Source organism: Schistocerca serialis, chromosome 8 (genome assembly GCF_023864345.2).
Source record: "Schistocerca serialis cubense isolate TAMUIC-IGC-003099 chromosome 8, iqSchSeri2.2, whole genome shotgun sequence".
Lineage (NCBI taxonomy): Eukaryota > Metazoa > Arthropoda > Insecta > Orthoptera > Acrididae > Schistocerca > Schistocerca serialis.
The window spans coordinates 534,394,250-534,538,428 of record NC_064645.1 but is presented as its reverse complement, the minus strand read 5'-3'; the positions used below and the strand labels follow the sequence as shown (position 1 = coordinate 534,538,428).

At 39.3% G+C, this 144,179-nt stretch overlaps 2 protein-coding genes across 4 annotated transcripts; one reads left to right on the top strand and one right to left on the bottom strand.

Annotated features, from left to right (window-relative positions):
* Positions 1 to 43,427: 43,427 nt before the first annotated feature.
* LOC126416034 (coiled-coil domain-containing protein 97) lies at positions 43,428 to 50,236 on the bottom strand. Of its 2 annotated transcripts, none has more exons than XM_050083489.1 (4): positions 49,730 to 50,236; positions 49,117 to 49,292; positions 48,629 to 49,000; positions 43,428 to 44,642 (listed from the first exon to the last, which is right to left on the bottom strand). In XM_050083489.1, the coding sequence occupies exons 1-4, from the start codon at positions 50,087 to 50,089 to the stop codon at positions 44,393 to 44,395; spliced, it is 1,158 nt and encodes a 385-aa protein (XP_049939446.1). In that variant the 5' UTR covers positions 50,090 to 50,236; the 3' UTR covers positions 43,428 to 44,392. The 2 variants fall into 2 exon arrangements, with proteins under 2 accessions (XP_049939446.1, XP_049939447.1); XM_050083490.1 differs by having other exon boundaries at positions 43,429 to 44,639.
* A 282-nt stretch (positions 50,237 to 50,518) lies between these two features.
* On the top strand, positions 50,519 to 123,321 carry LOC126416033 (uncharacterized). Of its 2 annotated transcripts, XM_050083487.1 has the most exons (8): positions 50,519 to 50,895; positions 51,100 to 51,196; positions 63,189 to 63,369; positions 63,453 to 63,571; positions 90,378 to 90,621; positions 103,991 to 104,094; positions 121,444 to 121,538; positions 121,956 to 123,321. In XM_050083487.1, the coding sequence occupies exons 3-8, from the start codon at positions 63,247 to 63,249 to the stop codon at positions 122,030 to 122,032; spliced, it is 762 nt and encodes a 253-aa protein (XP_049939444.1). In that variant the 5' UTR covers positions 50,519 to 50,895; positions 51,100 to 51,196; positions 63,189 to 63,246; the 3' UTR covers positions 122,033 to 123,321. The 2 variants fall into 2 exon arrangements, with proteins under 2 accessions (XP_049939444.1, XP_049939443.1); XM_050083486.1 differs by lacking the exon at positions 51,100 to 51,196.
* The last annotated feature ends 20,858 nt before the right edge of the window (positions 123,322 to 144,179 follow it).

Below are 144,179 nucleotides of genomic sequence, written 5' to 3'. Positions count from 1 at the left end.
CATCTCTCTCTCTCTCTCTCTCTCTCTCTCTCTCTCTCTCTCTCTCTCAACATATACACACTACACAGGCTAGCGCGCGCGCCGTAGAACAAGTGAAGAAGCGTATGTGCAGGCAAAGGCAAATGAGCCCACATGAGTCGTTCGTTACTTGCGTGAATGAATGAGTCACCTCTGTGCCAGTGTGGGTCGTTGGGACTTGGAGCCCTATCAGCTTTAGTCGTTGCGCAACGAAACGATGTTTCATGATGGCGGACTGCGTTTGATGCCACTATTACTTCAACAGCGCGTGGTTGGAAATGAAACAAAATATGTAACACAGTCTGAACAACAATACGAAACAGACGTTTAAATTACACATATAGACCGTGCTTTGTATATGTTAGTTTAGTTATTGCTCACGTAAGACAGGCTGAAGAGTACCGTCGGTCTCGTATTGCACACGAAGGTCCCAAGAAACATAATAAAGCTATTTTTTTCACGAGTACTTGTTACGTTAAAATATTGAGTTCTACAACCGCCAGTATATGATTCAACTTCCTGCTAAAAGAGAAGTCTGAACTCCGAAATACGGAAGCATTATGTGGTCTGATTATGCACAGAAACAATGCTTCTTTATAGGAAATTAATAGTGTGTGCTGCTCTCTAAGGGAAAGCTATATTAATGGACCTTTCCATTATAACTTTGAATCATTTGCAGTATGAGGCAGCCACCTAGTTGAGTGTATCATTCCGTCATTCAATAAAAACTCGTGCAAATAAAAATGCAACGACATAAAATCCATCACTGTACTCATTTTATCAGAAAACATGTTCATTGTAGTCCTTATTTCCCTTTTGTAAGATTTTGTTTCAGTGATTCTTGGCTAACAGTTTAAGTTTTATTTCTTGTTTTATCCTTTGACAAATTTGCACAGTGGTGTTAGATGATTCAGGCACTTTACAGTTAATATTTGCATGTAATCATATATTACGAATAACATTAAAATTTACATTTACAGCTAGTACATTACAACACTACTTTAATTCATTTTCAGCAATTACCTACAGAAGACTATATGTCGATGGATGACATCCACTTTCATTTAATGCACATTCATGGAACCCAAGTCTACAAAAGTTTGTTATAAAGAGATTTACTTAAATGAGTACATTTCTAATCTGAATGAATTAATTGCACCCTGAACTTTTTAAATCCACATTAAACTAAAACTTTTTACAGTCTGGTAAGACAAATTATAGCTATTCAGTCTCAGCATAGATTAATGTAGTTCTCAAATTTTCTCTATATACTGGCAAATGTATTTCATAGCAGTCATAACAGCAGTGTTCACACATTATTTCATAAATTACCCACTGTTGCTTAATTATAGTAATGTCACATGAACCAACTTTGTATGAAGATGCTCTAAGAGACAAACAAAAATGAAATGGAAACTTCACTACTCTTTCTTTGCCGGACTTCCAACAGCACATTGCTGTGGGCTACATACAAACACATCTGAAATAAACAAACTCTAATGAAGGTATGAACATTGTTGTGTAGAAACACACAGTTAAAACTATTCACTCACTATGTGTACGCAAATACATTTGGCAAAGGTATAGTATTAATCTGAGCCGATGTTTCTCAAGCATGAATATTTTAAATTTCGACCTGAATTTCTTCCCCTCTTATCTACTTATGGAAATGCAGGTGAGAAAGACAGCCGACCAGTTGCAATAAATAGTGGTTTTCAATTAACCTTAACCATGGTTTCAATGGCTATAAACCCATCTTCTTCAGAAGGACAAGAAACAAACTTCGCATTAACAGACAATCAGTTAGTGAAATGATCTAACATCTCATGAAGTGTGTCGGCAACAGTCTGTGCATCCTTTTGTAAAAGTTAAAACCCCTAAAATTGAGGGCTTGTCACATCAGTAAAATCAGTTACCTAAATTGCCAGACCATGTTAAGAGCTAGATGCTGATCCATCATGGAAATACATTGTAAAATAAGATTCTGCAACAAATGGATGTCGAGGATATTAGATGGTAGTTTTGTGGATCACTCTGCGAACCCTTTTGTAGACGTGAGTAACCTGTGCTTCCTTCCAAATAATGAGCTCGGTCTTTTGTCCAAGGCATATATAATATATTCTGGTTATAAGAAGTGCTAACTTAGCTGCAAACTCTGCATAGAATTGATAGGGATTCCATTGGGCCCCGGAGCTACGTTCAGTTTTAGGGATTTCAGCTGTTTCTCAAAGCCACTGCCACTAATAGCTGTGTCACTCGTCTTTGCAGTGGTCTGAGAATTAAATTGAGGCAATATTCCTGAATTTTACTTTGTAAAGTAACATTCAAAATGGGGGTCAGAATTTCTGCTTTTGCTTTATTATCCTCAGTTTCAGTTCCTGTGTTGTCCAGGAATGTGCAGCCACTAACTTCGGTACAACCAACAGCTTTTAAATATTTTTTTGGGTTGTGGCTTTCATTTCCATGAGTTTGTACAATATTTTTCAGTAATATTCTGCTGCAGTTATCGTTGAAGGCTTCAAATATTGCCCTCTTGACTGTCAAAAAGGTTCATTCAGCATCTCTCTATCTATAGTCGTATACTTCTTTTTTTGCCTATTATGCAGTAGTTCATGTGGCTGAAGTTTCTTTGCAGTGACTGAATATGATGGAGGTTTACTCCCATCATTTACTGTTCTATTAAACACACATTTATCCAGTGCATGGCCAACAATGCTTTTAAGCTTCAGCTACACCCCTTTTTGTTTCTATCCAGAGCTAAATATCTGAAATTCCTCATTAAAGATATGATACCACTGCCACTTTATCTAGTTTGCTGAACATATATGCCTTTCTACTTGTTTTAGTTGTTGCCATTTGTACTTTCATAATCATTAGTACTACAACCACCTCATGGTCACTAACATTAGTCTCAACTTCAAGAAGGTCTTTCCATTTGTTGCAATTAGAACCAATATGTTTCCATCATTAGTGGGCTTCCAAATCATCTTCTCTAGTTACACACACTGACTGCATATGGTGATCCTTCCCATCCCTTGCTGACATTCCCCTGTAATGGTAAGATAAGAGATTAAGGAACCGGTTTTTAAACTGCAAAACATTTCTGAAAGAAGAATGGATGGTGGCCATAATTTATTATTTATGCAGTGCAAATGATAGCTGATGAAACTGCAGGAAGGTGAGAAATCAAGGAGATAGTATCTGGAGAAGCTGAAAGAATCAGCTTGTTATGTGTTTCAAAGAAAGTTTTAGAGGATGACTGACTGAAGTAAGTGAAATAAATACAATTGAAGATGACTGGGTAGCCTTGAGAGATGAAATAGTAAATGCAGTGAAGGGACATCTTGGCAAAAAGACAAGGCACAGAAGCACCAAGGCATGACAAGAGATATTAAATGAATCTTGAAGAAAGGAGAAAATATAAAAATGCAGAAAATGAATTAGATGAAAGGGAATACAAGCTTCTGATAAATAAGACTGACAGAATATACAGATTGCAAAACAGGAATCACCAGAGGAGAAAGCTGTAGAAGCATGCATGACTATGGGAAATATACATGCCACCTACAGAAGTATTAAATAAACCTTTGCAGAAAAGAGAAGCTGGTATTTGAGTATCAAGATCTCTGAAGTCAAGCGAGTACTAAGCAAAGAAGGGAAGGCTGAAAGATGGAAGGAATATATAGAATGATTATATAAAGGTAAGAAACGTTTAGACAGTATTGTGGAAAGAGAAGAGCAAGTGGACAAAGAAGAGAGCTTAACATGATTCTTCAAGAACAAAGGACTGAAAGACTAAGTTTTAACAAGGTACTTGGGATAAATGACAATCCCCGAGAGTTATCAAGATCCTTGGGAGTACCTATAAAGACAAAAACCACTTGGTATACAGGACATAAAGACAGGTGAAGTACCCTGAGTCTTCAAGAAGAATATAATTATCACAGTACCAAAGAAGGTAAATGCTGATAGGTGTGTTACTGAACCATCATTTTCATGAGTCAAGGTTGCAAAAGACTAACAAAAACTATTTATAGAAATATGGTATGATGTAGGGAAGGCCAGTTTGATTTCTGGAGAAATGTATGAACTTACAAAGTAATACAGAACCTATGAAATTTGAAACACACAGGGTTGCCATTTCAATGGCTGATGCCTTTGGAGTGGAATGATTACCCAGGTGTTACATCATTACCAGGAAATGCCCAGATGTGGTCTAGATCAGATATTCACACCCCGCGGGGAGGCTCCTTCCATGTCCCCTGTGTTTCAAAATTGCCTACATCAGGGCCAGCTTTGACTGTAGTCTCCGTCAATATGGAGGGCTTAAGCAACCAGAAGGAGGAACTCCTTAAGGAGCTGTGCCAGTGCAGTAGTTGTGACATACTCTGCATCCAGGAGGCACATCAGGGCATTCAAGACAGGTGTCCCAAAGTACTTGGCACGACACTTGTCGCAGAACAACGTCATAGTCAGTATGGCAGCACCATTTTTGCAAAATCCAACTTAGATATTAACTCTACTGGAATTACTGCAAGGAACAATATTAAAATCATAACATAATTTTGGAAACAGAATTAGTGTTCACACAGAAGTACTAAGGGCTATAAGGTTTGATTTTTTAACTCTCAAAGAGACAGCAAAAGACTTGGAAGATCAGTTGAATGGAATGTATAGTTATAACAAAATATCAGCTTGAAATTAAACTATAAATAGGCAATGAATTACTAACAAAAGAATTTAGTGTAAAACTCCTTGGTTTAACAATACAAAGCAATCTAAAGTGGGACACACATGTTGACACTCTAGCATGTAAGTTTTTAAGAATATATTTGCAATTAAGATGATTAGCAAGTTATGCAAAGACACTGTTGTCCTAAAGACTGCATACCATGCACTATTTTTTTCCTCTCACCTGACTTATGGAATAGAAATATTGGGAGCAACAACAAAAGCAAATCTAAATAAGCTATTGCTACTTCAGAAAAGGGCTATAAGAATCATCTGTGGAGCAAAATATAAGGAATCATGCCATGGCTTGTTTCCAAAAACTGGTGTACTAACCCTTGTAAACATGTACATTCTAAAAGCCGTATTACTTGTTAAAAGACTGCAACCCAACATTTGTTCCAATTTGTATCAGTGCAATACCAAAAATTAAGAAAAATTTTACATTAGCAGCCACAGAACAGCACTCTATAAAAAGGGTCTGCAATATGCAGGTTTAAAGACAGCCAATGCACTGCCCAGTAAAGTTATGACCCTACCCATGATGAAGCTTAAATTTCATCTAAGGAAATTCCTGTTAAAAAATTGATTTTACACATTAGAAAAATACCATACTTACATGCAGAATAAGAAGTGCTTCGAAAAAATATGTTAATAGTGTTAAGCAAACCATTTTATTTGTAGTTTAATCATTTTGCTAATCAATACTGTATTCAGAAGAATGTATTATTGTGCTATGTATCTTTATCAATGACCTTCCATTGCATACTAGCTTTAAAACTCACTTTACTCTTTTTGCTGATGACACCTCTATCTTCATTAACAAAACTCCCAACCTCAATCTTGAGGAATCGGCCAATATTGTCTTAAGTGAAGTATGTAATTGGTTTGTAAGTAATGGGTTATCACTAAATGTTAATAAGACTCAGTTTGTGCATTTCCAAGTAAGGAAAAAAGCTGAGGATCAATTAAGTATTACATTGAATGGTAGTGAGTTACTATAAGTTGAGTCAACCAAGTTTACGGGTGTACACATTGACAACAGTCTAAAATAGCCTGAACATATTTTGCACCTCCACAAAAAACTCAGCTCAGCAACATTCGCTGTTCATATTATTTCCACTGTATGTGACCTGGACACCACAAAAACTGCTTATTTTAGTTATTTCCATGCATTATTGCTGTATGGCATAGTTTTCTGGGGTAATCAGCCACTATCCAAAAAAATATTCATTGCCCAAAAGAGAGTTATTAGGATAATGAGCGGAGTCCAGCCTAGACATTCTTGTAGGAATCTTTTCATAAAATTAAGGATACTCCCTGTTATGTTTCATTGGTAAAAATGGACAATCATACAAAACCAATTATTCATACCATACCCACAATACCAGGAGGAAGATGGAGCTCCATTATGAATCAAAAAAACCTTACTATTGTACAAAAAGGAGTCCATTACATGAGCTGCAAGGTCTTCAATGCTCTCCCACCATCACTGAAATTACTTATCCATGAGCTTTCCATAATTTAAACAACAGCTCAAAAAGTATTTATTAGATAATTCCTTCTGTTTGGTAGAAGAATGTTTCAGTAGAGTTAACTGTAATTGATTTTTTCATATACTAATTTGATGTGCTATTGTGCATTATGATACTCGCAATCACTGTTAACATTACTGTGTCTTTCATTTAACTATTAAGATCTACCACATTTTTTAATGTAATTTTTTCTATACCTATTAATGTGTATTTTGTCTTATACTTTGCAAGAGGTACTTTTATGTATTCCTTTTGTATTATTTGTAATAATTCTGGCACGTCCTACATCCATCCGAATGCTTCACAGTATTGGATTTATGGGCTATAAATAAATAAATAATTGTAACCTGTTTTTCCACATGCAATTAATCATTTGATGTTGTGATGTTGAATAAAGTATTATTATTATTATTATTCTTTACTTTCTCAGACGTTATGTCTGGTTAAAAATGGAAAGTGACGTGGACCTTGATCAAGCATGACTTCCTTTTAACTGTACGGTATATGTTACATTGCATTTAGGAACTTTCGGGTAATTGAGCATGTATCAATAATTACAGATTTCTGTAGTTGTATATATACGTTTGGATGTACCTGTATTGCGTTGATGTACTGGTGGATATTGTATGGTATGACTCCTGTAGTTGATGGTATAATTGGTATAATGTCAACTCTATCCTGATGCCACATGTCCTTGACTTTCTCAGCCAGTTGGATGTATTTTTCAATTTTTTCTCCTGTTTTCTTCTGTATATTTGTTGTATTGGGTATGGATATTTCAATTAGTTGTGTTAATTTCGTCTTGTTATTGGTGAGTATGATGTCAGGTTTGTTATGTGGTGGTGTTTTATCTGTTATAATGGTTCTGTTCCAGTATAATTTGCATTCATCATTCTCCAGTACATTTTGTGGTGCATACTTGTTTGTGGGAACGTGTTGTTTTATTAGTTTATGTTGTGTGGCAAGTTGTTGATGTATTATTATTGCTACATTGTCATGTCTTCAGGGGTATTCTGTATTTGCTAGTATTGTACATCCGCTTGTGATGTGGACTACCGTTTCTATTTGTTGTTTGCAAAGTCTGCATTTATCTGTTGTGGTATTGGGATCTTTAATAATATGCTTGCTGTAATATCTGGTGTTATTGTTTGATCCTGTACTGCAATCATGAATCCTTCCATCTCACTGTATATATTGCCTTTTCTTAGCCATGTGTTGGATGCGTCTTGATCGATGTGTGGCTGTGTTAGATGATACGGGTGCTTGCCATGTAGTGTTTTCTTTTTCCAATTTACTTTCTTCGTATCTGTTTATGTTATGTGATCTAAAGGGTTGTAGAAGTGGTTATGAAATTGCAATGGTGTAGCCGATGAATTTATGTGAGTGATTGCTTTGTGTATTTTGCTAGTTTCTGCTCGTTCCGTAAAGAATTTTCTTAAATTGTCTACCTGTCCATAATGTAAGTTTTTTATGTCGATAAATCCCCTTCCTTCTTCCTTTCTGCTTAATGTGAATTTTTCTGTTGCTGAATGTATGTGATGTATTCTATATTTGTGGCATTGTGATCATGTAAGTGTATTGAGTGCTTCTAGGTCTGTGTTACTCCATTTCACTACTCCAAATGAGTAGGTCAGTATTGGTATAGCATAAGTATTTATAGCTTTTGTCTTGTTTCTTGCTGTCAATTCTGTTTTCAGTATTTTTTTAGTCTTTGTCTATATTTTTCTTTTAGTTCTTCTTTAATATTTGTTGTATCTATTCCTATTTTTTTGTCTGTATCCTAGATATTTATAGGCACCTGTTTTTTCCATCGCTTCTATGCAGTCGCTGTGGTTATCCAATATGTAATCTTCTTGTTTAGTGTGTTTTCCCTTGACTATGCTATTTTTCTTACATTGTCTGTTCCAAAAGCCATATTTATATCATTGCTGATTACTTCTGTTATCTTTAGTAATTGGTTGAGTTGTTGATTTGTTGCTGCCAGTAGTTTTAGATCATCCATGTATAGCAAATGTGTGATTTTGTGTTGGTATGATCCAGTAATATTGTATCCATAATTTGTATTGTTTAGCATGTTGGATAGTGGGTTCAGAGCAAGGCAGAACCAGAAAGGACTTAATGAGTTTCCTTGGTATATTCCATGCTTAATCTGTATTGGCTGTGATGTGATATTATTTGAATTTGTTTGGATATTAAGTGTGGTTTTCCAATTTTTCATTACTATGTTTAGGAACCGTATCAATTTAGGATCTACTTTGTATGTTTCCAATATTTGTAGTAACCATGAGTAGGGTACACTATCAAAAGCTTTTTGGTAATCAATGTATGCGTAGTGTAGTGACCTTTGTTTAGTTTTAGCTTGATGTGTCACCTCTGCATCTATTATCAGTTGCTCTTTACATCCTCGTGCTCCTTTGCAACAGCCTTTTCGTTCTTCATGTATAATTTTGTTCTGTGTTGTATGTGTCATTAATTTCTGTGTAATGACTGAAGTTAATATTTTGTATATTGTTGGTGGGCATGTTATGGGGCAATATGTTGCTGGGTTTGCTTGACCTTTGGGTTTCAGATAAGTTATTCCATGTGTAAGTGTATCAGGGAATGTGTATGGGTCTGCAATGTACCTGTTAAATAATTTAGTTAGATGTGAATGTGTTGAGGTGAACTTCTTTAGCCAGAAATTTGCTATTTTATCTTTTCCAGGGGCTTTCCAGTTGTGCATGGAATTAATTGCTCGGGTGACTTCATGTTGCAAAATTATCACTTCAGGCATTTGTGGTATCATCTTGTATGTGTCTGTTTCTGCTTGTATCCACCATGCATGTCTGTTATGTTGTACCGGGTTTGACCATATGTTGCTCCAAAAGTGTGTCCATGTCTGTTATGTTTGGTGGATTGTCTATTTTAATGTGCGTGTTATCTATTGTCTGGTAAAATCTCTTTTGGTTTGTGTTGAATGTTGGGTTTTGTTTCCTTCTATTTTCACTTTTTTTGTATCTTCTAAGTCGTTTGGCCAATGCTTGTAATTTCTGCTTCTTTTCATCTAATTGCTCTATCGCTTCTTCTTGTGAGATTTTACCTAACCTTTTTCGTTTTTTGTCTGATATTTCATTTCTTATAAATTGTGTTAGCTGTCCGATGTCTTTTCTCAGTTTTTCTATTCTTATCTGTAGCCTGTGTTGCCATGCTGGTTTTGTGGGTTTTTTATGTGTGTTGGTTGGTTCTGATCTCTGCCTAGTATGTATATTTAGTGTAGTGAGTGCTCCAATATAAACCAGTAGTTGTAACTCTTCCATAGTTGTATTTTCATTTATTTTGTTGTGTATGATTGTGTTGATAGTTGTTATTGTTGTTTCAACTTGTGGGTTATTTGGTGGTCTATGCAAGAATGTTCTAATGTCTGTATTTGTGTCTTTGTATTCTATATATGTCAGCTGAAATTTTTCTTCTATATCTAACATGTGTGTCACTTTGTGTTCTATTTGTGCTTGTTCTGGTGGCTGTCTTTAAGATTTCATTTTCCTCTGATTCTTTAATTGATGTGTGTTGTTCTTTGTTTGTTTGCTCTGGGATGTTTGAGTTCATTACTGTATTTTCTTCTTCTTCTGACTGCACATTATTTTGTTCCAGTATTTGTTGTACTTGTTGTTTGATGTTTTCTAATTCTGACTGGGGTATCCTGTTATTTTTGATTATTACACGGATCTGAACAGCTAGTCATTGTTCTGTTAAAAAATTTAATTCTGGGTATCTGGTAATAAATGTTGTGTATACTTGTGATCTGTATCCAGTTGTGTTGGTTCCTAAGTTTGTTGCTTGGTAATAACAGAACATGAGGTGTCAGTTAATTTCATCTGACCATCTCATCCTCTGTCTTTATTTTCCTTCTAGGGTGGTTGCAGGAAGCATATCCTGCAAAACACCTCTATTTGGATTTAAATCATTTTCCATGTGGCTAGCAGTGTCGTTACCATTGTGGACGGGCATAGGGTTCAAGTGTCGTCCCCGACAATGACAGCGCTTGTCCAAGGCTTCATTAGTTCTGTCCTGAACCAACTAATCACACTAAAAGGGGGGTTAGCCCTATTAGTGGTTTGTTCTTTTCGTCACCTTTTACGACTGGCAGAACATACCGGAGGCCTATTCTTTTCCTGGGCCTTATTATTATTGTTCTTTCTTTTCTCAGACGTTATGTGTGGCCAAAAATAAAAGTGACACAGACCTTGATCAAGAGTGACTTCCTTTTAACTGTACGGTATATGTTACATTGCATTTAGGAACTTTTGGGTAATTGAACATGTATCAATAATTACAGATTTCTGTAGTTGCATATATAAGTTTGGATGTAGCTGTATTGCGTTGATGTACTGGTGGATATTGTGTGGTACGACTCCTGTAGTTGATAGTATAATTGGTATAATGTCAACTTTATCCTGATGCCACATGTCCTTGGACTTTCTCAGCCAGTTGGATGTGTTTTTCAATTTTTTCTCCCGTTTTCTTCTGTATATTTGTTGTATTGGGTATGGATATTTCAATTAGTTGTGTTAATTTCTTCTTGTTATTGGTGAGTATGATGTCAGGTTTGTTATGTGGTGGTGTTTTATCTGTTATAATGGTTCTGTTCCAGTACAATTTGTATTCATCATTCTCCAGTACATTTTATTATTATTATTATTAAGATTATTATTATTATCATATAGTGCCTTGTAAACAGGTTATAAGGTGAATATCAAAAACAGTAAAATAAGGTCAATTGAATGTAGCCAAATTAAATAAGGAACTGGTTAGGAAATTAATTTAGGAAATGAGGCACTAAAACTAGTAAATGAGTTTTGCTATTTGGGTAGCAAAATAAATGATGATATTAGCAGTAAAGTAGACATAAAATGTAGACTACTGATAGCAAGAAAAACTTTTCCTAAAAATGAGAAATGTGTTAATATCAGACATAAATTTAAGTCTTTTCTGGAGTGCAGCCTTATTTGGAAGTGAATCCTGGACAATCAGCAATGTAGACAAATATAAAATAACATCTTTGGGAATATGAAGCTATACAAGAATGCTGAGTAATGGAGTGAGTAAGCAATGAAGAAGTTCTCAGTGGAATTGGGGACAAAAGACCTTTACAGCACAACTTAAGTGTAACCATGGATGTTGCCATAGGTGGTCTCAGTGATACAGGTAGCCATACCGTAGGTGCAACCACAATTGGGGGGGGGGGGGGGGGGGGGTATTGGTAGAGGCTAGACAAATTTGTGGTTCCTGATGAGGGGCAGCAGTCTGGATTATTGACTGATCTGGCCTTGTAACATTAACCAAAACACCCTTGTTGTGCTGTTACTGCCAATGGCTGAAAGCAAGGGGAAACTACAGCCGTAATTTTTCCCGAGGGCATGGAGATGTACTGTATGGTTAAATGATGATGGCATCCTCTTGGGTAAAATATTCCAGAGGTAAAATAGTGCCCCATTCGGATCTCCAGGCGGGGAGCACTCAGGATGATGTTGTTATTAGGAGAAACAAAACTGGCATTCCACAGATCAGAGAAAGTAATGTCACATCCCTTAATTGGACAGGTGGGTTAGGAAATATAAAAAAGGGAAATGTATAGGTTAAAGTTAGATATTGTGGGGGTTAGTGAAGTTTGGTGGCAGGAGGAACAGGACTTCTGGTCAGATGAACATAGGGTTGTAAATATAAAATAAAATAGGGGTAATGTAAAAGTGGGTTTAATAATGAATAAAAAAAATAAGAACTGGATAAGCCAATATGAACAGCATAGTGAACGCATTATTGTGGCCAAGATAGACATGAAGCCCACACTCACCACAGTAATACAAGCTTATATGCCAATTAGCTCTTCAGATGGTGTCGGCAGCTCGTGGTCTAGTGGCTAGCATTGCTGCCTCTGGATCACGGGGACTCGCGTTTGATTCCCGGCCAGGTTGGTGATTTTCTCTGCCCAGGTACTGGGTGTTTGTGTTGTCCTCATCATATCATCATCATTCATGAAAGTGGCGAGATTGGACTGAGTAGAGACTGAGCATTTGTATGGGCACTGATAACTGCGCAATTGATCACCCCACAAACCAAACATCTTCATCATCATCATCATCATCTGCAGGTGATGAAGAAATGTATAATGAGATAAAAGAAATCATTCAGATAGTTTAGGGAGATGAGAATTTAATAGCCATGGGGGACTGGAAGTCAATGGCAGGAAAAGGAAGAGAAAGAGAAATGTTAGGTGAATATGGACTGGGGGAAAGGAATGAATGAGGAAACTGCCTGGTAGAATTTTGCACAGAGCATAATTTAATCATAGCTAACTCTTGGTTTAGGAATCATGAAAGAAGGTTGTATACATGAAAAAGACCTGGGCACACTAGAAGATTTCAGGCTGATTATATAATGGTAAGAAATAAATTTCAGAACCAGATTTTAAATTGTAAGACATTTTCAGGTGCAGGTGAGAACTCTGACCACAATATATTGGTAATGAACTGCAGATTAAAACTGAAGAAACTACAAAAAGGTAGAAGTTCAAGGAGATGGGACCTGGACAAACAGAAAGGACCAGAGGTTGTAGAGAGGGAGCGTTAGGGAACAACTGTCAAGAACAGGGGAAAGGAATGCAGTAGATGAAGAATGGGTGGCCTTGGGAGATGAAGTAGTGAAGGCAGCCGAGGATCAATGGCTGAAAAGATGAGGGCTAGTAGAAATCATTGATGAAAGATGAAAATATAAAAATGCAGTAAATGAAGCAAGGAAAAGGGGATAAAAACATCTGAATTGAATTTGACTGATGAAAGAAGAAAATATAAAAATGCAGTAAATGAAGTGGGTGAAAGGGAATAAAAACATCTGAAAAGTGAGACTGACAGGAAGTGCAGAATCGCTAAGCTGGAATGGCTAGAGGACAAATGTAAGGATTTAGAAGCATATTTCACTAGAGGAAAGACAGATGCTGCCTACAGAAAAATTAAAGAGATCTTTGGAGAAAAGAGACCCACCTGCATGAATATCAAGAGCTCAGATGCAAAACCAGTCTTAAGCAAAGAAGGAAAAGCAGAAAGGTGGAAAGAGTGTGTAGAGGGTCTATACAATGGAGATGTACTTGAGGCCAGTATTGTGGAAATGGAAGAGGACGTAGTTCAAAATGAGATGGGAGACACAATACTGCATGAAGAATTTGACAGAGCACTGAAAGACCTAAGTCAAAACAAGGTCCCAGGTGTAGATACCACTCCATTAGAACTACTGATAGCCTTGGTAGAGCCAGCCATAATAAAATTCTTCCATCTGGTAAGCAAGATGTATAAAACAGGTGAAATACCCTCAGACTTCAAGAAGAATATAATAATTCAAATTCCAAAGGAAGCAGATGCTGAGAGGTGTGAAAATTACTGAACTATCAGTTTAATAAGTCACAATTTCAAAATACTAACACAAAACTCTTTACAGAAGGATGGAAAAACTGGTAGATTTCCTGACCTTGGTAATGATCAGTTTGGATTCCATAGAAATGTAGGAACATGCAAGGCAATACCTGTATTCTTGTTGGGTCTCCAGCCAGAACACATTATCATCTGAACCCAATATTTTGGTGGTCCACCTGGCCACCATCTTCAGCTGAGTAGGCCATCACACTATCTTGCTGGAACTGAAAAGTTATGCTGGGAAAGTTTATGGAGCCACAACAAGGCAATGCTGACTCTGCGACTTCTCATACAAGTTAGGTTAAGGAAAGGTAGACCTATGCTTATAGCATTTGTAGTCTTGGAGAAAGCTTTTGAAATTGTGACTGGAATGCTGTCTTTGAAGACCTGAAGGTAGCAGGGGTAAAATACAGGGAGTGAAATGCAATTTACAATTTGTACAGAAACCAGATGGCAGTTATAAGAGTTGAGGGGCATGAAAGGGAAGCAGTAGTTGAGAAGTGAGAAAGACAGGGTTGTAGCCTATCGCCTATGTTATTCAATCTGTACACTGAGCAAGCAGTAAAGGAAACAAAAGAAAAATTTGGAGTAGTAATTAAAGTCCACAAAGAGAGAAATAAAAACTTCGGGATTTGCTGATGACATTTGAATTCGGTCAAAGACAGCAAAAGACTTGGAAGAGCAGTTGAATGGGATGGACAGAGTCTTGAAAGGAGCATATAAGACGATAAGATGAACATAAACCAAAGTTCCCACATCCTGCGACACCTCACTTTAGTGAATACTAACCCTTATGCAGAGATGGCAGTAGACCTATTGAGTTGGCCATCATGCCGGTGTGGGCGGGGAGGGGTTCCACCTAATTAAAAAAAACATCAACAAAAGCAAAACAAGGATAATGGAAAGTAGTCAAATTAATCAGATGATTCAGAGGGAACTAGATTAGGAAATGAGATACTTAAAATAGTAGATAAGTTTTGCTATTTTTGGCCACCTTTAACTGATATTGGTTGGAGTAGAGAGGATATAAAATGTAGACAGACAGTGGTGAGAAAAGTGTTTCTGAAGAAGAGAAATTTATTAACATTGAGTACAGATTTAAGTGTCAGGAAGTCTTTTCTGAAAGTTTTTGTGTGGAGTGTAGTCATGTATGGAAGAGAAACATGGATGATAAACAGTGATATAGTGACAGAGAGGTTCAGCAATTTCCTTAGTGGTTTGCTTCAGAATTTTATTTGAGAGGCTGTTTATGTCTGTGGAAACTTTATTTTTTAGTTTCTCCATTATTTTTACAATCTCTTGTTCATTTTCAGAATACAGGCACCATTAGTTTCTGGGTGACATTTGTTTAATCTCAAGTAGTTTTCTGCTTGCAGAGAAGCATTATTGTTACCCTTGTGTAAGCTTATGTCAGAAGCTAGTACATTTTTCCACAAAGCACTGTGAACTCCATGGCAGAGGTTACACCCCACTGCATCAGTTAGGACTTTTTCCCATTCCATTCACAGATGGAGTGAAGGAAGAATGATTGCCTGCTGTAATTAGTCCAATCCAGTCATCATGATCCCTAAGCAACCAATATGTAACAGGGGGTTGTAATATATTCCTAGATTTGAAACTTGAAGGTCCATTCTTCCAGCATCTTTATGAGACCCTTCCACCTGTCAAGCAAACCTGTGATCATTCATACTGCCCTTCTTATTATCCTACCCCTATAGGATTCCACAAATGAACAGCTGTCTACCACCTGTTTTGCCTACAACTGAGCCCGTGTGATTTTTCCATTTCATATCCCTACAAATGATTACAATCAGGTATTTATATAAACTGAATTATTCTGGTTGTGACTCTTTCATGTTAGTCATACAATACTACTTTTTTTTCAGTTTGTGACATTTTACATTTCTGGACATTTAAATCAAGTCACCAATCTTTGCATCACTTTGAAATATTATAAATATCTGATTGAATATTTGTGCTTCTTCTTTCAGACAGTGCTTCATTGTAGATAACTGCATCATCTGCAAAAATTCTGAGGTTACCATTAATATTGTCTGCAAGGTCATTAGTACACAACATAGACAGCAAGAGTACCAACACACTTCCCTGGGGTGCACCTACTTGTACATCTGCCAGTGACTCTCCATCTGAGATAATTTGATGTCTCTTCCATACCAAAAAATCTTCAGTCCAATCACAAATTTTGCTTGATACCCCACACAGTTGCACTTTTGGTAATAAGTATGGATGTGGTATTGAGTCAAAGGTTTTTTTGGAAATCAAGGAATACTGTGTCACCTGACTGCTGTGATCCATGGCTTTCAGTACCTTATGTTATGTGAGAAAAGACAAAACTGAGGTTCACTTGAACTGTGTTTTTGGAATCTGTGGTGGTTGCGATGAAGGTGGTCATCTTTTCAAGATACTTCATTGGATTTTTAGACATGTATTTTATACAATAACAGAGTTTAGCTATACCACATGCTCTTCCCATTTTATGTATCCTTTCTTCTAAAGTAGCATTTTAAAACAAAAAAGACATTTTTAACCTTCTCTATTTGGCCAGCACTTTTTTCATAAATTTTGGTGCATTTTTAATGTGTTCTAAAAAATTTTTCTGCAGAAATTATTAAGCTAGTCCTGCTGGCTATTTCTTCTAAAACATTAATTTGTATTACAGCAGATGTCACATTTTCAGAAAGTTTACTGAAGTCACCTGCAAATGCAAGACAGTTTATTCCAATAGTTTTGTTTCCTCCAGTTTATTCCAGTATCTTAATTTCCTCTTTCCAACCTTATTGGTGAAATTTTGTATTCATTCTGTTTTTTATGCCAACTATTTTTTCTAGAACACAATTAAAAAGAATTGGGGACAGGCTATCACCTCATTGTACACCTGTGTTGTTCTTGAAGGACTGAGATATTTTTCCAATAAATTTCATTTTAGATACACTGTCTGTAGTGTTTCATAAATTAGATTTACTAATTTAGACTTTCCACAAAATTTTCAGATTATTTTATCTGTAGTTTCTGTCAACAACCGTAACTAAAATATCTTTTGAGTTCAGTATTCTGTGGTTAACAGTTTACTACAGTTTAAAAATTTGTTCAGAGTGTGATCTGCCATCCATAAAATGTCTTTCAGATTCAGTTAAATGATCATTCATTATTTTATGTATTCTATTTAGTTGAATCTTGAAAATATTTTATATGTAACTGGTAGTTCTCCTGGTATTTTTTTCCTTCTGTTCTCCAAATTTCTTCAGAGTTAATTTTAGCTCATGTTTTATTTTTTGGTAGAGACCATTTCAAAAGTTCTGCTTGCCATTTCATTTATGAAAAAGGCATTTGGGGTTTGGTATCCTTCCAGTCTGCCCTTAAATGTCTGATAAAAATCATGAGTAATATATATTTTTTAAGATTTCTCAATTTATGCAAGTTCCCTCTTTTCAGAATCTCTTTTAGTTCTTCTGATTATGCTTGCTGCGTCCTTTCTTTGCTATTGATATTCATCAGAGTGTTCAATTTTCTGTGAGAATTTCCACTTTTCCCATTTTTTAGATTCAGAATGGTATGACAGAATTGTCTTCCAGAATGTGCAAATGTAGATAAGTGGTTTCCACAGGGATTTCAGTATTATGTATGTCAGATGCCCTTTAACACTACAGAGAAAATATATGCAGGGAAGATATTGTAAGCTGTACATTCTCCTTTTGAACACTACTGATTCAATCCAATGAAAAAATAAAAATGATGTTTTCAAACAATACATTTCAAATTTATTTGTGGAATCTCAGGCAGATAATTGCCAGGTTGCCTTCCTCTACAGACTGATAAGTAAAAACACTAGTACCAATTCTCTAGCATCACAGTGAATGCAGCAAGGTCATATGTACAGCACATAAGATGCTATAAATAGTATGTGACAGATGCCAGAGAAATTGAGAAACTGCCTGGTCCTCTCTTGTGTACAAAGAATGGGGGAAGTTGTTAATTTAGATTGCAGCTGACTGGTAACTGGCAAGGACACTGCACCCAGGAATAAACAACCAAATACAAGTCAGTTATACTTACTTGTGTGAAAATTGCACACACAACCAACAGACATTACTTTCAAAAATAAAATTCTAAAGAAACTACAGAATTCATTAGTTCATTAAAAAGTAACAATTCTGCTGGCTGTGATAGCTTTTCCAGGAGAATATTTAAATCTTGTGCTGACTTGGTATGATTAGCCTTAAACTATCAATGTAATCAGCCAGTTACTCAAGGCATATTTCCGAGAGGTGTTTTTTTTTTTTTTTTAAAAAAAATCTGCCTTCTTATTCGTCTGATGTTACGTGCCATGAATACTTCTCCTGTGGTAGCCTCCTCATCTAATATTAGTCCTTGCACCCAACTTCCTCAATTATTTGTGGTATATATTACAATCTCTGTCCCCCCATCCCAACCCTTTTACATTTCCCTCTACAGCACAGTTCTCTCAAGTCCCTTATTCCTTGATGTCTTAACACATGTCCCATCATCCTGTCCCCTCTTATCAATGTTTTTTTCATGTTCCTCTCCTCGCTGATTCTGCGGAGAACCACCTCATTTCTTATAAGTCCACATAATTTTCCAATTACTTCCACAGTATTACATCTCAAATGCTTTGATTGTCTTCTTTTCCATTCTTCCACAGTCCATGATTCATTACAATACAATGTGGTGCTCCAAATGTACATTCTCAAAAATCTCTTCTTCAAATTATGGCCAATGTTTGTTATTAGTAGATTTCTTTGTGTAAAGAAAGCCCTCATTGTTCGTGATAGTCTGCTTCTTATATCCTTCTTGCATCATCTGTCATGCATAATTTAGCTATCAAGGTAGCATAATTTTTAACTTCGTCTACTTCATGCTCCTCAATTTTGAGGTCAAGACAGTCTTAAATATGTTGTAGTATCATGCACCTACAAAACTCAAGAAGAGCAAACCACCTCTAATTTCAGACCTATGTCACTTCTTCCAGTCTTTTCAAAAGTGAGAAAGTAGCCTATGATAGAATACAGGCAAATTTAAATGAGTAATACTTATTAACACCCCTTAGTTTGGCATTTGCAAAGTTGTTATCCACACAGAAAGCAATACGGAATCTCAAAAATGCAGTGCTAGCAAAGCTAAACAAGAAAAATTGTCCCATTGATGTAGTCTGTACCTTGCCAAAGCCTTCGATTGTGTGGATCACAGAATCCTACCTAACAAACTGAAGTGTTGTGGGATTAATGGTGTCCTTTGTGCATGGATGAATACCTCCACAACAGAAAGCAGAGGGTCTCATTAACAGAGTGTATCTCAGTCCTGAAAATAACATCAAAATATTGGAACATAGCATGTGGGATGCCACAGCATTGTAGAGGGGCAACTCTTATTTTTGGCCTCTGTAAATGATGTTTCAGTGACTTCAAAGGGCAGTTAAAAAACTATATTGTTTGTTGCTGACACAAGCATACTAACTAAGGGACCCCAGTCAGTCCTAGCAGACACAGCTCAAATGATATTTAGATAGGCCTACAAGTGACTCACAGCTAACAGTTTCTGTCTTAGTCTCACACTCATATTGTGCAATTTCAAAAGCAATGATGACCTTCTAGCACCAGAAGCAAACATTAACTATCATATTTTGAAAGTACAGCAGTGTGCAAAATTCGTTGTTGTCCAGCTGAATAACACACTAAAATGGAGTCAGCACAACGATAAACTAATAAAGAAGCTCAGTTCAATGCGTTATGCTCTTAGTTATTATGTTGACCTACACACAGGAATGTTGGCTTACTCTGCACGTCTTCGCTATTGTTATCTTATGGACTTACCTACTGAGGTAATGCACCTATAGTGAATAAAGTGCTTGTGCATCAGAAGTGAACAGTAAGGACATTGTGTAAAGTAGATACCATACACTTGCTGAATCCTTTTTAAGGATCTTGGGAATTTTTATACTCATTTCTCAATATATTTACTCCTTAATGGTACTTGTTACTGACAATAAAAATCAGTTTCAGCTGAACTGTGATATATACAATCATGATAAAAGACACGAAATTAGTTCTCATGCAGAATTTGCCTCCTTGTCCAGGGTATAGAACAGAATTATGTACTCTGGTGGTTTGACATTCAGTGAGTTCCCATCTGACATAAAGAAAGAAATTCAGCATCCCGACAATCAGATGGCTCCAACAGACCAGGCACCTCTCGTGATGAAGCAGCTGTGACATATACTGGGTGGTTATACTTAAACTTCCCCTATTTAATAAGTTATAACATGGAAACTAATTATCATACAGGTACCAAACTTGGTAGCATTAATGTCCAAAGCATGGAGTGCATGATTTCCATGCATCACAGCACCACTATCCAGTTCCAACTATGGCCACCAGGTGCCATGATCAGTCATAATCTCACACACCTGACCAGTCACAGTGCACTTGTTGATGTATCAACATGAGCTTGGACAAAAGGAGCAGGGCATTATTGGTAAAGTTGTTATCAAGAAAAGAGTAATGCTGCAGCTGTACTTCGAGAATATTGCTGACTGAAAGGGTTACAGAAGGGTCCTCTTTCTCCACCTGCTGTGCGGAGCATGATGAAGTAGTTCGAATCAGCTGGAGAACTGAGTGTTGCTCCAGGAAGAGACTGATGAGTGGTTGCACCACAGGTGGTTGATGAAATTGCTGTTGCTATGGCAGACAACGCTGCATGCAATTCCCGATCGTCAGGCAGTGTGTGTGCTGTGTCGCAACAGTTGACATCCCGTAGTCCACTGTATGGAAGGCGCTTCAAACCATTCTCAAATGGTATCTGTACTAAATGCATATCGTATAGTGGCTTGTACCACAGGACACAAAACGATGTGTTGACTTTGCTCTCCACTTTCTCACAAGGACTGAAGTTGATGAGGGCTGGCACTGGACCATCCTATGGACAGATGGAGCTCATTTTTCTCTGACGGGTGAGGTGAACACACAGAATTGCCATTTGTGGGATCTTCACCACCAGTCACTGTGCATGAAGTTCCTCTGTATGGTAAATGTGTCAGCATATGGTGTGGCTTCACAGCTACATTCATCATTGGCCCATTCTTTTTTGAACAATTTGGCACTCAAGGACCAAAGATGTGCAGTGTGACTGGCCAGCGTTACTGTGATATGATTCACCAGCATGTCATACCTGCCCTACAGCAGAGAGATGTTTTGAACTCAGTAGTTTTAATGCAACATGGGGGCCCACCGCACAACGCTCATAAAGTTCACCTGCTTCTCTGAAACACATCTGGAAATGATCAAATTATCAGCCAACCATTTCCAAATGCTGGCTCAGTACAGTCATCTGATCTCACTCCTTGTGATTTCTGGTTGTGGAGCTACCTGAAAGACAGGGTTTACCAGGGGAACATTCACACAAGTGCTGATCTGAAGCACAGCATATTAAGAGAAGTGGACATTGTACCTACAGACATGCTTCATTTTGCTGTGCAGAATGCACTCCTGGGCTTGTAGACTTATCTGCATACTGATGGTTGCAATATTAAGCTCCTTTTGTAGTAGTAATGGTACCAGTATGTTTTGGTATGAGGTACCACAGCAGTACATTAAAAGTGTTTCAATTGAATTGAATTCTGCATTATTTACCTTCCCCATGTTCTTGACATTAATGGTATTAAGTTCGGTACTAATACAGTAATTAGTTTCCATGTTATAATGTGTTAAATAAGGGAAGTTTAATTATTGCTCTTCCCCATGTCCTTGACATTAATGCTACCAAGTTTGGTACTATACGGTAATTAGTTTCCATGTTATAACATGTTAAAGAGGGGAAGTTTAAGTATAACCATACCTAACACAGTGTAGGGAAATTGTATGCATTCGAAACAATTTCCAGTGATCTTGGACTGGATAAATACAAGTACTGTATGGCTATGAAGAGAATCTCATAACATTCTTCCTGAAAAATAGTGGCAAGTCCAGGTGTCAATGATGGAAGTGGATAGCAATCATGCACCCTTCTTTGCAAAGTAGATCAGAAAGACTCAATAATATTAAGATCTGGTGACTGGTGGCTATGTAAGATGTGGCAATTCACCATCATACTCACAAAACCAGTCTTGGATGATGCAAGCTGAGTGAGCAAGAGCCCTGTCGTCTTGAAACACTGAATCACCATTGGGTAACAAACACCGGACCATGGGATGGACCTGATCAGCCCAAGTTGTCACGTAATCTTTGGCAGTAATGTGACCCTGCAGGGCAAGCTTGGGGCTCATGGAATACCATGATATGGCTGCCCAAATTATCAGCAAAACCCATCTTGTTTCACTCTTGGTACGTAAACTCAAAACTCGGCCAGAAGCTGGAAACACTATGAAACAAAACTCATCTAACCAAATGACTTGCTCCATAGTGAGTAGTTTTCGAATTTTAGCTTGCCCTGCAATTAGAGTGACCACTTCTGTAGGAGTAGGATGAGGGATAAGAGTGCCATAAAAGAGGTACATTTCAGGATTTTGAGGGACACAGTACAACATGTAATTAAATCCATAGTTATGTTCTTTTCCTTCCCTTATTTATAGAAATATGGTTTCTAAAAATACAATTTACGGTTACCTAACATAAAAAAATCAGTATTCAAATTACTGTTGTATGATTATAAATATATTTGATATGATTTATTTTTAGAAATACACATATGATATTATTTCTTGCAACTTGCATTCATACACATAACACACATTATTTCTGTGTAAAAGAATATTTCTTGTTGCTTCTTGTGCATACCAAAATTTTCTTATCATGGAGAAAGTCTTTACGCTCTACATTATAATTTATTTTCACTTGAAGTTCTGCTACTATCTGTCCACAACCTTAGTCCCTGGCTGACTATTCTTTCAATAAATGAATTTCTTGGTGGAACTGAGAATAAACGTTTTTCTACTGGAAGGACTTTTAGAATTGCCATCCATTTACTTACACAATTTTTTACTTTTGTTATTTATACAATTCATCAACATCTATTCTATTTTCTAAATTTAATACCTGAGGCATTTTCAGAACAGAGATGAAATCAATCTTCTTCTTCAGAGACATGATACTCATTTTACAGAATACATTATTTACTGAAAAATAAAACCTAGATATCAACTACTCCAATACTGTTTCATACCAGTGTATAAACCCTAACTCCATTAATTGCATATTTTCTGCTGGTAGAAGATTAAGACAGATCATAGCTTTGAACCCAAAAACCTAGATGATATTTGTTGTTATAACTGTTTTTTAGGGGATTCCATTACAGAAAAATCAGAATTTGATCAAAAAAATGAAGTTATTGTCTTGTTCTTCACTGAGAGGCTCACATTGTTTTTGTGTTCTTGCCCAGTCACGTGTTTAGTAATGTTATTGAAACCACTATGGCCAGCATTAAAGTCTTATTACACATTGAAAACATGGCTTTCAACCTGTTACTTGCACATGATTCCAAGAATGGTGCCTCCATTTTTGATTTCAAATTGTATTCATATAAACGCTTTTTAGTTTTGGAGATACTTCCCAATTTAGTCCTCTTCTTTTTGCCACTGTCTTATTGTGAGTCATATTCACTTTCTGAAACATCATTTTTCAGTTACAACCACAGACTACACTAGAGTAAATTGATGTGTATAACGTAACCTACAAATACAACACCTGAACCAACAATCAAAAAGCTGAGATGAGTAACATAAGATAAATGGTTATCTGAAATCTGAATACATGTGGGAAAAAAAAAAATCTAAAACACGTTATACGGGACAAACCTGGCCTCACCCAGGACAGTTTAAAATGTATCAAAATGTGGAACTTTTCAGTGAAATTTGGAATGCATGGCCACCCTACCTGCAACCTGCAATTCCCTGCTTATGGAGCACCCTTAATGATGTTGTTTTGGTGCTGATGGAGTCCATGAAACATGGACCTTGCCATTGGTGGGGAGGCTTGCGTGCCTCAACGATACAGATAGCCGTACCGTAGGTGCAACCAAGACGGAGGGGTATCTGTTGAGAGGCCAGACAAACGTGTGGTTCCTGAAGAGGGGCAGCAGCCTTTTCAGTAGTTGCAGGGGCAACAATCTGGATGATTGACTGATCTGGCCTTGTAACATTAACCAAAACGGCCTTGCTGTTGTGGTACTGCGAAAGGCTGAAAGCAAGGGGAAACTACAGCCGTAATTTTTCCTGAGGGCATGCAGCTATACTGTATGGTTAAATGATGATGGCGTCCTCTTGGGTAAAATATTCCGGAGGTAAAATGGTCCCCCATTCAGATCTCTGGGCAGGGACTACTCAAGAGGACATCATTATCAGGAGAAAGAAAACTGGCATTCTACGGATCTGAGCGTGGAATGTCAGATCCCTTAATCGGGCAGGTAGGTTAGAAAATTTAAAAAAGGAAATGGATAGGTTAAAGTTAGATATAGTGGGAATTAGTGAAGTTCGGTGGCAGGAGGAACAAGACTTCTGGTCAGGTGAATACAGGGTTATAAATACAAAATCAAGTAGGGGGTAATGCAGGAGTAGGTTTAATAATGAATAAAAAAAATAGGAGTGCGGGTAAGCTACTACAAACAGCATAGTGAACATATTATAGTGGCCAAGATAGACAGGAAGCCCATGCCTACTACAGTAGTACAAGTTTATATGCCAACTAGCCCTGCAGATGATGAAGAAATTGAAGAAATGTATGATGAGATAAAAGAAATTATTCAGGTAGTGAAGGGAGACGAAATTTTAATAGTCATGGGTGACTGGAATTCAACAGTAGGAAAAGAGAGAGAAGGAAACACAGTAGGTGAATATGGATTGGGGCTAAGAATTGAAAGAGGAAGCCGTCTGTTAGAATTTTGCACAGAGCATAATTTAATTATAGCTAACACTTGGTTCAAGAATCATAAAAGAAGGTTGTATACATGGAAGAATCCTGGAGATACTAAAAGGTATCAGATAGATTATATAATGGTAAGACAGAGATTTAGGAACCAGGTTTTAAATTGTAGGACATTTCCAGGGGCAGATGTGGACTCTGACCACAATCTATTGGTTATGAACTGTAGGTTAAAACTGAAGAAATTGCAAAAAGGTGGGAATTTAAGGAGATGGGACCTGGATAAACTGACTAAACCAGAGGTTGTACAGTGTTTCAGGGAGAGCATAAAGGAACAATTGACAGGAATGGGGGAAAGAAATACAGTAGAAGACGAATGGGTAGCTCTGAGGGATGAAGTAGTGAAGGCAGCAGAGGATCAAGTAGGTAAAAAGATGAGGGCTAGTAGAAATAGTTGGGTAACAGAAGAAATATTGAATGTAATTGATGAAAGGAGACAATATAAAAATGCAGTAAATGAAGCAGGCAAAAAGGAATACAAACATCTCAAAAATGAGATTGACAGGAAGTGCAAAATGGCTAAGCAGGCATGGCTAGAGGACGAATGTAAGGATGTGGAGGCTTATCTCACTAGGGATAAGATAGATACAGCCTAAAGGAAAATTAAAGAGACCTTTGGAGAAAAGAGAGCCACTTGTATGAATATCAAGAGCTCGGATGGAAACCCAGTTCTAAGCAAAGAGGGGAAAGCAGAAAGGTGGAAGGAGTATATAGAGGGTCTATACAAGGGCGATGTACTTGCGGACAATATTATGGAAATGGAAGAGGATGTAGATGAAGATGAAATGGGAGATATGATACTGCGTGAAGAGTTTGACTGAGCACTGGAAGACCTGAGTTGAAACAAGGCCCCAGGAGTAGACAACATTCCATTAGAACTACTGACGGCCTTGGGAGAGCCAGTCCTGACAAAACTCTTCCATCTGGTGAGCAAGATGTATGAGACAGGCGAAATACCCTCAGACTTCAAGAAGAATATAATAATTCCAATCCCAAAGAAAGCAGGTGTTGACAGACGTGAAAATTACCGAACTATCAGTTAATAAGTCACAGCTGCAAAATACTAACATGAATTATTTACAGGCGAATGGAAAAACTGATAGAAGCCGACCTCGGGGAAGATCAGTTTGGATTCCGTAGAAATGTTGGAACATGTGAGGCAATACTGACCTTAAGACTTATCTTAGAAGAAAGATTAAGGAAAGGCAAACCTACGTTTCTAGCATTTGTAGACTTAGAGAAAGCTTTTGACAATGTTGATTGGAATACTCTCTTTCAAATTCTAAAGGTGGCAGGGGTAAAATAAAGGGAGCGAAAGGCTATTTACAATTTGTACAGAAAGCAGATGGCAGTTATAAGAGTCGAGGGGCATGAAAGGGAAGCAGTGGTTGGGAAGGGAGTGAGACAGGGTTGTAGCCTCTCCCCGATGTTATTCAATCTGTATATTGAGCAAGCAGTAAAGGAAACAAAAGAAAAATTTGGAGTAGGTATTAAAATCCAGGGAGAAGAAATAAAAACTTTGAGGTTCGCTGATGACATTGTAATTCCATCAGAGACAGCAAAGGACTTGGAAGAACAGTTGAATGGAATGGACAGTGTCTTGAAAGGAGGATATAAGATGAACATCAACAAAAGCAAAACAAGGATAATGGAATGTAGTCGAATTAAGTCGGGTGATGCTGAGGGAATTAGATGAGGAAATGAGACACTTAAAGTAGTAAAGGAGTTTTGCTATTTGGGGAGCAAAATAACTGATGATGGTTGAAGTAGAGAGGATATAAAATGTAGACTGGCAATGGCAAGGAAAGCGTTTCTGAAGAAGAGAAATTTGTTAACGTCGCGTTTAGATTTAAGTGTCAGGAAGTCATTTCTGAAAGTATTTGTATGGAGTGTAGCCATGTATGGAAGTGAAACATGGACAATAAATAGTTTGGACAAGAAGAGAATAGAAGCTTTCGAAATATGGTGCTACAGAAGAATGTTGAAGATTAGGTGGGTAGATCACGTAACTAATGAGGAGGTACTGAATAGGATTGGGGAGAAGAGAAGATTGTTGCACAACTTGACTAGAAGAAGGGATCGGCTGGTAGGACATGTCATGAGGCATCAAGGGATCACAAATTTAGCATTGGAGGGCATCGTGGTGGGTAAAAATCGTAGAGGGAGACCAAGAGATGAATACACTAATCAGAAATAGAAGGATGTAGGTGGTTGTAGTAGGTACTGGGAGATGAAGGAGCTTGCACAGGATAGATTAGCATGGAGAGCTGCATCAAACCAGTCTCAGGACTGAAGACCACAACAACAACAACAACAACAACAGAGTGCACAAGCACAACATTTGGTTCTGGAGTGACTTTTGCAGCTGTTGTTGTTTTTCTTCACAATCCTGTTCAATTACTGTCACTCACATTTACACAATACACACATTCATCTGCATTGTGACTCAGAGGATGATGATGTTCTGCTTTATCTGTATGCAGTACAAATCTTTGATATGGTGCCTCTTGAATCACAGAAAATGCATATGAGCAGCAACAATTCACCAACATTCGAATTCACTTAGCTCCAATATAATGCACTCACAATTAGAGAGAAGACTGTTCGGACCATGGGTCTACTTACAACATATTGAGAACATTGCACAGGCACTGTTCATAGTAAAACACAGCAGTCTAACCTACAGGCTTGAGTAGCATCTTTGTTTTTGCAAGCATGCATTTCTCATAGTATTTCCACATTTTTGTCCAACATTTGTGTTATCTACAGTATCTGTATTATGGTCCCTTAGAGTGAACTGATCAGAAATTAGTCATCCCAATAAGAAGAAAGTCCGCCCCCCATAGCATGTAACTGAGCTGGTTAACATGCTATTGTTCATTCTTGTGTTAAGTGTATTTGAATCGAAACTTCATTGAGCCAAAAATACCATAAAATGCACCCTCAAAATGGACGCTGAGATTTAGACAAGGGACTTTTATTATAATTCCTTCCAAGTGATAGCTTTCTGCTATTTGTGGAATGTTAACAAGAGCATCACCAGGCCTATGTATTTACCTTAGTAACTGGACCACCTGTAATTATTAATACTGGTCACATTAATAAAAGAAACTTGATGTACTCTCTCACAACTATTGAGATTGTGCAACACTTAGATACTTCTGCTCATTTTCTTTGTTTGCATTTCTTATTGATGTGAAGGTGCACTAAGTCCTGATCTTCCTTGTTTTCCTTACCGATTTACTTTTTTATATTCATTTTCTGTGTCTGTTTTGGTGAGTTGATAACATTTTTACAGCCTAGAAACTTATTTTTGACATAGACATAAAAAGTATGTGAGTAAGTGACTAAGAGGGTCACCTGAGCCCACTTGCAGGTTGCCCATATAATGTCTTTCAGGGGTAATAAAAATTTGATTTTCATTATTTCATACTATTACTGACCAAATTTAAAAATCTGTCATACTCTCATGAGTGAAAGGCATAACCTTACAATAAAGGTTCAACACAACAACTCAAGTATTTAAGTTAGAAGCTGCGTATGTCTTGAGGGTGCATATAACCCAGACTATAGTCAACCAGTATTTGTAAATGATAACATGACCAATTTACAACAAACCTTGCACATAATTTCAAACCTCTTTGAAACCTTTCTAGCTGAAACCCCCTACAAAATAATACAAGGAAAAAGTTTATCACTTACTACATGGCTGTTTAATTTATTACTTCTTTACCACATACTATACAGGGTGATTCAAAAAGAATACCACAACTTTAAAAATGTGTATTTAATGAAAGAAACATAATATAACCTTCTGTTATACATCATTACAAAGAGTATTTAAAAAGGTTTTTTTTTCACTCAAAAACAAGTTCAGAGATGTTCAATATGGCCCCCTCCAGACACTCGAGCAATATCAACCCGATACTCCAACTCGTTCCACACTCTCTGTAGCATATCAGGTGTAACAGTTTGGATAGCTGCTGTTATTTCTCGTTTCAAATCATCAATGGTGGCTGGGAGAGGTGGCCGAAACACATATCCTTAACATACCCCCATAAGGAAAAATCGCAGGGGGTAAGATCAGGGCTTCTTGGAAGCCAGTGATGAAGTGCTCTGTCACAGGCTGCCTTTTTCGTAGGACTCTCCATACAGTAGATTGTGGAATTTGCAGCTCTCTGCTAGCTCTGTGAGTCGATTTTCCTGTGCTGCGAACAAATGCTTGCTGGATGCGTGCTACATTTTCATCACTCGTTCTCGGCCATCCAGAACTTTTCCCTTTGCACAAACACCCATTCTCTGTAAACTTTTATACCAACGTTTAATACACCACCTATCAGGAGGTTTAACACCATACTTCATTCGAAATGCACGCTGAACAACTGTCGTCGATTCACTTCTGCCGTACTCAATAACACAAAAAGCTTTCTGTTGAGCGGTCGCCATCTTAGCATCAACTGACGCTGACGCCTAGTCAACAGTGCCTCAAGCGAACAAACGTACAACTAAATGAAACTTTATAGCTCTCTTAATTCGCCGACAGATAGTGCTTAGCTCTGCCTTTTGTCGTTGCAGAGTTTTAAATTCCTAAAGTTGTGGTATTCTTTTTGAATCACCCTGTATTTCAAACACATTTTGCAGACAGTATCTACATATACCGTGGACTGTATCTGCACGGTGGGTAAAACATATAGTTCAAGTGATACGACATCATAAACATTAAGATGCATGTAAAACTAGCTTTTCTTAAAACAGAGTGCAATTTAGCCAGATTATACTTACCCAGTATCACATATTACTCATTTGTAAAAAAATGAGATGTGTGAAGATATTTTATTTGTAGAAGTTACTTCTTTAAAGAATCAGGGGTGGAGGCAGTTTACCCATATATTATAAACAGATAAATATATTTCCATCCTTAGATAATATAGCATGTGGTACTGCTGCTAATAAAGGAACAACAATATTTATTCTTTAAAAAAATTAAATTTTCTGCAACCTGATGATAGTTTGAAGAGTGTAGTGTTTCAGTGATTGTTGTGTCAGTATCTGGGCCGACACCGTGAAGTTGAGATGGCTGAAAAGGCAAGCTAGACTAACGCAGACGGGCGTGAAGTACTGGAACAGGATACGTAATTAATGTTAGGAAGAAAAGTACGGAGCAGGTTTAATACTTAACTTTACTCATTCCTTTGTGGTACATCGATCTTGACGATACACAGGAGACTTAAGTACAATCACTGTATGGCTAATGGCGCCTTGCTAGTTCGTAGCCATTAACTTAGCTGATGGCTATTCTGTCTCTCGGCTAATGAGAGAGAAAGGCTTCGTACATCTGGTCGGTAGCTAGGTTCTCGTACAACTGGGGCGAGTGCTCTCTCGTATCACGAGACCTGCCTTGGTAGTGGCGCTAGGTCTGCGATTACACAGTGGCGACACGCGGGTCCGACATGTACTAAATGGACCGCGGCCGATTTAAGCTACCACCTAGCAAGTGTGGTGTCTGGCGGTGACACCACATTCCTCCCCCGCAAATCGGCGAACGGTCGTGTGATAAGGCTTCCGCCCGCCGTGGGGAGGACCACATGTTGACGTATGCGATGAGGTGGGGAGCCTAACAACAGGCGAGGCTGTGCCACCCGCACCCGGCCATTCGGTCCGAGGGGAGCTAGGAAACGCCTGAAAAACTAGTCCAGGGTGCACGTCAACATGCGGTGTATGCGCCCGTAAAGAGACAGGAGGGACCGAAGGATCAACCTCCATTGCGTCGGGGTAGCCGACGCGCGATGACGTCATGTGGTCCGGAGCGGGCGGGAGTTCCATGGCGGAGGACAGCTGGTCACGGGAAGCGATCGGCGGCGCGTGACCCTGGGAGGCGCTTGGCGGCTGCAACGAAGCGTCGAATGCGGGCGGCGCCGGCGGGAGAACAAGCGGCGGCGGCGGCGGCTGCTGCTGCTGCGGCGGCGGCGGCGGCGCGTCGCCATGGGGCAAAACGGAAGGCATCGTCGGTAACACCTGGGGATGAGGCGAGCCAGTAGATGGGTCCCCAGGGCGCTGACCGGACGGCACCGTCGCTGAAAGCAGACGGGGAGCGGCAGAACCCGAGCGACGACAGAGGCGCAGCTGATTGAGATGCCGACGCACCTCACCAGAGGCCCCCAAAACCAAATACATCGCGCTGCCGAGGCAGCGAAGAATGCGCCCCGCGAGCCAACGCCGTGAACCTCGATAGTCGCGATAAAATACAACGTCGCCTGGAGCAAAAGCAGGAGTCTGCCGCTGCACAGGAACCTGATGCGGCGGATGCAGCAAAGACATCAAGGTGCGATGAGGACGACCGTGGAGCAACTCAGCCGGCGAGCGACCATCTCGGGGCTGAAAGCGATACGAAGACAAAAAGAGCAACAATGCGTCCTCCCGAGAATGCGACTCTTTCAATTTCAACATCTGTGACTTGAAAGTCCGGACCAATCGTTCAGCGGCACCGTTGGACTGAGGCGAAAACGGCGCGGATGTCAGATGTTGAATACCATTGGCCTGGCAGAATGACTGAAATTCTGCGGACATGAATTGTGGGCCATTGTCGGAAACAATAGTCTGCGGAAGACCTGCAATGCAAAAGATAGCAGACAACGCTTGGATGGTGGCGGAGGACGTCGTGGAAGACATCCGGACAACAAAAGGAAAATTACTGAAGGCGTCGACCAGAACCAACCATCGAGCATTCCAGAATGGACCAGCAAAATCAATGTGCAAGCGTTGCCAAGGGGAAGTGGCTTTTGGCCACGCAAAGACTTTCCGCGGCGGTGCGGACTGTTGTTCGGCACACGCCGGGCACGAAGAACACATATTCGTAATCGCAGCATCGATTCCGAACCAAGTACAGTGCTGACGAGCAAGTTGTTTCGTTCGCACTATACCCCAATGTCCTTGGTGAAGAAGCCGTAAAACAGAGGACTGTAACGAACGTGGGACCACGACTCTGGACTGATCATTATCAGAACGCAACAACAAAACACCACGTCGAACAAAAAGTCTCTCCTTGTGAGCAAAAAATCGGCGAACCAACGGATCCTCGATCCGAGACTTTGACAAAGGCCATTGCGTAGCAACAAAACGTAAAACAGTAGCAAGGACAGGGTCAGCAGCTGTGGCTGTAGCGACACGACGAAAATCAATCGGAAACGATTCGACCACTTCATCGGTTTCCGAATCAATGAACATGCAAGCAAGTTCGGAAGAATCGAATGCTTTATCCTCAGCAACAGGCAAACGGGACAACGCATCGGCGTTTCCGTGCTTAGCAGTGGACCGATACAAGATATCGTAGCGGTACTGCGAGAGGAAAATAGACCAGCGAATGAATTTCTGCGCTGTACGTGGAGGTACAGGCTTGGTCGGATGAAAAAGCGATGTCAAAGGTTTGTGGTCTGTGATGATGGTAAAGTGACGACCATACAAGAAATCATGGAACTTAGTAACACCAAACACGAGAGCCAAAGCTTCTTTCTCTATCTGTGAATAATTTCTTTGCGCAGACGAGAGCAATTTGGACGCAAAGGCAATAGGGCGATCATGGGAGCCAACTTTGTGCGCAAGCACAGCACCGATCCCGAAATCCGATGCATCTACCATCAACAAAAGGGGTTTCTGGGGATCGAATGGCGTAAGGCAAGTATTAGAAAGCAACGCCGATTTCAACTGGCGAAAGGCGCGTTCACATTCCGTCGTCCAGACGAACGGAACACCTTTACGGCGTAAGCGATGAAGCGGAGCTGAAATGGAAGAGGCATTGCGCACATATTTATTGTAATAATTAATTTTACCCAACACACTCTGTAGCTGTTTCACATTTCGAGGGGAAGGCAATTCTTGTATGGCACGGAGGTGCTCTGGACTCGGATGTATGCCTTGGGCATTAATGACATGTCCCAGGTAAGGTAAGTCACGAGCAAAAAACACACACTTGTCCTTCCTCAAGCGAAGACCATTTTGCCGCAAGACCTGAAATAATGTTCGTAAGTTCGCAAGATGATCTTCTTCTGTCTGTCCGGAGATCACTATATCGTCCAGATAGTTTGCTGCAGTAGGGACCGACGCACAAATAGTTTGTAAATATTGCTGAAACAAGGCAGGGGCGGATGCACACCCGAATGGCAGTCTTTTGAAGCGGTACAATCCAAGATGCGTGTTAACCACCAATACGCGCTGGGATTCGTCGTCCACCGGTATTTGCAAGTACGCATCGGCTAGGTCCAACTTTGAAAAATATTTTCCCGGGCACAGTTTAGCAAAAAGATCTTCCGGGCGGGGCAAAGGAAAAGTAGCAGTCACTAGCTGTGGATTCACTGTGGCCTTGAAGTCCACGCAAAGTCTCAATTTTCCGGAAGGTTTTGGCAAAATTACTAAGGGTGAGGCCCAGAGAGAAGCTTGCACACGTTCAATTCGAGATCGTGTGTGATTCGAGATCGTGTAACGTTCTTGCGACCTCATCACGCAATGCGTGGGGAACATTGCGCGCCCTGAAAAATTTCGGTTGCGTGTTTACCTTCAGTTCTAAATGTGCTTCATAGTTTTTAGCGCAACCTAAGCCCGGTGCAAAAATGTCTGCAAATTCGTCACACAGCCGAGAAACACCGTCTGAAGGCACAGTCTGATTCACTGAGAGGACCTGATTTACAATAGACATGTTAAACAACTGAAATGAATCGAGACCAAACAAGTTCACTGCAGAAGAAGAACGAAGAACGTAAAATGACACAAGTTTTGTTTGTCCCTTGTATGTTGCAAGAAGGCTGCACTGTCCTAACACAGGAATTTTCTGTCCGGAATATGTAGTTAGCTTAACATTTGCGGAACGCAACGGAGGTTTGCCCAGTTGTTTGTACGTGTCATGATTGAGCAATGAAACTGCAGCTCCGGTATCGAGCTGGAATGGTATCACTTTGCCTTCAAAGTCTAAGTCCACAAAAAGTTTATTGTCCTGCTGACGACAAAAGCGACTGTTTTGTGCAATTTGAATAGACACTGGTACAGAATCACTTGCTAAATGACGTGATTTCCGGCGACGTCGACGCACAGTTTTTGTGGGACGAACACAGTTACTGTTAGAGAAAGTGTCACTGGACGAAGTGGAATTAACGACATGAATGTCCATAGGCGAAGGTCCACGAGCCCGAGTGTCCTTGGTTTGATTCCGGCGCGAAGCAAAGGGCCTGGAATGATTGATTGTCTGATCTGAGCTTTTTCTGGCAAACACTTTGAACATGTCCTTTCTTATTGCAGAAAAAGCAAATAGCTTGGCGTGACGGGCAATGTTCACACGAATGTCTAGTAGCACACCGCGGGCACGATTTCAGTACATTTGTGGGCTGGCGCGGCACACGTGGCTTAGCGCGCGGTGGCAGCTGTGCGGACGTGCGCGAGGCCCGGTTACCGGGCCGCGCAGCGCGTCCAGCGGGCCGGTTAATGTTACACACGGCTGGCGAAGTTTCAAAAGATTCCTGAGCACAGTCAAGTGTGTCCTGTCTATCCAATATGTCGATCACTTGTTGAAGGGAGGGATTAACTAGTTTCAAAATTTGCTCCCGTATGCGAACATCAGAAACGTTCTGTGCAATTGCATCACGCACCATTGTATCTGAATAAGAAAGACCACAGTCACATTCAAAGGCACAGTCCCTAGTAAGTCCTTGCAATGTTGCTACCCACTCCCTATTAGTTTGACCGGCCGTACGTTTTGTACAAAAGAACGTATACCGTTTTGCAACCACATTAACTGTTTCTTTGAAATAGGCATCTAAAGCAGACAAAATTTCCTCGTAGGACAGAGTTGCTACGTCTCGTCGGGGAAACAATTTCACTATCACACGGTATGTGGACACACCGACACAAGAAAGCAAAAACGGCTGCCGCTCTTTACCTTGAATTCTGTAGGCTGCTAGATGAAAGTTGAACTGGCGAGACCACTCGTGCCAGGTCTCATCGGCTGCCACGTATGGTCGAAAGGGAGGTGCAACAGCGTTTAGTGGCAGCGGTAGCGGTGAAGCGGCGGCGGCCGCATCGGTTTGAATGGTACGTTGACCCTGGACGAGCTGTCCAAGGGCATCCAGTAACGCCTGCGTCTGCTGATTCTGCAAGCGATAAAATTCGGACAGTACATCTGGAGAATGTGGCGAAGCCATGACACAATTAAATGTAAGCAATCAGAAAGAACTCTTATCCCATCCTCGTCGCCAATGTTGTGTCGGTATCTGGGCCGACACCGTGAAGTTGAGATGGCTGAAAAGGCAAGCTAGACTAACGCAGACGGGCGTGAAGTACTGGAACAGGATACGTAATTAATGTTAGGAAGAAAAGTACGGAGCAGGTTTAATACTTAACTTTACTCATTCCTTTGTGGTACATCGATCTTGACGATACACAGGAGACTTAAGTACAATCACTGTATGGCTAATGGCGCCTTGCTAGTTCGTAGCCATTAACTTAGCTGATGGCTATTCTGTCTCTCGGCTAATGAGAGAGAAAGGCTTCGTACATCTGGTCGGTAGCTAGGTTCTCGTACAACTGGGGCGAGTGCTCTCTCGTATCACGAGACCTGCCTTGGTGGTGGCGCTAGGTCTGCGATTACACAGTGGCGACACGCGGGTCCGACATGTACTAAATGGACCGCGGCCGATTTAAGCTACCACCTAGCAAGTGTGGTGTCTGGCGGTGACACCACAGTGATCATGATCACATTGATAGTGGTATCCTTGCATTTCTCTGACCAGTGAACTCACTTACCAAGCCATTTATATATAGGAAGACCTACACACAATATATATTCCAAGCCATGGTGCAATGTGCCATTTTTCACATTCACAAATTATTGCCAAAGCTAAAAGACACATTGACTGAAAATACCCTAGGATCAGGTCCACATTTGGTACTTACACACTTAGTCACACAGTCACAATATATCATTCATTTGATTAATAAAAGAAAGCTTGCTGAACTATCGACTCATTGTAAAAACTGAAGATTTTGAGTTATAAATGAAAGTAAATTTCTAGGAACGAGAAACAAAGAAAAGCACATTTGGTATTTACCTTCTATTATTACTTTCTATGATCTATTGGTAACACTAGGAACAGTGAATTTAAATTACTTGTATTCAGAGTGCATCTTTTGGCAGAACAGTTGAAAGGAAAAGAAGAGGGATGTAGGAAAAGGACTGGCGAGGTTAAGAAATGTGGAGTGTTATGGAATGTTCCCAAGAGCCCTGCGGCAGGGGAGACTTACTGCACCGGGTGAGAAGGAGAGACTGATTGTTGGTTTCTGTGCCAGATGAGATTTGGAAACCTGAGAAATTAGATGTGGAAGATAGGGAAGCAAAGTAAGACAGAGATTACAGGGAAGAAAAAAATTTAAGAAAAATCATTGTGCAAAAGGGCAGTAATAAGTGGGAAGCTAAGTGCATGACATGTGGTAGATAGGTGGGGAGGAATAGACAGATCAAAAAATGAAAGATGTAGAAAAGTAAAAGGGAGTGAAGAAAAGGAATAGATATTGAAAATAAATGCTGACACCATAGAAATAATGCAATTTTAGGCCATGTGGTTGGCAAGACTTGCTGTAATGCCAATTCCCACCTGTCGAGTTCTGAGACACTAGTGTCGGGCACTGAAATCATGACTGTCATGTTGCAGCACAGTACCAAAATTTACCCTCTGTCTATTCCCATTCACCTTAACTGATAACTTGGTGGCAGTCATACCAGTGGAGAAGACCAAGCAGTGTTTCTATAACAGCTGGTACACAACACGTGTTGTTTCACAGGTGGCTCTCCCTTGGATAGGATATGTTTGCCAGTGACAGCGCTGGTCTCAGTGGTGATAGGAGGGTGCGTTGGACAAGTTTTAAACTGAAGATAGTCATAGGGGAAGGAACTACAGGATAGGGAAACAGATGCAGAAGGAGCTAGGGTCTGATTATGATGTCGTGGATATTGGGGGTAGTGGGTGACAAAAAGCTATTCTATTTGTGGTGGGCAAAATGTTAGACAGAATGGAATTCATTTCAGTGCATGATTTTAGGATGTAATAGTCTTGTCGAAGTAGCTGATTAATACCTTCAACAGCAGGACAGTTCTTAGTGACAAGAGGTGTATTCCTCAGTTGGTTTTGGAGTGATCATCAGTACCAGTATTGGAGGTGATGGCCCAGGAAATCTGATTTTAATTAGGCTGGTGCTATACATTCAAACATTGACTAATATCATCCATTTCTTATTCCGTTAATACGTATGGTACATGGAAAATCCAAAAAAATGTTCTCCTCAGATGGAAATTGAAGCTGGGTCTCTGACAAGCATGCCAATCACATTTTTTGTCTGGTAACAATATAGAGTCATCAGTTAAGATTTGACAGAAGCTAATCATGGCAGTGTGTTGACATCTAATGGACTTCATTGTTTTTATTGCACTTATTTATGTTCATTTATTCATTCATTGTGTTTTTTTAGGTCCCTTCAATAAGAAGAACCTTCAGAGATGCAGAATGAGTCAAGACAAAGACATCATAGATACATAATGTATATACTGAATTAACAATAGTCTATCACTATACTGCTTAATGCTGATCATGTTGTGCCATCCAAATTTAACTGAGTAAATTAGTAGGAAAGCTGTTGCTCTGAAAAAAATCTGCCGTCTCCTCAGTTTTATTGTATATTTGCTGTTTAACTGCTATCCGGAACTTAAAATTTACTTAAATCAAACAATGGAAAATCCAGGATGGAATGTACAATGCTTGATTACTTGATTACAGTGGTATTTTTCAAAGAATATCTTTTACACCATTAGATACACAGTTTTATTTACAGTATATTATTGCTTGTCATACAGCTTTATAAAACACTACTAATTGCCTGCTAACTATCAGAACTTCTGAAATCTTCAGTCTGGATGTCCAGATAATGTGCTGAAAGAATGGCTAATTAGGTGGACAGGAAAGGGAATGGGATGAGAAAGAGATAGGAAGGAAATAATGACTTCCAACTGCTCAGGGTATTGCGACAATGCAACAATGAGAATTGAAAATTTATGCCAGACCGGGAGTTGAACCCAGATGCTCCACTTCTCTAAAATGGTTGCCTTACCTGCCTTGGCCATCTAGATATGCTTTCTGTCAAAACCCAAATTCTCAACTTTCCATTGACCTCTCCACAATGAACCCTGCCCATTAAACCCCCTACTCACAGATTTCTGTCTCCCATAGGAGTTCAGATATTGGTTTCTCATCAAACAGCCATCATGCCCATAGAATTATAGATATAAGTGATGTCTGTTCTGTCAGACATATCTCTCAGAAGATACACTGTGGATGCACAACACCCACAGGAATCAGAAAACTGCAAGTAAGGGGTTAATGTGTGGACATCATTGCAGTTCAGCATGCAGAAAGTTGGGGATTTTGGGTCTGACAGAAAGCATGTCCAGATGGATAAGGCAACCATTCTAAAGTGGAGCAGCTGGGTTCGAGTCCTGGTCTCTGCCTCCTTCCCACCCTGATTCTTTTCCATTTCTTTTACCCAATTCTTCATGTACCAGGTGGTTTTTGGTTTTTCCATATTTTTGCCCATAAACCAATAATATCCTATGTAGACCCTGAACCTGTTATGTTCTGCCCACTCATCTAATACAGGGTGCCTAGGAAACCTGCTTTCTCGGATCACTAGACAACAATTCAAGCAAATCATATTAATAGAGTTTATTACAGTAAGATAAATGGCAATACTTAACTTTGTGTACTCACAAAGGCGTGTCGCAAGCAAATGGGGACAGCCAAATAATCAATGTCCTTCAGTATATACAATTCCAATACTAGCAAAACAATACAGTTCTTAAGTTTGTAGGATAGCTCATCTTCAACTCGGGCTGCGGCCAGATAGAGTGGCGCTTATATTCTCTTGGCCTAGATGCCGCTCCTGTCTCAGTGTCGTCTTAGAGAGAGGTCTGTCAGTGTACTATTGGCTGTCATCGTCTCACAGCCCTCTCTGCTGTAATGTTCCTGGCCGACGTACCTGCACTTGACGTTATGCCGGAACAGAACCCAATGCTCAGTTATTGAAACAATTGAATAAGTGAATGGGAGACTCAAATTTTTCAAGTGATACATTTTTGAAGGGATCACAGTTCTCAAAGCTTAAAGTTTCATTTATTTAAACAGTCAATCTCTCTGCCTCTGCTGATATCAAGAATGAAACATCAGGATGTATCTATGGTGCTACGTAAAGTTAGATTTATATGAAGTCTATTAACGAAGGAAAAGCTAAACTCAGAATAGCCACTGTCATTATTATTGAGACACCACTGTTGAATTTGATGTTTTGTAAAAGAAGGAAAAGCTAAACACAGAATAGCTACTGTCATTAATATTGAGACAACACTGTTGAATTTGATGTTTCGAAAGTGAAAAAACAAAAGGGTACACACATATTTTCTTCACATCCTCATTCCCATCATGTTGACATCCTACAAAAAGGAGTGCAGAAAGAGAGAATTTTTGTAGACGTGATGCACTGTAATAGGTGGTTATTTTTTTTTGTTAATCAAGAACAATGATCATAGTCTTCTCATAAATTCAGCAAATTTATACATTGGCAGTTATTAGAAGAGCTGTTTTATCAAAAATGTCCCTTTTTCCCTTTAGCTACACTATTCACTTAATATACACTGTTTGCACATTACCACAGACTCAGCATTCAAATGAATATACTGACTACTTTTAAATCATTACAGTTAATCATCATCATTGAGAACAACATTCACAGATGCAGAATGAGCCTAGGTATACCGTAATGGAAGAGGGTAAAATAATAATAATATCAATGATAATAATGTCTCATGATTTGAAGGGATTCACAGTTTCTTCCCTCAGTTGTACTAGACTCACATTCTGAACTCTAGATTAGGAGGTGAAATGCAAATACCTTATTTTTGTGCATTGTAATTTTTGTGCATTGTACAACATAAATTACATTTCAGTTGCAACCGAATTTTATTATCGTCGCAAATATCAAGTTTACAATGTTCCGCGAGGTACAGGATGTGGGTTGATTCCATAATACTGTGTTTTAAGAGTAACCTTATAGGTGATTTCTGGCAAATACATGGTTTATTTGCATGTGGCTTATTATTAGTGAACTCTGTATTGTATAATGGTGAACATTGTATCCTAGAATGGTAATGAAGATTTATAAACCCAGAATCCAAATGTCTGAATAACTTACAGAAAGAGTTTATAAGATACATTTAAAATGTCGGAGATTTACAGCTTTGCCTCCTTACACAAATTGTTAAAATTAGACAGGACACTTCCTTTTAATGCAAGCATCAAGCTCAAAGGCACAAATAACTATTTTTATAAGCTCTGTGGCATTAGTTGGGGATCATCAGCAGACACTCTTTCAGTATCGGCACTCAGATTCATATACTCAATGGCAGAGTACTGTGTGTCTATCTGGCTTAATAATCCATTTGTGGAAAAGATAGGTGTACTACTTAAAAAATCCATGCACATTGTTAGTGTGTCAATTCAATCTACTTACTGGTTATCTATCTTGAGTCATATTCCACCTTAGCAGTCAGAGGAGTTTGCTACTATGTGAATATCAAAAATTTGTTGATAACCCTGACCTTCCAAGACATCCCACTCTTATCAGAGACAGAATTCTTGCTGCTGGCAACATATCTGTCCTGCACAATGCCTGAAATAGTCCTGCATCCACGAGAAGCCTCCCAGATTTAACCAGCCTCAGGCAATTTGGACTACTCTGAATCATGTTCGAACAAGCTTCTGAAGATGTGCAGACACACTCCAGAAATGGGGCCAATTTTCAGCACGGCCATACGACTCTGGTGCTGAACAACAGACAACTGCTCATGTAGTATGAACATGTCCCACACATGCATTCAAGAGTCCTTCTGAAGATTTCCTGGTGGTGTAATGAACTATATAAAAGAACTTGATATTCCAACATAACTACTGTCATTTCTCTTGAATTATGCTGGAGAGCTGTGTTGATATGCAGTAATTTAGAAACCTTTGTATAATTATTCTTGCAATTTGAAGACTCTTAACGTATGCCCAACAATAAACACATGAATTAAAATTGTTGTGGTAGAATAGAGCTCTTCACTTTTATTAGTTTGCAACCGTAAATATAGGATTTATAATGCTGAAAAGATGTGAAACTGTTACATACTTGTTCAGTTATTATTTTGCTTGTGACTAGTTCAGTCAATCCACAGTTCTTTCTTCAGATAAATAAATAAACCAACAACTTCAAATTACTTTTGAGTCTTTGAAACAATATTATGAAAAGGAAAGTGGCCACTCACCATATAGTGGAGATGCTGAGTCGACGATGTATGGTTAGTGGCATCTTTCCTTTTCATAATATTGTTACATTCCAACCTGGATTTTCCACTGTTTGTTTTTTGAGTCTTTGACTTATGCATCGATCACAAACAGGGACTAACTAAGTGCCAAACCTTGTGAGGTGCCATGCTTATGTTTCATCTACTATGAGTTAAGTTTTACTCATGCTGTGTGACCCCGGCGAACAGTCTAGCCCTCTGTTTTCTACGCTGGAGGCAATACTACAGTCAGGCAATTATGTAAGTGTTCAGGAGCACACTGAATAAATTTTAAGCCACTTAAATTCAGTAACAGTTTATTGTTGTTAGCAGCTGGGGGCAGTCCAACATAATTCATAAAAACTCTGTTGAAATAATGTTGGGCAAATCCTGTGATTTCATTGTTTTAAATTTTTTTAGAATATATGTGTTTATTTAAGAGTATTTAATGAAAGGTGTGACTGATCCACAAGCAGCCCACATCAAGTAACGAGCAGTATTTGAGAAAGGCAGTAAACTCGATTTATGGAATAAGGAAACAAACTACACACATGCAAAACCTTCATAGCACCTCACTGACCAATGATAAATGCAATGCTTACATAAAATCAGAAGCTCAAAAAAGGTGATTTAGTGACACAACAATCTGACATCAATCTTGTTGCACTAAGTGTACAATGCCTGCTTAGCTATGGCTTTAATATGAAAATTTTTGTGGTTGGCTTTGTGTCACATATTCTCATACATCTGGTGGCAATGATTGTTTTAGGGTGCCAAACAGCATTGTCGTCTGCACACTTGCACATATGTGGGAAGAGTACAGCAAACTATGTTGTCATTTGCCAGTAATCACAAATTTACCATGACTGACCACTGAACTGTTGATAAGGAAAAATCTCTCTCTCTCTTTCTCTCTCTCTCTCTCTCTCTCTCTCTCTCTCTCACACACACACACACACACACACACACACACACACACACACACACACACACACACACACATCATTCTTTACTGGTAAATAATAAAGAACTATACGAGAACAGCAGCTACTCAAAACCTGATTTATAGGCATTGTTTTTTAACTAGTTGTGGATGCTTTTGTGACCTACATTTCCACGTCCAGAAATTTATATTGTAAATCAATTTTTTAAAAATTATAACAGAATATTTCAGGCTTCATTTTTTATTTTTTCACATATCACTACCTATGCATTGGTAATCTGTGCCCAGATAATCAGGAGTTAGTTGCATTTGATTTACTTAATTATTAGCAAGCTCAGAACAAAATGTGAATATATGTTAGTGCCATGACATACAGTAGCAAAATAACACTGACACCACTCTCCGCAAAACTTCAGTTTGTCGGATTAGTTCGGTACTGCACCTCAATGATTTTACCATGTGAGTGGCACAGTGATCCGCTTCTATGATTCGACTTGAGCACTACCACACCTAGAACATACTACCAGCACAATGAAAAGACAAACATAGTGAATGGAACATAATTCATGAAAGTATGCGTGGTTAGCTGGATGAACAGTATGATCATTGCAACATAACAGCACAAATGTCATATTTGTTTCTCTCCCAGCCGCGCCCTCCCCCCCTCCAATACAAACCCAAAATTGAGGATTCTCATTTCTGGACATTCTGAACAGCCTGATCAGCCCCTCCCCCCCCCCCCCCCCCAACCACAACATATGCTTAGTAGTCTAAATTTACACTAACCTCTCCTTCAATCCCTCCATCACCTGTTTCTTTCTTTCCAGATTTCCTTCTTTATCCCTTTTGCAATCATTTCATAATTATTACGATTGTGTATTTTGTTGTTCAGGCAAACTGACACCACAAGAAAACATATAGGACTTATAAGCCACATCACTAAAACCTCTGAAATCATGTATCATACATACTCACTTTTTATTTCTTTTTCTCCTTTTGTGGTCTCTTCCTCTTTTACCCACCTTTTCTAGCCCGCCCCCCGTCTTCGGCCTGGGCCAACTGCTGACTTTTCGCATCCCTGTAGGTCACTGTCAGAGCTGAAATTTCAGTGTCAGTTATTGCACTCCACTGACACTTTTCTGTTTTTCTTGGTACAGAGTGACATCACTACTCATCTTTCTTTAAACTTTTATGAGTGTCAGCCTGTCTTTTCTTCCAATATGGGATATACTTAAGAATATTTATAGATGGGAGCCAACTGATGTAATCTTTTCTTATTTTCTTCTTATACTTATTTTGTATCACCAACTGATAATCAGACAAAAGTATGTAAAATTATTGTTTTATTCGTAATTTATTTACAATATTCACATAAAAAAGATTATGTACACTGTACATAGAATAACAGATAAAAAAGTAAATAAATACAGTCCTTTGAAGTGTGGCTAAAATTAGTGAGACTGAACTGAACATAAACATTATATTTCACTGCATTAATCTTTCTCCAAGAAGAAGTTGCAAAATTAAGTTTCTGAGTTACCAACAATCCAGTTAAATACCATTTCAGAAAGTTAAGAGATAGAAGTATATTATGGACAAAATTCATTTGGATTGTGAATTTTTGTGCACCAAATTACTTCTCTGTAGTTATTTGATATTTATCATGTATCTAGTTACAACAGAGACATTGCTTATGAATAACTGTAACACCAATTTAAAGGAACACTAAGTGTGAACAATCATGCCACGAATGTCTTATTTATAATACATCTTAATTAACAAATGGTAAAATTGCTAAATAAAAAAGATTAACGCATGATGTGGAGATGTGAGAAAAGTACTCGCAGTACTTTCATTTGACTTTTGAAAAACTATGGTTTTAAATTATAGAAAAAGGGTAAATATGGAAGAGGACACATGTCCACAGTCCAACAAATATATCGAAATTAGAATTAATCATACAAACATAAATAATTGTATTTTATGGGGAGAAAAAAAGAATGAAAATGCTATCAATCGAATGGACTTCTGCAGGTATGATTTAAATCATTTAAGGGACTGTGCGCAATTTCGCATGGTCATTGCAAGCCTAATGCCAATACAAAAACTGAAGACATGCTACTGGGCAATAAATGTATTGAATGAAATCAAATCAGGCGAATGGTTACAGTTGAAACATTTATTGCTTTTTCCAAATGTGGAAACAATAACTTGGGAGAACTTGTCAACAGCATTAAACCTGTCTTAATAACAGTGCCTCAATCTTTACAGAGTATCAGTCTCCATAATTTGCTGCCATACTCCTCCAATAATCTCTCTGTCCAATAGTAAACAATGAACCATTCTATGGTCTACATATATATCACAAAACTTCTGATTTATATTTTCTCCATTTCAGTGGCAAGATCACTTGGTGTTGCTTCAGGTTTCAAGTTTTTCATGAATAAATCTAGTTCATCTTCTTCATCATCATCATCGTCGTCGCAGCGATTACCCTGCTGCATGGCACAGGTATTGTCTTCATCTCCTGATAAAATCTCTGGTGATTCGGCATCAAAATACTTTTCTTCCTCATCTTGTGTGCGAACTGCCAGGCACTCATAGTCTGGATTACCATCCACCTTGCTGCTGTGTGGGGAAACATATGTATAGCGAAAGAAACAAAGTCAGTCTCTCTCTCTCTCTCTCTCTCTCTCTCATGCATCCCCCCACCCCCATGCACGCACACTAAACGATGAGCCAAAACATTGTGACCTCTACTTAACAGCATATCGGTCCACCCTTGGAATGAAGTGCAGCAGTGGTTCAGCGTGGCGTGGATCTGAATAGTCCTTGATAGGTTTCTCGAGGTCTGTGGCACCAGAAGTCTATGCATAGGTCTCAGTAAATTAAGAGCTGTTGGTTTGTGAGCACAGAGCTGGTGCCCAACAGCATCCCAGGTGTGTTCTGTTGGTTTCAGATCAGGCATTCGTGGCCAGGACACCAATGTGAGCTCACTATCAAGCATGATTCTGGCCTTTTAATATGGGCAGTTTTCCTATTGGAAAAACCACTGCTATGAGGAAGACCTCAAGTATGAATTGATGCAGGTAAGCTGCAATAATTTTCATGTAATTCGCAGCTGTATGGCACCTCTGATTACTACCACAGGTCTAATGGCAGCCGAGGTGAATAGCATAACACTGGCCCAAGTGCCCTGTGTCTGTGCCACAGAGTATGTTTTGAGCAACTGTTTCACTGGATGACAGGATATCCGGACATGACCATCGACCTGGCTTAACAAGAAATGTGAGTCATCTGACCAGGTGACACGATTCCAGTGACCCGTGGTCCAGTCTTGATAATCCCTTGCCCACTACAACTGTAACTACTGTGTGGGAATACACATGATTGTTTTATACTAAGTTCTATGTTCAACAATATGTGTTGAAAGATAAGCTGTGTAACACATGTGCCGACACTAACATTGTACTATGTTGTCAGCTTTATTACTGATCATTGTCTATACAACAGACAAGCCTCTGACCTCCGCATTCTGTGATGAGGCATGTGTGTCCAACACCTTGTCTCCTACCTGTGGTTTCACTGTCTTTCAAGCACTTTCCACATATGCACACAGCTGACCAACTTTGTCTCTTCCGAGGTGTCCGTTCCCAGGTGCCATGCTATAACAATCTACCCTTTGTCAGCAGATTTCCCCAGTTGTGGCCCATAGGGAACTAGAATGATTCCCCATTTGTCTCTGCCCTGCTTATATTCTTCCTTTGTGGCATTATGGGGCCATAACACGATCAGGCAGCATTTGATCCTGCAGTGGGTAGTGGTCATAATGTTTTGCCTCTTTAGTTCATATGATATAAAACAGTATGAAAGCTCTAAATCTAACAGAAAAATAATGAACAATCAAATATGTTGAAAGAAAAAAATGAAATGCTACAGCTAATGGATGAAGTATTCAATAATTCCTCTAAACAAGAAACTTTATCAATTAATAGCAAGTTATCTAACAAGTTTTATGCTAAATGGTTTCCAGTTAAGCAGTTTCCACTACATAAGGTTTTGGCAAAGTATCTCCAGATACTGCCAGACAGTAACTACTGATTGTGTAGCAGATCACAATATTACCCTGAGATAGCTGTGATGTAAGTGTCATCAAAAGTTCCTTGTCCATTGTCACAAATTGTATTCACACCACTCTCATTCTACCCATTTCAGCATCCCAATGGCTGGCTCTCACAATTACTCAGCTGCAGGTTGTGAATGTTATCAACTATTTTCATTTGTATAATTTCTTCTATGACACTACTGCAGTCACCGCTTCCTCATATGATGAAATATTCTTCTTTTTCCTAGAACCATATTATATACACTGGTTGCAAGGAGATGGTCCTTTGAAGGACCTCAGATTACCATGATCTCCATTAATGCTGACGACATATCAGACAATAAACCAGGCTCAGGAGCATAAATGTAAGAAGTAAAGCCGTACAGCATTGTTGGCTGAGAGACCTCAGTGGGTAAGTTGAGTGGCCTCTTCAGAAAGGGTTTTCTTACACCACACAAAATGGCCCCTTTCCTTCAGATATGAGAGAGTTGTATCTTATGAGTATTTGAGGAGTGTAGGTGAGTCTAATGGATGAGGCTAGAATATGGTGTTATATTTGGGTTGTATGATGATGACGAGAGAAGGGAGAGGGTGAAATCCAGTACCAGCGCATAGTTTACTCCTCTTGAATAGCACATTAGTCAAAGCACATTGAGACTGAAATGCTACACTACACATCTGCACACAAACCTAAGAGCTGTATGTCACAATTTGCTCCTTGTGGAAATAGCATCTCTAAAGGACCTTTGCCCATCAAGTCACCTTCATGGGAAGCAAATTCAATATATGATACTAAATATATGAGTGAGAGGCACAGTAACCTGATGACAATGAGTTTGAAGATCCCCTATGTGTATACAGCTCAATACATGGAAGGTTATAAGGTTGGTTCAAATGGCTCTGAGCACTATGGGACTCAACTGCTGAGGTCATAAGTCCCCTAGAACTTAGAACTACTTAAACCTAACTAACCTAAGGACAACACACACATCCATGCCCGAGGCAGGATTCGAACCTGCGACCGTAGCGGTCGCGCGGTTCCAGACTGTAGCGCCAGAACCGCTCGGCCACCAGCGGCCGGCGAAGGTTATAAGTCTTTGAAGCTTCTTAGCAAGGGTAGTAACCACAGCAACAAAGTAAACAGTAATAGCACATGCAGCTGCAATAGCGATAACTGTTTGGTTACTACTTGAAAGTCATTATGATTTAAACCGTACCTATCCCCACACCAATACTACCTCAATTTCCTGGATTTTGTGCAGTCAAAGAAATCTGCGAAATATACATATATAAAACAGTTAACCAGTATTTTCAAGTTAGTCAGGTACATGGTGGCTCCTTTCTTAACATACTTAGGTACTACTGAAGAATCCTCTTTACTCTACAAGAGAAGCTACAACAGCATTTTGAGTGAAAGATGATACATTTGGGTGTCCCTCCTGTGCGTCCTGAGGCACATTTTCTCTTATGTTTCAGCAGGCATTTCAAAATTCCTTCTTGGAATATGTATATGAAATCAGCCAAAACTATTCATTAATTCTCTCATGTGACACTCAATTTTGATGAAAAGGATTGCCTTGTTTGCTGAACACAATCATTTTTAAATTGGAATTTTATTTATCCATTCAACAGAACTGTCCCATATTACTCTAGTGAGACATTTGTTTTATTGACATGTATTACCAGGGATATTAAACCACAAAGAATAACCTAGAACTCTTGCTGTTGACAGAGCTGTGTTGCTGCATGGTGGTAGCAGTCAGTGTGGGCCAGGACAGAGTTGTCGCTACTGGGATACTGGTTATTCTTCATGTTTTCAAATGTATTCTCTGAACATTTTGACTTGCCCTCCAACATGTGCTGTGCAGTCTAAATTTATGCTAGCTTCTTTTCCCATCCTTCCAACAGCTGCTTCTATCTTTCCATATTTCCTTCTTTTTCTCCCTTTATGATCATTTCAAAAGTATTAAGATGATGTGTATTGGGTGCTCAGGTGAAATGTTCCCATAGTTTGGAGCAACAGCGATTAGTATAAATTAACTTAGTATTAAGAAAACAGTCTTAATTGTGTGTGTTTTTTTTTTTATTTTGACTGAAACCAGTCGACACTAAATAAATAAAAAACACGATTAAGACTGTTTTCTTAATACTAATACTAAATGAAATGGTCCCATTAACGAACATAAACCTATGAAATCGTGATGTCACTAAACACGCCCAGAGATGTAAAGAACAATGCATGAGCAGCACCTATTAGATGGAGCGGGTCTGACAGCCAATCAGTTCCAGTAATTCCACCAGGAAGGAGGTACACAGCTCGTGTTGTCTGACCATGCCTTGATGGTCAATATCATGGTTCAATCACGCCTACATTGTTACTTTGTGCCAGGAAGGGCTCTCAAAAAGGGAAGTGCCATGGCGTCTAGAAGTAAACCAAAGCACTGCTATTTTTTTTTCTTCCTACTGATTGACTTAAAAGTATGACAGCCAAAACTGAAGCACACTGTACCTGTAATCAAAATCCTTATCATTCCCATCAAGAAAACTCTGATACATGCTGGTGACAAATTCTTCTCGGAGAAGCTCCTTCTCTTTCCTAGACAATTTCTTTGGCTTTTGAGAGCTATTTCGACTAGTCTCAGCCTCATTATCATCATTCTCTCTGTCACTCTGTGAAGGACTCATCTGATTATCACTCTCATCATCCTCTTCTTCTTCTTCCTCCCTCACTGAATCTTGTTCATTTATTTCATTATTTTCTTCTGATTCTTCATCACTGGTATCAACTTCCTCCACTGCTGCCTCCTCATCGTCTCTTTGTTGTTGTTTCAGACGCTCTATTTCTTCTCTGTCCAGCTGATCCATCAGTATTGACAGAAATCTGCAACATTACACAAGGTGTTGAATAAGAATTCACATATAACAGATCACTAGAAATTAATTCAATTATTGTACAATTATTAAAAATACATCTCCATATGGATTGCATAAACTTACGTTTTTGCATTTTCATCACATTTATCTCTATTTCTTATTTCTTTCTTGGTGAGGAACTGCCCAATTAGCTGTTCATATAAAAGTGGATTTCGTTTCATCATTTCTGTCTCACTGAAGTATGTCCCTTCATCCAATAATTTCTTTAAGGCTTGGTATCTCCTATTTCGTATGTCGATCTACGAACAAAATTATAAATATATATATGGGGGGAGAGGGGGGGGGGGGGGAGTATCAAAGCATTTTGGAAATGTTTATAAAGACATACCATGGAACTAAATACTAATATTAGTAACTGCATGACATTAACTGTAGTGGCCGTGTCTCCACTTCTCGAATAATAGAAGAATCGTATCGAGCAAGTATTGGACAAAACATCAACAGAAATATCATTATAAACACCGGCAACTGAAAACTTAAAGCAGTATAATATCTGAAAAGCACGAACATATCACCAATAAACATAATATGCTGCTAACATAAGGCATGAACGTTAACCCACTATCGCGAACAGATCGAAAATTCAAGCAGTTGCTTATGCAACGGTACATACGTTCACGTTAAAAGTAGTGACACTTCTGCGGCAATCAAAACATACACCAAGCAGAAGACTCACCTGTTTCTTTTTCTTGCTGAGTCCTCTTCGCAACTGTTTGAGATGAAATTGGATTTCGTACGTATCAAATTTTAGACCCGAAAAATAGTCTAAATGTTCTTCCTCAAGGTGGTTCCCAAACCTCGCAAGAAACTGTTCTGGGTTCCGTATTAGAAGCTCTTTCGCTATATCCCTCTTCTGTTGCGTGCTCAGTTCTGGTTCTCCCACCTGCTGACTTTTGAAATGCGCAAGCTTGTTAACTGCTACGTGGTTTAGCATATTCTCACAGAGAATATTTTCCTTCTCATCGTTGAATGACCGTGTCTTTTCATTAGGTTGGCCATTTATTTCTCGTCCTTTTGAAACTTCATCTACTTCCATTTCAATATGATTTAAACAAAACACACATGTATAGATAGCATTCTGATGTTCGAGAAACAGTTAAACAAGCAAAAACATTTTAAGTTGTGTTTACTGCTAACAGTACACCTGTTTGTTTTTGCGAAAGCAGAGATGGGACTATACTATACTGTTCCAAAGACAAGACTGAGTCAAAGATGTTATTTCCGATCTTAACACAACGGCAACAATATCGACGTCAAAACTTTTCCCGGGAATCGTTGATGTCCCGTCCTCTTGAAAGTTTGTGTGAATGCTGTCATCTGAAATGCACTGTGGAATGTTTTGAAGTTCTGTTCAGTTCCGTCAATTGTGGATTGACCTCCTGCGGAAGCATCCGTCTAACACAAAAAAAAACAACTGTGGGTGGTAGTGTGGACATACTTTGCAGCTGCCGGCGGTACACATCTTTGATGTAGTTGTTGTGGGCCATGTGTATTGTGTAGCTGAGTAGCTGACTATAAGCCAGATGTGTTTGCTTGTCACTTGCTAAGCTTGTCAACTCTTTGTACCATGTGAGCTCTATAGTAACATAGAGACCACGGTCTGTAACGGGAATGGAATAGTTCAGGTGTAGTTCTCTGAAATTTGAATATACCCTCTGCCATAATCACGAATTTCTTATGTGAAGGCTTCCGCTCGAGCTTTATATCATTTGATGTGTCCAGTCGTAGAGAACGTGATCGTCACCGTTTATCACAGCCTTTTTTTTTTTTTGCTTGGTGAAACAAACTGAAGAATTGTGCCTTGCCTTTGGGAGGAATCAGAGACCCTGTCAATCATAAAAGGTATTGTATTTTATTTTATGTGGCCTAGTAAGTTTTAAGAGTACAATTCACCACATAAAGTATTGGGCAGTTCGTTATTTGTACTATACTAAATTGAAATTTCCTAATTACAGTTACATGTAAATTATGTGAGTAAATGGTAACATGATATTTTTGCACGGGTAGTAATATTCTCCTCTGTTTTTCTCTTGTGTGTGTGTGGAGGCTGACTACCTTTGATGACCTCGATGTCGATGGAACGTTAAACACAATCATCTTGACCACAGGAGCTGTTAGCTTCACTACCTTTTATAAAGTTTGGGTTAGTATACCCTCATTAACAGTGTAGTACAGTTTATTTAGCCTATAAGATAAATTTTTCGTGGCACGTGTAACCTCCAAAAGATATAAATAAGGCAGTGGTAAAATTTGCGAGTTCTTAGTGTCCTCCATGAAATTCTAGAAAGCACCGTACGTTTTCTATAGTCTTTAAAATTATTTTTTGGACAGTAAAGCAACTTCTGCTTGCAAGCGCGTTATCCAAAGGAATGATACCACACCTCAGCAGTGATTCCAACTGTAGGCCCTACAGAGTATATATTATCAGTTTCATACAGTAGCATATAGGCCTAGTACTTATTTTTTATTGGTGAAGCTTACACGATTGTCCCATTTTACATGTTCTTTGACCCATGTTCAAAGAAATTTAGTGTTGTTTACAGTTTCTGATGTTCACTAGATATTACAGTAGGGTGTAAAGGACATATCCTTTGTGCAATATGTAAGTGGATGGTTATCGTCTTTTTTGCATTTGATGACTGGCTCTACAGAACAGTCAGTGATGTGTGTGACAGTTTGATTTTGTTCTTCAATTCTTCTACAGTCTTCCCTCCAATCAGAACGTTGTCATTTGCGAATTTTTCCATGTTCGGGAAGGGACTGCTGACTCTCTTTGAGTTGTTAATAAACAGTAGCCAGAAGACTAGACTTAATATAGAACCTTTATTTTTTTTTTTTTGTATTTACTTGCCTTTAGTAGCACCTGTAGCTTACAGCCAGTCCAAACACACAGTGTCTTAAAAAGTTAGAACAAGAATGGAATTCCTTGGTGAATAATACAGGAATCCATCTTGGATAGCTAAAACAAAATAATAGTCCATTTCAAACAGTCGCCCCCGCCACCCCAGACACACTCAAACAGTTAACAGTTAAACTAAATTGCCCTGAGGAAAGCCTTAGTAATATGCTCAAAATGTTGGTTTTGTATTTTATAATTAAAATCTTTTCTACAGTGACACAGTACAACACCCAGAAGAATTTTATTCAGTCAGACAGTTAAAATTTGATTTCAACCTTTAAAACTGAATCTCTAGTAATTTATATAGGCCTATGTCCAATACACTGCAACCGATAACTCGTGCGAAGGCGTGAGAAAAGTTCAGTATGATAAATTATTCCGTATCTAACACACTTGGATTCACGCTTTTGCCAAGGAGTAGAACGTGGAACAGAAATCAACAATCAAAGACTAAATCACAGAACAAATGTCGCTTGTGTATAGCGTCTCTGTTGTCCAGCAGGAAAGTTTCGCGGCTTTGTACTTTCAAACACCCGTGCATCTCATGGCGCTGGACAAAGACAGAAGATGCCACATCAGCCCCATGGTGGAAGTGGAGCGTCATTCCAAATAACGTGCTGGAAAATTGACCTTTTGCCCATATCTTGAGGTGCGTGGTGGTGGGTCAACTGCGACCCCCGGCTGTGCCTGTGTTGGTGACGACGTTGATGGAGTGGTTGCTGAGTGAGGCGCAAGTTGTGGTAGGTCAGGCGTCGAAACGCTGGTTTCACGCGACCAATGGGGACTACTTAGGTTCCCATTGATCAAGATTTCCACGGTCTTGCTTCCTCTGGTTACGACATGGTGTGAGCCGGAATATGGTGATTGGAGCAAGGGTTTAGTACATTCCGTTCGTAACATGACATGTGTGCAGGAGGATAGGTAACGATGGACAAACATGGCAGGAGTCCCGTGTCGGTGAGGTTGCTGCGGACGGAGGTGAGCCACATGTTGGAGGAGCAATTCCGGCTGGTCGCCAATAGGGTTTGGCAGAGTGTCGGTAGCCATGAATTCTCCCAGCAGGTGTAATGCTTCGCTGTAAACCAATTCAACTGAAGAAGCATCCAGGTCTGGCTTGAATGTGCTTCAGAGTCCAAGTAATGCCACAGGAAGTGCTTTGGCCCATCCGGTGTCATGACACATTAGGGCAGCTTTTAGGGTACGGTGCCATCGCTCTATTAAACCATTGCTGGCAGAGTGATAGCTGATCGTCCGGTGGTGAAGTGTACCACAAAATTTTGTCAACTCTCAAAACAAATCGAACTTGACTTGACGTACCCTGTGTGTCATAATGTGCACCGGGCAACTGAAACGTGACACCAAGTGTGTGATGAAGTTGAAAGCGATAGTGTCTGCCGCAACATTGTCCACTGGTGCAGCTTCTGGCCATTGAGTATACCGATCAATCATCCTAAGTACGTAATGGTGACCATCGGATGATGACAGTGGGCCAACAATGTCAAGATGGACATGCGTGAATTGTGGTGTTGGAAAGCTAACTACCGGTGAGTGGACTTGGCGATTTATCTTGCTACGCTAGCATTTCAAGCAGCATCTTGCCCATTCGCAGCAATCCATTTGCATTCCAGGCCACACGTAACGCATTGTTACTAAGCGTGTTGTAGCTCGTTTGCCTGGGTGACACAAGTTGTGCAGTGAATGGAAAGCATCCTTCCAAAATTCCAGAGGTAGGAAGGGTCTTGGCTTCGATGTGGACATGTCACAATATAGCTATACGTCGCTTCCAGGAATGTCTACCAGCTGCAGGTCCAGCGCTGATTCACCATTTGACAGAATCGCTTGTAATTCCCCATCAGCTTGCTGGGCTGCAGCAAGTTTGGTGTAATCGATCGTATTGGCGATGCTGTCGACTCTGGACAAACAGTTGGCCACTACAGTGTCGATCCCAGACACATGACATTTATCAGGTGTAAACTGAGAAATAAATATGAGCTGGTTGTGTTGTCTGGGGGAACAGTTCATGTTGTTCTGGTGGAATGCATATTTTAGTGGCTTGTGATCCGTAAAGATAACAAAGTCACTTGCTTCTAGTTGTGGTCTGAAGTACTTAACAGATTTGTAAATGGCTAGAAGTTCTCTTCCATGTGCGCACCAAAGTCTTTGTGAGGTTGTCAACTTGTGTGAAAAAAGTAAGAGTGGCAGCCACGTGTCGCTACATTGTTGTTGCAACACAGCACCGACTGCGGTCTGGCTAGTGTCTACAACCAGTGCTAACGTGGCAGTAAGATCTGGATGTGCCAGCAGGGCGGTGTTGGCATTGATTTTCTTGGCCGCTTGAAATTCGATAGTCATTTTGTGAGTCCAAGTTATGGGCGCGTTACCCTTGGCTTTCGGGCCAGTTAACACTGTGACTAAAGGTTCCTGTAGCTTAGCAGAGTGTGGCAAATCGCGGCAGAAAAAATTTAACATCCCGAGGAAGTGCCCTAGTTCCTTGGTTGTAGCGGGCTTAGGAATGCGTGAAATGGCTTCCACCTTCTCAGGTAGTGGTAGCGATCCTGCCACAAAAATTCTAAAGTCTACTTCATGTTGAACAAAGACACATTTTGAGGTATTGAGCACGATTCTGTAGTGTTCCAATCGCTTGAATACTTATTAGATGGTGGCGATGTTCCTCAGACAACAACGAAAAAACCAAAATGTCATCCAGGTATGCAAACGCAAAAGGTAAATCCTGTAGCACAGAATCTATGAAGCGCTGCCATGTCTGTGCGGCATTCCTCAGTCCAAAAGTCATGAACATGCTCTCGAGTAAACCAAAAGGAGTGATGATGGCTGTCTTTGGAATGTCACGTTCGGCTACAGGTATCTGTGTGTAGTTCTTTGCACAGTCTAACACAGTGAACACTACTGAACCACTCAATGTGTAATTGTAATCGCGCAACAAGCATACAGGATATCGATCGGGTATTGTCCTGGCGTTCAGGGCTCTTAATCGCTGCACAGCCTCCTTGCACCTTCCTTCTTTGGCATTAGATGTAATGGTGAGGACCAAGGGCTATTCAAAGGCCGGATTACACCTTCATGCTACATAGTCAAATTCTGCTTATGCTATTTTGAGGCGATCTGGGGCTAAACGTTGTGGCCTACAAGTTAGGGCATCCATCACTAGTCTCAATATAATGGACGGTATCATGTCTTACCTTCTTAGGTGCTCCGGGTGGTCGCATCAGGGCTGGAAATTCTTGCAGCAGCTCCACGTACTCGCCATTCACTACCTGAATTACCTTGGTAGTAGGGACAGTGGCATCTCGATGGGATCCGGAAGTTGTTAGGATGGTGGTGTTGTCGACCAGGCGAGAGTTCCTTATGTCAGGCACCAGGTTGTCGTGGGCGAGGAACTTGGCTCCGATGATTGGTTCAGCAACGTCTGCAACGGTAAAGTCCCACGTGAAAGCGCACCGCAACCCGAGGTCGAGTTCAAAGCGCATCGTGCCGTATGTTGTAATCTGCAAGTTATTAGCAGCTGTGAGGCAAATGGGTGTGGATGGTCGCTCCCGATGTAGCATGGTTGGAGGAAAGATTGACAAATCAGAACAAATGTCTACTAAGTACTTCCAGATGGAATGTCGGTCACTCTCAAACAGGCACCTGGATGTCGGACAGCAACCGGAGGAGGCACTCGCTTCTGATCGCCTTTGCCGTTTGGGTAGGCACAGGGCGTCGTACACTTACGTGCTTGCTTGCCAAACTTGCAATGGTACCAACAGACTGTTTGTTCTGTCACTGTCTTAGTTGAGGCCGTCGATGATCGGCTGCGTGAGCGACGACGGAATCGTTGTCGGCTCCTGTTGTCTGTGTCACAGCATTGCAACAGCTCACTGATATGCTGTGATAATAAGTCCACTTTGTTGGTGAGAACATCATAATCCATGCGTGAGACAGTTGTCGCCGCGCAGGTGCACGCTGCGGTGGCGGAGCTAACTATTGACGCTGTCATTGCCCCTTGGATCTTATCGGCTAATTCGACCACTGCATCTAAAGACGCGTCAGTCTGCGACACCATGATTGCCTTCACTGGTGGTGGTAACTGGCTGCTCCAGATTGTACACAGTAAGCTGTCCGGGACTGTATCTGCGTTTACTTTACTCTGCAGATGTCGTAGGTACTGTGAAGATTTCTTATCACCGATGTCCTCTTGGGTGAGCACCTGCCAGATTCGTTCTTCTTGCGGAGCGGGCACGCGTCGAATTAGTTCTGCTTTCAGTTGGTCGTAGCTGTTTGTTCCCAGCGGGCTAATTATGATGTTTTGAACCTCAGTGGCATACTGGTTATCTTGTTAGCTGACCACCAGTGTGAATTTCGTGGTGTCAACTGTGATACCCATGTAGGAAAAATTTGTTTCGACTTGGGCAGACCACAGGGATGGATTGTGCGGCCAGAAGGATGGTAGTCGCACCGATAGACATGCCACAGAAGTATTTGTCGGCTCTGGTGGATTTGCCATCTCAGTTTCTTGCAAGGACTTCTCGTAAATTTAGCGTGCACACAAGAGATCCTGTCGAGGTCACCACCTTGTCATTACCGGTTTGAATTACCGCGATCGACAGTTTAACATCTGCGTGTGCTTGTAGGCTGAATAAGGGAAGTAGGCTTGTCTCAGCTTGATGTAATAATTTATTAATGACACCCTGCGGTCGGAACAGACAATAACACACTGCAACCAATAAGTCGTGCGAAGGTGTGACAAAAGTTCAGTACGATAAATTATTCCGTATCTAACACACTTGGATTCACGCTTTTGCCAAGGAGTAGAACTTGGAACAGAAATCCACAATCAAAGAGTAAATCACAGAACAAATGTCACTTGTGTATCGTGTCTCTGGTGTCCAGAGGGAAAGTTTTACGGTACTGTACTTTCAAACACCCGCGCGTGTTATGGCGCTGTACGATGACAGAAGACGCCACAGTGAATAATACAGAAAGCCATCTTGGATAGCTAAAACAAAATAATAGTCAATTTCAAACAGTCCCCCCCCCCCACCCCCCTACCCCCTTCCTGCCACCTCACACCCCATACACACTCAAAGTTAACAGTTAAACTACATTGCCCTGAGGAAGGCCTTAGTAATATGCTCAAAATGTTGGTCTTGCATTTTATAATTAAAATCTTTACTCTGGTGACACGGTACAATACCCAGAAGAATTTTATTCAATCAGACAGTTGAAATTTGATTTCAACCTTTAAAACTGAATCTCTAGTAATTTATAAACGTCCAAATTCTTTGTAGACAAGAGGATTAACAGATAAGAAGGAATGGTTGATACATGTGGATCAACTCTGTAGTGAACTGATCATACTCCCAGCTGTATTGAAGGTAGCCACAGATGATGTGATTAATTTCCTGGAGCTTCCCACAGTGCAATATGGAAATGATACGAGGTGGAGTCTATAAAGTTGTTTGGTGCCAATCATGCTGTAAATTCAACTGCATTGATCCTCACAAACTGGATCATTGCCTATGTCCCCCCTGGTGGTCCACAACTCTTTTCGCATCCCCCCCCCCCCCCCCCCCCCCACGCCGCTCCCTTTCTCCCCCTCTGGGAGTATGTTTAGTGCCTACGTACGGAGACAGATGCTCGAAACTGTACATCGGTCTCTCTTCCATTGGTCTCTCTTCCATTGGTCTCTCTTCCATTGGTCTCTCTTCCATTGGTCTCTCTTCCATTGGTCTCTCTTCCATTGGTCTCTCTTCCATTGGTCTCTCTTCTATGCTTTCTCTGCTGGCAAGTCTTTGTCCTTCCTTTTTCCTGACCTCTTCTTTACCCTTTTCTCCGCTGCAGCGTTTGAGACCTCTCTTATTTCCTTTCCATTCCTTTGTTCCTCCATTTCTCTTTTTTCTTCCCTGTGCGTGTCTGAAGGCCGACCCACGCATTCCCATGCGTAGCTGGTGACGGGGTTACGCGTAATTCCCCGCCCCGGGTAGATAGGTAGGACACGTATGTACCCCCTGGTAACGGCCAGGCCCAGGGAGGGGTGATTACCCGAGCTGATACCTTCCGAAAGTGCCGATTGGTCCCTCCGCCCGTTTCTCGGGAGGTGTGACCTGAGGTGTGAACAATCACCTAAGGCGGGAGTGCCCTCAGAGAGGGCCCCCACAAGGAAGGAGCGCGCCATCGGAGACGCCGGTAATCATGGGAGATATTTCCACAATGGTTTCCTCATCATCTACTATGTCTGCTCACAAGCGTAAGTTATATGAGTCTCAGCCACGGCCAGTTCTTCCATCGTTGCCAAAGTTCCTTGTTGTTTCTCGGTCTGATGAAGGTCAAGACTTCTCCACGGTCAACTCTTTCATTATTCAGAAAGGTGTCGATGCAGCTGCAGGTCCTGTAAAGTCTTGCTCCCGATTACGAAATGGCACCTTGTTGTTAGAAACAGTCAGTGCCCTCCAGGCACAAAAATTGCTGCGTGCTTCACTGCTACACACCTTATCTGACCGGGTGAAGCACACCGCACCCTAAATTCATCACATGGGGTCGTTTATACACGCTCCCTCAACGGATTGTCTGATGAGGAAATTCAAAACTACCTGTCTGACCAGGGCGTAACGGCTGTTCATCGCGTCATGAAAAGGGTTGACAAGAACATCGTTCCAACCCGAACCGTCTTCTTGACGTTTGACAAAGTTCAACTTCCTTCGAACATAAAAGCAGGCTATGAGATAATTTCCATTCACCCTTACAGCCCAAACCCTACACGTTGCTATCGGTGTCAGCGGTTCAATCCGGCCAAATGCGTTACATGTGGCAAGGATGCCCATGAGGGTGCTTGTCCACCTCCATCCCCTCATTGCGTCAACTGTATGGGTGACCACGCTGCTTCCTCTCGAGATTGCCTCATTTTTAAAGACGAACGGCTCATTCAGGAAATCAGAGTGAAGGAAAAGGTGTTGACCTTTGCTGCTCGAAAGATATTCGCCAGTCGAAAGCCCACTGTGCCTCACACAGGTAAATACAGCACCGTCCTTGCCTCTCCTGGGCCAACGAAGGAGGCAACCACACAGACGTGTGATCTCACCTTTAGTGCCACAGTTGTCAGATTGGCCAGCGCAAAGATCGCCCGTTCAACGTCCCCACTCTCACCTGCTCACTCTATGGCTCACCCTTCATCGGGTTCTGCTAAATCTCGAGCCCCAAAATCAGACACCCAGAGTTCCAAAAAAAGAGCCTACTCGTGAAGATTTTTTACGTACCCCACCTTCACAACCATCGGTTCATCCTTCATATCAATGTCCAGTTTCCAAGAAGGCTAATAAGAAACCAAGTTCCTTTCCTTCTCCGCCACGGCGTGTCTCATCTACAGCACCACCTGGCGGTAACCGCCCTCGGCCATCTTTTGTGTCGCCGAGGCGCACTGCTGGCGGCCGATCAACTGGCTGATTGCTGGTGGCGGGAGCTGCTGCTCCTGGACAACCTATGGATGAGGATCTTCTGCCTTCAGCTGATAGCTGTTCCACGCTGTCAGTCGCAAGGTCTGAGCAGTCGTTGAGTTGACAGCAACCTTGGTCACATTCTTCCCTTTTCTGTCCACCCAATGTCCATTATCCATTGAAATATCCGCGGCATTCGAGCCCGTCGGGATGAATTGTCGATCCTCTTACAACCCTACTCACCGGTCATGTTCTGTCTTCAGGAAACAAAGCTGCGTCCCCACGACTGCTTTGTTTTCCCCCATTTTCAGTCAGTCCAATTTGATCTCCCCTCTGTTGAAGGCACTCCAGCATATGGAGGCCTCATGATTCTTCTCCATGATACTCTCCATTATCACCCAATACCCTTAAACAGTTCCTTCCAAGCTGTCACTGTCCGTCTTTTGCTTCTCTCTTTGTACTGTATACATTCCATCGTCCACACAAATGGCAAGAGAAAATCCCCTTCATCTTCTTGGTCAGCTTCCGCTTCCCTATTTGCTGGTTGGGGACTTCAATGCCCACCACGCGCTTTGGGGATCTCTGTGTCTTTGTCCGCACCGCTCATTATTGATAGATGTTATCCACCAAGCGGATCTTGTTTGCCTCAACACTGGGAACCCTACATTTTTGTCTGCCTCCACGACAAATTTCTCTCATTTGGGCCTCTCGGTCGGTACTGTTCCAATAGCTCGGCGTTTTGAATGGTTCACTCTTGCTGATACACACTCCAGTGACCACTTCCCATGTGTCCTTAGATTGCAGCCACAACTGCCGTATATGCGCCCGAGACACTGGGAGTTTGCCCAAGCCGATTGGACACTCTTTTCGTCTCTAGCGACATTCGATGACCGTCACTTTCCTAGCGTCGACGATGAGGTCACTCATATTACAGAAGTTATTCTTACAGCTGTGGAACGTTCAATACCTCGCACCTCCAAATTGCCCCGGTGCCCCCCAGTTCCTTGGTGGAACGAGGCATGGCGAGACCCAGTACATGAGCGGTGACATGCTCTTCGCATTTTCCGGCACCATCCTACTTTGGCAAACTGTATCCGCTATAAGCAGTTCCGTGCGCGATGCCGTCACGTCATCCGCGATAGCAAGAAGGCAAGCTGCAACTTCTTTACTAGCTCATTTAACACGTTCACTCCCTCCTCGGAAGTTTGGAGTCAGATTCGACGGTTATCTGGCGCACCTAGTTTCTCCCCGGTCTCTGGGCTGACTGTCGTGCATGATAAATTAGTGGACCCCGTCAAAATTCCTAAGTCATTGGGTCAACACTGTGCTGAGATTTCGAGCTCTTCAAATTACCTGCCAGCTTTTCTCCCAAAGAAACATGCAGCGGAAGTGTGACCCCTAGCTTTCTCCTCTCAAAATCGCGAAAGCTATAATACTGTTTTCTCTATGCGGGAACTCCAACACGCACTCTCTTCTTCTCGCTCTTCCGCCCCAGGACCGGATGGTATCCACATCCAAATGTTGCTGCATTTATCATACCATAGTCTGCGTTACCTCCTTCGCGTTTATAATCGTATTTGGACCGACAGTAATTTTCCCAGACGATGGTGGGAAGCTATCATCGTTCCTGTTCCGAAACTTGGAAAGGACAACCATCTCCCCTCTAGCTATCGCCCCATTTCTCTCACAAGTAGTGTATGTAAGGTTTTGGGGCGTATGGTGAACAGCCTTTTAACCTGGGGGCTGGAGTCCCGCAGTCTTTTAACACCTGCCCAATGCGGTTTCCGAAAGCATCGTTCTGCAGTTGACCATCTTGTTGCTCTCTCCACTTATATCATGAACAATTTTCTCTGGAAACGCCAAACAGTAGCAATATTTTTTGATCTGGATAGAGCGTATGATACCTGTTAAAGGACAGGCATCCTCCGCACACTGTTCTCTTGGGGATTTCGAGGACGGCTGCCCCTTTTTCTTCGTGAATTTATGGCAGAGCGCACATTTAAAGTGCGTGTGAACACTACTCTCTCCCGTACTTTCTCCCAAGAAAACGGGGTACCCCAGGGCTCTGTGCTAAGTGTTGTACTGTATGCCATTGTCATCAATCCAATTATGGATTGTCTCCATCCTGATGTCTCGGGCTCCCTATTTGTGGACAATTGTGCGATCTATTACAGCTCTCAACGGATCAGTCTTCTTGAACGTCGTCTTCAAGGTTGTCCCGATCGCCTCCACTCTTGGAGCATCGAAACTGGCTACCACTTTTCTCCCAGTAAGACCGTTTGTGTCAATTTTTGGCATCGTATGGAGTTTCTTCCGCCTTCCTTACATCTAGGCCCTGTCAACCTTCCGTTCGCGGACATCACAAAATTCTTGGGTCTTATGTTTGACAGAAAGCTGTGCTGGTCCTCCCAAGTTTCCTATCTTTCGGCTCGCTGTCTGCGATCCCTCAACACCCTCCATGTCCTGAATGGCACCTCCTGGGGAGCGGACCGAGTGGTCCTTCTTCGCCTCTATCGCACCTTAGTGCGATCGAAATTGGACTATGGAAACATAGTTTACTCCTCTGCTTGGCCGTCTGTTCTTTGGCGTCTCGACTCTGTCCACCACCGTGGATTACATTTAGTGTCTGGAGCTTTTTACACCAGCCCTGTGGAAAGCCTTTATGCTGAGGCTGCTGAACCTCCGCTGTCCAATCAGCGGGCTGTCCTTCTGAGTCATTATGCTAGCCATCTGTCTTCCACGCCTGCAAATCCGGCCCATGACATTTTTTTCGACGCCTCCTTTGATTTAGGGTATGCAGGCCGCCCTTCCTCCCTACTACCACCGGGAGTCCGCTTCGGTCAACTGCTCCATTCTCTTTCCTTCCACTTTCCTAAAACTTTCTTGACAACTTGGGGTACAGCACTGCCTTGGCTCCAGCCCCGGACCTGCCTGCTCCGTGACCTTTGTCAGTTTCCCAAGGATGGTACCCCTTCTCTTGTTTATCATCGGGCATTTGCTGCTCTATGCGCACAAATGAAGGATGCCACATTTATTTACACTGATGGCTCAAAAACATCGTTTGGAGTTGGGAGTGCCTATATTGTTGGTGACACCCCTAGATGATTTCGGCTTCCCGTCCAGTGTTCGGTTTTTACTGCGGAGCTTTACGCTGTTCTCCAGGGTGTCCAATACATCTGTCACCATCTGCAGATACAGTATGTTATCTGCTCAGATTCGCTCAGCTCTCTCCTCAGTATCGAAGCTCTCTACCCTGTCCACCCTTTGGTCCAGGACTGCCTCCACTTGCTCCACTTGGGGGGCATCTCTGTGGTGTTCCTCGGGATCCCAGGACATGTTGGTATCTGTGGAAAAGAGGCGGCAGATACAGTGGCAAAGGCTGCAATCTCTCTTCTTCAGCAAGCATTCGTACGATTCCCTTCGCTGATCTGTGGGGTGTTTTATGTCGTCGTGTTACTCTTTTATGGCACGCACATTGGTCGACACCTCCCAATAATAAATTGCGGGACGTGAAAGCTCTTCCCTGTGCTTGGACCTCTTCCTCCCGAACTCGTTGTCGAGAGGAGGTAATTTTAACTAGACTCCAGACAGGGCACAGGGGAAATGGAGCCCATTTTATCACAGTGTACTGTGACAAAATGGAGTCGTCTAAAAGTACTTCTTCTCCTACACTTTTGTTCTGCTCCTTAAAAATGACATACCATATGTTTACATACAGAAGTAATCTTAATGAAGCCAATGCAAAATGTTGACTACATTACTGTAATTAATTGTGTTTTGCTGTTAACTCTTGTAAAATTTTCCAGATTTGGCCCATGTGTTACCACAAGTAGATATATAATTTAGACTGTAGCAGAAAATCATATGATCATGATGAGTGCCACAGGGAAAGATACCAAGAACTGTGGAGTTAACGTAGAGAATAGAAACTTGACTACTTCAGCCATGAATTCGCCGCCAGTTACCCCTTCGAAAGCTTCATCATCGGTAAGATATCTTCACTAAAGGTAAACTCCAGTTGATATCCACATTAAAGACTTTTGTCAGCAGTAGTTATGATGTCATTACAGGGTACATCACAGAATAAAACTGGATCAACATCAAGTGTACTTCCAGTACCGCATTCATTGATGAGTCCTGTGGCTGTACCGACTCCAACGCTAGAACAGACAATCACACCTACATTGCAGTGAGTTCTTTCTCATTTGTGTTATAGCCTAAAAATATCAAGATGTTCTGCCAGACAGTGCAAATATAAAGTTATATAATCACTGTGTATATATTTTTAGACTGCCACATTTGTCAGACGAAAAGCTGGGCAGAATCATAAGAACCAAAAACAGTAGAGTCTCGTAGATGTGTCTGCAAGGAGCTCATACTGTGCTGTATTAACCACATTGTTGTAAGGATTTTGTCTTTTGTTAATGTATTGCTCTAAATGGATGAACAGTGTTTACAGTTTGATTTGTGAACTGAGTGTTTTGTTTGACAGGTGTATCTCACCCCCAAGAAACATAGTTCCAACTCAAGGTATGCTGTATCTGTTGTTGGATCAGTATCCACAAAAATTGGACAAACTGATGCCATTTTTCCAACTCTCAACCAAACTTTTAGCTTTGAATCTAACCTTGTCCTTGGGCTGGTCACTACACACACACACACACACACACACACACACACACACACACACACACACACACAAAACAGATGTAAACAAAAATAAAAATGGCACAAGAACTTCCCACTCCAACAATAAAATGGAAACTGACAAGACAACCATAGGAAATAGGGAGTGTAGGGCAGGGACAAGCTAAATATAAATCAGTGAAAAAGACTACACCATCCAAAACAAATATTATAGAAAATGTCTCAACTTACAACATAACGCTACAGCCACAAAACCAACAAGAACTGTACACTTCACTCACCCTATACAGCTCAAACGAAGCTGTTGATACAACAACAAAATAACCAACACCACCAACTTTGAAAAGTGGAATTGGACTTTTCCCGTGTCCTATATAGCTCAGACGCAACTCTAAATATGTACTGGCAAACCACAAATAAAAAAAAACCACAACCACAAACTTCACACACCTACATAACTCACAAAACATCACCAAAACCTGGACAACTCAGAAACCTAAAAAATTCCATATCCACTAGATCAGTTAAAAACAACTGAAGTGCCATAAACATAAAACTGATAATACCTCACAAATTCTCTAGAATAAAACCAGAACTAAAATTACTGGAGAGAGGGAGAGAGAGAGAGAGAGAGAGAGAGAGAGAGAGAGGAGGGTGGGGGGGGGGGGGGGGGGGGTTGAAGGGAGGGGGAGAAACAAACACCAAACAAATCAGAGCTAACAAAAAACCCAAACACAAAACAAAAGGAAAAAAAAAACATAACTCCCTGAAAACAAAGCAAACCCTTCCAAATCCATCTTACAGCACTTACTACCTAGGCTGAAATAAACCCACATGTTCACAGTGATAATAAAGACTCAAATGAACCCAATACCACACATTAAATTAAACACATCAGCATCCACCATGAGAGGGCACCATCAAACATAACATGACATCTGTAAACACGAACAAACTCAACACAGCACGTCATAGTAATGTCACACACCCATTACCTCACAGGTCGAAGTAGACAGAGGGTATGAGATGCTTTCAATGAGCCAAAGATTTTGTATTCTCGTTCATTGACTTCGCCAGTCCACAACCAAACTGTCACTTCTAAGCCTAACCTACACTTCTACACTTCAAGCTACGATTGTACTTCTAGACTTTCTGATGGCTAAGTGCACTTGCAGGACCCATTGCTCGTCAGTTGCATGTTGCTGTTGGTAATTTGTTGTCACCTGTTGGAGCCAGTTGGGTAATAGTACATGATAGCTTATGAGAATTGCTCAATCTAAACATTTTTACCTCATGTATGTCGAGATTTTTCAAGGTTGTGGTTAGGTGGTGTCTGAATTGCAGTCAGCTCCGTGTTGGTTCCTAACGTCCATTATGTCTGATCCGTGTCTCCGATCAATCAATATGTGGTCCATCTGATTTCTGGTTTGTCCATCAGGTCAAATCCGTGTTTCTTTGTGTACTTTGGGAAACATGTACTGCTGACAGTCATGCTTTTACTTGTAGCAAAATCTACAGTCGTAATTCCATTGTTGTTTGATATTTCATATGTCTTGCTATAGTTGGCTGAAAGGCCTCTTCTTTTCATATTTTTGCATTCAGGTCTCCTATTAATATCTTGACATGTTTGGGAGCCTGATCATACAGCTGTTCTGTCTTGCTATAAAACTTGTCCTTTTGTTGTTCATCTGCCTCCTCTGTGGGTTCATGTACATTTATCATTGTAATGTTGAAAAATTTTCCCCATAATCTTAATATGGACATCTGTCCATTGATTGGTTGGAAGCACATCACCACATGTTTCAGTTCTTTAGCGACCAAAAAACCTTTTCCGAAGGTTTTCATCGTCCCGCCACTACAGAAGATAATGAAATTTTCTGTGTCCATTATGTCACTCCCCTTCCACCTAATTTCCTGGAGAGCCAATATTTTTGTATTGTAGTTGTTTACTTGCGTTAGCAGCTGACATAGGGCTCCAGCTTGATATAGGCTCCGCACATTCCATGTTCCTATGTACATACCTCTTATCCGTTTTTTGTTTTCTGGGGTCACCATCAAAATATCTGTCCGGATTATTCCTTTGCTAGCATTCACAAGAATTGATTTTTTACTGGAGCATATTGTTAATCTTCCGCCCAACCATTTGGGGGGTTGCCCCTTACAGCTCGCAGGTAGCTGGCTCCATGTTCAGGGGAGCATCCTTGGCCTTCCATCCCTCTATTAACTGCAAGGCAGCAGGTGATTTGTATCGGGTTTACTCCCTTAGGGAGACTGTCTTCACCACACATCTAGAGCCCTCCCTGCCCTATTGAGTAAAAAAAGGCCACAAACAAAAGAGGTCTGACATGAGGGCACACGTCAAATGAACATACAGAAGTAATGTGGAAACAATGTAAGACTGAAATCCTCGAGGCAGCTGGAGGGGTTTAGGGGCATGAACGGGCTCAAAGGAAGTAAGTTTGGTTTGACGAAGAATTTATGAGAAGAACTGAGGAAGTAATATAGCATGAATGAAATTATTGCAGAGAACAATTCGAGCAAATCTGAATGAATATAATGAAAAGCACCATGTAGCAAAGAGAGTCCACAGACAGAAGAAAAGAGCTCAAGAAAAGAAAAAACTGGAAGAAACTAAACTGCTAGGAGAAGAGAAGCAAATTTGTGAAATGAAATGTACCAAAAGATTAAAGAAGAAAAGACCGGGTTCCAAGTCAGAACAAATATGTGTAGGAACAAAGAAGAGGAGTTGACAGGGGAGAGTAATAAAATACTTGACAGGTGGGCAGAATACTTCTAAGAGTTTCTGAACCCAGAAGTAGAAGGGTTAGAATGAGAGAAACTGGTGGAACTAACTTACTATGGACCAGAGATTTGAACACCAGAACCTACACTGGGGGAAGTGACGCAAGCTATTAAGACCTTAAAAAACAATAAGACGCCTGGAGAAGATCAGATCCAGGCCGAACTTCTCAAATATGGTGGGGAAACTCTTTGGAAAACAATTTGTAAAATAATACTGAATATCTGGCATGAGGAGAGCATGCCAATGGAGTGGAAAACAGCTATAATGTGATGAGATAAATGAAACTGTCTGAACTATCGAGGGATCTCCCTGCTAAATACTACATATAAAGTTTTCTCCAAGTTTCTAACCAACAGGTTTACTCCACATTTGGAAGAGAAAGTTGGAGACTGTCAGAGTGGCTTAAGAAGAAATAGGTCAACAACTGACCAGATCTTCACATTGTGCATAATACTTGAAAAATGTTATGAACATCAAATTAACACGCACCAGCTTTATATCGACTTTAAACAAGCCTATGATAGCCTCTCAAGAGAGGCATTGCGGAATGTAATGGAAGAGGATGGAATACCTAAGAAGCTCAGTAAACTTTATGTGATGACCCTCAGCGAAACAGGCGGTAAAGTAAAAACACAGGGTGAAATCTCCAGAGAAGTGGAAGTGAAGAAGGGACTTGGACAGGGTGACAGTATCTCCTCATTGCTATTCGACCTTTGCCTAGAAAAAGTCATAAGTCAGATAGATAAATAAAGGAGGAACCTTCTTTAATCATTCACTGCAGCACCTAGCCTACACTGATAATGTGGCATTACTCGCACGAAACACTGTTGTGCTAGGCGAAGCCTATCAACAACTGGAGAAAGGTGCAAGGGAACTTGGCCTGACAGTCAATGTCGAAAAGACCAAGTATGACAATGACCAATGAACAAAACCTACCAAATCTCAGGATAGCCGACAGGGAGTTTGAAAGGGTGAGAGACTTCAATTATCTTTGGTCAACTATCACTTAGACAAATGACATTGGCAGTGAGGTGAAAGCCAGAATAGCAGCAGGTAACAGATGCTACTTTGCTGCATTATCCATGGTTAGGAGTTCACTTCTATCACGAAAATCCAAAATCCTCATTTACAAAACAATTATAAGACCAGTTGTTATGTATGGTGCCGAAACGTGGACCATGACTGTAAATGAGGAAAGAATCCTTAGCATTTGGGAGAGAAAGGTGCTACGTAAAATATATGGCCCAATACATGATCAAGAAGGATGGCACATTCGTACAAATGCAGAACTACAACACCTTTTTGAAAATCCTGACATTGTAACTACCATTAAAATAAGAAGACTGCGTGGGCAGGGCACGTGGTCAGAATGGAAGAAGACAGAGCATGTAAGAGGATATTTGATGGCAAGGCTGGAGGCAGATGGTGGAGGGGACACCCCAGAAGTAGATGGGGGGAGGGGGGGGGGGATGGAGTTGAAGAATCCCAATTTCTGAGGAGTGGTTACGTGCGACTGAACTGTGCAGCTTACATTGGTGAGAGGTAACAAAACACCAACGAACTTCATTTACAAAGCAGAGGAAATCGTGTACAAACAACTTTAGTGGCTACTCACATCTGAGATACAATTTGTTGTGTTCACTTCATATCATTCCTCTTAGCAACAATTACCAACAGTTAAGTAAGTCTTGATGCTATTTACATAGTGAGATGTGCCATTTTCAAATTATTTACACAGCTTTGCATGAAGAATCAGTATATACTGTAGCATTGAAGATGCCTGTTGCAGATGCAAATGGGCATGAGGAAACCTCTATCTGGTGGGGTGATACAATTTTAGTTTATAGCATTCTCATCAGTGACTTACAAAGAAAATAGGTTTGAGGTAGTGGTGTCATGGAGACAAAAACTTCGAAACATGTAAATATATACGTCTACATCTATACTCTGCAAACCACCATGAAGTCAAGGCTGAGGGTACATTCATTATCCCAGTTTTCTTGCTGTTCCATTCACTATGGAGTGTGGGAGAAAGGATTGTTTGAATGCCTCTGTGTGTACTGCAATTATTCTTATATTATTCTCACAATCTGTACATAAGCAACACTTAGGGTGGTTGCAGTATGCTCCTAGAGTCATCATTTAAAGCCTGTTCATGAAAATTTGTTAGTAGACTTTGTTTTGGATAGTTTCTATGTATCTTCAAGAGACTGCCAATTCAGTTTCTTCTGTATTTCTGTAACACACTTCCATAGATCAAACAAACCTGTGATAATTCGTGCTGCACTTCCCTGTGTACGTTCAGTACCCCTGTAAGTCTTACTTGGTATGGGTTCCATACACATGAGCAATATTCTAGAGCCAGTCATATGAGTCATTTGTAAACAATCTCCTTTGTAGACTGTTTGCACTTCCCCAGTATTCTACCAATACATCAAAGTCTACAACCTACTTCACCCACGACTGAGCCTATGTGATCACTCCATTTCACATCCCTATAACATGTTACACCAAGGTATTTATATGAGTTGCCCAATTCCAACAATGATTCATTGATATTGTAGTCATAGGATACTATGTTTTTGGATTTTGCCAAGTGCACAATTTGACATTTTTGAATATTTAAAATAAGTTGCTGATATTTGCACCACTTTGAAATCTTATCAAGATCTGACTGAATATTTGTGCAGCTTCTTTCCGACAATGCTTCATTGTAGATGATATCATCTGCAAAAAGTCTGAGATTACTGTTAATATTGTTCCAGACATTATTAACTCTGATTTACTACAAATCAGATTATGCATGACACAATGGTAGCTTCCAAACATTCTCAAACATGCACATTTATTTCATAGATATTCAGTGCAATTGGGGGGGATGATCTATTCTTTGGTGGTAACTGTGAACCACAAACACTGATTTGCTGCAAAATAAGTTACATATCCAAAACACTTGTACCAGTAACTATATGAAAATATAGTTTTGTAAGCATCCGAAAGTTCTCAAAAATTACCTATTTCTCATGTAATTATGCAGTAGATCCCCACCTTTCCTAACTAATTGGGACCAAACACTGTTCAGTATAGTGGGAATTTGGAGTAAGTGGATTTTTTTGCAGATTATCAATATATTGACTTAATTATTAAAATTAAGTAACCTTTGACAACCTGTAGCCCAGACACCGTACCTATCCCTCTCTCTCCCCCACGTTCCAAGCACATTATTGCAAATTTATTGTTAAACTTTGTTCCGTGAGGGCTGAGTTACTTTACCAAGTCACTATGCCTTTCTGTTAAACATTAAACATGGCAAGTAAACAGTTGTTCTTTTCATAGTTTAAAACGGAAACTTTAAGTATTAAAAGAGTGGACAAGGGAGAAAGTGCTGCTAAATCATCACTTGAATATGGTGTCAGAGAAGCAACAATTAGTGACTAGAAAAAAGGCACTTTAAAATTGAGCAGTTTTGTTCTGCTTCAATTAAAATAACTTGAAAAGCAGCAAAAAATGACTTGTCTTTAGTTGCAGAATTTGATGAGGCCTTGTTCTTGTGGGTCACTCAAGAAAGACAGAAAGGAATCCACATTTGTGCTCCTTTGGTAAAAGAAAAGGCACATCAACTGAACAAGCTTGTGGATGGTGACCGGTCATTTTCAGCTAGCTGTGGTTTTTTGCATCATTTGAAGAAAAGACACAGAATTAGACAGCTCACACTTGCTGGAGAGGAGCTGTCGGCTGACAATGAAGCAGCTGCTAATTACCTAAAAGAAAATGAAGACCTTGTTTCTTCTCAAAACTGCACACTTCAGAAAGTTTACAATGTGGATGAGACCGGACTGAATTTTGAGGCTGTACCTACCAAAAGACGTGGTTCGCCAGAAGAGAAATCTGACTTGGCTTGTGGCAGTGCTTCAGCACCAAACAAACTTGGGCTGATGGTATGAGGTAAATCAGTGAAATCACACGTTCAAACATATTAACATTAACTCACTTCCTGTGTATTGTGAGGAGAAAAAAATGCTTGGATGGAGCCAGACTTATTCAAGGAATGGTTTGAGCACCAATTTGTCGCTAAAGGACTGCATTCAGTAGAGATAATGGATTGCCTAATTGTGCTCTGCAGTTTATAGATAGTGCTCTGTCCCACCCAAAAGAAACGAAACTTGTTTGTCAAGACATCAAAGCAGTTTTTCTGCTACCGAATGTAACCTCAATTATTCAGCCTATGGACCAGGGTGTGTTGCAGGCCATTAAACAGAAATATAGAAAAATGCTGCTTTGCACCTTCCTTGAAGAGGATGAAAGTGAAAACACAATCCTGAAAAACTTATCACAATTACAATAAAATATTATTGTATTACAATTACAATACAGTTACAATAAAAGATGTCATTTCCCTTTTGGCTGAAGCACAGGATAACATCACTAAAGGTGCATTACAAAAATCATGGGAAAATCTCTGGTGTACATAGGAATTTGTTGAAACAACTTTTACATCAGTGGAAGACTGTGACCTTTTCCCACTAGTTAAGAAAATCCCTGGCTGTGAAGACACAGAAGAAAGCTGTGTTGAGGAGTGGGCTGCTGTTAACAGCAATGACCACCAGGAGTACAGAGACAAAGACGTCATAGCAATGGTGCGGGGCTCATTAGTTCAGATCGACTTGGAGAAAAGTGAGGAGGAGGAGGTGGTGAATGCCCAAACTGAATTCACACCACATGCAAAAGGGGCAAATGCTCTTGACCTTGCCTAATGCTGTGTCGAACAGCACACTTCATCATATTATGTTCATGCGGCAATGACGGAACATTGCATCCTTCAGTCGGTTCAGTGCTCTTCTTCAGAAGAAAATGACTGACTTTACTTCTTAAGTGTGTTTAAATTGGTTATTTTTCATGTTTAGCAATAATTAAACATGATTGTGCAGAATATTATAAATGGAGTCAACCAGCTTTTATTTAGATTCGTTGTATAATAATAAATGCATGTTTTTTCACAAACATCTGTTTAATTTTTCCCGTTTCTAAGTTTAAACAATTGGTATTTTTTCTGGAATCTGTTTCAGAATAGGCAGATTTTTGGAATAGAGGGACTCTAAGGTACATTGAAATTAGAGAACAGTTGTTTTGAATGAGGATAGGCCTACTTTCCTCAAATATTTTAAAAGAGCACAAATAAGTTTGTCTAGAGTTGACAACAACAGTAAAAGTTTATCGCAGCATTTGTAATTGTTCGAAATTTCACCATGGACCTTGCCGTTGGTGGGGAGGCTTGCGTGCCTCAGCGATACAGATAGCCGTACCGTAGGTGCAACCACAACGGAGGGGTATCTGTTGAGAGGCCAGACAAATGTGTGGTTCCTGAAGAGGGGCAGCAGCCTTTTCAGTAGTTGCAAGGGCAACAGTCTGGATGATTGACTGATCTGGCCTTGTAACAATAACCAAAACGGCCTTGCTGTGCTGGTACTGCGAACGGCTGAAAGCAAGGGGAAACTACAGCTGTAATTTTTCCCGAGGGCATGCAGCTTTACTGTATGATTACATGATGATGGCGTCCTCTTGGGTAAAATATTCCGGAGGTAAAATAGTCCCCCATTCGGATCTCCGGGCGGGGACTACTCAAGAGGATGTCGTTATCAGGAGAAAGAAAACTGGCGTTCTACGGATCGGAGCGTGGAATGTCAGATCCCTTAATCAGGCAGGTAGGTTAGAAAATTTAAAAAGGGAAATGGATAGGTTGAAGTTAGATATAGTGGGAATTAGTGAAGTTCGGTGGCAGGAGGAACAAGACTTCTAGTCAGGTGACTACAGGTTTATAAACACAAAATCAAATAGGGGGAATGCAGGAGTAGGTTTAATAATGAATAGGAAAATAGGAATGCAGGTAAGCTACTACAAACAGCATAGTGAACGCATTATTGTGGCCAAGATAGATACGAAGCCCACACCTACTACAGTAGTACAAGTTTATATGCCAACTAGCTCTGCAGATGACGAAGAAATTGAAGAAATGTATGATGAAATAAAAGAAATTATTCAGATTGTGAAGGGAGATGAAAATTTAATAGTCACGGGTGACTGGAATTCGAGCGCAGGAAAAGGGAGAGAAGGAAACATAGTAGGTGAATATGGATTGGGGGACAGAAATGAGAGAGGAAGCCGCCTGGTAGAATTTTGCACAGAGCACAACATAATCATAACTAACACTTGGTTCAAGAATCATGAAAGAAGGTTGTATACATGGAAGAACCCTGGAGATACTAAAAGGTATCAGATAGATTATATAATGGTAAGACAGAGATTTAGGAACCAGGTTTTAAATTGTAAGACATTTCCAGGGGCAGATGTGGACTCTGACCACAATCTATTGGTTATGACCTGTAGATTAAAACTGAAGAAACTGCAAAAAGGTGGGAATTTAAGGAGATGGGACCTGGATAAACTAAAAGAACCAGAGGTTGTACAGAGATTCAGGGAGAGCATAAGGGAGCAATTGACAGGAATGGGGGAAATAAATACAGTAGAAGAAGAATGGGTAGCTTTGAGGGATGAAGTAGTGAAGGCAGCAGAGGATCAAGTAGGTAAAAAGACGAGGGCTAGTAGAAATCCTTGGGTAACAGAAGAAATATTGAATTTAATTGATGAAAGGAGAAAATATAAAAATGCAGTAAGTGAAACAGGCAAAAAGGAATACAAACGTCTCAAAAATGAGATCGACAGGAAGTGCAAAATGGCTAAGCAGGGATGGCTAGAGGACAAATGTAAGGATGTAGAGGCCTATCTCACTAGGGGTAAGATAGATACCGCCTACAGGAAAATTAAAGAGACCTTTAGAGATAAGAGAACGACTTGTATGAATATCAAGAGCTCAGATGGAAACCCAGTTCTAAGCAAAGAAGGGAAAGCAGAAAGGTGGAAGGAGTATATAGAGGGTCTATACAAGGGCGATGTACTTGAGGACAATATTATGGAAATGGAAGAGGATGTAGATGAAGATGAAATGGGAGATACGATACTGCGTGAAGAGTTTGACAGAGCACTGAAAGACCTGAGTCGAAACAAGGCCCCCGGATTAGACAGTATTCCATTGGAACTTCTGACGGCCGTGGGAGAGCCAGTCCTGACAAAACTCTACCATCTGGTGAGCAAGATGTATGAAACAGGCGAAATACCCTCAGACTTCAAGAAGAATATAATAATTCCAATCCCAAAGAAAGCAGGTGTTGACAGATGTGAAAATTACCGAACTATCAGCTTAATAAGTCACAGCTGCAAAATACTAACACGAATTCTTTACAGACGAATGGAAAAACTCGTAGAAGCCAACCTCGGGGAAGATCAGTTTGGATTCCGTAGAAACACTGGAACACGTGAGGCAATACTGACCTTACGACTTATCTTAGAAGAAAGATTAAGGAAAGGCAAACCTACGTTTCTAGCATTTGTAGACTTAGAGAAAGCTTTTGACAATGTTGACTGGAATACTCTCTTTCAAATTCTAAAGGTGGCAGGGGTAAAATACAGGGAGCGAAAGGCTATTTACAATTTGTACAGAAACCAGATGGCAGTTATAAGAGTCGAGGGACATGAAAGGGAAGCAGTGGTTGGGAAGGGAGTAAGACAGGGTTGTAGCCTCTCCCCGATGTTGTTCAATTTGTATATTGAGCAAGCAGTAAAGGAAACAAAAGAAAAATTTGGAGTAGGTATTAAAATTCATGGAGAAGAAATAAAAACTTTGAGGTTCGCCGATGACATTGTAATTCTGTCAGAGACAGCAAAGGACTTGGAAGAGCAGTTGAATGGAATGGACAGTGTCTTGAAAGGAGGATATAAGATGAACATCAACAAAAGCAAAACAAGGATAATGGAATGTAGTCTAATTAAGTCGGGTGATGCTGAGGGAATTAGATTAGGAAATGAGGCACTTAAAGTAGTAAAGGAGTTTTGCTATTTGGGGAGCAAAATAACTGATGATGGTCGAAGTAGAGAGGATATAAAATGTAGGCTGGCAATGGCAAGGAAAGCGTTTCTGAAGAAGAGAAATTTGTTAACATCCAGTATTGATTTAAGTGTCAGGAAGTCATTTCTGAAAGTATTCGTATGGAGTGTAGCCATGTATGGAAGTGAAACATGGACGATAAATAGTTTAGACAAGAAGAGAATAGAAGCTTTCGAAATGTGGTGCTACAGAAGAATGCTGAAGATTAGATGGGTAGATCACATAACTAATGAGGAAGTATTGAATAGGATTGGGGAGAAGAGAAGTTTGTGGCACAACTTGACCAGAAGAAGGGATCGGTTGGTAGGACATGTTCTGAGGCATCAAGGGATCACCAATTTAGTATTGGAGGGCAGCGTGGAGGGTAAAAATCGTAGAGGGAGACCAAGAGATGAATACACTAAGCAGATTCAGAAGGATGTAGGTTGCAGTAGGTACTGGGAGATGAAAAAGCTTGCACAGGATAGAGTAGCATGGAGAGCTGCATCAAACCAGTCTCAGGCCGTAAGACCACAACAACAATCACTATACAAATGGGTATTGATACAGTCAGTGAAAGGTTCTGCAGAAGTTATGAGAACAGTAAAATATGTGAATTTTGAATTTCAAATTAGCACATGAATCTTGTACACAAAGTGGAAATTCTGAAGTTGGCTTTTATGTATAAATAAATGTGAGAGTTGCACATATTTTTCATGTAACTGTTTCTGCGCCAACTACTACTCTGACTTGCCGAAGAAGAACAGCAAAACATGTCTTCTGCCCGTTGCGACTAACAATGCACTGTTGTACACTCTTTGAGTGGAGACATTGTCTTGAATGATTCATCCACTATTAGCCGTCTAGAATTTGTTCTGTATGATCGGACACTACAATTATTTTCTAGACTGTAAAAATGTCTTGAAGCTAACTGATACGCAGTTCTTACAACGTAATAGGAGCAGTTTGGTCTCATGGCCACAGTGTATGGATGGACTTGTACAGCCACAGAAGCTGCTTCTGGCTTCAGAATATATTCTTTTACTTCTTGCAGAGTATGCAAGAGTATGACTGCAGCCACAGAAGCTGCTTCTGGCTTCAGAATATATTCTTTTACTTCTTGCAGAGTATGTGTTGCTTGGGTAGTATGCAGAAAATTGTATGATGGATCCCTGCCTTTTGTGGATAATGCCCTAACAACTATGCAGTCCAAGCATTTAAGCCGGTCAGTTTTAGCAACTAAATCGGACAAAATGTGTGCCACAGTGTCTCACCACTCTTACATTCTACCATTTTCCTGTTAGCCTTGCACACCATAGTGCTATGTGACAACAACCTAAGTGGGTATCAGTCAGGTGAAAAGACAGAAGGGCAGCTGTCCAACCCACATCACAGTCAGCATAGAGAGTAAGTGTCTACAATGACTAGTGACGCTGATGAAACATAACTGGATGATCCTTTGATGGCATGTGATCAGCATGGAAACTGGTCATATTGTTATTTGTCCTGTGACGCTTTCTCAACTGAGGCCTAGCTCTAGACGTGTGACTTGCCAAACTCTTTGGAAGGCTAGTGCCCATAGGTGTGGTTGTTGGAGACCATACTGCTTATTCCTGTGACATTGGTATCTGGCCTGGGATTAAAGTGTTTGGAAATAGACTGAGGGAACTTGGGCAGAGCATTTGTAACAGATTGCACATCCAGCTACTTCTGCACCTGCACCTTGCTAGGCAGTCGTATTAAAACAAAATATCAAATAACAATTGTGACTGCTTTCACCACATTCCTTTCGGGGATCATGAACTGCAGGTCACTTTGGGATAAAGGTAGACATCTGGAACTAGAATTGGAACTAAATAATACCAAGTTGGATGTCTTTGCGGTATCAGAGGTACAAACCAAAGGAAGAGGATCAGATAGAGTTGCAGTCAATAAGCTAACCAGAAGTAGTTCTTATCACTAACAAGATAATTAAATTAAAGTTATAGTTACTGAAAGTATCTCAGGCCTAATAGTGAGAATAGTATAATGTATAAATAAGAGCTACATAATCTAAATAGTACATCCAAGTTTATGCCCCAACAACATCACATTAGAAGATCTTTATGAGCTGTTACAAGAACTGTTAAACAAAAGTTTGTCAGATTGTAGGATAGTAATAGGTTACTTAATGTAAAAGTAGGGACAAAGCTGATATTGCATGTATGGAAACAGCCCTCGTGTAATGTATGACTGCATTCAGAAGTAGTGTCAGAACTAGGGGAACCAGTTCAGTGTGTGGGAAGAGGGAAAAACCAAGCAGGAAAAATGTGAAGAACTCTAGACTCATTAGTCTTATGTCAGTGGTGTATTTTTTTTACGAAAATTCTCACTAATTACTAAGAAAAACCATGGAACAGAACAAGCTGTGGAAAAGAACAAGCTGGCTTTAGAAGTGGCGTTCAGCACAGTGGGCCATCTAAAGGTTGTCAATGAAGTTACAGAAAGAAGCAACAAATATAAGCTACAATTTTATATTTTACAGATTGATAAGATTTGACCCTGTTACTATAAAATACATGCTGGCTGCACTTGAGAACCATTCATTTAATGTACCTACATCAGTTTGTAGAAAAATATGTATTTGATTACATCTGTGTTTGTTTGCTGATGATGCTGTGGTGTACGATAAGGTGTCAAAGTTGACTGTAGGAAGATACAAGATGACGTAGACAAAATATCCAGTTGGTGTGATGAATGGCAGCTAGCTCTAAATATGGAAAAATGTAACTTAATGCAGATGAGGAAGAAAGTAGGAAGAACAAACCTATAACATTTGGATACTATATTACTAGTGTCCTCCTTGACACAGTTAAGTCATTTAAATATCTAGGTATAACATTGCAAAGCAGTATGAAATGGCATGAGAATGTGAAAACTCTGGTAGGGAAGGCAAATGGTCTTCGATTTATTGGGAGAATTTTAGGAAAGAGTGGTCCACCTGTAAAGGAGACTGCATGTAGGATGCTAGTGCAACCTATTCTTTAGTACTGCTAGTGTGTTTGGTATTTGTACCTGGTAGCATTGAAGGAAGACATTGAAGCGATTCACCCCGAGGCGGGCTGCTAGATTTGTTACCAACAGGTTTGAACAACATGTGTTACGAAGATGCTTCAGGAACTCAAATGGGAATCCCTGAAGGGAAGGTAATGTTCTTTTCGAGAAACACTATTGAGAAAATTTAGAAAACCAGCATTTGAAGCTGGCTGCCAAACAATTGTACTGCTGCCAAACATTTGTACTGCTGCCAAACAATTGTACTGCTGCCAAACAATTGCACTGCTGCCAACATACATTGGACATAAGGACCACAAAGATAAGGTATGAAAAATTAGGGCTCCCACAGAGTTGTATAGACAGTCATTCCCCCCCGCCCCATTCTATTTGTGAATGGAACAGGAAAGAAACGACTAGTAGTGATACAGGGTACCCTCTGCCACGCCCTGTATGGTGGCTTGCGGAGTATCGAAGTAGATATAGAAGTTCAGAGATTGAGAAACAATTTAGGCAAGGGAGTCCATTTCACAAAAACTACAGTCTGCAGCCTTGCAAGAAGTCTCCAGATCATTAACCCATTTACTTACACAGCTGGCTCACAGTCAACTGCAGGTTTCAAGTCTGTTATTACATTGCCAGCTGTGAGACGGGCTGAGTAGCTATAGCTTCTTCTTTGTGTGTCTTCTTCTCTGTTAGGTGTACATCTTTGGAAAGCTGAGCAATCGATCTATTGAGTAACATATAACACACTTGATTTATTTAGATATTTTCGAGTTATAAGTAATCGTTTATAGGTTTTGTTCGGTACATCCCCCCACCTCTGGCCCCAATCCCACCAAGAAAACACCCTCCAGAAATTGTGTAGTGTGCTAAGCAAGGAAGATGAAAAGTGATACACACTATGAGCGTCTGAAACGTCTAGTGGCATTGTACATGCCTTTATTTTTTAGGATGTACCACAGTAACAAAAACTTCTATAACAGTAGTACCTTCCCTCAGCACTACCGTAAATAGTAAGGAAAGATTTATTAAAAAAATTATACAAAAAAATTTGATTTTGAGAAAAGTGTGCACAACAAAATATGCTGATTGTGGTAGATTTAATTAGTAAGTATGGGTCGACTATGGGGTAAAGTATTAGTAAGTCAGTGGGCTAAACTTGGATAGAGAAAGATGATGAATATATGTTACAATCTTTGAGCTATCACTTCCCACCATTGTAAAAAGCAGTCTGTGTAGTGATTTAAACAAGAACAGCACCTCAGTACTCAGTTGCTGATGTTGTTACCCATTAGATGATTACTGGTGCTGTGATAGTTGTCCAGTATGCATAAAATAATCTTCATTGTACCATCTTCAATTTGCAGATGACTTACTTTTCTTTTTTCTCTGAATTCAAAGCAACTTAAAACACCAGATAGGAACTGAACAGAGCAAGTATGACAGTAGGCATGTCAATCACAGGGGGGGGGGGGAGGGGGGGAAAGTATGATCAGCATGCTAGTAGCAATAAAAATTAAAAAAGTTGATGGCAAATGAAAAGAAGTGGATGGTCACTTACAGGAGAGAGGGGAAGAAAAAAGAAAAGTGGTCAACTGTTTTGTGAAATGATTTTTCTTTTAAGGAATAAAATAGATAAGAGTGAAATCCCACTACACAAATCTCATCTGGTACTGTTTTAAAATTCTAAGTTAAACACTGAACTTCAAATTTTCACTCAGAACCTCATTTGCTGTATATGATTTAGAGCATCATTCAAAGGCATGTCAAATGTTTCTTTAACCTATTTTATTTCTTACTTTTAGACTAATCATTTAATAAAACATTTCAGTTTTTTTCCAAAAAGCATGAGGTTTAATTTATTTAAATATCAGTTAGTATTCTGGTGTTAATTAAGAATATGTAGATTGAGAGAGCAGAGAAGTCTTAATTTATGCTGTGCTTTGATGGTTTTATCATTTCGTTTACATAGCAAGTGGCAACTGTTGGTGAAATATTTCGAGTTTCCCTCTTATCACTAAATTTTTCTTAATTACCTTAAAGCATTAAAAAGAAAAAAATACCTTACACTGTTTAGTTTGATACCAATTTGTCCATTTCCCACTCTCCTTTTGGCTGTGAAAATTGGGACAAAAATTATGTAATTTGTAGAGACCAATAAACAGGAGGACTTGGATTCCATTTGCTAAAGTAGGTGCTTTATTCAGGAGTAAATTCTCAATTAACCTTAAACAGAATCCAATGTACTCTGCCAGCACTAACTAGTGGAAATGAAACGTGAGTGTTAAATATTCAAAAGGTTCACAAATTGAAGATTGCACAGTGAAAAGATGCATTTTGTGCATAACAATGACATAAACATATTAATATATTAATAAGAGAAAAGACAGGAATGGGACATTATAATGTTATGACAGTGTGTATTGAGATGACTAAGGAGATTCGGTGTTGAAGTCCTTGTTATGAGGAAAGACAAAGAGGATGAACTAATGGAAGATGGATTTATGTCATAAACAAGCAAGCAGAACAGATTTGAATTGCTGTAGCCTGTAATTTATAGAGAAAACTGGAAGAGACGTTAATCTAGATAAAGTGGTAGGCCTAAGTGGATGGTCTTGGTGGTGGTTAATGCATATTGTGATACATATCCTCACTTGGGGACTTTTCTTAATGCTTACTCTTGTTGTGTTATTAGGGTTCAGATCCTAAATTTGGCAAGGTACATTTATTCACTATCTGATTCAAAGTACCAGGACATTTAGTGGGCATTAATATGGGCATCAGTCAATAACAAGTTGCAGGTTGCTTGACCATCTGAGGAGAAATATTTACTAGGTGAATTCCCTAATGTTTAGTAGACTCAAAAGTACTTTTTTTTTACTTTCTATTATTTGTCATTTAGAAATGGTGACCATTTTTCTTTCAGGTTGCAAGCAGTTTTTTTAATTACTCTGTACTGGGTTGCCCAAGGTGTTACAAATAAAAAGCATTTAATTTGCCACCATTGGTCTACAAATGAAAACCATAATCATCTAGCCGAATGTATTCCTTAATATATTCTTAGTAGCTCAAGGTGTCGGTTGCAAATTAAAAAAAAAAAAAGCCCCCTCGAGTTTTCAACAGCAGTTTTCCAGAGGAGGAGTACTTTCTCAGCCTTAATATTATTATTATTATTATTATTATTATTATTTTGCAATTACAATGTGTAGTATAGTTACCTTCTTTGAGTATCAATGGTGAGAAGCTTACACTTAAAAATGACTATTTTAAAATTTTTCATTTTTTGGCAAGCAATATCTTTGTTAGGGGACCAGATAAAAATCTAAAAATTATGTACTTAAAAGACTTCTATAATGTCAAACTTCAGTCTAAATTTCAGCTTTAAGATTCGATCGGAAATTATGAAAAAATACAAATATGAGTCAAAAATAAATCTTTAACATCTCCAGTATGTAAGCTGATGGAATAAAGTCTGTTAATTATATGATTTAAACATATCCATGTTTACTTGTTATTTTTTATAGAAAATGAGATAGCTTGTTCTCATCTTATTTCTTTTTACTACATTGTTCATTGAACATCTGAGAAATTTCGTCACTCAGTTTGGGCATTAGTTTGAAAGTTTGCCCAGTCACATTTGTAAATTCCAGGGGAGACAGCTTCAATACATTTTTAACTGGCATCCAAACTTGATACTTCTCAACTTTCTTAAATGAGGTCCTTGGTCCTGCTGGATGGTAAAATGTAACATGCACATCTTGGTATTAACAAGCAATATTATCAGCTTTGGCAATCCATCCTTGTTCATTGTAAACAGGAGCCAGAGTACCTTTATTTTGAAGTGTCAGTAGCACAAGTTTTCCATGTTGAAGTTCACTATCAGGGGACTGCACTTGAACACACTATTTGACAGATATAACACAATGAAAAGATAGTGCTTTTAGTCTTCTGACAAGTGTTGAATCTTTCCTTCAAGACACTGGTATGGAGTTCTTGTATTTCTTCACATTTTACAGAACCACAGGTAATTCCTTTTACATGTTCGTTACAGAATTGAAACGTTTCTGATTCCCATAGGACCACTGACAGTTTGCTTTGTTCAACCCCCGACACCATCACATGCATTTTTCCCATGGCATAATGCAAATAAGGGCCATTCTATATCAAGTTGAAAATCTTATTGGTGAAAGGAGATGTAAAAAGTATTTTTATTAATTCTTATATTGGGTTTCAGCACCATAAGAGAAGTAGATCAAGTTTGTTTATGGAGGGGTGTAGTTGTTTTATGTAGTTTATTAACTGCAGTTGAAAAGTGTGCACTGCTGTAGTGTTCAAAGTGGTCACTTATGGCACAAAAACTGTGACTACTCTTCAGTTTATCTTGAAGTTTACAGTAGTCTTCAACAACCAAGGAACAGTTTCCAGCGAAGTCAACATTAATTACGCATTCATCAATTGCTAAAGTTTGCTTTTTGTCTTCCATAAATTTACCTTGCACTTGGCAATAAAATGATGCATTTTCAGAGTTTCAAGGTTAGTTACCAACACTTCAAAAAACCTTTTCTATTGAGTTTGTGATTTTCACTATTTCCGTTCTGACTTGTCACCCATTGTTTGTGTTTTGGTATTGTCATTCATCAAGTAGTCTTCTTCAGATTCTTCAAACATGTCAAGTAAAGCCTGTATACCTGGACAATCTTGACATTTTCCCATGATCATACAATTGTAACTCAATGTTGCTTACTCAAACTTCCAAAAGGTCTTCATAGGCAACTGTAAGATTGGACCCACCTGTCATCAATTTCACATTCTTGTGTGACAAACCAATGTTATGGTTGCCAGACGCCTCTGCGACAATACCCCATTTTGGTCTCAATTCGCAAAATTTTGATCTTTCCATTTAAATTTCAGGATTTCCTTTATTGAATTCAGTGAGTAGTTCATTTAAGTTGCACAGTATTAACCTTTTTTTTGTGTTTGAACCTTAGTACCATTTTCTTTCACAGAAAAGTAGTCTCTTTTTGCCAGGCATCAAAAAACTGTTATTCTCATCTTCATAAAGCCAAATTACCTTTTCAGTCACGTTTTCTTCTATCAAATTACATGCATTTTTCTTTTGTAAATTTTACTAAATGCCCTGTTAATTTAACCAAATGTTCTGGCCCATCAAATTCATCACTAACTTTTGCTTGACTCCTCGAATTTGACAGTAAACTGATAATCTTAATTGTATCTCATTTGTTTGAAATACAGCATTTAGTTTGTAGCTTTTCTATCAAATCATCATATTCCAATGAAAATAATGAGTTTTTGGTAATATAATGTAAATGGTTAGATAAAAAATCTACTCACCAAACGGTGGCAGGGGAACACACACAAAATGATTTGACATTTGCAAGCTTTCAGAGCCAGTGGCTCCTTCTTCTGGCAGAAGATGGGAAGGAAGAAGGGTGAAAGAAAAGGACTGGAATTTTAGGGAAAGGGGTATAGTTAGGTCACCCAGAATTGTGGGTCAGGGGAGACTTACCGGATGGGATGAGAAGGAAAGACTGATTGTTGGGGACTGCACTGGACAAGATTTGAAAACGTCGTATTTGGTTGACGAATTTTTAGAACTTCCATTTTGTACAGTACAAATTAGCTTTTGAAATGAAACTTCCAAACTCTTTTTGAGTGTAGTTGTCAGTTTCTCAATTTTTCCAGGCACAGAAAATGGTCTTTTTTCTTCACTTAGTTTTCTAATTTTATTAGCATGCAATACAACTGAGATTTTGGAAACTGGAGTCTACTTTTTTTATTGTTTTCGATAAGTCATAAGTCTTTGCCTGAATTATCACTATCCATTTCTGTGTTAATTACAAATATCGTAGAATAGCCTGTTAGACGCAATGATTTTTGTGGTATTATATTGATAAAAGGCTTTTATTTTTAGAATAATGATCATATGTTATTTCTCTCAGACCTTTAGTTATAGGCATCTTACACTACTTAAAAGGGTCCAAGCAAGGCTGACCAAATGGTGATGAGATTTTTTAAAAGTATTTCATTACTTGGTATTTGCAGATTAACCTCTAAGTCAACTCTCGTGTAAAACAATAAGTTTTTTTTTCTTCGATCTAATTTTCATTTAAAGTAAGGTCTTTAGGAAACACTCTGTACCTACTGGTATGACAAACTTCATTAATAAGAACACTGAGACTCCATTTTTCAACTGCACATTTCAAGGCCTCATAGTTAACTGAGTGCCAGTGTACAGACAATGGGTGTAAGGGGCAAGACAACACACAGACTTTTACAGGCTTGCAGATGCTGTCTGCTAGCCTGCTGAAACTTTCAGCAGAAGATTGTGTCTACAAATAATCATTAGTTACCTTAAATTGATGTCTTGAAGTTATATAATGGATATACTTTATTCCATTAGCAGAGATATTGCCGATGTTAGAAATGTATTTTTGACTCATACTTGCATTTTTTTCAGTAACTTCCAATTGAATCTCAGAGCTGAAATTTATAATGAAGTTTAATATTATAAAGGTCTACTAAGTGTGTAATTTTTAGATTTTTATTTGGTCCTTTAACAAAGACATTGCTGATCAGAAAGTGAAAAATAAACATCTGTTCTTTAAAACAGTGTTATTCGAGTGCAGCCTTCTCATGATGGATACTATATAAAAATTAACTATACTGTATAGTGTAATAGCGCAGATAATATTAAGGCTGAGAAATTACTCCTGTTTACGAACACAACTGTTCAAATACTGAGGTTTTTAATTTGTGACCAGTAACTTCGAGCTATTAAAAATACATTAAGGAACACATTTAGCTACGTGGTGATGGCTTTAATTTTTAGGCCAGTGTGTGCTGAATTAAACACTTTTTATTTGAAATACTGAAGGCAACCCATTGCTGGATATTTTTTTAAAAAAATGCAGGTGCTGGCAAATGTGAAAAAATGCATGTGAAAGACAAATAACTGCTGTTTCAAAATGATGAACAGTAACTTTTTTTAAAGAAAGTATTGAGTTTATTACACATTATGGAACTCACACAACAAGTATAAATTTTTCTGAGATGTTCAAGCAACCAGCTAGTTTTTTTTTTTTTTTTTTTATTGGACCACTTTGTATGGAATCACCCATGGTGTGTGTCCACCCTTCACTTGTGTGGCAGTTTGAACTCTGCAGGGGACATTTTCAGTGAGATGTTCGAATGTCTATGGATGAAAGGCAGCCCAGCCAAAGGATTTTAAGTGAGGTTGACATTCTAACTAATCCCAAAGACGTTCCATTGGGTGCAGGTCAGGACTCCGGTCACGTCAGTCCATTTCAGGAATGTTACTGTCCACAAACCATAGTCCCACATATGCTGCCGTATGACAGGGTGCATTGTCATGCCGATACTACCAGTCATCTCCAAACAGTTACTCTACTGTACTCTGTACAAACTGCAGTAAAATGTGTTCATATCCTTTTGCATTTCTGAATAAGGGGATCATACTATAACTACTAGAAACTCCCCAATGCCATAACAGTACCTCCTCTGTACTAGGAAGCAATAATGCTGCGAATGGTACATTTCGGCTGTTGGACCAATTATGCCTCCTTGGGAGGTCTGGGTGAAAATCGGACACCTCTATGGACACCAGTCCTCTGTAAGTGTACTTGATATATCCTTGAAAGGTGCTGTTTTCATTGACCCAGATGCTGTAGCCAAAAATTTTGTTCTGCATTGTGCTCGAGCCTCTGCATTTGCAAACTGTCAACCTCCTTTTCATGTCCTTAAACCGTGGATTGAGCAATTGCAATTATGTTTCACTTCATGCCACCTGGAGCGATATAATGCTCCATTTAGTGAGTGGGAATTCTTTAGTGCTCTGCCTCTTTGCCCCTGATATAGCCCCAGGATTGAAACCCATGCCTGGCCATCCTGATTTAGGTTTTCTATGATTTCTCTAAATCGCTTGAGGCAAATGTCAGGATGGTTCTTTTGAAAGGGGATGGCAGATTTCCTTCCCTAATCCAATGTGATTGATGACATCGCTGTGTGGTCCTCTCCCTCAAACCAACTACCACCAGCCCCTGGACCGGAGTACATCCACAACCAAATGCTCAAACACGTATCAGCGGATTGTCAGCATCATCTCCTTACCATCTTCGGCGGTATGTGGAGTGTGTGTGGATTCCTATCTCAATGGCGGGAGAGAATGACACAGTAGTGAAACTGGGTAAGCATACCTTAGAGGTGGTCAGCTATTGCCCAGTTAATCTCACCAACGTTCTCTTTAAGTTGCTTGAACGCATGCTGAGCCAGTGGCTGTGTTGGCTCCTAGAGTCTTGGGGCCTTTTCACTCCATCCCAGGGCAGTTTTTGCGAAGGCCTTTCCACTGCTGATAATTTGGTTTGCCTGAAGTCTACAGTCTGGACAGCTTTTGACTGATGTCAACACCTTCTTGCTGTCTTCTACTTACAAACTGCTTATGACATCACATGAGAATACTGTATCCTTGCTATCTTACTTGAGTGGGGTCTTTGGGGCCCACTACTGATTCTTGTACAGAACTTCTTGTTGTATCTTACTTTCCGCATTTGTGTTGGTGCTTCCCACAGTACCCTCCACACCCAAGAGAATGGGGCCCTGCAGGGCTCTGTATTAAGTATCCCTCTTTTTAGTGGCCATCAATGGTCTAGCAGTAGCTGTGGGGTCTTCAGTGTCACCCTCGTTGTATGCTGATGATTTTTTGCTTTTACTGTTGCTGCTTTAATGTGGGTGTTGCTGAACACCAACTGCAGTGTGCCATTCGAAAGGCATAGTTGTGAGCCCTCACTCATGATTTCCAGTTTCCCACTGTCAGGACTCACCACATACATTTCTGTTGCTGTCGTACTGTTCATCCACAACCAGAATTTTACCTCGATGACCAATTACTCAATGTGGTTGACACTTTCCACTTTTTGGGACTGTTCTTAGATGCCCAGTAGATGTGGCTTCTCCATTTTCGCCAGCTTAAGCAAAGGTGCTGGCTAAACCTTAATATGCTTTGCTGCCTCAGCTGGGGTGCAGACCGCACTACTGTTCTGCACCTTTACAGAGCACTGATCCTTTCCCATTTTGATTTTGGGAGTCTGGCATATGGTTCTGCATTGTCATTGGTGTTGTGGTCACTGGACCCAATACACCACTATGGTGTCAGACTTGCAACAGGAGCCTTTCAGAGTAGCCTGTGAACAGCCTACTCATGGAGGCTGGGGTACCTCCAGTACAGATCAGGTGCCAACAACAGCTACTCAGTTACACTACATATATTCGCAGCTTCCCTAAGTATCCAAACTACCGTGCCCTTTTTCCTAGTAGAGAGGTCGACCTCCCACAATAGACCAAGAACTGGACTCAAAATTGCAGTTTGAGTACAGTGTCTCTCCCCTGAACTCTTAACTTCCCCCAATGCCACCTCTTTTAGGGAGCAATCATGTACGCCCTCATGGTGTATGTCCTGAACTGTCTTGATATATCCTTTGTACTGAAAGATTCAGTTGACCCCATTGATGTTTCACCATGTGTCCCTGGCTGTCCTCAGTGCATTTGCAGGTTTGGTAGTGGCATACACTGATGGCTCAAAGGTCGATGGATGAACCAATTTTGCATACACACATGCAAGGTACAGTGACCTATGCTCCTTGCTGGATGGATCCAGTGACTACACTGCTGAATTGATGGTCATCAAATGAGCCATTAGCCATGTTTGTTCTTGTACCAGCAAGATGATTCTGATCTGCAGCAGCTTCCTGAGCAGCCTTCAGGCTATAGATCAGTGCTACACTCCTCACCCATTAGTCACGTCTGTCCTGCATCTTTCTGACCACCAACAAGCTGGGCGGCCAGTCGTCTTTGTTTGGACCCTTGGACATGTTGGGGTATCAGGGAATAAACATGCTGACCATTTGGCAAAGTTGGCTAACAGAGTACTGAATTTGGAAATGGGGGACAGAACTTGACCTTCGGTCGACACTACGCCATTAGTTGTTGGATGTCTGGAAGTTGGAATGGTTTGCCCTGGACACCCCAAACAAACGACCACGTGCAAGTCTTCCCTTTGTGCTTGTCTCAGGGAATCCACTGTCCTCTATCAGATACGCATTGGCCACACTTGGCTGACCCACAGCTATATTCTCTGAAGTGAGGACCCATTTTACTGTCGATGTAGTAATTGCCTGACGGTGGCCCATATCCTAGTAGGCTGCCCAAATTTGACTGCTTTGTGGCGATATCTTCAACTTCCTGACACACTACCTCTGTTGCCAATGGACGGCGCCAAAGCAGCTGACCTAGTTTTACATTCCACCGGCGAAGGTGGTTTCTACTCATTTATGAGAGATAGGGTACTTTGACCTCATTGACCACATGAAGGTTTGGAGGGGTGACCCTGCCTGCGTTGACCCAAGGGTCCCAGGGTGGCCCTTGCTCAGCAGTTTGGTGTGACCCATGCCCTTTTTATTTTATTTGTTCTTTCATGTTTGCCATTTTTAATGTTTTATGTTCCCTAAACTTTTATCATCTTGTCTGTGTTGCTTGTGAGGTGGTGAGATGGTGCTGGTGGGATGCAGAGGGTGCATCTCCCACTGCATACCATGCTCTGGGGACCTCAAACTGCATTCTGGGCAGAGGGGCCAGTGATAACACAATACTCCCCACCTCCTTTTATACTGGCAGGTTCACCTGTTGTGACATCTAGTGGTCAGTCTTAGTACATAGGGGTGTCCAGATACACTATGTGGTCAAAAGAATCAGCGACCTCAGTAGTCATTAGATATCGTGAGAGAGCAGAATGGGGCACTCTGTGGAAATCGTGGACTTTGAATGTGCTCAGGTGATTGGGTGTCACTTGTCATACATCTGTACACTAGATTTCCACACTCCTAAACATTCCTAGGTCCACTGTTTCTGATGTGATAGTGAAATAGAAACGTGAAGGGACACGTACAGCACAAAAGCATGCAGACCGACCTCGTCTGTTGACTGACAGAGACTGCCGACAGTTGAAGAGGGTCATAATGTGTAATAGGCAGACATCTATCCAGACCATCACTCAGGAATTACAAACTGCATAAGGATCCACTGCAAGTACTAAGATAGTTAGGCAGGAGGTGAGCAAACTTGGATTTCATGGTCAAGTGGCTGCTCATAAGCCAAACATCATGCAAGTAAATGCCAAATGACGCCACACTTGGTGTTAGGAGTGTAGACATTGGACCATTTGGAAAAGCATTGTGTGGAGTGATTAATCACGGTACACAATGTGATGGTCCAATGGCAGGGTGTGGGTATGGCGAATTCCCGGTGAACGTTATCTTTTAGCGTGTGTAGTCCCAATAGTAAAATTTGGAGGCAGTGGTCTTATGGTGTGATAGTGTTTTTCATGGAGGGGGCTTGCACCCTGTGTTGCTTTGGGTGGCACTATCACAGTGCAGACCTACATTGATATCTTAAGCACTTTCTTGCTTCCCACTATAGAAGAGCAATTCGGGGATGGCGATTGCATCTTTCAACACGATCAAGCACTTGTTCATAATGGAGGGCCTGTGGTGTAGTTGTTACACCACAATAACATCCCTGTAATGGACTGGCTTGCACAGAGTCCTGACTTGAATCCTGTAGAACATCTTTCGGGTGTTTTGGAATGCTGACTTCATGACAGGCCTCATCGACCGACATTGATACCTGTCCTCAGTGCAGCACTCAGCGAAGAATGGGCTGGCATTCTGCAAGAATCCGTCTAGCACCTGACTGAATTTATTCCTGCGAGAGTGGAAGCTGTCATAAAGGCTAAGGATGGGCCACTACCATATTGAATTCCAGCATTAACGATGTAGGGTGCCACGAACTACTAAGTCATTTTCAGCCAGTTGTCGAGATACTTTTGATCACATAGTGTACGTTTGATCAGGTAGTGCAATGGAAACCATTTTCTGCAGTAAATGGTCATAAAGATGAATTCACCATGGGAAGTAAAATATAAAAAGAAAATTAATTGTGAAGAGAATGTTTTTAGTTATAGTTAATGAGTTGTTTGGCACAGTATCGGATATATGGTGAAGGAAATGATAAAGAAATGAGGAAAGGCGATCAGATTATTCATGGGTAATTCATGTGCAGCATGCGACACTTTAAAGAGCACATTGATGTAATTTGTTGAAGCAAGTTACCACACGTTTTACTGTGTGTGTGTGTGTGTGTGTGTGTGTGTGTGTGTGTGTGTGTGTGTTTTTTGGGGGGGAATGAACACACACTCATCTCTCTCTCTCTCTCTCTCTCTCTCTCTCTCTCTCTCTCTCTCTCTCTCTCTCCCCCGCCCCCTCCCTCCCCCCTCCCTCCCCCTCCCCCTCCCCCACCATCCCCCCTCCCCCCCTCTTTCCCCCACTGCATGTTTGACCTTACAGTTGTCATTTATGTAATGTTTGACGCACAAAATGCGTGTAGACTTAACAGTGTGTGAATTTGACATTTATGCTGTGGCCTTTTCTCGTTCTTTTGCAGGAATGTTGTTTCCACAGTGAATTTGTGTTGCGAGCTGGATCTCATGCAGATAAATTTTCGGACTCGAAATTCTGAATATAACCCGCAACGCTTCACAGGAATAGTTATGCGGATTCGTGAGCCTCATACAACAGCTCTAATTTTCCGCTCAGGAAAAATGGTTGTAACCGGTGCTAGAAATGAGGCTGATTCACGTCTTGCAGCACGTAAATTTGCAAGAATAATTGAAAAATTAGGCTTTAAAGTAAGTTGTAGTTTACTCATTGTTTTTATCATGTTAGCTATGGTTTTTTAAATAAAAATAGTGATAGAAAACTGTTGATTGTGTGTCAACAGACATACAAATGAACAAAAGAAGACAAGAATGCTTTCAGGGTAGGTTTTCTTCTTCTGTTTTTGTGTATACCTTATACCAGATAGCAAGGAAGAAGACAGTAGCACTGAAATGAAATGGTGGATGTAGAGACAAAATTTGTCACTGCAACTTGAAAATCTTATTCTGAGAACAATGTTGGAAATTAACATGAGAACAAAATTTTTAAATGACTGAGAACCAATCACTGTTTCAGGGACCCCTGTTCCAAGAAAAAATAGGAACATACTATTTAGGCACAGGGTATTGATGATGCTGGAGTGTTAACAGGCAAGTGGCGACTGTCATACAAAAGAAAGTGGTGCAGTGGTTGATGTAGAACTATCATGCAAGAGGGATGGCATTCAAATCCCCTGTCAGACATAGGTTATCCATGGTTTCCCTGATTGCACAAGACATTTGCCAGAATAGTTCCTTTGAATATGATACTGTTGATTTCCACCCCGGTGTATACTCAATCAGGCTTTGGTTCCATCACTGCTGACATCGTTGAAGGACTACAAGAACCTAAAATTTTTTTTTCCTTCTTTGACAGTAAGTTCCTCATTCTAGCACTAGATGGGTCAAATCAGGTCTGAGCTACCAGCCCATCATGCTGTGCCAGTGGCATCATTAGGTGTGGTATGGATGGGCACGTGGAAAGCACACTGCTGTTCTGGTCCCTGTCCAGTTTCTTGATGTCAAAACCGGGTCCACTGATTGGCCGTCAGCCATGCTGACCTCTCAGCTGCAGAGGAGGACTTCTCCAAGAAGTAGTAGGCAAATATGTATCACGTTAATATGAAGAAAGAGGTGGAGGTAGTTTTGTTTCCTTGTGTCAGAGAAGATGCAAACGGTTTAGGAAAGGAAAAAAATATAGTCTTTTTATTAATAACAATGTTTTATTCACTCCCACATTTAAATAAAAATAATGCAAGGACATACAGCTTTGAGTGGAATATACATAGATAGATAGATAGATAAAATTCCATGGTGAAATAGAGTAGGTAACACAGGAATGAAAGTAAATAAATACAAGCAGAAGAGTATTTGTTGCAAAGTAGGTTTATCAATCATTTTATACACTAACTTGTAAAGAAAGACTGCAGCAGATACTGCACATGTTTCAGCATTGGAATGAACTGTCTCATCTTCAGTAGTAACGAAACAGGTGTAAACATTCTAATGTTGTTGTACAGTGAGTATCACAATGATGTGGCATTGGGTAGGGTTAGGATAGCTGTTATTTGCATGTGGATTATTCCATGTCAGGTACCTAGGCTTCCGTGCTCAACCATCTTAGATTTTGTGGAAATTTTATGTGAACATTCGCACGTGTCCCCAATGAACACTGGTAAAGTTTAACATTCTTCGCAGCAATACTGGCCCAGATGTAGTCGTATGTTTGCCTGCATTCGCAACTTTGTGTAGAGCTAGTGAGAATTTCTGGTGACTTTAAACTATTATATTTCACGCAATATTTTCTTCAAAGAAGTTAAATTTGCTCATCTGGTAAAATTTTGTGCATTTTCTTTGTATCCCGCATCCTTATGCTACTGAGCTATTGCATATTGTGTTTCATGTTCAGCACGCGTTCACTCGGAAGTATAAGAATCCGAAGTTTACAGTTTTACCTCACTGTGATTTTCGTTCCCAAATATGATTCAAGTTATGTACCATTGTTAGCCTACGATGGGTAATCAGATACACTTTGTTTTGTGGTTCTAACCATGGTCTTTCTAATGAGCCCAGCATGGAGAGTTTTAAAGGAAATAATTCTTAGAAAAATCGGATTGCAAATACCGCAGTTTTGACAGTTTTATACAAAATCTTCAACTTTGCACTTGATTTATTCAGTACTGGAAAGTGATACATCAGTGAAACTTCATATTTGAGAACCTTGTGTTTTTTGGTTATTGCATGTCAAGTTTTATGTTTGCCATACCTGTATACCCTGAGATATAAGAAGCCAAACTTTGAAATTTTTTGCAGGCGGTGATTTTTTTCAAGCAATTTTGCCTGGAAGTTACTGGTGGTATACCATTTGTAAAATTCTTTTCATTGTTATTATTAAGAGAACTCATAAAGTTGTACAAGATGGCCAAATTTCATTTCGGCCCAAAGTCGCGCACGGTGTCAAACAAGTAACTATAACTTGGCCAGTGTTATTTCAACAAATATTATACATCACCAATGTTCAATGGGGACATGTGCGAATGTTCACGTAAAATTTCTTTGAAATCCATAATGATGGAGCAGGAAAATGTTCTGAAATCAGGCGATTTAACATGGAATGACCCATGTTCCACTTACCATGATGATGATATCTGACTGTGACAAACATATCAGTTTTACAGTTGTACACTCCTGAGTGAAAAATATAGCAAACAGCAACCCATTTATATTACTGTCTTTTCACACATGCGTCCATGGTCCAAACACCCCCCCCCCCCCCCCCTCCACACACACACACACACACACACACACACACACACACACACACACACACACACACACACACACAAATATTATTTCAGTTTGTATATGAATTCAATTTTATTATCAGTAAAATTCCTTTTATAACTGAATAAATAGTCAAAGATTTTTTCAGATGAATATATCACTCCTCACTGGGATCGATTGTTGACGCAAACTGCATAAATAAGCAAATGTACCATGTGACTGTTGTCAGTAGGCCGAGCAGTTTAAAGAGCTGTCTACAAGAGGTTCTGCAGTGGACAACACATAATTACATACTTCTTTGCAACAAGTACTTGCTTCCTCACTGACCAGCTATCACAGAATTATACTAACGGGCCTGGTGTTCTGGTCCACGCAGTTTTCAACCGGTCTAGCATCAGGTCCTTGATTTGTCAGTCATCCCATTTCTTGACTTCTAAAGATAAGTCTTGCAGATAGCTTTTCTTTTGGTATTGTTTTCCTATAAAGACCCACGTATGAGGAAGACTCCTACCAATTGCCTGTGTACACAGCCTTACTGTTATTCTGGTCTCTTCATTGCCAGAACTTCTTATAGGAATACTATTATAGCTCATCGAGTGACAAATAACATTCGACAACACATCAAAATAAACAGGCATCTGATTGGGGTTGCTCAAGGGCCTAGTAAATAATTGTAACGTTTCCATAGATTGGATTATATGATGATGCTGATATGCACATAGTATCTCATCAAATGCTGCGGGAAATCGCTGACTAAGTGTCGTCATGTATTGTAATGTAAGCCCTGCCTTCATTGTTACTGTCACACATCAAACAGTATCTGCTTTGTGTTCTGCAATGCATGCAGCTAGAAAATTTCTCCTTACCTCCAATGCCTGCATTTGGATATTTTCTAGAGTTTCTCTTGAATGTACTGAACATCCTGCTACTCCAATTTGTGAAATCTTCATTTCCCTTAAAGTTTGGCATGTAGAACTGGCATTCTTTAATTTATTCTTTGACACCAGCTATGATCATTCGCTTCGGTGACATTTTCTTCATTCTGCAAAGTTATTTGTGGCATTTGGTTCATTATTCACCATTAAGTTAAAATTAACATTGTATTCAGACTGAAATTTTCACACTGGGCGGAGTGTGGACTGGTATGAAGCTTCCTGGCAGATTAAAACGATGTGCCAGACCAAGACTCAAACTCAGGACCTGCGCCTTTTTCAGGCAAGTACACTACTAACTAAGCTACCCAAGTATGACTCGAGACCCACCATCACTGCTCTACTTCCACTAGTACCTCATCTCCTACTTTTCAAAGTTCACAGAAGTTCTCCTGCGAACCTAGGAGGACTAGCACTTGTGCAGGAAATTGAGTGAAGATAAAATGTAGATATTTGAGAGAGCAAAGTCTATAGGATGTGAGGTAACATTTTCATTTACTGCCTCACATATTCAACTATTATCTCTAAGTAGCAACATTAGAAGTGAAAGAGTGATTTCACTATGAACAAATCTGCAAGACAAATAGATACCTACACTAATGTTCACACGTGAGAGTGCTCTTATTAGTGTCAGTAAAGCACATTTACAAGAAGTTAGCATTTAAAAAAAAAATTTTTTTTTTCTTTGTACCTGTCTGCAACTCAACATTTCCCATATGTGGTCGAGTGGCTTACATAATATTGTCGTTGTAGCATTCTGGATTTTCCATTGTTTGATTTAATGCTTAAATCTGGATGATTTATCCTAGTGTTGTGCATGCCATTTGAAATTGCACAAAAGTTTGAAACCAATTACAGAATCAAGAACTATAAATTATGAGAGTCCCCATATCAAAGTTTATATTTTAATCTTCCCAAAATGTTGTAACTGCAGAACTTGACATTAACAATATTTTCCGTACTCATTCCTCTACTGGCATCTGAGTTTCCAAGCTGTGGCCCCGCATAAAAACTGTATGATACAAACTTGTAGCAGTAATGATTAAACTTATTAAAATTTGATTGCTGCAGTTTCATAAGTTTTGGAAATCACATCTGTGCCACATGTGAAATTTTAGGGGGGGGGGGGGGGGGGGGAGAGATGTTTGTTTACTGACATACTGTCACTGGTGAAATTCAGATTTGTGCCAGGTGCTAAGTATTGCACAATGTTTTGGTTACCTGGCTGAAAAATTTGTTCTGGCATGGCTGATTTAATCATCTTCACTAACCAGCTTATTTCCTTATGTTCCTCTGTTTCCACACTGTCCTCTTCATTGTACTTACACACCTATGCACAACTATGTGGTTTCCTATATGCCCTGGTTTCGATCTTAGTAGACCAGCATCCTTGGTCCATCTCAGATACTTCATCTATGTCTGTATCATAAGGGTACATCTGATACCACTAAATGACCCCTTCCTCCCTTTTCCACTCGTGTATGGCTTGTGGGAAGAATCCTTGGTGGTGAGTGTCTGAATTAGGTCTAATTTCTCAGATTTTCTTCTCGTGATCATTTCAAGAGATGTATGCAGAAGGAAGTAATATGTTTCCAGACTCTTCCCTGAAAGTGCTGCGTAAAAATCTCAATAGTAAACTTATCAGTGGCGTACAACATCTCTCTTATAATAATTGCCAATGGAGTTTGTTGAGCATCGCTGTAACATTCTCGCACTGATGAAGCAATCCCACAATGAAACACACCATTCTTCGTTGGATCTTCTTTATGTCTTCTATCAGTCTTACCTGGTAAGAATTCCAGATTGATGAATAATACTCAAGAATTGATGGAACAAGCATCTCGTAAGGCACTTCCTTTGAGGATGAGTTACTTGTCCTGAATATACTATGAATCTCTCTGGTTTCTGCTTTTCCTACTATTTGTTTTACATTCAATTTAAGATCACTCTGGATAGTTATTCCTAGATATTTTATGGTAGACATTGTTTCCAGCAGTTTACCATTAATAGTGTAGTTGTACAGTATTGGATTTCTTTTCCTTTGTATGCACAATATATTACATTTATTTATCTTCAGGATCAACTGCCAGAGCTTGCACCATTCATCAATGCTAATCAGTACTGCCTTCTGGTGTTGCTATTTATTTACAGACAGCTGTACCATGTGCAAACAGTCTTAAGGAGCTTCTGACACTTTCTGCTAGGTCATTTATATAGTTTATAAACAATAATGGTCCTATTACGTTTCCTTAGGTTACTGTGGAAGTTACCTTTGCATCTGCTGATTGTATTCTGTTAAGAGCAAAGTGTTGAGTTCTGTCCGCAAGGAAATAATTTATTCACTCTGCAGCTGGTTATCTCAATATCTGCTATTTCTTTGTTCATGTGATGATTGAAGGTAGGGACTGTATTATGATCTTTCACAGTGGAACAATTCTGAAAGACTGAACACAATATTTTGGCCTACTCTCTGTTGTCCTCAATGTCAGTGCCAGTATGGTCATTGAGCGAATGAATAGAGGATTCTGAACCACTTAATGATTTTACATAAGATCGAAACCTCTCTCTGAGTTTTACTCAGATCGGTTGACAAAATTTTACTTTCAGAGTCAGTGAAGGTTTCTGTCATTGCTCTCCTTATGCTGATTTCCGCTTCATTCAGCTTTTGTTTATCTACGTTTTGACGTTTTTGAATCTGTGGTGAAACACTTTGAAATTTTTTGCAGGCGGTGATTTTTTTCAAGCAATTTTGCCTGGAAGTTACTGGTGGTATACCATTTGTAAAATTCTTTTCATTGTTATTATTAAGAGAACTCATAAAGTTGTACAAGATGGCCAAATTTCATTTCGGCCCAAAGTCGCGCACGGTGTCAAACAAGTAACTATAACTTGGCCAGTGTTATTTCAACAAATATTATACATCACCAATGTTCAATGGGGACATGTGCGAATGTTCACGTAAAATTTCTTTGAAATCCATAATGATGGAGCAGGAAAATGTTCTGAAATCAGGCGATTTAACATGGAATGACCCATGTTCCACTTACCATGATGATGATATCTGACTGTGACAAACATATCAGTTTTACAGTTGTACACTCCTGAGTGAAAAATATAGCAAACTGCAACCCATTTATATTACTGTCTTTTCACACATGCGTCCATGGTCCAAACACCCCCCCCCCCCCCCCCCCCTCCACACACACACACACACACACACACACACACACACACACACACACAAATATTATTTCAGTTTGTATATGATAACTTTGCAGTTATCTAATATGTGTATTAAACCTGAGTGGGCCTTTCCTATCCCTTATGAGCTCACTTACAACACAATTGTCTAAAGCATATTGAGTGATGCTTCGAATTGTTCTCATTTGCGCTGTCATATCTTGGTTCTCAGCACCGAATATTTGATTCTGACTACTCACATACTCTGCAATTTGTATCATGTCACTCTTGCTAAGCAAAAATATTTTCTTACCTTTCTTAACATTCCTTGGAAAACTTGTGGTCATAATGGCTACCACAGCCTTTTGATCAAGGATACCTTCCTCTACATTAACTGATTTGATAAATTCCGGTCTGTTGCTGGGAGGAGAAGACATAACCTTTAGTAGTTGGTTGTCTAATTACCTGCTAAAAGTAATTTTCAGACAAACATTCAGAATAATGTCACATGAATCCTGTTCCTGGCACCAGTTTTGATCGTACACTCTCCCAACCTATGCCTGGTAAGTTTAAGTCACCCCCTAACCCAACAGAATTAACAAGAAAGTTATTGGCAATATTCTGCAAGTTCTGTCTGAAGCACTCTACCAGTACAGCTCCTGACCCAGGTGGAGTATAAAAGCAACTGATTACCATTTTTGACTGACTATTGGTGCTAAATTTCACTGACATTAATTCACATTCAGAATCTGTGATAACATTGCTAGATATTTTCGAATTTTATACTGTGATAAATAATAAATTTGATTTATTTTCATGTTTACCAATATACATGTTGTTAGCCAATTTTTTTACTGCCTGTACAGATTTTTTGAATGTGTTTTTATATCTCTTTACATACCCCACAAAGTCAGCATTTTTGTTATGTTTTAACTCATTCTGAAGCTGTCTTTTCCTGGCACTAGAAACTTCTGTTCCTGGTGTAATCCAATTTATTTTATTGGCCACACCCTGTCACCTGGCTTGAGGGGGAAAAGTTTCATTGGAAACGTCTAGGAAGCAGTTTAGGAATGTTTTGAAATTTTTTTCACTTGACACACTATTATCTAGAGCCATTTCATAGTTCTCAGTTTGTTAGAAAATATATTTACATTCTCTTTGCTGAAGTTCCTTTTAAAACGTGTTTTCATATATTCTGGTTTGCATATTTTTGGAAGCTCTATGAGCAGTGCTGAATGATGCGATATGCCTAAATCTAAACAGAATTTGCTTCCATTCTCAAACTGATAATTTGTCAGAATATTGTCAACAGATGTTTCAGAGTGGCTGTTTCTTGTAGTGCATTCAGTGAAATTTAAATTAAAAGCATATTTCTGAATTAAGTCACAAAAATTTACAGTATCATTATTATTTAATAAATTTATATTAGTCTGCTGCAATTACAATTTTTTCTTTCTGTCTTTCTCCAGACTTTCTAATAAACATTTAAATTTGGATAAAAATAATTTTGTTACAGCACTTCAAGGAATTCTGTACAGACATACATTACAGTATTTAAATCAATTAGATCCACCGCACAACTTTAAAAAATACCTTCCTCATTCAAACAACTGAACTCAGTCTCTCTATAAAATTCGTAGTGTCATTTAGAAGGATGCAGCAGCCCCCACGAGATCTGTTACCTCTACAAAAACTACTGGCAAATAGAATGTTCAATTTTGTTCAGAATTCCTGTCCTGCCTTTTGTCACCCAATGTTCATTTAAACATACAATTTTTAAATTTGAACATTCTGAAAGTAAAACTTGAAGTTCATAAATATTTGAATAACTTGGGTTACAAAAATCTGAGGCTATACCATTTATATTCCAGTGCATTAGAAAATGTTTGCCACAGGGGTGCAGTCTCAGACAACTGTAGCCACACAGTGTGGCTACAGTTGCCTGAGACTGCAGTTGTGCGTGACAGTTGCATTTGCGCGCGCCCATTTTGTGTGCATGCGCGCGCGTGCGTGTGCATGTACTTTGGTGAAGGCCTTATACTGGCCGAAAGCTTTATTTGTGACAGTCTTTTTGTCGTGCCTGTCTGCGACTCAGCACCTCTGCTATATGGTGAGTGGCAACTTCCTTTTCATAATATTGCTACATTCCATCCTGTATTTTCCATTGTTTGATAAGCTTACTTGTGAAGCACATCTGATTACAGAGCTTGTGTGTGTTACATGTCATTAAGAGGAGACTGGCCGATACATCATTTATTATGTTTTTGCAGTTGATTTATTCTATGTACAATATATTTGAAGAGAGTTAACATAAAATGATTAAAATTGGAATGCATTGTCAATTTTATAGTTCTTACAAGTTAACTGCTTGTCATATATAAATTAAGTATGTATTACTTCACTTTGTTACATATTTGTATCATGAATTCCTTATTCATGTGCTGATTAAAGCTTTTGAAACAAATGTATAATAATATTACTCCAAAATACAAATATTTAACTGATTCCTAATGAAATTACAACTTGTCATGGATGGTGAGGTACTGAATACCCCATGCACATAATCATGCAAAAAATAAATAAATAAAATAAAATAAATCGGCAAGCCCGCTCAAAGGTTAAAGAACAGGCCCTGGAAACCATCGCTCGATAGACCAAACGTGTTTGTGTTATGTGGACAAAATTTTTGTACTACAGAGACAGAAAAACAACGGGATTCAATTCAACACAGTGGAGGAGGTAGACAAAACATTACTTTTTCTGGATAAGATACTCACTTAAAAATTAAACAGAGCTAGTGCAGTATGTGGTATTTTGCACAGGACATCAGTGAGTGACTCTTGGACAGATAAAATAAACAGAATTAGGGACCAGTGTAATAAACTTGGCATGGTATTTACAAACCCAAACAAATTTATAAGTAACAAATGTCTGGGTATAGATGGCGTACATCTAAATAGGCTAGGCTCAGTGAATCTGAGTAAAATGGTTTTGGACGTTTGCAAAATCATCAATAATCAGGGAAACTAACGACGTGTAGAAGGGATGTTAAAAACAAAAGAATCAACTGAAAATAAAAAAAAATATAGATATATTGCAACAAATGAGTTACTTAAAATCATTCAAAACAGTGACATTTTGTGTGTGTGTGTGTGTGTGTGTGTGTGTGTGTGTGTGTGTGTGTGTGAGAGAGAGAGAGAGAGATATATCTATTTTTGACAAAGGTCTTACTAGCCAAAGGCTTTATTTGTGACAGTCTTTTTGCTGTGCATGTCCGCATTTCAGCATTGCCACAAGTAAACTAATTGTACGTCAGATGACCATTTATTATGGGGTTGTCTTTTTCTTTCATCTTCTCTGATAGTCCTGCCGTCTCACTGACGTCTTCGGAGGGAAATTTCCTTAGAAGTCCTGGAACATCAGTCAATGGTGATACGATTTTTGATCTATTTTTCAAGTGTTCATTCATGAATGCAAACGCTAAATTCTTCAAAAGAATACATTGAATTTTGATGTTCTATCTGGGTTGGGAAGTGAATCTAAAATTTGGCAATTTATCCCAGCTATATTTAGCATAGTGTAAGACAGGAATGGAGTCTCTCGCACCTACTGTTCAATCTATACATCAAAGAAGCAGTGATGCAAATAAAAGAAACGTCCAGGAGTGTGATTAAAATTCAAGGTTAAATGGTATTATAATGAACAGTCGAATGAGTACAGAATATGGTTGAGAGTAAATTGAAAAAAGACGAATGTATTGAGAAGTAGCAGAAATGAGAACAGTGGGAAACTTATCAGAATCAGAGATCACGAAGTATACAAAGTTAAAGAATTCTACTACCTAGTCAACAAAATAACCCGTGATGGACAGATCAAGGGTGACATTAATAGCAGACTAGCACTGGCCAAAAGCGCATTCATTTTCAAGAGAAGGCTACTAGTGTCAAACATAGGTCTTAATTTGAAGAAGAAATTTCTGAGAATGCACGTTTGGAGCACAGCATTATGTGGTAGTGAAATGTGGACTGTGGGAGAACTTCAAAAGAAGAGAATCGAAGCATTTGAGATGTAGTGCTGCAGAATAATGTCGAAAATTAGGTGGACTGATGAGGTACGGAATGAGAAGGTTCTCCAGAGAATCGAGGAGAAAGGAATGTATGGGTAGTACTGACAAGAGTAAGGGGCAGAATGATAGGACATATGTTAAGAAGTCAGAGAATGACTTCCACGGTACTAAAGGGAGCTGTAGAGGGTAAAAACCGCTGGGGAAGACAGATTGGAACACATCCAGCAGATAATTGAGGATGTAGGTTACAAGCGCTCCTCTGAGATGAGGAGGTTGGCAGAGGAGAGGAAGTTGTGGCGTGCCACATCAAACCAGTCAGAAGACAGATTTGAAAAAAGCATTGTATAAAATAACACGATAGGCCATCTCCTTGTAATACTGGAAACACAATATCACACTACCATATTGTCCACAGTATCCACTCCTCCAATTATAATCAATGATAGCTGGCTTTCCTGTTTTGGGGTTGATGTCATCTATATTGTGCTGTGTAGGCAGGGGTATCGATGAACATTTTTTTTTTTATTTTATTTTAATTTTTTTTTTTTTTCCTAGCTGCTTTCCCACATATTTTTCAGTATTACTGGTGTAAAAACTGTGTGTGTGTTACACATGGCAAATATTTTTATTCCACATTTGGCAGGCTTGGATGATATGTACTGGATCCAGAAGCAGTGTCCCCATAAATCCAATGTACGTTTTGTCAATTGTTACCTGTTCAGTGGGATTGTAGGATCATTTGGTTGTTGTAAAGGAATATAGAAGCTTTCTGACATTTGTTAACTAGTTAAGATTTTTCCGTTCATTTCAAGTTGAAATGTCATTAAACCTCGTACAACACATTACAAATAGAAATCCTTTGTAGCTTATTGTGGCCATCAGGATACCCATGCCTGTACCATCTGATCCCAGAGTTCTTGTACATTTACATGTTCACCTTTCTTTATGCCTTAATTTCACATTTATCCATAAATTTGCAATCCCTTGTACATCTTGTTTGTTATAAGGTTGTCGCTATATTTGTTGGTACAGGATACTCTCATATCTATCATACCAGTTTCAAAAAGCTTGAACAACACAATAATTTCATTAGAAGTATTGTTTGAATAGCTTGGGAGAAGAGGTGAAACTTTCATAATGTTGATTTGCTTGGGGTTTTGTAGGCTGGTTTTTTACTCCATTTAATTGTCTTTTCCTAAGAAAAAACTAATTTCTGAAGTTCTTTCTTCCTTACTCCCACTTTTGCCTTCCTGTTAGGAATTAGTTTCATGCCCTTGGTCGCTAAAGTGAACTTCTTTGTCACTCAGATCACCTTTTTTTCAGCTAACTCAACAACATTTATTTCAAGTCTCTCATCTTTGTCGAGTTCTTGAAGGTATGCAGATATGTCCGCAACCTTTCTAAAATATTTGGACCTATAAACAAATAGACAAAAAACACATATTGTTGGCTAATGGCACCTATATTGCAAAAAAATATTAAATTATTTACACATTTTCACATCCTTGTAATGAATACTGTCATGAAAAGGTACTTTTACAGTTCAATCCTTTGCGTGGATAAATTGAAAATTTCACAGATGCTCAAAATTGTCCGAAAGAAACAAGTATGACATCACCGGGTACGCAGGGTGTGGAGTGCACCACTACGAAACAATGCAATACTGAAGATGCTGAGTCAAGGAGGGAGGGTAGAGGGAAGGAGGGTGGGGGAAAGACAATCAGGTAATAAAATACTTAGAGCTACCACATCACAGGGCTCTGCACTGTGCTGCAACACTACAAAATTCCTCAGTAGATACTAAATACCCCAGCGCACCCTCTCGAAGGTAAAAATGTTTCCATTAAGTCATTTTCCACCACCACGACAGGGGTGGGGGAGCTAGTAGTCACTGTCCTGTGTGTGTTATTCATGAAGCACACCACACAATTGTTTGATAGTATTCATACATTTCTGTAATATCAGCAGGTAAAGAATTTGATTCAGTTGATCCAACACCTTTTAGAAAAACATTAGATTTGCACAGATTTAAGCTACAGTGAATATTGACATATGTTGTCAGTGAGCCCCAGCATGCAGCATCCAAACATCAATCACTGCAACTGTTCTCCCCCTCTTCCCTTTGAAGATGTCTGCAGATGAGGATGATACATCAGTATTTTTTAGAGAATCTGTGAGAACACAGTGTAAACACTAAGAAATTTTTGATTAGTATACCAACAAAAATGCCTTGCAGTGTAAGTGGCTTCTGTTGGTTGACAGATAGTAAAGTTTTTTATTTACCTACTATTTTAGACTTTATTTTGTCATCTTAATTCTGTTGTAATGGTATTTGAAGACAAGGAAACATAAAAAAAAGTTCAGTGTGCTGTAGGGCAAGTGTTCAGTGAATTTAGGTCAGTGTGACTCAAATTTTAACAATGGTTGCAACATACAGGTGCTGAATTGTTCATCCTGACAGCCACATCCACTCTGAAATTTAATACTTTCATAACCATTTCATAGATCCCAGTCATAATTATTTACAAAAAATTTCCGAGAGATGCTGCTTTGTTTGTGACAACAAACATTATCCAGAATGAGTCTTGGTTACAAGCGTTCTGTGCTATTATTATTACAGGTTTCCTTCAAAGATTTCAAGGTTCAGAATATTGTGGCCACATGTGACTTGAAGTTCCCAATTCGGGTTGAAAATTTGAATCAGATGCACGGCCAGTTTAGCAGGTAATATGTTCAGCATTGTAGAATTATCACTGTGAGACGAACTCGCATGCTTTTAGTATTAATTTAGAAAATCTTATTTGCATTGAGTAATAACATTTTACATTTCTTGTAATAAGTGATGTAGAATGTAATTAATACAGTGAGATGGAATATTTTTAGGATGTACATTGTACAGATTATTTGTGAAAGTAAAAAACAGTGGGCCAGACTGACGTGAAGGTGCTGCAACAGCCAAACTTTGTATGTCCATTTTCATTGAGGTGCTACTCATACATTATCAAGGGGACCGCCTGCAGAATATGTAAGAAGTGGAAAGCCATGTGTCAAATTTGAGTGTTAAATCAGTTTATGAAGTGTTCTGTGGAGAGTTAACAGTACATGATGTAACAGGGCTTCTTTACTTGTAAACAAACGAAAATGCGTGGAAGCATATGAGTCTTATGCAGGGATTGGATTAAGTATGCATCTACTAAGTCCAAAAGAAGAAGGAAAAAAAAAATTGAAAGAAAAATTGTGATGTTAATAGGATTCATTGAAGGTTGAAACTATGGTTTAACCAGAGCTGTAGTCTTTGTCAAAATCAAATTATTGCATCGCACTCACTGCTGGAGTTTAAGCTGTATTCAAGTAGTACTAACAAACAGATAAACATCAAAAAATGTTCTTTATTTATCACCTTGTTATTTTATTGTACCAATTATCTTAATATCTAGGTTCAGGAATTGAAAAGTTCTGTTACCTACTTGGCAAGTAGCAGTGTTTTTTTATAAAGCTAAACGACAAGTAGTAAGGTGCTGTAAATATAACTCAGTATTTCCATACATAAAAATTTTTTTTTGAAAAATACTATTGTAATTAAGTAAATATTAAGCCACTAATTCATCGGATCAAACTTAGATTGCATAAATGTGAGTAGTACTAAGCAGTTGTTAATGCAATGTACAGTTAGTTTCTGTGATGGCCTTGTCTTACGTTAATGTAGGCATGGATTTATTTCACACCCCTGAAGATTTTCCTTCTTGGTAGCATCCATGGAACTTAAGGAGTGAATGAATAAATGAATGAATATGTATCAATCAACACTGAAACTCGTGCACCTGAGTGACAGTTGATGCATATATTTGGAACATGGTTCAAACATGTCCTATTGTTGTTTCTTTTTGCTTTTGACCTCATATATTAGATGTAAAGCAGAGTGGTTTATTTACACTACTAATAATCGTCAGAATACTTGTTAGTTAAATAAGTTTTTGGCAACTTATTCAAATATATAGTCCCTTCAGTGAAGGAAAATTAGGGGAAAAAATTGTTTAGTCACAAATTTCTGCATAGTTTCAGGGATCAGCATACAGAATCCCTACTTGATGCATGTGACAGTTGGAGTGGGGGCATTTACAGGTCACTTTTTTATGTTTTTCTGTAATAATGCTAAAGCTGCACCTTCTAGCGCAAATGTTTCCTAGTACAAGAATAAACTACCAGGGTGTCTGCGACCTGGGACAACCGGGAGATCCGGGAAAAACCCGGGAATGTTTGCATCCGGGAGAAAACCGAGGAAAAACCCAGGAATCTTTTTGAGTTCCAGGAATTTTTCATTGTTTTAGTACTCAGTTAAATTTTTGTGATTTTGACTGGTAAGAACCAATACTCTAACAAAAAAATTTACTGTATCCCACTTCTGCAGAATAATACTGCAGCAACAAAACATGAACGAGAGAAAAAAAATAAAAATAAAACTTAGGTCGCAAAGAAAATGCACCATATACAACAACAAAACACAGTGCTCGTACAAGCGTCTGCCAACAGCTGAGTGTGTCAAAGGCTTTAGGCAGACGGTGCAGTGCTTCTTAACAACAAATTGCCTCCAATGAGTGTGACGTGACAGTTTCTTACATTAGATTCATTTTAATGCAAGATCTTTTAATGTTTCACACGCACGAACATGCGGGCTTCCTGCGTCATCGTAGCTGCGCAAGTGCAGTGGCGCCTGTTATATGGCGCTCTCTGGCAACTGCTGAAACGTACCTTTCTAATAGGTCACAGAAAAATATTGCGAATATTGCTTTGAAAAGCATTACTTTCAAAGTAAATTTCCTTTTATGTAAGATAAACTATGTGAGAGAGTGTACGATGGATTTCTTAAATCACAGAGCGTTAGACTCTCATTTAAAAATCAACTCGTTGGGGACGACCATATGAAGAATTTCGAGCCCAGAAGATCAGACATTGACGTCATTATTAAAAATTTTTACTGGCATATTTATGTGATGTATGACGCGCAAAAAAGATCAACAATATATGTGGAAGCTTAGCTTCTCTTGCAGCTTATTAATCTTAGAGACCAATATTATATGTGATAGCTTTGCTTTTCTTGTAGCAACAATTGTACATTAATTTAAGCCATTAATTTTTCTTATTTGTGTGTTCGCGCTACTTAAGAGTGATCTTGCTATTCTCTGACTACATCACGTGTCAAATGCTGTCATCAGCTGGCGAGATCAGGTGACATGAGCTGTGAGTGGCTTACAAAAGTGCATCACAATCTCCATTTTAATGCTTTGGAAAGTAACATGCAGTGTTTGGTGGAATTCGAATTTATACCTTCGTAACACGGAAATATGCAGTGTATATGTTGCTGCACAACAAAGATCTTTCCAAAACGTGTTTTTTTCCGCTGGGTTTAATTTTGTAAAGTGCTTGGAAATTCTATGCCGGTGTATAAAACCATGAACCATATAAGGATTGATAAGTGCCAAGAAAAAGTATACTGTCGCTTAACACGGAAAAAGTGTATTTTCACCCAGGAGAAAGTGTGTTTTCAACCGGGAAATCCGGGAATTATTTTCCTTGAACATGTGGACACCCTGACTACATTAAATTTCCTACGGAAAAGATCCCATTCATTTTTTCTGTAGGACTAACAGTTTCCACATTACAGGGGATGAAAAAATCACAGCTCATTAAAAAATATTGTTCTAATGGTATAAAATTAATATTTATCTTTAAATGAAGTGGGTTAAAAAATATTAAATGTGTGTACCACATCTAAGTGCAGTAGAGCTGTATTAAGGGATAAATTGTCTTCTTCCCTTCTTCACAGGTCTGCAGACTGAAGGTAGATGAGGTGATTCCTCACTCTGTCTACCCCATTCCGTCACAAGAAGCAGCTACAGGATGTTTTACAAAGTTATAGGACCCTCCACAATGTGCCTTACGAGTTACTGGTGATGGAGTGCACAAACATGCTCGAGGAGTGTTTATTTTGCACAAAATGGATTAATCCTACACAGAATACAAGTATGAATTATTAATAATATTAACACAAGAAATGGATGTGGGTAGAATATACATAAATCTCTGTCAGAGGGGAAATTGATTCTTTGTCGTCCTGTGTGGCAGCTGTAGTGTTCCTCTGGAAAAGTGACTTTCTCTGCTCATAGTGACTTCCCCACTATGAGTGCTGCTCAGTTATCAGTTTGCAGACATGCTGTAGTACCTCCTCAGCATTTTCTGTCCAGTTTTAATATGTGAATAGAAAAAAATAACATTACCGAGCATGTGTTTATATAGTAGAGTTATTTTCAGTTTATTGAATGACTACTTACTTGTAGTTGTTAAGTAAGCTTTTATGTAAAAAAGCTGTCAACTGTCTACCACACCGAAGAAGAGCCCATTCCATGTGTAACATGCTTTTAATATGAATTTGGCATTGATGATTTCATTGTCTACTATCACTATCCGGAATATTTTTCAGAGCATGAGGATATCTAATGCATCGCCCCCAGCTCTCCAAAAATCTGACGAGGCCCAGAGGGTTAAACTGTGTAACAGAAGTGAGACACCTAGGTGATATAGAATTTGAGATATTTTAACATAGTAAAGCGATACAACACAACAGATCACTTTTTTGGACTTGGACATCAGACATACTCACACTCTTGTGTAATAAGTGGCTTCAATCAGTGCAGCCGATTCTACAAGTTGCAGAAATTCCTGCATAGAAAAGTATCATAGAGTACCACACTGCAGTATATTTTTGGTCATTCATTAATTCACCACCAAATTACACAACTTTACAATATGCCGTCAGTGATGGACAGCAGCAGCGTGCCACATTGATCAGTCCAGTCCCTTTCCCTTTCACACTAACTCTACATAGGTCAGATACATCTTTGTACTTACAAATTGAACACAGGAACATATTTTACATCAAAGCTCACTTAACAACTGTTAGTCGTTCAACAAAGTGAAAATAACCACACTGGGTAAATGAGTGTGCAGTGAAGTTACTTTGTGTATTCACATAATAGAACTCGACAGAAAATACTGGGGAGGCATAGTCTGTCTGTAAACTGACCAGCACTTATAATGGAGGAAGTCACCTTTTACAGAAGAAAACTGCAGCTCCCATACAGTGCGACTAATAATCACTTTTTACTCCAGTGTTGTAGAACAGTGTGCAAAGATTTATGTAGATTCTGTTCATGTGCATTTTTTGTGCTAGTATTATTAGTGTATTCTGCATAGTGTTCATGGATTTTGTGCAAAATAAACACTCCTCGGGTGTGGTGGTCATTGTGTCACCAGTGATTCATAAGGCATGCTCTGGAGGGTTATAACTTTGTAGTTGCTTCTTGTGACATAATGGGGTAGATAGAGTGGGGAATCACTCGCTCGACATTCAGTTTGCAGAAGTGCATGTATACAATCTGCTCTCTTACCTTACCTCATCTCATGCTTTAACCCCACACACTGGCCTCCACCATCCTATTACACTTCCGGAACGCATCTTACCCTTAATACAACTCTACTGCACTTAGATATGGTACACACATTTAATATTGTTTTTAACCTACTCCATTTAAAGATAAAAATTAATTTTATACTATTACAGAAATTTTTTTAATAATCTGCATTTTTTTCTTTTCCTTGAAACACTGAAACTATTAGTACTAGAGAAGTTCAATTTTGTATGGGGGAACACTTTTGCTAGAAACTAAAACTTGAGTTATTAAAGAAAAATACAAGAAATTGTGCTCACACCCCTCCAGTCGGGATTGTTAGTTTGTTCTTCAGAAAATGCACTCCTAGTACCATGCAGAAATTTGAAACTACACAATTTGTCTCCCCATCCCCCCAGTTGATATTCCTTTTGGTTCGTTGACTGCGTTAGCCTGGGTACAGTGTGTCTCAAAATAAAGTTTATATTTGATGTGTTCGAATAAAATAGAGGTCGAACTCTAGTGATAAAATTTTTATTTATCATCGAAAGGTACAGTTCAGTAATATATTTCTTAAAAATAATGCCATTTAAGTACAATCCAGCACACTTACTGCACTCCTTTAAACAGTGAACAAGACACTAGGATTGCTGCCACTTCGCAATGGATATTTGCTTTCAGTTGCTCTACAGAAGTTGGATTATTAACATACACTTTAGATTTGACATATCCCCATAAGAAAATGTCCATGGTGCTCGAATCTGGACTGTGTGGGGCCACTTTGTCACCCCTCCTGGAGATCAGTTTGCCAGGGAAAATTTCGTGAACTCGCAGTATAGATGCATTGGATGTGTGTGCTGTGGCTCTGTCTTACTGAAACCATGTTCTTTGTTTACAACCAGGAAAGTTTTGCAATTCAGCGCCAAAAAGTCATTTATCATCATCACATAACATGCTGAATTCGCTTCAACTGCACAACTCCTCTTCGTCCTTGAAAAAGTACAGGCCAGTTATTCCTCGATCCAACACCAGCGTATACAATAACTTTTGGTGAATGAAGGGATTTCTCATGCTTCTGTTTAGGATTCGTCGCACTCCAGTAGTGGCAATTTTGCACACTGATGTGACTGTTCAGGTGAAAATGAGTCTCATCAGAAAACAAGATGTTGTTAAATGAAGGGTGCTAACTCACATCGTTAATGAACTGGCATCTTGAGGCTTTTATTCTTGCACCAGTTGGATTTTGGAAGGGTGCAGTTTCATGTCTTTTTGCAGATTTCAGTGTAGTGATGACCTATGCACATTTGAAGAAATTGCACACTTATAAATGAAGAGGTTTGGATCATCACGAACAGACCGATCTATGCTCTTCACGGATTCACCTGTTCTGGATGACCTTGTTTGCCCCAATTTCGGTTTGACCAGTGTTGATCTGGTCTCCTCAAACATTTTGATCTGTTTCCAGATCAGGGGAACACTTGGAAGAGCATCATTACATTACGCAATCCACAATCACTGTAAAATTTCCTCCATGCTACTCTCGCTGACTCATCATTTTTTTGTAAAATTCTCACACACACAAGCGGTCCATACCCGAGAAGGATTCCGTATTGACTGATTTCTTAAAGGCCAAGCAAGCGATGAATGTGTTCCCACTCCCTCATAATTTGTTGTGCGTGCTCAGAGAGCTCTTCAGATATAAGCTTTCTTTTGAGACATCCTGTATAACAAGTTATAGGGCTATGAAATGGAATGTCCACATAGATTCGATTGTAGGGAAAGTATGGGACACACTTTGGTTCATTGGTAAGACTTTGCAAATAAACTCTGCTGACAAATGAGATTGCTTACACAGCACTGTGTGGCCCATCCTAAAATATTGCTTCATTCTTAGAGACGCGTACCAAATGGAACTAACAAGGTGTATTGGACATATACGAAGAAGGGCAGCACGAATGAACTCTGGTATGTTTGATCCAGAAGAGAGAGCATAACAGAAATGGCGAAAAACCTGAACTACTGATATGTAAAAGATAGATGACAATTATCCTGCAAAAGTTTAATTATGTAGTTTCAAGTAACTATTTAGTGAATAACCCTGGAATACACTACAACCCTCTGTTTAATTCCTGTAGAACACTGTTCTAATTGTCCTGTTTTTGGGAAATAGCGTTTCTTTGTGGACATCCTGCAGATATTTTGCAAGTTCCTTTTGTATTATTTTTCCTGCATCTTTAGTCAGTTCTACAGAAATACCGTCATCTCCAGGCACCTTTCCTTTCTTAACATCTCAAATGGCTTTATGTGCCAAATCAGGCATTTATTTCCTCAACAGTATTTTCACTACTGATTATCTTGTCTCTGATTCATCTCTTGTAGCATACAAATGCTCAAAGGAAATTTTTCTATGTTCTTAGTTGATGTGCCATATTAAATGATAACATGTGGCACCTAAACATTGTAAGTTTTTGTTTCTTTTTCTTTATGTTCATTGTTTCCAATCATTTGTCTTATAACATTTTCATTGTACAGTTTTGAATAGTTGAATTTTAGTCCAGTTTTTTCCTGTCATATGTCAGCAATTATTTGTTGAAACTCTGTTTCTATTTAACAGTCGTCTTAGTCTATTTAATATTTTCTTTTGTTCTTCATATTTATTCCTGCAATGTCTTGTGCTGTTCATCATAACTTTGTTAAATAACTGGCCATTTGTCCATGTTGGACAGAATTAATTTTTTAAATTTCTGAACTTATTGTTTAATTTGATGTGGTATACCCCCTTTTCATAAATAAACTCTCATATTCCATATTCTGGTTTCCTATCCGATTAATATGTTTCATTCTAGTTTTCTATCTACTTTTAATACAAATCTTCCTAAAGTATAATCACTTGATATTGTAGTGCTTTAGAATGCCCACAACCTTCGTGTTTTCATTAGTGTTAAAAAACTTGGCTGTATATAGTGGAAAATTCTTGAAAATTGTTAAAATCACAAGAAGACAGTGCTTACCTTCAGGAGACACAACTTACTGCGCTCCTGATAAAAACACAACAGAAAATAATAATAATAATAATAATAATAATAATAATAATAATAATAAAAAACCCCGTGGAGGCCCGGGAAAAGAATAGGCCTCCGGTATGTTCTGCCAGTCGTAAAAGGCGACGAAAAGAACAAACCACTAATAGGGCTAACCCCCTTTTTAGTGTGATTCGTTGGTTCAGGACAGAACTAATGAAGCCTCGGACAAGCGCTGTCATGGTCGGGGACGACGCTTGAACCCTATGCCCGTCCACAATGGTAACGACACTGCTAGCCACATGGAAAATGATTTAAATCCAAATAGAGGTGTTTCACAGGATATGCTTCCTGCAACCACTCTAGAAGGAAAATAAAGACAGAGGATGAGGTGGTCAGATGAAGTTAACCGGCACCTCATGTTTTGTTATTACCAAGCAACAAACTTAGGAACCAACACAACTGGATACAGATCACAAGTATACACAACATTTATTACCAGATACCCAGAATTAAAATTTTTAACAGAACAACGACCAGCTGATCAGATCGGTGTAATAATCAAAAATAACAGGATACCCCAGTCAGAAATAGAAAACATCAAACAACAAGTACAACAAATACTGGAACAAAATAATGTGCAGTCAGAAGAAGAAGAAAATGCAGTAATGGACTCAAACATCCCAGAGCAAACAAACAAAGAACAACACACATCAATTAAACAATCAGAGGAAAACGAAATCTTAAGACAGCCACCAGAACAGGCACAAAAAGAACACGAAATGACACGCATGTTAGATATAGAAGAAAAATTTCAGCTGACATATGTAGAATACAAAGACACAAATACAGGCATTAGACCATTCTTGCATAGACCCCCAAATAACCCACAAGTTGAAACAACAACAACAACTATCAACACAATCATACACAACAAAAGAAATGAAAACACAACTATGGAAGAGTTACAACTACTGGTTTATATAGGAGCACTCACTACACTAAATATACATACTAGGCAGAGATCAGAACCAACCAACACACATAAGACACCCACAAAACCAGCATGGCAACACAGGCTACAGATCAGAATAGAAAAACTGAGAAAAGACATCGGACAGCTAACGCAATTTATAAGAAATGAAATATCAGACAAAAAACGAAAAAGGTCAGGTAAAGTCTCACAACAAGAAGCGATAGAGCAATTAGATAAAAAGAAGCAGAAATTACAAGCATTGGCCAAACGACTTAGGAGATACAAAAAAAGTGAAAATAGAAGGAAACAAAACCAAATATTCAACACAAACCAAAAGAAATTTTACCAGACAATAGATAACACACACATTAAAATAGACAATCCACCAAACATAACAGACATAGAACACTTCTGGAGCAACATACGGCCAGATACTGGAAATATACAAAGTAGATCCTAAATTTATACAGTTCCTAAACATAGTAATGAAAAATTGGAAAACCACACTTATTATCCAAAGAAATTCAAATAATATCACATCACAGCCAATACAGATTAAGCGTGGAATATACCAAGGTGACTCATTAAGTCCTTTCTGGTTCTGCCTTGCTCTGAACCCACTATCCAACGTACTAAATAATACAAATTATGGATATAATATTACTGGAACATACCAACACAAAATCACACATTTGCTATACATGGATGATCTAAAACTACTGGCAGCAACAAATCAACAACTCAACCAATTACTAAAGATAACAGAAGTATTCAGCAATGATATAAATATGGCTTTTGGAACAGACAAATGTAAGAAAAATAGCATAGTCAAGGGAAAACACACTAAACAAGAAGATTACATATTGGATAACCACAGCGACTGCATAGAAGCGATGGAAAAAAAAAAAAAAAAAAAAAAACAGATGCTTATAAATATCTAGGATACAGACAAAACATAGGAATAGATAATACAAATATTAAAGAAGAACTAAAAGAAAAATATAGACAAAGACTAACAAAAATACTGAAAACAGATTTGGTAGCAAGAAACAAGACAAAAGCTATAAATACTTATGCTATACCAATATTGACCTACTCATTTGGAGTAGTGAAATGGAGTAACACAGACCTAGAAGCACTCAATACACTTACATGATCACAATGCCACAAATATAGAATACATCACATACATTCAGCAACAGAAAAATTCACATTAAGCAGAAAGGAAGAAGGAAGGGGATTTATCGACATAAAAAACCTACATTATGGACAGGTAGACAATTTAAGAAAATTCTTTACGGAACGAGCAGAAACTAGCAAAATACACAAAGCAATCACTCATATAAATAAATTGGCTACACCATTGCAATTTCATAACCACTTCTACAACCCTTTAGATCACATAACGTCAACAGATACGAAGAAAGTAAATTTGAAAAAGAAAGCACTACATGGCAAGCACTCGTATCATCTAACACAGCCACACATCGATCAAGAAGCATCCAACACATGGCGAAGAAAAGGACCACAACACAAAAATGCAGACTTTGCAAACAACAAATAGAAACAGTAGATCACATCACAAACGGATGTACAATACTAGCAGATACAGAATACACCAGAAGACATGACAATGAAGCAAAAATAATATATCAACAACTTGCCACACAACATGAACTAATAAAACAACACGTTCCCACATACGAGTATGCAGCACAAAATTTACTGGAGAATGATGAATACAAATTAACACAACTAATTGAAATATCCATACCCAATACAACAAATATACAGAAGAAAACAGGAGAAAAAATTGAAAAATACATCCAACTGGCTGAGGAAGTCAAGGACATGTGGCATCAGGATAAAGTTCACATTGTACCAATTATACTATCAACTACAGGAGTCATACTACACAGTATCCACCAGTACATCAACGCAATATAGCTACATCCAAACGTATATACACAACTACAGAAATCTGTAATTATTGATACATGTTCAATTACCCAAAAGTTCCTAAATGCAATGTAACATATACCATACAGTTAAAAGGAAGTCACGCTTGATCAAGGTCCGCGTCACTTTCCATTTTTAACCAGACATAACGTCTGAGAAAGGAAAGAAGAAGAAGATGATGATGATGTTAATAATAATAATAATAATAATAATAATAATAATAATAAGTGTTCGGAACAGTGTGTTCCCACTCCAGAGTGGAAAGAAGTGTTGCTCGGAATTGGAAAGGGGCATGTAGAGTGTGTGTGAGATCAAAGATTAAGACTTTCAATAGAAGGGCAGCATGAATGAATGTTGGTATGTTTGATTCGGAAGAGAAATGGTGTAAACCTGAACTATTGATGTGTAAAAGATAGATGACAATTATCCTGAGAAAGTTTAATTACATAGTTTCTCTGGGCCGCAGAGGGGTGATGAAATAAAGTGTTGGAGTGTGATTATGGCTCTGGCTGGACGTAGATGGGAGATTTGCCAAAAGTGGGAAGTTAAAGGAGACGAAGGTGGTTTTGTTGACGATCGTGTTGTGAGCGGTAGTTGTGGGAAAGGCATAAAGGAACAGTACTTTAAAGATATTTTTGACCAACACAATTGATAGCTTCTTTAGCTGGTGTGAAGTCTTTTGTAAGATTTATCTCTGGCACCAAGGAGAAAGATTCTGAGGGAGCTCGTAGACTCGGAGGCTGTGAAAGGTAGAGGATTGTGAGTAGGGACAAGAGCTTTTCTCCAAGAATTTTATGAACTTAATTTTACTCTTCTTATTTAATTTCCTGTGCCTGTGCTTAATCTGTTATGCGTGTGAAGAACTATGTTAAAAACATAATTCAATTTTTAGAGCAGTCTATCTTCATTTCTTGTGATAATGTGTCATGCTTCCATTTCATGAAAGGTTCAAAGCTCTAATTTTCATTTCGTTTTCCTATCTGTTTATTGTGTTTTAATGATTATGAGTGTAGAGACGATGGTAGTCAAAAGACCATAATTTAAGTTTCAGTTTCAAAATGCTGTAGAAAGGGAACCACTGCTTAGAATGTTGTCAGATTTGAACAACATTTTGTTGACGCAGGGGGAACCTTATGGAACAAAATAAAAAAAAAAAAAGAAAAAGTTTACCAGTGGGTTTGGCGATATGGTGACAAATGACAGATGAATCACAATACAGCAGCTATGGTTAGAGTTCAACGTTACACCATCCGTGCTGTTCAGTATATGTGACTACAGAAGTTTGGCAGTCACCAATTAGGGCACTTTTAGTTAGGTAGGTCTATCCACCATGTCAAGGCTGTCAAGGCTGTACCACAAGAGATGGGAAAAATTGGTCTTTAATGGCCCTGGTGCCAAAACCTCATAAAAATAAAATTACATTGGTTTCTAATTGTGTGAGACTAGTGCAAGTTGGGGGGCGAGGGGGAGGCAAACTGGGGTATCTCAACCGAGCGGCAATTTGGGGGGGATGGGGGTGGGGGCAAATTCATATTCTTGAGGGGGGAAAAAACCTTGTTTCACATAGCACCTAGCATCCCGCGTACGTCAGTCAATCGATTATTTGTATGATTTTGAAATGCACCCCTACTGGTGTTTGGATGTTTTTGAACACATTCTAAGTTTATTTCTGAATGAATTATAAGCTGATTTTTGAATGCGTGCATAGTGTACATGATGTCCCTGACAGGCGAAACCTCGTCGCATTTAGAAGTGAACTTCCCTGCAGACAAAACGGGACGGGGCTATATGAGCTGAGTGGAATAAAGCCGAACTGGTGAATGCCAACTGCTGCTTGTTTATGTGGTTGATTTGGTTTGCAAATGTTCAGTGTTGTTGTAATTACTAGTGAAACCCATAGATTTAGACTACCAGAGTGGAAATAAATGACTAACAGGAATAACAGATAAGAAAGATTATGTATTATCTTCTCAGTGTCCAAGAAAGTGAAATCCTGACAGAAAATTTATGGCCATATCGCTACACTAAACAGGGTCAGTTGTAGTCCCCGGCTAGCAGCCGCTTAAGTTCCAGTCCGGGATTAGCGCAAAAAACGTGTTGTACGAACGAGTAAGAATGCCTAACCAGAGAATAATCGCTGGATAACTAAACCGGTGATCATGACGGGATTAGTAAAGTTAACCAGAGAATGAGTTTTGACAGTGGTAGTAATAGTTACAGAATTAGTGATAGGCCATATAGCTATTTCATATTGTTACTTCGTGAATAATATTGTTGTACTATGAAAATGATCATTATTGCCAAAACAGTCTCATTTATTTGGTGTGTGTTCCAATTGCTGCAATATTAGAAAGGTGTATTTTGTTTTATTCAGCACACAGGGACAAAATAGGTGTAATCAGATCGAGAAACCACACCAGTCTGGGGTACTATTTGTATTAACAGCTTTTTCAGTATTAGATGACAACATTTTGCTTTTTCATGTAGCAAAACGTTTGACGAACTTAGATGTAATCGCAAGGACCTAAGGATTGAAGAAATGTGTACTGTCCTGTCTGTCTCCTGTCTTTACTGGTTTTAGGTATCTTATATTTAATTTTATGTCACACAGAAGAGCAAGTTATTAGCTAATAGGCAATAAAGAGTCCAGATTTTCTGAATAATTCTTGTTCTCCCGGTTACAAATAATCCCATCAAGTATTAATTGTGGTTTTTTTTTTAAAAAGAGGGGCAGTATGTCAAATCGACCGACTGGGAGCAGGAAAGGCACTACGGGACATTTAATTTCCACTGTCCTGAAATAGTTAGATGGTATCCATTACAAAACATACACGTTTGAGTTCCACAGAGCGAAATACAGTGACGAGCGATATAAGACTGTTGTTTGAAGAGGTGTGGCACTGCACTTGGCACACTTGAGACCAAATAACATGTCTTACATATCCTCAAAGGTATATGTTTTATGCATCAGACTCTTCAGAAAGATGTGCGGTACAAAATAAACTTATTTTTGAAAAGTCGCTGTTTAAAAAAAATTTTTTTGATGTTCTGATGCGCAGAGCAGTCTTGGGTTATAGTGGGGGAGTGGGTAGTCTCCACGTGACCTGTGTTTAAATTTAGTGATTTTTTGGTTTCCTCTTCATTTACTGCTCTCACGTCAAATGAAAAAAATAGACAGATTTCTGTGGCTGGGAGCTATGAAGTGAATTAAAATACATTCACATAATTATGGAAGGTTAAAATATGTTACTAGTTTAAGATTTTATTTTATTTCCACGTTTCTGACAGTCAAGCATTAATCGCCTTGCGGAACAATAAAGTTATTTTTGTCAGTTTGCTAAAGAAATTCTGCTTTTATTAAGTTTTCCTGCTGAGGCAGTAAAGTTATTTGAAACAAAGTGTTTAATTCCACGCCATTGGCTAGTTTCAACTGTTCGCTGCATTTCAAGTGCACGCTTTCATCTTCTAGCATGTATTTCATTATGCCATAATAAAGAACCAAAGATGAGATAATACTATACTAGTACTCCAAGAAAATTTACATCCCGAAAACCACACAGAAAAGCTTAATGTCAGATCAAGGCCTACTTCATTGGGAATCTGGACATACGAATGTGCACTTTAAGGCGAACTATGCGTTTTAGTATGGTTCATGAAATTCCGATGCACTTGGAGTATCCTCTGATGTCTTGTTTCTTTTATGACATAATGTAAGAAAGATCTTTTAATTTAATGTTTTACACGTATAAACATACAGGCTTCCTACGTCACCGTAGCTGTGCAAGTGTGGTGACGCCTCTTATCTGGCGCTCTCTGGCAACTGCTGAAATGAATCTATTTCTAACAGGTCATGGGAAAATATTGCATATTGTGGTTTGAAAATGTTATTTTCAAAGTAAATTTCCATTTACGCGAGAAGAACTATGTGCAAGAATGTGAGATGAATTTCTTAAATCATAGAGTGTTTGCTTTCATTTAAAAATCAACTCTTTGACAATGAGCCATTTAGAAGAATTTTGAGCCCAGATCATCAGAGATTTATGTCGGTATTAAAAATTTTACTGGCGTATGTGTGTGATGTATCTTACAGTGTAACAGGCGCTAAACAGATCAACATTATATGTGAAAGCTTAGCTTCTCTTGTAGCTTATTAATCTTGGAGACAAATATTATATGCGAAAGCTTTGCTTTTCTTGTAGCAACACTATGTATATTAACTTAAATCATTAATTTTTCCTGTTGGTGGAATTCAAATTTGTACTTTCATAATACAGATATATGCAGCGTACATGTTGCTGCACATCAAAAAACTTTCCAAAACGTGTTTCTTTCCCCCTGAGTTTCATTTTCTAAAGTGCCGAGAAATACTACGCTGCTGTATAAAACCATATCCATTCAAAGGATTGATAAGTTTTACAGTTTCCAACAGGAAGTATACTGTCACTTAACACAGAAAAAAGGTATTTTCACCTGGGAGAAAATGTATTTTTAACCAGGAGATCCGGGAAAAATCCAGGAATGGTTTTTCCTTGTCCACGTATTCACCCTGGTCATGCAAGCTCCTTTATTTTACAGAGTCGTGACTATTGCCTCTCAGCAAGGTGGAAACAGCCTCAGTGTTTCCCTGTGTCAATAAAATGATTTGACATCATTCTGAGCAGTGGTTCTCTTTCTGCAGTGTTTTGAAACTAGAGCTTTAATTAGGGTCACCCTGTATGTGTTTCCTTCCAGAATTTTTCTCTGTACCCTGTTGTATCTCTTGTTTTGTATGAAAAACAGTTATTTCATTTCTGCTTCACATACAGTAAAACCCCTTTTAATCCCAAATTTTTTTACCTTAAATGGGGGTTTTGCCAGAGTACGTTGAAGAAGTGACTCAGAATCATAATTCAAGCATGTTTAGATGAGCTCAGCAGCAGCAGCAACAGCGTCACCACAAGCTCCTATTTCAGTATTCCTTTACAAGCGTTTCACTTGCATCCATCAAGATATGCAAGTTAAGACATTGTCATCACCAGAAACTTCAGTCCTGGGATGTCAAATTCTCAGAAATAACAATGATCCTACTCCAGGCTTTTTCTGGAACTTTGTTCTCTTCCAGCAACTGAAGTGTGATAGACAGCCTTTGTGGAACAATTTAACAATATTTGTAGTGTTACAGAATTCCACGCAGCCACAAACACATGCACAGCCTGTAGAATGCTGTCTCATAACTTCCTTCCTCTCAAGGAATGAGACTGACTTTTGCATAAGTGCTGCTCCATATTTGGCTCTAACAGTGTGTTATGCACAGGTCCAGAGGCTGCAGATGACTTGTCCCGTTCAGAGGAATGAATACAGCATTTACATTACTCGGAACTGATGTTTCCTTTGGATGTTCAGGGCATTTCCTCCCATCTGCACCCACACCTGAAAAACCTCATAAATGTTTCTGATGTCATCCAGGCACTGATGTTGTATTCATAAGTACAAAGTAGCATTTTTATGTTTTTGAAGCATCTGGTGATTTTAAATTTTCCTCTTATTATTATTGGAAGCAACTTTCCTCTTCTATCACTATTTGCACAATATTGTCATCATGTCATCATCCTTTCTTTACTTCTTCATTGCCTCCATGGCATCTTTATCCCTTAATAGAATATGATTTTGCAGATGACCCTGCAGCCTTCCCATCTCTTGCTACACTTTGAGAGGAGAGCCAGGCTCGCTGTATCGGAATGAAACACTTTCCCTACTATCTGGTCTGTACTAGGATAGATGGGGAGATATTCACTGCAACAAAGCCTTTGTTTTTTTGTAGAGAATATAGAGGACAAATTTTGCAAAGTGAAGTCTATCTGTAAGATGTGGTCGGGCTTCATGTTGATTCTGCTACCCAGTCTGCAATCCTTAGCGCTTGTGATTGCCCTGGTGACATTCCAGTGTCTGTTACCCCTCACCTGTCTCTGAATGTGGTCCAGGGAGTGGTTTTTCCTGGGATCTCATCTTGCAAACTGTTGTGGAACTACGGGCTAATGTGAAGCGACATGGCATTAATTTTGTTCGATATGTGGAGAAGGGTCATAAAGACAACTGCACTGATACTGGTGCCTTTACTCTGGCTTTTGGGGAGGGGAGGGGGGCAAGGTTGTATGTTACAAATGCGACGTGAAGCTGTACATCGCACCATTAGGGTGGGGGGTCGCGCATGCACTGGCTAATTACACTGGACTCAATTTCCGGAGAACTGGCATTCAGTTCTGTATTCTGCCATCTAGATGTAAGTTTTCTGTGATTTCCTAAATCACTTGAGGAAAGTGCTGAGATGGTTCCTTTGGAAAGGATGCAGCTGAGTTGCTTCCTTTTCCTTCCCCTGTTCAAATATATGCATCACCACTACTGATCTTGTTCTCAAGGCATTAATCTCTAATCTTCCTTAAAGAAGTTAATTGATAGCTCTTTTTTCTGTATCCTTATTCTCCAGGGGGTGTTGTTTTTAATTGATGCTTTCAATGGTTTTACTTTATCTAGGAGAACTATTACTGATCATCACCATCTCCATCTTCTCACCATCTTCTTCTTCTTCTTCTTCTTCTTCTTCTTCTTCTATCTTACTCTTCCTCCTTTTTCTCTCTGATCATAACAGTTTTTGCCATATATGACAGTGGTATTTGACATATTTTTCTTCATTTAGCTATGAACCTGAGCTGTTTCCTGGACTTGTGTATCGAATGGTGAGGCCACGTGTTGTACTGCTCATATTTGTGAATGGGAAAGTTGTGTTGACTGGTAAGTAAATTGTAAGTATTCTTTTTCTGTCTGCTGTGTTTCACAATAATCTTTTCTATTGTTCCATTCCTGTCTCCTCTCTGCTTTCATTCTTCCACTTCTGCAGTCTCACCCCATCCCTGTTTCCTTTATTGTGGACTATTTTGGGATGACGAGGGGAAGTACACTTGCTTTCATAATAACTCTCTCATAAGTGTATTTGCTAGAAAGCTGAGCTAGCTTTTTGCATTCTGTATGATTACTGACAGCCACATTATAAGTACAAAGTCCTGTGCAAACTATACAAAACACATTATCTCCAGTTTTCAGATTTAGTTATGGTGTAGCCACATGGAAGCATTTCTGATGTGCAAGTGTATCTCATTTTTTTAGTGTTAAATTTAATGCGTAACTAAGAGTTTATTCTCTTTATAATAGGTGCCAAAAGTCGACAAGACCTTCAGGATGCTATGGAGAACATTTATCCTATCCTCAGGAGTTTTAGAAAACAGTAGTTGTGGGTAATAACATTTCAGAGTGAACGACGGTGTTTGAACTCACTATGCAACTTTGGACCAGGATGTTGCTCAATGCCAAGTTTTGTTGCTGTCATGATGTGACAGTTCTAAATGGGCACAAGGAACAAACTCACTGTAAAATATTATAGCTCAGTATTGAAAAGATAAGATTTGAATGCATGTGTAATGCATTTTTACTGCTGATGTCTTTAAAAGACTTTATTTATACATGACCTCATGTTGAGGTCATAAAAGAAATTTAAATTGCTACCTGTAAGATAAAATATATGTATTTTATATGGGTTATTTATGCTATGGCTTCATTGCGATGAAGTATATTTACTACCTCATAGTTTTTTCTGTTAACAATTAGTACTTTGTTAACCTTATATTTTTAGATCTTACGGTAATATACAGGGTGTAGATAATAACTCTTAAAAATGTACCACAGTTTTGAAGTGGAAGTAAAGACAAATGATTTGATGCAGGACAGTTCTAGTCTATCAAGGTGGGAAATCACCTCAAATTAGTGTACAAAAACCATAGGGTTTGCACTCCATGCGAAACTGTGGAATATCCTGTCACCCTCTTATGCCATTGGCCTAGTCACACATTTACAAATTGTAAAAATGATGTTTATGTAAATTTTCCTTCAGTTTTGCAAATTTTAACAGTGTAAAATTAACAGTTTGATTTGTTTCTCTGTTTTTGTTACTACAAGACTAAAGTGCATGTTAAGATAAGACTGAATTGTAAATGTAATTAATTTTTGCATCACATGTTTAAGTCTTTTTCATTTCAGTACCCATTAACTCACCGATGTTCATGAAAGCCAGTGGCATAAAAGGACAAGAGGATATTCAACATCTCATGCAGTGTGCATGTGGTGTAGCTTTGGTGGCTTTTGTAGGTTAATTTGAGGGTGTTTCATGGCTTAATAGACCACAATAATGTCTTACATCAAATTATTCATCACTGCTTCCCCTACGCCTCTTAAAGTATGTTGTAAACATTCATTGCTTAGAACTTGGAGTTTCTTGTTTTCCAAATTGTCAAGCAGCTCATATTGCCAGAGGTAGTTCCTCATACTACTAGATTCAGCATTTCTTTTTATTCCTTGCACAGGATACATTAAATGACTACTCATTCTAATAATTCTATGAAAATCAAATTCTAGTCAGTTTCTGTCTCTCTTGTAGGATGTGTATTGGTTTCATTCTGTCTCATTTGTTAATAAATTTTCTTACTTATTGTGTAGATTGTGTAAATATTACTTTTATTAATGACAGCCCTTCTGTATGAATAAAAGGTTTAAAAATCTACCTTTTTGCTCAGTTGTCTAAATTTGTGTGATTCTTTAGAGCAGCGTGTTTAACAAACATTGTACAAGAAGCATGTAAGTTTTGATTAAGAATTTCACATTAATGACTGAAGTATTGAACAATGGGAAGTCTAGGTTCCATATTGATGATTAAAGTATTGCTTAAACACAACACATTTCTTTTTGTAAATTGGTAACTTGGGTTACGATCAATTGTCATACAGCAGATACTCAATGTGAATTCTAATGAAACTTAATTGAGCGTCTGTCCGTATCAGATTGTCCAGAGGTTTGGACCTTGAAGCATTAGACACCCTCCATGAGCCATGGACCTTGCCAAGGTCTGGGGTGCTGGGGCAACAATCTGGCTGATTAACAAATCTAGGCTTGTATCATTAGTTAAGATGGCCCTACTGTGCTGGGCCTGAGAACAGCTGAAAACAAAGGAAAACTGCAGCTGTTCATTTTTCCTGAAGGCATGTAGCTCTTCTGCACAGTTAAAAGATGATGGCATCCTCTTCAGTAAAATATTTGGCAGATGTAAGAGTCCCTCATTCTGACCTCTGTATGGGGACTAGTCAGGAGGATATCAAAAGGAGAAACAAAGCTGGCATTCTGTGGGTCAGTGTGAGGTATATTTGTTCCATTTATCAGGTAGAGGGGTTGGAGAATTTAAACAGGGAAATGGATAGGTTGAAATTTGATACAAAAGGAATTAATGAAATGCCATGTCAGAAAGAACATAACATAGTGTTATAAATACAATTAAATAGGGGTAATGAAGGAGTGGGTTTAATAATGAATAAGAAAATAGGAATGTAGGTAAGCTACAATGAAAATTGGAATGAATGCATTATTGTATCAAAGATAGACATGAAGCAAACACCCACCACAGTATCATAAGATTATATGCCAACAAGCTCTGTAAATAATGAATAGTTTGAAAGAATGTTTGATGAGATAGATGGAATTTTTCAGATAGTTGACAGGAATTGAAACATAATTGTGATGGGGCCTGGAACTCCTAGTGGAAAAACGGAAGACTGGATTGTGGGGAAAGGAATGAAAGAGGAACCTGCCTGGTAGAATTTTTGCACAGAGAATAATTTAATTATTACTAACATTTGGTTCAAGAATGATGTAAGAATGCTGTGTACATCAAAGAGATCTGGAGACAATAGAAAATAGATACAGCCCATAGGAAAAGAGTAGCAACTGTGTGAATATCAAGAACTTGGTTGCCAAAGAGGCTCTAAGCAAACAAGGGAAAGGTGAAAGAAATATTTAGGGGGTCTTTACAAGGGAAATGAACTTGACAGTGTCATAGAAAGAGGAGCAGAAAAAGTGGAAGTAGAAGATGAGAGGGGGGATATGATACTGCAAGAAGAATTTGACAGAGCCGTGAAATATCTAATTGGAAACAACGCCCCTGGAGTAGACGACATGCCCTCAGAATTATTGAGATCCTTGAGAGAGGCAGTCATGATGGAACTATTCCATCTGGTGTGCAAGATTCAGGAGGTGAGTAAATTGCCCTTAGATTTCAACCAAAATGTAATAATTCCAATTAAAACAATAGATGTTGACAGGTGAGAATATTACTCAACTAAAAGTTTCATAAGCCATGGTTGCAAAATACTGACTCGCATTGTGTACAGAAGAATGCAAAAACTGGTAGAAGCTGACTGTGGACAAGACCAGGTTGGGTTCTGAAAAAATGTAGGAACATGTTTGCAATACTTACAGTACGACTTACCTTGGAAGATAGGTTAAGGGAAGGCAAAAATATGTTTACTGCATTTGACTTAGCAAAAGCTTTAGACAATGTTGACTGGAAAAGCCTCTTTGGAACTGTAAAGACAGAAGCGATAAAATACAGAGAGTGACAGTGTATATACAGTTTGTATAGAAAGCAGACAGTAGTTATAAGACTTGAAGGACATGAAAGGCAAGCAGTTGTTGAGAAGGGAGCAAGATGGAGTTATAGCCCATCTCCAAAGTTACTGACTCTGTACATCGAACAAGAATTTGAGGAAACCATGGAAAAAAATTGGAAGGGGTTACAGTTCAGGGAGAAAAAAATATTAATTTGAAGTTCACTGATAATATTGTAATTCTGTCGGAGACAGCAAAGGACTTGAGAGCAGTTTAACTGAATAGATCGTGTCTTAAAATATTATAGGATTAACATCAGCAAAAGTAAAGCAAGGTAATGGAATGTAGTCAAATTAAATCGGTCGCTGCTGAGGGAGTGAGATCAGGAAATGACACTAAGGATGTGAAATGTGATTTGTGAACAGTTCATTGAAATATGGTACTATATAAGAATGCTGAAGATTAGATGGGTGTATCATGTGATTAATAAGTTACTGGATGAAAGTGGGAAGAAATGAAATTTATGGTGCAATTTTATTAAAAGTAATGTTCAGTTAACAAGACACATTTTGAGGCATCAAGAAATAGTGAGTTTGGTATTGGAGGGAAGTGTAGGGAGTAAAAATTGTAGATGGAGACCAAGGGATGAACACTGCAAGCTGGTTCAAATGGATGTCGGTTGTAGTAGCTCTGGTACTTGGACGGGATAGACGAGTCTGGAGAAATGCTACATAACAGTATTGCAGAGCATAAATAAAAACGTCTATGTTAAAATCATGTTGTTGTTATTGTGGTCTTCAGTACTGAGACTGGTTTGATGCAGCTCTCCATGCTACTCTTCCTGTGCAAGCTTTTTCATCTCCCAGTACCTACTGCAACCTACATCCTTCTGAATCTGCTTAGTGTATTCATCTCGTGGTCTCCCTCTACGATTTTTACCCTCCACGCTGCCCTCCAATACTAAATTGGTGATCCCTTGATGCCTCAGAACATGCCCTACCAACCGATCCCTTCTTCTGGTCAAGTTGTGCCACAAACTTCTCTTCTCCCCAATCCTATTCAATACTTCCTCATTAGTTACATGATCTACCCATCTAATCTTCAGCATTCTTCTGTAGCACCACATTTCGAAAGCTTCTATTCTCTTCTTGTCTAAACTATTTATCGTCCATGTTTCACTTCCATACATGGCTACACTCCATACAAATACTTTCAGAAATGACTTCCTGACACTTAAATCAATACTGGATGTTAACAAATTTCTCTTCTTCAGAAACGCTTTCCTTGCCATTGCCAGTCTACATTTTATATCCTCTCTACTTCGACCATCATCAGTTATTTTGCTCCCCAAATAGCAAAACTCCTTTACTACTTTAAGTGCCTCATTTCCTAATCTAATTCCCTCAGCATCACCCGACTTAATTAGACTACATTCCATTATCCTTGTTTTGCTTTTGTTGATGTTCATCTTATATCCTCCTTTCAAGACACTGTCCATTCCATTCAACTGCTCTTCCAAGTCCTTTGCAGTCTCTGACAGAATTACAATGTCATCGGCGAACCTCAAAGTTTTTATTTCTTCTCCATGAATTTTAATACCTACTCCAAATTTTTCTTTTGTTTCCTTTACTGCTTGCTCAATATACAGATTGAACAACATCGGGGAGAGGCTACAACCCTGTCTTACTCCCTTCCCAACCACTGCTTCCCTTTCATGTCCCTCGACTCTTATAACTGCCATCTGGTTTCTGTACAAATTGTAAATAGCCTTTCGCTCCCTGTATTTTACCCCTGCCACCTTTAGAATTTGAAAGAGAGTATTCCAGTCAACATTGTCAAAAGCTTTCTCTAAGTCTACAAATGCTAGAAACGTAGGTTTGCCTTTCCTTAATCTTTCTTCTAAGATAAGTCGTAAGGTCAGTATTGCCTCACTTGTTGCAGTGTTTCTACGGAATCCAAATTGATCTTCCCCGAGGTTGGCTTCTACTAGTTTTTCCATTCGTCTGTAAAGAATTCGTGTTAGTATTTTGCAGCTGTGACTTATTAAGCTGATAGTTCGGTAATTTTCACATCTGTTAACACCTGCTTTCTTTGGGATTGGAATTATTATATTCTTCTTGAAGTCTGAGGGTATTTCGCCTGTTTCATACATCTTGCTCACCAGATGGTAGAGTTTTGTCAGGACTGGCTCTCCCACGGCCGTCAGAAGTTCCAATGGAATACTGTCCAATCCGGGGGCCTTGTTTCGACCCAGGTCTTTCAGTGCTCTGTCAAACTCTTCACGCAGTATCGTATCTCCCATTTCATCTTCATCTACATCCTCTTCCATTTCCATAATATTGTCCTCAAGTACATCGCCCTTGTATAGACCCTCTATATACTCCTTCCACCTTTCTGCTTTCCCTTCTTTGCTTAGCACTGGGTTTCCATCTGAGCTCTTGATATTCATACAAGTCGTTCTCTTATCTCCAAAGGTCTCTTTAATTTTCCTGTAGGCGGTATCTATCTTACCCCTAGTGAGATAGGCCTCTACATCCTTACATTTGTCCTCTAGCCATCCCTGCTTAGCCATTTTGCACTTCCTGTCGATCTCATTTTTGAGACGTTTGTATTCCTTTTTGCCTGTTTCACTTACTGCATTTTTATATTTTCTCCTTTCATCAATTAAATTCAATATTTCTTCTGTTACCCAAGGATTTCTACTAGCCCTCGTCTTTTTACCTACTTGATCCTCTGCTGCCTTCACTACTTCATCCCTCAAAGCTACCCATTCTTCTTCTACTGTATTTATTTCCCCCATTCCTGTCAATTGCTCCCTTATGCTCTCCCTGAATCTCTGTACAACCTCTGGTTCTTTTAGTTTATTCAGGTCCCATCTCCTTAAATTCCCACCTTTTTGCAGTTTCTTCAGTTTTAATCTACAGGTCATAACCAATAGATTGTGGTCAGAGTCCACATCTGCCCCTGGAAATGTCTTACAATTTAAAACCTGGTTCCTAAATCTCTGTCTTACCATTATATAATCTATCTGATACCTTTTAGTATCTCCAGGGCTCTTCCATGTATACAACCTTCTTTCATGATTCTTGAACCAAGTGTTAGTTATGATTATGTTGTGCTCTGTGCAAAATTCTACCAGGCGGCTTCCTCTCTCATTTCTGTCCCCCAATCCATATTCACCTACTATGTTTCCTTCTCTCCCTTTTCCTACACTCGAATTCCAGTCACCCATGACTATTAAATTTTCGTCTCCCTTCACAACCTGAATAATTTCTTTTATTTCATCATACATTTCTTCAATTTCTTCGTCATCTGCAGAGCTAGTTGGCATATAAACTTGTACTACTGTAGTAGGTGTGGGCTTCGTATCTATCTTGGCCACAATAATGCGTTCACTATGCTGTTTGTAGTAGCTTACCCGCATTCCTATTTTCCTATTCATTATTAAACCTACTCCTGCATTCCCCCTATTTGATTTTGTGTTTATAACCCTGTAGTCACCTGACCAGAAGTCTTGTTCCTCCTGCCACCGAACTTCACTAATTCCCACTATATCTAACTTCAACCTATCCATTTCCCTTTTTAAATTTTCTAACCTACCTGCCCGATTAAGGGATCTGACATTCCACGCTCCGATCCGTAGAACACCAGTTTTCTTTCTCCTGATAACGACATCCTCTTGAGTAGTCCCCGCCCGGAGATCCGAATGGGGGACTATTTTACCTCCGGAATATTTTACCCAAGAGGACGCCATCATCATGTAATCGTACAGTAAAGCTGCATGCCCTCGGGAAAAATTACGGCTGTAGTTTCCCCTTGCTTTCAGCCGTTCGCAGTACCAGCACAGCAAGGCCGTTTTGGTTATTGTTACAAGGCCAGATCAGTCAATCATCCAGACTGTTGCCCTTGCAACTACTGAAAAGGCTGCTGCCCCTCTTCAGGAACCACACGTTTGTCTGGCCTCTCAACAGATACCCCTCCGCTGTGGTTGCACCTACGGTACGGCTATCTGTATCGCTGAGGCACGCAAACCTCCCCACCAACGGCAAGGTCCATGGTTCATCGGGGGGGGGGGGGGGGGGGGGGGTTAAAATCATGACGTGGTAATATTAGAGTACTTTGAATTGTAGAGTCTAGTTTTGAAACGAATATTGTGCCAAAGACTAATTTCTAATTTTATGTACCTGGATAGTATATGATCAAACAATTGCCCTAAGTACAATAATGCTGTATGTCACCTCCGAAGAATGTGCTGCACTGCTGCATGTAGTCACATGATGCCCCACTACACTGTTCCTGGAAAGAAAGATTGTTGGTATGCCTCTGTGTGGGCTCTAATCCAACATGTGCAATAATGCCTGCCTTCTGGCACTCTCTGACAACCACCCAAACGAAACTGTTTCTAACAGGCTGTGGGAACATATCTCAAATTGTGGCTTGAGAAGTGTTAGTTTCAAACTAAATTTCCTTTTTTGCAAGATGAATTGTGTTACATGTGAGCATGTGCAATGAATTTCTTAAATCACAGGGCATTTGACTCTCATTCAGAAGTTAACTTTTGAGGATCAGCCACTTAGAAGAACACTGGGTGCAGAGAGAAGACTAAAGATGCAGCTTGTCCCTAATATGAACTTTGAATTTCTTTGATTGGTGTTCCTTTTAAGAATGTGAATATCTGCTACCAACTTTGAGGATGGACACTGTTGATTAAAGGAGTTGTAATCAGTCCAGCTTCAATGATACTCATATCATCTGAGTAAGTATGCTGTTCATAAATGGTTTGTATACTTGATTTACCACACAAGGAATATGGTTTAATATGCTCCTGAAATTCAGACAATGGAATGAGAGGGTGTAGTATTAGTCTCTTGGATGATTCTGTATTACTGAATCAAGACAATAACTGCAGTATAATCAATTATTGAACTATTTGGGGGACTTTGGTGTTTGGAAAACTGATTTATTCGGATAATTGGATTGTGTACTTTTATTTACCAATAAAAACTAAATGCATTTACTGTAACACGAATCTCCTTTATTATTACAAATGCAAGTAGAGTAGGAATGTATGTAGAACAGCTTAGTGAACAAAAAATAAGTAATACATACACATTTTGCATTTACCATTCATATGTGTAGTATTAATGCTTAAAAAATTGTTAATTTCAGTCCATCTAAGCAACCCAACCTGCTTACAATCAGCCAGGTCAAATACTTTCTATGTGGCAGTTATTTGATACTGGTTACTTTCATCTTCAGTTTCAGACCATCACAAGGCAGTATCCAAACATGTAAATGTTTCATAAATGACTGGTATATTTCCGTCTTCCCGTTCTAGATCTCTGGTTGATGAGATATGCTGTTGGCATCAGCTTCATCAGTGACTAGGTTTACAGTTGAATCGGTCATTGCAGAAAGGCCGTGAATCAGCTTCTTTGTAAGAATGGGTTATATATTGGAACTGCGTGATGAAGGGTAGCCAGATTAATATGTAAAAGAAGGGCTATAGTGAACCATCAAATGGCATCATTGTTGGCAGTTTGAAATCTTCACCCCATGTAGAAAGATCACGACTGATTGACTTGTGCCCTTTTTGCAAGGACTGTATGGAAGTGTCTTGAAAGAAATGACATTGGTGGCCTGTCACTGCTTTCACCTTCATTTCTTGTTATGTTTTATCAACTGTATCAATGAGTTAATGGATTACTGCAGGAGGTCCAAAACACTGTACACTAAAATTACGTTTGAAAAAGGCACAAGTAATTTTTTTTTACATATATATTTTGAAAAATAAGTGCTCACAGTAGTACGGGTATCATGAAGGTGAAGCAAGGAAAATGGAAATGAAATTTGCACATTTTAATACCATTATATCTCCAGTGATTCACTTTTGTTTAACACTTGTATCAACTGGGAGATTTTAAATGATGAACATTGCTTCCATATACACAAACAGTGTTCTTCCAAATGATAGAGATGTGACTATAAAGAAGTTGGTGAGCCATTGTGGCGGGATCTATGTGATGCTATAACTGATGAGCCATTGCAGAAACTTCCATAAACCATTCTGTGAAAATCGTACTATCTTTCTATGTGCTCTTTCTGCAAGGTGTAAACAATAGGCATTGTAGACATATTAATCTATTTTAAACAACACGGTTTCTTGCTTTTACCAGTGATGTCATAGACTATTGGTAGCTACCAGCAGCGCCAGCACAAGTTAAAGAAGTAATATGATTCTTGGTTGTTTTAGTACCAGATGCTGCTAATTCACGACATGAAGCAAGACTTTTTCTTGGTAAAGTTTTCCAATTGAGGCCAATTTCCTCGGCACTGTGAACGTTTTGGAGAGTGTAAGCTTCTTCCCTCAATATGTTCCTTAGTTTGATTTTGAGAGTCCACTGCTGAGGAATTAGCAGACAGTTTTTCTCCTTATATTTGAAGCTCACAAATGTCGTGTATTGAGTTAATGTTTTAATCAGCCGAAACTTGCTTTAACTAAGGTGGCTCTCCAAGATTATCACTGAATTTAATTGCCTTTTCACAAAGAATGGAATGAGAGAGAGGTTTTTCTTGTGATCTTTTTTTGTGTAAACCACTTGTAAACAGCATAATGCATATCTGTGATCATGGTGAGCTTCATAGTTTTAAGACTTACTGATTCGTCTTTAGAATCGTACTTCATATTCTTGAGCAAAAAACCTTGTTTCACAAAGCGCCTAGCATCCAGCGCACATTGGTCTATCGATTATTCGTATGACTTTGAAACGTATCCCTGTCGGTTTTTGAACATTGTTGAACACATTCTAAGTTGATTTCTGAATGAATCATAAGTCGATTTGTGAATGCGTGCATAGTGTACGTGATGTCTGTCAGTGGAATCCTCGTCACATCTAGAAATAAACTTTCCTGCAGACAAAAGGGGCTATATGAGCCAAGCAGAGTATAGCTGAATGAAACAAAGCCAACCACTGTCCGATTATGTGTTTGATTGGGTTTGCGAATGATGAGCATTGTTATGACTACCAGCGAAACCTATTGATTCAGACTACCAGAGTGCTAATAAACGACTAACAGGAATAACAGGTAAGAGAGATTACGTATTATCTTCTCGGCGTGTCCAAGAAAATGAAATTTTGACAGAAAACAGTCTCCGGCTAGCAGCCGCTTTAAGGTCTATTCTGGAAGTAGCGCGGAAAATGCATTGTATGAACACGTAATAACGCCTAACCCGAGAGTAACTGCGGGATAACTAAACTGGTGAAAAAGAGGAGCAGGATGTCAAACTGGCTGGCTGGAAGCAGGAGAGGCACCATAGGACGTTTTGATTTCCACTGTCCTGAATATAGTTTGATGGCTTCCAGTACAAAATATACACGTTTAAATTCCACAGACCGAAATATAGTGATGTGCGATAGAAGAATGCTGTGTGAAGAGGTGTGGCGCTGCACCTTGGCACACTTAAGGTCAAATAACATGTCTTACAATTCCTCGGACACACGTTTTGTGTATCAGAGTCTTCAGAAAGATGTGTGCTACAAAATGAACGTAGTTTTGAAAATTTGATTTTTTAAAAAAATTTTTGACGTCCTATCTCAAACGCTCGAGGGACGCCACTATCTACTATTGCCCCGGTTCGGAAATATCGTAGATACGGGTCTGATGGGCAGAGCAGTCTGAGATATAATAGGGAAGGGGGTAGTCTCCATGTGACCCATGTTTACATTTAGTGATTTTGCTGTTCCCTCTTTGTTTAATGCACTCACGTCAAATGAAAACAAAATTGATTTCTTTGGCCGGGAGCTATCATGTGAATTAAAATACATTCACATAATTACGGAAGGCTAAAATACATTATTAATTTCAGATTTTATTTTATTTCCACCTTTCTGACAGTCAAGCATTAATTGCCATGCAGAACAATGAAGTTATTTTTATCGGTTTGTGGAAGAAATTTTCTTTTATTAATCTTTTCTGCTGAGGCAGTCAATATATTTGAAACAAAGGGTTTAATTTCAAACTATTGGCTAGTTTCAACTGTTCACTGCATTTCAAGTGTACGTTTTCATCTTCTAGCATGTATGGCATTATGCCATAACAAAGAACCAGACATGAGATAACGTAAGTACTGGTACGCAAGGAAATTTACATCCCGAAACCACATTGAAAAGTTTAACATCAGGTCAATGCCTACTTCACTGGGAATTTGGGACTCATTTAAAAATCAGCTCTTTGATGACAAGCCATGTAGAAGAATTTATAGCCCAGAAGATCACACTTTTATGTCATTATTAAAAAATTTGCTGGCATATTTGTATGATATATCTTAAAATGTAATATGTGCATAAAAGACCAACATTATATGTGAAAGCTTAGCTTGTCTTGCAGTATATTGGCCTTAGAGACCAATATTATATGTGAAAGCTTTGTTTTTCTTGTAGCAATATTATATATATTAATTTAAACCATAAAATTTTCCTGTTCGTGTATTCGCGCTACTTAACAATGATGTTGCTATTGGCTGACTACACCACGTGTCCGAAGCTCTGAATATCCGCTGTCATCGGCTGGCGAGATCATCTGACGAGCTATGACTGGCTTACAAACACGCATCGCAAACTCAATTTCAATGCTTCGGAAAGTAACATGCGGTGTTTGGTGGAATTCGAATTTGTACTTTCGTAATATGAAAATATGAAGCGTACATGTTACTGCACGTCAAACATCTTTTGAAAAGGTGTTTCGTTTTCTAAAGCACTGGGAAATTCTATGCCCATGTATAAAACCATAACCATTCAAAGGATTGAAAAGTTACACAGTTCCGAGGGAGAATATACTGTCAATTAACAGGGAAAAACTATGTTTCCACCCAGGAGAAAGTGTATTTTTAACTGGGAAATCCGGGAATTTTTTTTCCTTGTCCACGTATACACCCTGAACAATAATTACATTCTTGTTAATCATTGACTATTTCTTGCAACTACCAAGAAAAATTAGTGCAACACAGTACTGTATTTAAACATTAAATTCTCTTTCAACCCAGTCGTTCTCCACCTCAAACAGAAATGTGTAAGAAGCTCACACATTTTTCAGAGAAAAAAATAAAAGGAGTGACATTAATTAAAAACACATTTTAGATTTTCTGCAAGTTAAAATTATTTACGATAGTGTTGTGTTGCATATCATATTAAAGAACAGTTAAGGAGCTTTAAATTGACTGGGATTTAAAATAACTCCAGTGTCAACTCTATAGTTTCAATAATTTAGAGTTAAGACCAAATTGGTTCTTCAGAGTGTCTGGAAAATCAGAAATTTTTTCATATTTTGAAACCTAAAAACAAAAACTGACATTATCAAAAGCTACAGGAGTTGCAGCATTTGTTAAATGCATTGCTGCTGTCAAATATCAAAATATTTGGGACATCAAGGTTCAAAAATTAACAAAAATTGGTTGATTTGGTATGGACTAACCTGTTACAATATTGGGTGTCAAATGCATTGTCTCCATTGATAAGTTATAGCTTGAGCAGCCATGGAGTTTGCCAATTTGTAGAGAAATTAATCTCGTATGAGATGAGTGCAGTGTCACAAATTATCACCAATATGACACAGAATGGCTGTTAGAGTTTTTCCTCCCTCAAGAGCTGTTTGTTTATCCTTTTAAATCTGAGTAATTTAAATAGTTGATAAGGGGGCTTGTAATGGTCAGTCGGCTTTGTTCAAATCTTACTGGTGTGCTACCTCATCATTTTTTAACATAAAGTATTGAAAGTAACAAACATTTGACATAATGTATGTGCATAGTTTCCGAAGCTGGTGTACAAGGAAGCAATTTAGAAATTAATGTAAAACAATTCTTTGCATTTATTGTGGAGGGTGGGGGAGGGGAAAGGGGGGGGGGGGGAATTTCACAAACTGCAATTGACTTGCCAGTGTTCCCCACGACATCCTTAAGTGGTTTGATTCCCAATGCATCCAACTTCATCTCAGAGTAGTAGTTCAAGCCATTATCCTTGATTATTTTTTGCTTATATTCCAATTTATGTTTTCCCCTACAGTTGCGGGCCCCCTACAGCTTCCTCTAGTGCTGGTAATTATTCCCTGATATCTTAATAAATGTATAGTCCCATCCTTTCTTTTACACAGTGTTTTCCTTATGTTCTTTTCCATGCTGATTTTGTGAAGAACATCATTTCTTACCTCATCAGTCTAAGTAAATTTTAGCATCCTTCTGTAAGACCACATCTCAAATGCTCCGTCTTCTTTTCTGGTCTTCTCAAGGTCCATGATCCACTTCCATATAGTGCTGTGCTATAGATGTACATTCTCAGAAATGCCTTCCTGAAATTAAGATAGGTATACATTTGATACTAGTTGACTTCTCTTAGCAAGGAATACCTTCTGACTGTGCTGTCTGCTGTGACTTCAATCTTACCTTAAACCTCTTTTTGCTCTGAGCTTGTCTCTCGTGGTCTTTGTTATTGCTCCATTCTGAATGTTATGTATTATCTTTATTTCCCTTTGTATTATTATGAGAATTTCTATCATAATACACTGTTTTACAGTATCAAATGCTTTTTCTAAGTCAAGAGACATTGTGAAGGTATCCTGATTTTCCTTAGGTCTTGCATCTGTTGTCAGGTGCAGTGTCTTAACTGACTCCCTGCTGCCTTTACGTTTCCTTAAGACTAATCTGCTGTCAGCTAAGAGCACCTCAGTTGTTTTTTCCACTCTTATGTATATTACTCTTTCCAGAAACTTGGATGTATGAGCAGTTAATCTGATTGTGCACTAGTTCTTAAATTTATATCCCCTTGATATCTTTAGGTTTTTGTAAATGACATTCTTCTGAAAATCTGATTGTACATCTCCAGTCTCACAGATTCTACCCAATAATTTGAATAGTAGTTTGTTTACCACTTCCTGCAGTGTTTTTATAAACTGTGAAGGAATATTATATATCCCTCTGCCTTATTTGATAACAGGTCTTTCAAACCTCTTTTAAACTCTGACTCTAATACTGGATCCCCTATGCGTTCAATATCAACTCTCATTTCTTCTTCTATCACATGATCAGACATGTCTTTCCCCTCGTAGAGGCCTTTAATGTACGTTCTGCCTATCTGCTCTCTTCTCTGTGTTTAACTGTAAAATTACCACTGCGCACTCTTAATGTTGTACTTCTTGTTTTTAATGCCACCAAAGGTTGTTTCGACCTTTCTATATACTGAATCAGTTCTTCTGATGACCATTTATTTTTAGATTTCTTCACATACTTACTTTAGCCATTTCTCCTTGGTTTGCCTGCTCTTCCTATTTATACCATTCTTAAGTGCCATATTTCTGTATTCCTGGATTTCCCTGAGCATCTTTGTACCTCCTCCTTTTGTTGCTTAATTGGAGTATTTCTTCAGTTACCCAAGGATTCTTTGCAGTTCCTTCTCTTACCTAACCTATGTTTGTCTGTCCAATTTTTGTGATGGCCCTTCTTAGAGGTGTCCTTCCACTTTAACCTATGACAGCTGTAGGAAACACACAAGTATAAGTGTAAGATTGAAAGGAATGCCTCCCACGGGTGAGAACATTAAAATCCTAAGGGTAAACTCCCAAAGCATTTGCAACAAAGTACCAGAGTTTTATGCGCTCACGAAAAGCGGTGAAGGTCACATAATACTAGGTACAGAAAGCTGGTTGAAACCTGAAATTGATAGCAGTGAGATTTTTGGGGAAAATTTAAGTGTCTATCGAAAGGATAGACAAATGGGAAATGGTGGTGTATTTGTCACAGTAGACAAGAGACTCAAATCCAGTGAGATAGAAATTGAAGCCGCATGTGAGACTGGCCAACACTCAGTATCAGAGATGGACATGAAATGATAATTGGCTGCTCCTATCACCTACAAGACTCCCTCCTGACGTAATGGAAAACTTTAGAGAAAACCTCAGTTCACTTGTATGTAAGCTCCCCAATCATACTTTAATCATCCAGCAATCAATTAAGAAAATTACAGTTTTGTTAATGGTGGGCGTGATAAGACATCCTGCAAAACTTTACTAAATGCCTTCTCAGAAAAATACCTAGAACAGATAGTTAGGAACACCACTCACGATGGAAATACATTGGATCTAATGGCACCAGACAGACCTGACCTCCTTGGGATTTCCACAGCGAAAGTGGTTCAACGGACAACTAAAATAAGCAGTATGATATATACGTTCAGCGAACTAGATAAAGAATCAGCAGTGCCTTATTTCAAGGAGGAACTTGAAACTTTCAGCACAGGACAGGAACAACTTTCAGCACAGGACAGGAACCCGTAGGGGAACTCTGGCACAAGTTTAAAGGAATAATTGACCATGCACTGGACAGTTATGTACCCAGTAGAACAGTTCAGAACGGAAGGGAATCTCCATGGTATGTAACCACTGTAAAGAAACTTCTAAATAAACGATTACTGCATAATAGGTGTAAAACAAAGCATAAGGCTATAGACAGAAAGATGCAAAGTGAAATGTGTCTGGCTGTCAAGAGATCAATGAGTGATGCGTTAATTGATTACCATAGCAGAATATTGCCAAATAATGTTTCACAGAGCCCAAAGAAATTCTGGGTGTATGTAAAGTCTATTAGTGACACCAAAGTTAGTGTCTAGTTCTTAGACATGAACTGAAATTGAGGGTAACAAATCAATATCTGAAATGCTTAACTCTGCTTCAAATGTTCCTTTACAAAGGAAAAACCAGAAGAGCTGCCCCAACTTAATCCATGTACCACTGAAAAGATGAATAAAATAAATATTAGTGTCAGTGGTGTTCAGAAACAGATGAAATCATTAGAACTGAACAAAGCTCCAGGCCCTGATTGAATCAGTGTCAGATTCTATACTGAATTTGTGGCTGAGTTAGCTTCTCTTCTCACTATAATCTATCGTAGATCCCTTGGGAAAAAAAACAAAAAACAACACCCTCAGTTCTTGAAAAAGGTACAGGTCACACTTGTCTACAGGAAGGGTAGTAGAAGTGATACACAAAGCTGCCATCCAATATCCTTGTCATCAATTTGTAGTAGAATCTTAGAACATATACTTAGCTCAAACATAACGAGTTATCTTGAACATAATGACTTTCTCAATGTCAACCAGCATGGATTTCAAAAACATCGATCATGTGAAATCCAACTCACACTTTTCTCACATGACATACTGAGAGCTTCGGATCAAGGCAACCAGGTAGATGCAGTTTTCTTGACTGCACCTATGCTTACTGTCAAAAGTATGATCGTATGACATATCAAGTGAAGTTCATAACAGGATTGAGGACTTTTTGGTAGGGAGGACACAGCATATTATCTTGGATGGAGAGTCAGTATCAAATGTAGAAGTAACTTCAGGTGTGCCCCAGGGAAGTGTGTTGGGGCCCTTGCTGTTCATGTTGTATATTAATGACCTTGCAGACAATATTAATAGTAAAATCAGGCTTTCTGCAGATTAAGTTATCTATAATGAAGTACTATCTGAAACAAGCTGCATAAATATCCAGTCAGATCTCGATAAGATATCAACATGGTGCAGAGATTGGCAACTTGCTCTAAATGTTCAGACATTGTGCATTTCACAAAATGCAAAAACGTAGTATCCTGTGGCTATAATGTCAGTGAGTCACTGTAGGAATTGGCCAACTCCATACAAATACCTGGTTGTAACACTTTGTAGGGATATGAAATGGAATGATCACATAGGTTCAATCATGGTTGAAACAGGTGGTAGACTTTGGTTTATTGGTAGAATATTGAGGAAGTGCAGTCAATCTGCAAAGGAGATTGCTTACAAATCGCTCATGTGACCAGTTCTAGAATATTGCTCAAGAGTGTGGGACCCATACCAGACAGGACTAACAGGATACTGAATGTATACAAAGGGGGCCAGCGCAAATGGTCACAGGTTTGTTGTTTTAATCTGTGGGAGTGTGTCACATAGATAATGAAGGAGATGAACTATAGACTCTTGAAGATAGAAATAAAATATCCTGAGAAAGTCTATAAATGAAGTTTCAAGAACCAGCTTTAAATTATTACTCTAGGAGCATACTACAATCTCCTACATATTGCTAACATAGGGATCGTGAGGATAAAATTAGAATAATTACAGCACACACACAGAGACATTAAAACAATCATTCTTCCCACCCTCCATACATGAATGGAACAGGAAGAAACCGTAATAACTCTGTCAGCCACCTCATGGTGGTTTGCAGAGTTTAGATGTAGATGTAGATGTAGATGTATTCATTACCACAGTATGTGCAACTTCAGAGAACTTGAAACATACATTATCATTCCTGAGCAAATCAGTATCTCATGTCTTTATACACTGATTCTTCCTGATGATTCTCTTAAACTTCTGCTCTCTTCATCACTACTAAATATCTGCTGGGTACAATTCGATATCTGATTTTGAAATGACTTCATAATTGATGCCATGTCATGGGAACAGTGATTTCTTTTGTTATAATAAATAAATGAACATCATCTGAATCACTTATCTTACATTGTGTGTACAGGTCAAGAACACCATTAAAAAGCAATGAAAATAAAGAGGTGATCATGAAAGCAATGAAAAGGCAATGAAATTGAATGGGTGGTCATGAGTTTTGTTTTGTGTATCAGTCAGGTGCGGATGGAGAAATTTGGAGATGTGGCTTTGTTTAGCTATTTGTGGTGATTTTCAAAAATGAGTAGTCAGGTATTTTGCAAAATCTGCGTTTCAGAATTACTGAGAAGAGAGTTCTTTGAAATTACAGATGTCAAAGATGGCTTATGTTTATCACCGAAAGTTATGCTGAGATGAATTTTGTGAATTTCTTGAGTGACAATTGCAGTGGATTAATTTGTGTAAAAAAACATGACCCATCAACAGCTGATGTATTGAAGAGAGAATACTTTAAATTTTGTAAATATTATGAAAAACAACTGAAACAGTTCAACACTAAGACGGACAAACTCCATCACTTTCTGGGGAATTTACTGCAAAGTGTGAACTGTGATTTCATGAAGTTCATGCATAAGCTGAAATTTTAGTTGAAAATTTAGAAGATATAATTGTTGCAGAAATAAGTGTTCACAATGCAATACAGTCAGATGGTTTACTTACTAGTGTGAAACAACTGAATTTGCATATTACAAAATCAAGGATAACAGCTACAAAGAATGCTTCACCAAAAAGAGAAGTAGTCTTAAAAAAATCTAATGAAAATAAAGTGGCCACTCTCAAAATAAGAACAGTTCAAGAAATAAGAGATCAAAAATAAAACAAGAATTATTTACAGAAAAGGCGCAAGAAGAAGCTGAAGTTTTTATCTTGAAATTTCAAGTTTAGCTAAGAAATTTAAACACTGAAGCTTGTACTGAGAAGTTTGACATTTGACATAAATTTGTAGCTTCAAAATTCTTGTATTGTCTAAGGAAAATTATAAGTTTTCACTACATTACTATGTTAAAACAATTTTAAATGATGTGATGATAAATATATCTGAAAATAGTCATACCCGATCTAAAGTGAGACTAATATTTTTATAGCATATGAGGGATGGTACACTGGAAGTCATACATAGTTACATTATTCATGCTGACATACAGTTTAAGTGGTATAAGAATTATTTTATTCAGCTTTCAGGTCCATAAAAAAAGTGTTTTTGTCATTGCATCGTACACATTTTTGTGAGGTCATGAAAATGTCATGAAAACTTCATAAATTTGATCCTCTGAAAATCTGTAGATGCCCTGTCTCATTATTGACCACAAGGATAGTACAGATACACGTTCCAACATCCCAAGCGGAAGGTGAGGAGATAGAGTATGTTAAGGCATTAAAAAGGTTAAGTCAACATGTAAAGGATGGTGAAAATTTAATAATTGTAGAGAAATGGAATATTATTGTAAGGGAAGGAATATGAGACAGAGTTACAGGAAAATATGGGCTTAGTAGTTGGAATGAGACAGTAGACAGACTCCTGTAGTCCTACAGTAAATTTTAAACAGTAATATCAAATACATTGTTCAAGGATCACAAGAGGAAGAGGTATACTTTGAAAACATTTCGAGACATGGAAAGATACCAGCTGGATTATATCATGTATAGACAGTTATTCCAAATAAACAAACAAACAAACAAACATCATCTGGATCACTTCTTTCATTACACGAAATCTTAGGAAGAGAATTAGGGCTTGGAGCATGGCCTTATGTCCAAAAACAAATTTATTATATGATTTTATTCATCAGCTTTTTTGTCTATTGGATCAATCCAGCTGTTTACAATTCTTTCAAGAAAATTACAACCAGTGCTCGGTAATGCAGTTGGAAGATAATTCTTTGGCTGGTCTGACGTCTTGCCATGTTTGAGTGTGGGCTATGATACTCAATTGCTTCATTTTTTATGAAACCGAACTAGATAACATATTGTCAAAGAAGAATAGTACAGAAATACTTCGGCACAGATCCTATAACTTCACAATATCTTTCCAGGTTTACAATTCTAAGAGCAGAAAAATTTCAGATGCAGAGAAGGCTCTTGAGAAGTCAGACTGCTCATTACTCTTCCTTTTAAGCGATGTAAGTTTGCGGCTGCTGTGAACTTTATCCCTTGGTGCTCTGGATGTAGGCAGTAAATGCTCTGTAATCTTCTTAGCTGAAATATGGGTGTTGTACTTTTATTTTGTTTCCACTGAACTTCCTTAGTAATGGCCATGATTCTCTACTTGATGTTTGAAAATTGACTTAGCAGTCTCTGTCTGGCAGCAACGGGTTTATGAAGTAGGCTGTCCCCTAGTTCCGAATCATCTATCTTTAGAAATTCACCGTATTGTTTCTCCTGACTAAAATGAATTTGTCACATGACATGGATTCACACAGTTATTTTCAGGACCATCCAGCTTTAGGCTTTGCACCTGTTATCAAGATCTGTTCAATCAATATTGAAGGCCTAAGCGAATCAAGTTTAAAAGAAAAGGTGATCATGCAGTTGATAAATATGTTCCTAAAAAAGAACACTTCATTATGGTGTAGGAGGCCTGACCCACAATCCTACAGTGATCAGGAAAGAGCCGAGCAAAATGCGGTGGTGAGGTCCTAATTACGTTCGAGAGCACCAAGAAAACATGGTCAATAACACACTTATTAGACAGCAATACAGGATTGTCTTCCAAAGCACTGTGCCACATCCGGGCTGACGGAGTAGCACTTCATCAGCAGTGGAAGGCCAGCATAGGTCAAGCCTCCAGCAGACCTGCAGGATGATGGTGGCGGCTTCCATGCCCCATCAGTGTGATCTAGACGCTGTCCGTCATCTGCCTCTGTGTGAGTGGGTACTGCTGCTGCTAATCCAGTTCCTATGCCAGACAGTGATGATGCTTGCTTCTATTTCCGAAACGGGGGCTGAGAGCTGACCCCAGCCAGTACTTCATGTGGACCTGGGACGAGACTCCTGAGTGTTAATCTTCGGCGTCATCGAGAGCGCTTTGGAGATTGATACATAGAGCTGGAGGCCGCCGGATTCCGTGGTCAATGGTCGCCTGGTATTCCGTGGGTAGACGGCTGCCACATGATGGTTCGCTGCGTCAGCGATACTGCAACACGAGCGCATGTTGGCCTTCCACCGCTGATGAAGTGCTACTCCGCTTGTCGGCCCAGTTGCGGTACAGTGGTTTGTCTTATTGACAATGATGTTTTCTTGTCGGTCTTGAAAGTAGTTTGCACCTCACCATGCATCCCACCCGGCTCTCTCCTGACGACTGTAGGAGTCTGGGACCGAACTCCTGTATCCGATGTCAGCAAGTAGTTGCCTATGGCAGATACGTTTATGCCTGGCGCCACACCCACACATCTAGGGCAACAACAGCTGACTGTCTATGCAAATCCGACTTGAGGTCAACAGCTACGAGTTGAAGTTCGTAACAATGCGGTTCGTTGAGTGACTGATATTCGTTTGATTTCTTATTGTATTTTTTGTTATGGCCATGTTGAGCCGAAGGGTACGTTAAAAGTGCCGTTTGTTAGACTGCAGGAACCCAAAGACCTGTCTCAGTTCCATGGGCAAACTAGAGAACTTCACTTGCGCCAGTGAGGTGTACGTACTGTGATTTATCAGGGCATGACTTATCAGGTGTTCAAGCTGTGTCAGCTACTCGTAGTACTTGTAGAAGGGTTGGTCGAAGAGGACACCAGTGCATGGAACCTCGATGAGCTATGATACGACGTAAAGATTGAGTATAGTGAAATTTTTTTGTCTGTTGTATGTGCAGTTTCCTTTTGTTGTGGTATAATGGCAGATGGAGTTTATACAAATACCAGAAACAAGAGCTGCTACTCTGAATAAAAGGGTGGAAGCGTTGAAAGGGCAGATAGATACATTGTTACAAACTACAACGGAACAGGGGCGAGACAAAGATGTATTGCATAGGAGAATAGAGCAAAGGGAAGCCTTGGAGGCTAAAGACTCCTTGAGCCAGGAGAAAATAAAACCGTGTTGAGTGTATCCACACATTCCATCGACGTGCGTGGCAACCAACCTCATAGTGCCATTTTCTGGGATCGCAACAGAGGGTGTATCAATTTTTATTGGTGATGTAATGGCTGCCGCCGAATTGGAAAACTGGTTAGAGGAAACAAACTTGAATATGGGTAAATTAAGGTTAGTGAGAGACGCGAAAACTTTAAGGAAAAACTCAATAGACTATCGTAAATGCACGACGAATCAGTGGAATCCTTGTATGACAGGATTAGGAAACTGAACTCGCAAATGTATGAACTAGCGCAAAATGTGGAGTCCGATAGAGTGATTCTGTGTGAGGCAGAGAATAGGGCTATGGATGCGTGTGGTAGCACAGAGGATGTTGCCGATCTTGGCGGGTCTTAGAGGAACCCTTCGCCTTTTCATTCACGCACACACGTGT

Coding starts and splice junctions, on each gene's coding strand:
- LOC126416034 (XM_050083489.1), bottom strand. CDS start 50,089: ATGGAAGTAGATGAAGTTTCAAAAGGACGAGAAATAAATGGCCAACCT. Junction 49,293..49,729: donor TCAGCAAGAAAAAGAAACAG/GTGAGTCTTCTG, acceptor TTTTGTTCGTAG/ATCGACATACGAAATAGGAG. Junction 44,643..48,628: donor GATAAGGATTTTGATTACAG/GTACAGTGTGCT, acceptor TTCCCCACACAG/CAGCAAGGTGGATGGTAATC.
- LOC126416033 (XM_050083486.1), top strand. CDS start 63,247: ATGATCATGATGAGTGCCACAGGGAAAGATACCAAGAACTGTGGAGTT. Junction 63,370..63,452: donor CTTCGAAAGCTTCATCATCG/GTAAGATATCTT, acceptor ATGTCATTACAG/GGTACATCACAGAATAAAAC. Junction 63,572..90,377: donor ACAATCACACCTACATTGCA/GTGAGTTCTTTC, acceptor GTTCTTTTGCAG/GAATGTTGTTTCCACAGTGA.